Source organism: Scyliorhinus torazame, chromosome 10 (genome assembly GCF_047496885.1).
Source record: "Scyliorhinus torazame isolate Kashiwa2021f chromosome 10, sScyTor2.1, whole genome shotgun sequence".
Taxonomy (NCBI): domain Eukaryota; kingdom Metazoa; phylum Chordata; class Chondrichthyes; order Carcharhiniformes; family Scyliorhinidae; genus Scyliorhinus; species Scyliorhinus torazame.
In genome coordinates this window covers 93,436,698-93,580,876 of record NC_092716.1, presented here as the reverse complement: position 1 = coordinate 93,580,876, position 144,179 = coordinate 93,436,698, and the positions used below count along the sequence as shown (strand labels likewise).

The 144,179-nt window shown below is 44.7% G+C and overlaps 1 protein-coding gene across 1 annotated transcript; it reads left to right on the top strand.

Moving 5' to 3' along the window:
- The first annotated feature begins 36,532 nt into the window (after positions 1-36,532).
- On the top strand, positions 36,533-141,252 carry fa2h (fatty acid 2-hydroxylase). The gene is made up of 7 exons (XM_072518442.1): positions 36,533-37,003; positions 119,919-119,999; positions 127,588-127,730; positions 131,943-132,046; positions 132,685-132,857; positions 136,978-137,230; positions 138,454-141,252. The coding sequence occupies exons 1-7, from the start codon at positions 36,692-36,694 to the stop codon at positions 138,531-138,533; spliced, it is 1,146 nt and encodes a 381-aa protein (XP_072374543.1). The 5' UTR covers positions 36,533-36,691; the 3' UTR covers positions 138,534-141,252.
- The last annotated feature ends 2,927 nt before the right edge of the window (positions 141,253-144,179 follow it).

Genomic DNA, 144,179 nt, shown 5'->3' with positions numbered 1-144,179 from the left:
ACACAATAAACACTCTTGACCACAACTAATATGACGTGTCTATCACTTGCTTCCCAATGCGGACCGACCTCCGAACCCTTGGCCCATCTCTCCAGGCAACCCCCCGGTCCCCGTGGTACTCACCCACCCTCCAGCTGTTGACATGTCCCCGGAGCTGTGACCCATCCCCTGGGTGTTCAGGTGTTGGCTGCTGCGTGTGTGGTGTTGCCTCCCGCAGTGTTCAAGCACAGTGTCCATGCATCAAGGTCTGATTGTTGCTCGGTAATGACTCACACATGCTACATGCCCTCCCACATTCGGGAATCCACTTGGGTTGTGTGAAGTGCTGACTTAACCACGATTGGCAATTCCCTATTAGCAACAGTCTTCAACCGCACGGCCAGAATCCTCGGCAGTCAGTGGGGGTCGGTGGGGCAGACGGGCAGGGGCTAGGATTGCCCCCAGAATGGGTACACAGGATCCAGGGGTTGGCATGCTGGTGCCGTGAGCGGTTGCTCCCAGCGCCTCCTTCCCCTTCCTCTCCCCGCTCCCCTTCCAATGGCACAACCCACCCCTGCGGAAGGTGCACGCCCCCCAGCAGATGGTCCCCAACACATCCGCCGAACACTAGGGTGGCAAGGCCCAGTGCCCCGGGCTCTTTGTCTATATCAAAGATGGCGACTCACCGCCTCGGCTCACCGCAGAAGCTCTTCCGCCAGGTTCATATTTTTTTTAATGAGTACTAATCACCGCCAGCGTGACCCTTGCGGGGAGGCTGATGAAAGACGGGTGGCCGTTGGATATGGTGTGGCTCCCGTTAATTGTATGAAAATAAGGCTAAAGTGGTGATAATTGCATTGCAAACTGTTTGGCGCCTGGCGAGGTTCTCATTTTCGGCCTCTCCCGCCATTCACCAGCCTTGTATCGCTTGAGCAAGAACGTAATGAGGCCAGAGAATTGTGCCCCAAGTGGCATTAGAAAGCGGTGGGGAAGTTGCCGGCCGAAACGGCAGGAAATTCCCTGCAAAACCTGCCACAAATGAATTTATACATTTTTCAGTAAAATTCCACCCGTTGAGTACAGTATTGGTAGACACAGAGTACAATAGATCTTCCTGCCTCTATCACCATTGTGCTTTATAAATATTCAAATTGACACTCACAGCCGGCTGAGTTAGCTTAGCTGAAACCAATTGTAACCAGTTGAACAATTGGACTTTATCTTCTGAAAATTATGCTAAATACAGTCACTTGTTGAGCCAGCTTCGGGTGTAAGAAATGACGACGTTCTGTACATATAAAATCGTGCAGCATTACAAAACCAGATAGAACACCAAATGTCACAGAGATAATTTAATGATTCTAAAGAACTACACTGAGTTCAGTGGCAATAGAACAGCTGACATGATTAACTGCAGCAGAGTCTAAATATCATAAAAGCAAAAATACTGCGGGTGCTGGAGGTCTGAAATAAAAACAGGAGAGTGCAGAAAAAACTCAAGTGGAGAGAGGAACAGCGTTGATGTTCCAGCTCAAACATGGCTCTTGTTCAGAACAGAAGATAGGTAAGAATGTGATGGGGTTTTATGCTGTTGAAAAAGGAAGGAGACGGCGCCACTGCTGTCTCACAACACCAAGGTCCCAGGTTCGATCCCGGCCCTGGGTCACTGTCCGTGTGGAGTTTGCACATTCTCCCCGTGTCTGCGTGGGTCTCACCCCCACAACCCAAAGATGTGCAGCCTAGGCCATGCTGAATTGCCCCTTAATTGGAAAAAAAAAAGAATTGGTTAATCTAAATTTATTTAAACAAAATAAAATTAAATAGAGAATGTTAAAGAGGGAGGTGAGGCAGTGACCAGGCCTGGAGTTAGCTGGCTATGGGAGGAGATTGAGGCTGGATTATTTGTTGAGATGCAGTGAGGACTCGGCTTAGGGTTCTGTTAAAGGAGTAAAGGGGCAGACACAAAATCATGCAGAAATATGCCAATAGACAAGAATGCCAATAGCAATATCCTGGTATAAAGATGCACATTCACAGACTTCATTAATGAACCCAAAAGGTATTTGTTAATTAAGAATTGCACAGAAGCCTCATGGCTGTAGCCAGCTCCCAAAATGTCTCTGCCTAAGAAGCCTTTCTCATCATGGGGTGATTCCACACTCTGAGTTCTGATTGGTCACACTGGCCATGTGATCCTTACTCGACTGCGTTGCCCTTAAAGGGACAATCACCATACCTGGTAATGGTGAACCTCAAAGGCTATGTAGGTTGGGGGATGGGTGAGTGGGCATATGGGATGTGTATTGAGCTGCTGAGGTTTTAGAGGTGGAGTGAGGGTCAATCTAATAGTGTAATAATACAGATGGTGTAAGAAGGTGAGAGGAGGTTCCAGTCCTCTGGTGAATTATGAACTGCGCTACCGTTAACTACCACGCAAACACACAATGAAAGCCTGACCCTCGGAAAACAGAGCTCCAACTCCGGAAGATGGAAGAGAAGAGTGATATTAAAATCAGTGAGATGCTGAGACCTGGGGCGTCATTCTCCGACCCCCCCAGCGGGTCGGAGAATGGCCGTTGGCTGCCGTGAATCCCGCCCCCGCCGGTTGCCGAAGTCTCCGGTACCGGATATTCGGCGGGGGCGGGAATCGGGCCGCGTCGGTTGGCGGGCCCCCCCCCGCTGGATTCTCCGGCCCGGATGGGCCGAAGTCCCGCCGATAAATTGCCTGTCCAGCCGGCGTAAATTAGAGTACCTATTTACTGGCGGGACAAGGCGGCGTGGGCGGGCTCCGGGGTCCTGGGGGGGGGCGCGGGGTGATCTGACCCCGGGGGGTGCCCCACGGTGGCCTGGCCCGCGATCGGGGCCCACTGATCCGCGGGCAGGCCTGTGCCGTGGGGGCACTCTTTCCCTTCCGCCTCCGCAACGGTCTCCACCATGGCGGAGGCGGAAGAGACTCTCCCCACTGCGCATGCGCGGGAAACTGTCAGCGGCCGCTGACGCTCCCGCGCATGCACCGCCCCGACATGTCATTTCCGCGCCAGCTGGCGGGGCAACAAAGGCCGTTTCCGCCAGCTGGCGGGGCGGAAATCCCTCCGGCGCCGGCCTAGCCCCTCAATGTTGGGGCTCGGCCCCCAAAGATGCGGAGCATTCCGCACCTTTGGGGCGGCGCGATGCCCGTCTGATTGGCGCCGTTTTGGGCGCCAGTCGGCGGACATCGCGCCGTTTGGGGAGAATTTCGCCCCTTGTTTTAGATTCCATCATTGTCACTGTTTGAAAGGATGGCTGTAAATTGGAGCTGGATCAGCCATTCTGCCAACCTGTCCCAATCACCATATTTGAGCCCCCACGTCCAGTAAACAAGTAAAGCCGTGTGGGCAACATTGCAACAGTGATTTTATCTGCTGACCGTTTTAATACACATTCTTTTTGTAAAATGCTATCTTCCTGATGAAATATTAAATCCATCTGCCTGCTGGAGGCTATAAATACCCGGGGTATTTTTTGAAGCAGAGTGGAAGAGATATTAGTGTCACGACTAATAGTTATCTTCAATCAATGTCACAAAAAACAGGCTTTCTGATCATTATCACATTGTTGTTTAGGGGAGTTTCCTGTGTGCAAATTGGATGCCACATTTATGACATAACAACAGTGACTACACTCAAAAGTATTTCATTGGCTGTAAAGCATTTTGGGATATTCCAGGAGCAGGAAAGACTTTATAAATGCAAATTTTTTTTCCACAGGTGGGTGAATCATGTGTGAACCCATTTCTCACTCGTATCCACGTGCGTGCGTGCATTCCTGGGAGGCACCATTGGATAGGAATCAGGAGTGGGAACCTATTTTCTCCTTCCTAACCTAGAGGCATTATCACAGTTGAAACCAATGCAAATCATGTTACAAAGTTCGAATATAGGTTTAGTTTCGCTGCTCTTTTCTGGGTAGTTTTCCATTCAACAACAACAACAAAGAACAAAGAAATGTACAGCACAGGAACAGGCCCTTCGGCCCTCCAAGCCCGTGCCGACCATACTGCCCGACTAAACTACAATCTTCTACACTTCCTGGGTCCGTATCCTTCTATTCCCATCTTATTCATATATTTGTCAAGATGCCCCTTAAATGTCCCTATCGTCCCTGCTTCCACTAACTCCTCCGGTAGTGAGTTCCAGGCACCCACTACCCTCTGCGTAAAAAACTTGCCTCGTACATCTACTCTAAACCTTGCCCCTCTCACCTTAAACCTATGCCCCCTAGTAATTGACCCCTCTACCCTGGGGAAAAGCCTCTGACTATCCACTCTGTCTATGCCCCTCATAATTTTGTATACCTCTATCAGGTCGCCCCTCAACCTCCTTCGTTCCAGTGAGAACAAACCGAGTTTATTCAATCGCTCCTCATAGCTTATGCCCTCCAGACCAGGCAACATTCTGGTAAATCTCTTCTGCACCCTCTCTAAAGCCTCCACATCCTTCTGGTAGTGTGGCGACCAGAATTGAACACTATACTCCAAGTGTGGCCTAACTAAGGTTCTATACAGCTGCAACATGACTTGCCAATTCTTATACTCAATGCCCCGGCCAATGAAGGCAAGCATGCCGTATGCCTTCTTGACTACCTTCTCCACCTGTGTTGCCCCTTTCAATGACCTGTGGACCTGTACTCCTAGATCTCTTTGACTTTCAATACTCTTGAGGGTTCTACCATTCACTGTATATTCCCTACCTGCATTAGCCCTTCCAAAATGCATTACCTCACATTTGTCCGGATTAAACTCCATCTGCCATCTCTCCGCCCAAGTCTCCAGACAATCTAAATCCTGCTGTATCCTCAGACAGTCCTCATCGCTATCCGCAATTCCACCAACCTTTGTGTCATCTGCAAACTTACTAATCAGACCAGTTACATTTTCCTCCAAATCATTTATATATACTACAAAGAGCAAAGGTCCCAGCACTGATCCCTGTGGAACACCACTGGTCACAGCCCTCCAATTAGAAAAGCATCCCTCCATTGCTACCCTCTGCCTTCTATGGCCTAGCCAGTTCTGTATCCACCTTGCCAGTTCACCCCTGATCCCGTGTGACTTCACCTTTTGTACTAGTCTACCATGAGGGACCTTGTCAAAGGCCTTACTGAAGTCCATATAGACAACATCTACTGCCCTACCTGCATCAATCATCTTAGTGACCTCCTCGAAAAACTCTATCAAGTTAGTGAGACACGACCTCCCCTTCACAAAACCGTGCTGCCTCTCACTAATACGTCCATTTGCTTCCAAATGGGAGTAGATCCTGTCTCGAAGAATTCTCTCCAGTAATTTCCCTACCACTGAAGTAAGGCTCACCGGCCTGTAGTTCCCTGGATTATCCTTGCTACCCTTCTTAAACAGAGGAACAACATTGGCTATTCTCCAGTCCTCCGGGACATCCCCTGAAGACAGCGAGGATCCAAATATTTCTGTCAAGGCCTCAGCAATTTCCTCTCCAGCCTCCTTCAGTATTCTGGGGTAGATCCCATCAGGCCCTGGGGACTTATCTACCTTAATATTTTTTAAGACACCCAACACCTCGTCTTTTTGGATCACAATGTGACCCAGGCTATCTACACCCCCTTCTCCAGACTCAACATCTACCAATTCCTTCTCTTTGGTGAATACTGATGCAAAGTATTCATTTAGTACCTCGCCCATTTCCTCTGGCTCCACACATAGATTCCCTTGCCTATCCTTCAGTGGGCCATCCCTTTCCCTGGCTACCCTCTTGCTTTTTATGTACGTGTAAAAAGCCTTGGGATTTTCCTTAACCCTATTTGCCAATGACTTTTCATGACCCCTTCTAGCCCTCCTGACTCCTTGCTTAAGTTCCTTCCTACTTTCCTTATATGCCACACAGGCTTCGTCTGTTCCCAGCCTTTTAGCCCTGACAAATGCCTCCTTTTTCTTTTTGACGAGGCCTACAATATCACTCGTCATCCAAGGTTCCCGAAAATTGCCGTATTTATCTTTCTTCCTCACAGGAACATGCCTGTCCTGTATTCCTTTCAACTGACACTTGAAAGCCTCCCACATGTCAGATGTTGATTTGCCCTCAAACATCCGCCCCCAATCTATGTTCTTCAGTTCCCGCCTCATATTGTTATAATTAGCCTTCCCCCAATTTAGCACATTCATCCTCGGACCACTCTTATCCTTGTCCACCAGTACTTTAAAACTTACTGAATTGTGGTCACTGTTACCGAAATGCTCCCCTACTGAAACATCTACCACCTGGCCGGGCTCATTCCCCAATACCAGGTCCAGTACCGCCCCTTCCCTAGTTGGACTGTTTACATATTGTTTTAAGAAGCCCTCCTGGATGCTCCTTACAAACTCCGCCCCGTCTAAGCCCCTGGCACTAAGTGAGTCCCAGTCAATATTGGGGAAGTTGAAGTCTCCCATCACCACAACCCTGTTTTTACTCTTTTCCAAAATCTGTCTACCTATCTGCTCCTCTATCTCCCGCTGGCTGTTGGGAGGCTTGTAGTATACCCCCAACATTGTGACTGCACCCTTCTTATTCCTGATCTCTACCCATATAGCCTCACTGCCCTCTGAGGTGTCCTCTCGCAGTATAGCTGTGATATTCTCCCGAACAAGTAGCGCAACTCCGCCTCCCCTTTTACATCCCCCTCTATCCCGCCTGAAACATCTAAATCCTGGAACGTTTAGCCGCCAATCCTGCCCTTCCCTCAACCAGGTCTCTGTAATGGCAACAACATCATAGTTCCAAGTAGTAATCCAAGCTCTAAGTTCATCTGCCTTACCCGTAATGCTCCTTGCATTAAAACATATGCACTTCAGGCCACCAGACCCGCTGTGTTCAGCAACTTCTCCCTGTCTGCTCTGCCTCAAGAGCCCCACTGTCCCTATTCCCTAGTTCTCCCTCAATGCTCTCACCTTCTGACCTATTACTCCCGCGCCCACCCCCCTGCCATACTAGTTTAAACCCTCCCATTCACTCTCCTATTTCGTGATAATTCTCTCCAGAGGCTGATTGGGGGTTTTTTCACAGTCTAGTCGCACAGTCACTGTTTGTCAGAACAAACAAGATTCGAATCCAGAAAACTACTTTGCACCCATTCATTCATTTATGTTACATCTGAGACATTGCACTGTGCTGGATGGTGACCATCTGTACCAGACTCCATCTGCCCTGATGATGGATCTTTTTCAACCAAAGTACTGAGTATCACAAATAATATTTTTCCCAGAAAGGGACAAAATTGTGTCACTAATTTAACTCCTCACTTTCTCCCTCTCTTCATCTAGCCGGCCCCGATTCTTCCTCTCACTCTTTCTCCTCACATTCTCTTGCTCGCCCTATTTCTACTTCTCCCTCTCGCTCCCCTCCCCCTCACTTACTCCTACTCGGTTGCTTTGTTTGACTGTTTACAGAACTTTCTTTGTTTTGCTTTAGTCCCTATTCACCAGGGATGTAAAAAAATGGCCCAGGAACAGTGCGCAAACACAGCTTTGACAAAACAAGCAGCATATTTCAAGCATCATTCAGTGAAGCATTACAGCTCCATTTTATATTAAGTGCCTTTACCATTAGTGGCAGAGGGAGATAAAATAACTGGTGCTATCATGATGGGCTCAATGGCCTCTTTCTGCACCGTTATGTTTCCGCTGTTCTAGCTCCAGTTGTGGCATACAGCAACCAAACAGGTGGATTTTCTTCCCCACATTGCTAGAACCTTACAAAGCCAGTGATGACCAGCAGTATGATTCCTCATTCACAGCCTTTACAGACCTCCCTCAGTGTGAAAGGCGTGCATTGTACAGCACTGAGAGCCAAGAAAAACAAAACAGCTTATAATTGAGATGTTATTGCTTTGAAACGGTCTAAAATGTTTACATAAGCAGCTTTTCTGTGAAGCCCTGTAATTGTGATTGCGTTATAAAACCACCACAATAGGGCAGACTGAGATACGTCCCCATTTATTGTCCTTGTCCTTTGGTCCGACCAATGTGACTTCTTCTTTATGAATTTGTTCTGTATATTCAAACTCTTTCATCTGCTTCCATTTCTTTCCTTGCATCTCCCTGAGCCTTGCCCTGTATACCAGCTGTCCTCTTGTCAGTGCCCTCCTCTAAACCTGTTGAGCTGCATGATGATGGCTCTGCCCTCTCTGCTAGGTGTCTGCGGAATGGCTGAGACTGATCACGCATTCCCCTCCACAGCGACTGCAAGCTGGCCAGCAGCTCTCCAGTTGTCTGTGTGACCATTCCTCAAGGTTGAGCCGAGGTGATGAGGACCAACAGTTATTCAGCAAGGCTGCCTAATTCTGTCCTCACCCAACTGTGCATTCCATTTGCTGTCAGTGGGTAGCAATCAATAGCAGGAGCCAACCTGTGATTAGTTTCCATTCCTTTCCTTTTCAATTCAGCATTGTATAAGATATGACGAACATTTCTGTCTGCACAGCTGCAGAAGTAAACAGAAGGTAGAGCCGACCCAGGTGCACAGGCAAAGATGTGCAAACATACACAAAGCTGAGGCATGCATCAAAATCCCTGGACACTAGTACAAATCCCTGGACACTGGGTAAGCGGACACAAACGAAGAAATAACATCAGTGAAGGATAGGTGCCAGGAATGAGCAAAATGTTGAGCAAAAGCCTCAACAAAGCCATTCTGCCACACCAACTTGTGTTGCTATTCAATAAGACCACAGCTGATCTGTATTCTTAACTCCATCAGCTGCCTTGGTTCCTGGTCCTTTAACACACTTGCATAACAAATATCAATCAATCTCAGCTTTGAACCAGATAGGTTTTTACAACAATCCAACAGTTTTACCGAACCAGCTGACAAGTAGCAAGTTACATTCATGCCACACAAGTGCCAGGCAATGACTATCTCCTATAAGAGAGGATCTAACCATCACCCCATGATATTCAATGGCATTACTGTCGCTGAATCCCCCACAGTCAAGATCCTGGGAGTTACCATTGATCAGAAACTGAACTGGAATAGCCATATTAATACTGGGGCTACCAGGGCAGGTCACAGGCTCAGAATCCTACAGCGAGTAACTCACTTCCTGACTCCCCAAAGCCTGGCCACCATCGACGAGGCACAAGTCAGAAGTGTAGTGGAATATTCTCATGCCAAGCTATTACACTTCCTGGCCCATATTGTGTAAAACCGATGAACCCTAAGGTGAGTAGGATATGAAAAAATGACGCCGCACCCCCACCTCAGGTTTCCCGGAGACGAGGGATGCAGTCAATGGGAAATTTCATTGACTGGCAGGCTGCCTGCGCCTCCGAAAAACACGTGACAGGTTGCTCAGTAAATCCCACCCGCAACTTCTTGAAACAACTGAAACTTGTGTAAGTAAACATTGTGAAATTGATTGAAGAGATCAGACAGCCTGAGGTGCAATCAATAAGTGTTTTCTCTGAAGCTCAGGGGCAGGATTCTCCGTTTTTGAGACTAAGGGCTGGATTTTCACGGCCTACCCACCGCAAGAGCGCCACGGGTGAGCCGCATAGACTGGAGAACTCCATTGACCTCGGGCAGGATTCTCCGGTTGGCGGGCAAACACAGCCGGAGAATCCCGCACTAAGTGTTGACGCCAACGCAGAACTCGTGGTTTCTCACGACAGAAAAACTGGCGCCACACCTGGACCAATTCCGCTACTATTGAGGGTCTAGCACTGGCGCCACGTGGAACACAATCAATTCCAATGAAAAACGGTGCGGAATTGGCCAGGTCCGTGACTGACACTCAGGAGGTTGACAAGCTGCAGCCACATATACACATTGCAATCCCCACACACACTCATTCCAGCCAACAAGATGGCACTGGTTGTGCTGGAGCGTGCCCATACAGCTGATGGGTGGGCTGGGGCCAGATGGCACCTAGGGAGTGTCATAAATATACACCAGTATATCATGGTGCAGACACACACTGATGGACACACAGTGTGACCAATCAACACACACAACACCGCAGCCAATCACCAGTGAGAGCACATGCACTATAAAGACAGGGGGCATCAGAGTTCCCGCTCATTCGAGCTGCAGCTAGCTAGGAGGACAGAGCTCACAGCCTACAGCACAGACCTTCACCATGTGCTTAGTGCATCGACTGGTTAGGACAAGGCAAAGGTCTTTAGTTAAAGCTAGTATCGTGTTAACCCACAGTCAGAGTATGTTACAACAGTTAATGATTCAATAAAATAGTGTTGCACTATTTTCAGTGTTGGTGACCTGTATGTGTTCCACGGATCCAGAGCACCCAACACACCAGGGAGGTGCCATGGGGGAACCCACACTACCCGTGGCACCAAGACCAATGTGGCCTATTCGCGGTGTGCGTAGATACATGACTGCCTTGCCGGCTGTGGCAATGGTGTTCCATGCCATTCCACTCCGACCCCGCAGCCCACCTCCTGGCCACCCCCACTACTCCCCCAGCCCTGCCAGAAGCCCCCAGGCCAGCGGCACAACTGGTTGCAAACTATGGCAATGTTGGACACTTTCCTTACCCCCTCTCTCCCTCAGTAGCCGCCACGCTGGTTTCATGATTTTAAAAGCACAAGTGAACTGTCATTCGGAGGCCCCTGAGAATACTGGGTCAGGCCCACTAATGATAAGCAAACGGTGCCTACTGTGCGTACGTTCCAGAATCATTGATGCGGCTGTCGAGGTGCTGGAGCATTGTGATTTGGCGTCAAATTGGTGCCTGCCGCGAATTTACCGTCGGAACTGATTCTCCGCCCCATTGCCTTTCCCGATTTCGGCATCGGCCCCTGGTGTTTCAACAAGAATAATGGTTGCCTGGGTTCTCACCCAAGCCTCATTAGGTATGTCTCCACTGTTTAGCATGCATGTAGTCCTGTGTTGCAGATTCACCACATTGGTATCTCATTTTTAAATATGTCTGGCACTGCTTTTACATGCTGTCCTGTTCTCCTCATTGAACTCGGGTCGATGGTAATGGTACATTGTGGGATATCCTGGGCATGTGGTTACAGATTGTGTGCATGTACAATTCCATTGCTGCTGATGGCCTATATCCAGTTTTCATGGATACCAAGTTTTGAGCTGCTAGATCTGTTCTGAATAACCCAAGTAATAGCGTCTTCTGTGGAACCTTATTAAATGCTTTTTGAAAAAACAAATACACTATATTTCCTGGTTCCCACTTAAGAGTTACATCCTCAAGGCATATGAACAGATTTGTCAAGATACTTTTCCCATCATGTACCTGTGTCGACTCTGCTTAGTCAGATTATTTACCAATAATAGTTTCCAACATTTTGCAAAAACTGATATTAAACCAACTGGCCTGTAGTTCCCACTTTCTCTCTTCTTCCTTTCATATATAGCAGGGAAATGTTTCAATCCTTGAGAGCTGTTTTAAAATCTCAGGAATTCTGGAAGATCACAACCGATGTATCCACCATTTCTGTAGCTACCTCTCTTAAAACCCTAAGCTGAAGGTCCAGAGGATTTGTCACCATGTAGTCCCATGAATTCATCTGATACTATTTCTTTACACATGCTAAATTATTTAAGTTCTCCATGTGTGGAGTTTCCTCTTTTTGTCTTAGCTGTCAGACTGGGAAATGTTCAGCCTGGAGTTCAGTTACTAGTGGTGTACCACAAGGATCTGTTTTGGGGCCACTGCTGTTTGTTATTTTTATAAATGACCTGGAGGGGGGCGTAGAAGGATGGGTGAGTAAATTTGCGGATGACACTAAAGTCGGTGAAGTTGTGGACAGTGCGGAAGGATGTTGCAGGTTACAGAGGGACATAGATAAGCTGCAGAGCTGGGCTGAGAAGTGGCAAATGGAGTTTAATGCAGAAAAGTGTGAGGTGATTCATTTTGGAAGGAATAACAGGAATACAGAGTACTGGGCTAATGGTAAGATTCTTGATAGTGTGGATGAGCAGAGAGATCTCGGTGTCCATGTACATAGATCCCTGAAAGTTGCCACCCAGGTTGATAGGGTTGTTAAGAAGGCGTACGCTGTGTTAGCTTTTATTGGTAGAGGGATTGAGTTTCGGAGCCATGAGGTCATGTTGCAACTGTACAAAATTCTGGTGCGGCCGCATTTGAAGTATTGCGTGCAGTTCTGGTCGCCGCATTATAGGAAGGATGTGGAAGCATTGGAAAGAGTGCAGAGGAGATTTACCAGGATGTTGCCTGGTATGGAGGGAAGATCTTATGAGGAAAGGCTGAGGGACTTGAGGCTGCTTTCGTTAGAGAGAAGAAGGTTAAGAGGTGACTTAATAGAGGCATACAAGATGATCAGAGGATTAGATAGGGTGGACAGTGAGAGCCTTTTTCCTCGGATGGTGATGTCTAGCACAAGGGGACATAGCTTTAAATTGAGGGGAGATAGACATATGTCAGAGGTAGGTTCTTTGCTCAGAGAGTAGTAGGGGTGTGGAATGCCCTGCCTGCAACAGTAGTGGACTCGCCAACATTAAGGGCATTTAAATGGTCATTGGATAAACATATGGATGATAATGGAATAGTGTAGATGGGTTTTAGATTGGTTTCACAGGTCGGTGCAACATCGAGGGCCGAAGGGCCTGTACTGGGCTGTAATGTTCTTGCTGGGCCTTTGGTTTTCCACTATTTCTGGAATGTTTTCTGAGCCTTTGATTGTGAAGACAGGTACAAACTACTTGTTTAATATTTCTGCCATTTCTCCATTCCCCATTATAATTTCACTTGTCTGTTTATAATGGTCCCATGTTTAATTTCACTACTCTCTTCCTATTTACACACCTACAGAAACATTTATACTCTGTTGGAAAATCTCAGCAGATCTTGCAGCATCGCTTTCAGCTTTGACAAAGGGTCATCTGGACTGAAACGTTAGCTCTTTTCTCTCCCTGCAGATGCTGCCAGACTTGCTGAGATTTTCCAGCATTTTCTCTTTGGTTTCAGATTCCAGCATGCGCAGTAATTTGCTTTTATACTCTGTTGTTATGTCTCTTGCTCGCCTTCTTCCATTCTCCTATGTCCTTTTCTATTGATTACTTGGACCTCCTTCGCTGAATTTGAAAATTCTCCCATTCTCAAGGCTTACGTTTCTTCTTGGCAACATTATAAGTCTTTTCCCGTGTTCTAATATTATCTTTGACCCCTCTTGTTAGCAGCAATGAGACCAATGTATGTTTGTTGCAAATTATGCATTCATTCTTTAAATATTAAATATTAGCCCTTGCTTACCGACCACATATTAAAAATGAAAATTACAATGCAGTCTGCCCAATCTTGCTTGTTATTAGAAAAGATTCTGAGAGATGGTAATAAATCATCATTTAGAAAGATATGGGGCGGGATTCCCTGCAATCGGCACGATGTCCGCCGACCGACGCCAAAAACGGCGCGAATCAGTCCGGCATCGCGCCACCCTAAAGGTGCGGAATCCTCCGCATCTTGAGGGGCCGAGCCCTCAGCTTGAGGGGCTAGGCCTGCGCCGGACTGATTTCCGCCCCGCCAGCTGGCAGGAAAGGCCTTTGGTGCCCTGCCAGCTGGCGCGGAAATGACTTTGCCGTGCGGCACATGTGCGGGAGCGTCAGCGGCCGCTCACGGCATCCCCGCGCATGCGCAGTGGAGGGGGTCTCTTCCGCCTCCGCCATAGTGGAGACCATGACGAAGGCGGAAGGAAAAGAGTGCCCCCACGGCACAGGCCCGCCCGCGGATCGGTGGGCCCCGATCGCGGGCCAGGCCACTGTGGGGGCACCCCCTGGGGCCAGATCGCCCCGCACCCCCCCCAGGACCCCGGAGCCTGCCCGCGCCGCCTTGTCCTGCCGGTAAGAGAGGTGGTTTGATTCTCGCCGGCGGGACAGGCATTCCAGCAGCGGGACTTCGGCCCATTGCGGGCCGGAGAATCGCCGGGGGGGGGCCCCCAACCGGCACGGCGCGATTCCCACCCCCACCGAATATCTGGTGCCGGAGAATTCGGCAACCGGCGGGGGCGGGATTCACACCAGCCCCCGGCGATTCCCGACCCGGCGGGGGGTCGGAGAATCCCGCCCATGGTCAGTCAAAATGGACCTGTTAAGGGAAGGCCATGTCTGACTAAACTTGGCTGAATTATTTTTAAGTAACCATGAGGGTAAATAAAGGTAGTGAGTTTAATGTAGTCCATATGGAATTTAGCAAGAATTTTGCCAAGGTCCCACATGGAAGATTGATCATTAAATTAAAAGCTCACTGGATCCAAGGTGGCAAGTTGGATCCAAAATTGGCACAGTGGCAGGAAGCGGAGTGTAGTGGTGGATAGGTATTTGTATGGCTGGAAGTATGTTTCCAGTGGGGTTTCACTGTGCTCAGTACTGGGTTCCTTGATGTTTGTGGTGTATATCGATGATTTAGACTTAGATGTGGGGTATTAATTAAGAGGTTTGCAGACGACACAAAAATTGGAAATATGGTTGATGGTGAGGGAGAAAGCTGTTGATTGAGGGATAGTAATTGCCACAGAGGGAATGCAGTGGAGGTTCAGTCGGCTGATACCGCGGTTGGCAGGACTGTCCGATGAGGAGAGATTGGTTTGACTGGGCCTGTATTCACTAGAGTTTAGAAGGATGAGAAGAGATCTGATTGAAACATATAAAATTCTAACAGGGATCAGACTGGATGCAGGGAGGATGTTTTCCCTGGTTGGGGGACCGGGGACAGTCTCAGAATACGGGGTGGACCATTTAGGACGGAGATGAGGAAATATATCTTCCCTCAGAGAGCAGTGAACCTGTGGAATTCTCTATCACAGAAGGCTGAGGAAGCCAAGTCACTGAATGTATTTAAGAAAGGGACAGCATGGTGGTGCAGTGGTTAGCACTGCTGTCTCACGGCGCTGAGGTCCCAGGTTCAATCCCGGCCCTGGGTCACTTTCCATGTGGAGTTTGCACATTCCCCCCCTGTTTGCGTGCGTTTCACCCCCACAACCCAAGATGTGCAGTGTAGGTGGATTGGTCACACTAAATTGACCCTTAATTGGAAAAAATGAATTGGGTACTCTAACTTTATTCAAAAGAAAAAAAAAGAAAGAGATAGATAAGTTTTCCATTTCAATTGCATCAGGGGGTATGTGGGGAAAGTGGGAATATGGTATTGAGATTGAGGATCAGCCATGATCATGTTGAATGGCGGAGCAGGCTCGAAGGGCCGAATGGCCTACTCCTGGTCCTAGTTTCTATGTTTCTATATCAATAGACTGGTCAGTTGGGCAGCAAAGTGACAAATGGAATTCAATCAGAGAAATGTGAGTCAATGCATTTGGGGAAGCCAAACAGGGCAAGGGGATACACAATAAATGGCAGCATGCTGAAACGTCTAGAGAAACAGAGAGACTTTGGAATGTATTGTCTACAGATCACTTAAGGGAGAAGGACAGATAGATAAAGTTGGTTAAGAAGCTATGCAAGGTGGTTTCCTTTTTTCCTGAAACTTAAGAGTATCAGAACAGGGAGGTTAGGCGAGAACAATATAAAACTCTAGTTAGGCTGCAGCTGGTGTTCTGCATGCGGTTCTGGTCACTGCATTACAGGAGGAGGGTACAGAAGAGAGTTACAAGGGTGATACCAGGAGTGGAGAGTTTTAGCTATGAGGAAAGATTGGATAGACTTTTCTTTGGAACAGAGGATTTTGAGCAGAAATTTAATAAGGATGTATAAAATTGTGAGGGCCTGGATAGAGTGGATGGTAAAGACCTATTTCTGTTAGCAACGAGGTCAAAAATTGGTGATAGATTTAAAAGAGCTGGTGGAAGGATTAGGAGAATTGAGGAGTTGAGGGTGGTGGGGGTCTGAAACTTGCTGCCTGAAAGGATGATAAATACAGAATGTCCGTGTTTAATAAACACTTGGTTATGCACTTTAAGTGTTTTTTTAATAATCGTTTTTATTGTCACAAGTAGGTTTACATGTAGGCTTACGCTGCAATCAAATTACTGTGAAAAACCCCTAGTTTGCCACACTCCGGTGCCTGTTTGGGTACACAGAGGAAGAAATCAGTATTTCAAAATATCCTAACAGCGCGACTTTCGGGACTTGTGGGAGGGAACCGGAGCATCCGGAACAAACCCACGCAGATACGGGGAGAATGTGCAGACTCCACACAGACAGTGACCCATGCCAAGAATCGAACCAGTTGCTACCAGGGTGATAGACAAAGGGCAGGATTCTCCAGCCTCCCAACCACATGGGCTGGATTCTCTGATTTGGAGACTATGGGCTGGATTCTCCGATCCCCGGTGCTGAAATTGCTTTCGGTTACAGGGCGGAGAATTCCCGATAACGACAAAATCGGGGGCGGTGCCACTTTCGCGATGATTCGCCCCCTGAAAAACAATGTACTCGAGGAGTACACCACGCCATGTATCCACGGCCTGAGGCCGCCCCGCGATGCTCCATCCCCAACCGGCCGAGTTCCCGATGGCGTGGGACTCTCATGGTCTCACCCGTCTGGAACTCAGTGTGGCGGCTGCGGACTGAGTCATGCATGGCTGCGGACTGAGTCATGCATGGCTGCGGACTGAGTCATGCGCGGCTGCGGACTGAGTCATGCGCTGCCACAGTCGGGGGAGGGCCGATATGTGGGCAGGGGAGACTTTATTCAGGGCGGGGGGCACAGTGGATGGGTGGTCCGGGGCCCGCGAGCCAGCCGAAGGGGGAAGTATTTTTGCGGTCCGGGTCTGCGGCTGCGTCCACCATGAAGCATGGTGCGGCCGCTGCAGGCTGCTGCCGTGCACATGCGCGGCCATGGACCCGGCAATGCTCCTGGCCGTATCGGCAGCTAAAGCTGCGAGCTCTACACTGCCTGGCTGACAGCCGCACCCCCCCGGAGCAGGGAATCGGTGACCGTTTTGCACCAGTTTTCCTGCCGTAAAACTCCACCGTTTTCACGCCGATGTGGGGACTTCTCCCAATGGGACAATCCAGCCCAAAGTGTTGGAAGTTGCGTTTAGACTGGATTCTTATTTTTTAGATAGGTCAAGATTGTCCCAATGGCCTTCTTTTGTACCATAAATATTTCTATGTTTATGTCTGCCAATCTACCATTGCCAACTCACCCCTCATTCCTATGTAGTTTATTTTATTTAGATCAGCGACCTTGGGTGCGATTCTCTGGAATAAATTCTAAGTCTGGTAGCGAGTGGAAATTGCCTCGAGCTTCCCGGCACACAGCCCAGCGAGGCCAACATGCTATTCAACATTAATTGGTCCACTTAACAAGGCCTCACAGGCGTCACACCGCAAATGAAGGCTCGCCAGCTGATTTGCCGGGATCAGCCCCCGCTAACTAGGTCGAGCAGCACTTAAGCTGCTCTTGCTCAGCCAACCCCAGCCAGCTGACAACAATGGCCCCAAGGAGACCAGCCTCAAGATTCGGGGACACTGACCTGGGGAGGCTCCTGGACATAGTGGAGGCTAGGAGGGATATCCTGTTCCCTTCAGGTTCCCGGAGGGTCAGGCATTGGGCAGCCTGGGATTTGGTGGCAGCAGCTGTCAGCTCGGGGAGTGCGACCAGGAGGACTGGCCTCCAGTGCCGGAAAAAGATCAGCGACCTACACAGGACAGCACAAGTGAGTAGACACCAACATGCCCCACCCCTCAAGGGAGCATCCACCCCCAACTCTCATGCGACCTCCGTTCGTCTCAACCGGCCCCGCCCTCTCTGGCGCAGCTCCCTTTTGCGGCCTAATGCCAGCTCCCCCACCTCAGGCCTCCCATCTACCCTCCCCCCCAACGGGGCCCTGTCCCTCCAACCACCGACGCCCACACTCTCACAATACCCCCACTTCGAACCATTTCACCCTACCCCACCCAGCATCCAAGGAAACAGTACAGAACAGAACAGAACATCCCCCAACATTACCCCAAGGACAGTAACCACAGTAAACCCCCCGGGACATCCCCTCACAACCGACCCTCAGTCCGTGTCCAACTTTTCGGCCTGGATAAAGGTCCACGCCTCCTCCGGCGTCTCAAAGTAATGGTGCCGGTCCTTAAACATGACCCACAGTCGCGCCGGCTGCAGCATCCCAAATTCCACCCCCTTCCGTTGCAGAACCGCCTTGGCCCGATTGTACCCGGCCCTCTTCTTGGCCACCTCTGCGCTCCAGTCCTGGTATATACGGACCTCTGCATTCTCCCACCTGCTGCTCCGCTCCTTTTATGCCCATCTTAGGACACACTCCCTATCCACCAAGCGGTGGAACCGCACCAATACCGCCCGCGGCGGCTCGTTAGACTTGGGCCTCCTCGCCAGGACTCGATGGGCCCCATCCAGCTCTAGGGGCCTCGGGAAGGCACCCGCGCCCATCAACGTGTTCAGCATCGTGACCACGTATGCTCCAGCATCCAAGCCCTCCACTCCCTCCGGGAGACCCAGAATCCGCAGGTTCTTCCTCCTCGACAGATTCTTCATGTCCTCGAACTTCTCCTGCCATTTCAGCGCCTCGTTCGCCTCTACCTTCACTGCCAGGTCCAATATCTCGTCCTCATTCTCCGAGGCCTTCTGCCGCACCTCCCGGATCGCCGCCCCTTGGGCCTTCTGGGTCTCAACCAGCTTGTCGATCGAAGGCTTCATCGGCTCCAGCAGCTCTGCTTTCAATTCCGTGAAGCAGCACTTGAGAAACTCCTGCTGCTCTTGCGACCACTGCGCCCACGCTGCCTGGTCTCCACCCGCCGCCATCTTGGTTTTCCTCCCTGGCACTTTTCGCTGCACCAGAATCACTTTTTTTACCGCTCCACTCCTGGTCCAATCCATACAGTGCCAGGGAAATCGTACTGTCACCTTCCCACACTGGGAACCGTCGAACAAATGCAGCTGGGGCCCCTAAAAAGAGCCCAGAAAGTCAATTTCTGGCGGGAGCTGCCGAACGTGCGACTTAGCTCAGTATAGCCGCAACCGGAGGTGATACCACTGAATGTTTAAAGTGTTGAATGAGATGCCTGCCAAACATAGAGATCAGTTCCTTTCGGCAAGAGTCCTTATTACCTGCAATCCATTGTATAACCTAGTGCATAAAATAATCTGGGATAACAAACAACAGAACTGTTTATTTCTTTGAGATTTGTGGGTGGGATTTCCATTCTACACGCACAATACCTCTCTGGATGATTGATAACACCCACACCATACTGAATTACTAAATGCATAGTAAACACCTTTTCCCAAAGGTAGAGGAGCCTAGAACTAGAGGGCGTAGGTTTAAGGTGAGAGGGGAGAGATACAAAAGAGACCAGAGGGGAAATCTCTTCACACAGAGGGTGGTGAGCATCTGGAATGAGCTGCCAGAGGCAGTGGTAGAGGCAGATACAATTTTGTCCTTTAAAAAGCAGTTAGACTGTTACATGGGCAGGGTGGGTATAGAGGGATATGGGCCAAATGCGGGCGAGTGGGACTAGCTTAGTGATATAAGCTGGGCCAAAGGGCCTGTTTCCATGCTGTAAACATCCATGACTCTATGAATCTATAAACGGATCGTTCATCTCACAAAATTGATCCTGAAAGTTAAATAGTCAAACCTGTCAGTTGTGTTCCTTGAATTAGTCTTTCTTCACAGACCAGAGAATGAACATTTTTCAGCCCCTCATTAATACGTCAGTCCCAATTGGTTACAGTCTTCAGAGTTTTCATCATGCCTCCGCCTCCATTCTGGGTGACTCATAGCTAACTGGGATATACTAAATATCACTGCTCCTTCAGTATGCATCCTAGCCGAATACGAAGCCAACCCTCACACTGAAGGTCACCTACTAATTATGAAGAAGGCTTGTCAAAGACCATCTGCGAGAAGCTGGTTTGCCTTGTCCAGGTAGTCAGCCTTGATTCAGTAGCATTCTCAACTCTGACCAGGTAGGTTCAGAAACATTTGTACATAATCAAGACTACTCCCATCCCCGTCCCCCGACCCCGTCACCCCTGAGCAATATTGAGAGAGTGCCGCAATGCTGAATGTGGCATATTTCAGGTGAGATGTGAAATCGAGGCTCAATCTTCCCCCTTGGGTGGATGTCAAAGATCCCTTGGCACAACACAAAGAACAACAGGGGAATTTCCCAGCGTTTAGGCAAAGGAAACAAAGAGTCAGAAAAACTGGGTCATTTTCAGGGTGGCAAACGTAATTGGTGGAGAGTGATAGATGTCTACAGTACAGGGATCAGTGCTGGAGTCTCAACTATTTCCGATCCATTTTCATGACTTTGATGAAGGCACCCAGTGTATTGCAACCACATTTGTTGAGGTCACAAAGAGAGGTGGGAAAGCAAATTGTGGGGAGGACACAAAAGAGTCCTCAAATCGATATAGAGGGGCTAAGTGAGTGGACAGAAATTTGGCAGGTAGAGTACTTGGGAAAATGGGAGGTTGCCCACTTGGGCAGGAAGAATAGAAAAACAGCAGATTATTTAAATGGAGAGAGACTGCAGGATACTACAGCACAGAGGGATTGGAGGTACGGAGGGGTTGTAGGCACGGAGGGATTGGGGGATCTTTGTACCTGAATCACCAAAGGTTAGCGTAGAGTTACTGCAAGTAATTAGGAAAGCAAATAGTATGTTAGCTTTAATTGTAAAAGGGATGGAGAATAAAAGTAGGGATGTCTTGCCACAATTGTATAGGTATTACTGAGACTCGAATAGTGTGTATAATTTTGGTCTCCTTACTTAGGAACATAAGAGTGGGAGTAGGCCATGTGACCCCTTGAGCCTGAATCACCATTCAGGTAGATCAGTTAAAACTTCGACCTCAACACCATTTTCCCACATCTTTAACACCTAGAAATCTATCAATGTCAGTCTTAAACATAGTCAATGACTGAGCCTCCACTCTCCTGTGGGGTATAGAATTCCAAAGATTTCCCAGCCTTGAGTGAAGGAATTGCTCCTCATCTCAGTCCTAAATGGCCTACCCCTTATTCTGAGATGGTCTTCTGGTTATCGAGACCCCCACCCCCCCCCAGGCCAGGTGAAACATCCTTCCTGCCTATTCCTTGCTTAGCTCTATAAGAAATTTGCACACTTCAATGAGATCGCCTCTCATCTTTCTAAACTATAGAGAATACAGGCCCAGTCTCCTCAATCTCGCCATCCCAGGAATCAGTCTGGTGAGCTTTTGTTGCAATCTCTCTATGGTGAGTATATCCTTCCTTAGTTCAGGAGACCAAAAGTGTACGCAATGGTATGGGTGCAGTAACACCAAGATTCAATAGCAGCTCCTGTACACAAATCCTCTTGCGATAAAGGCCAACATACCCTTTGCCTTCCGAATTGCCTGAGGCACCTACGTGTTAGCTTTTAGTGACTCATAAACAAGAACACCCAAGACCCTTTAGACATCAAAACTTTCCAATCACTCACCATTTTAAAAATACTCTGCGTTTCTGCTTTTTCTACCAAAGTGGATAACCACATTTTTTCACTTAACATTCCATCTGTCACATTCTTGCCCACTCACGTAGCCTGTCTAAGTCCCCTTGAAGCCTCTTTACATCCTCCACACCATTCGCATACCCATCTAGTTGGAAATATTATATTTGGTCCCCATATGCAAATCATTTATATAGATTGTGAATAGCTGTGATCCAGGCACTGATCCTTGTAGTATCGCACTAGTCACATCCTGACGACCTGATAATGACCCATTTATTCCTACACTCTGCGTGGAATCTTCGCCAAGCTTGTCAGAATGTCAGTTTCAGTGAGAAAACCGGCACATAGCTCTCCAGCTGCATAGCCAATTTTTCTCTCCAGATTCACGGGCCCTCAGTGCACAGAGAATCTGGGGACTGTGGTTTGTGGGGTCATTCTGGCGAGGGGGGAGGGCCAGGGGCAGTGCCCTGCTTGCTCCTCACCACCCGGAGGCTATACTTACCTGTGCACCCCCGGCATGGTCATCACGACTTGTTTTCGTGACGTCACCAGCACCAGCATGACGTCGTCCCGGCTGGATGGGAAATTATCTTGAGGGCAGAGGTAGTGGCATCAAACCGGCTCATGCAATTCCAATGTATGCAAATCCGGTCCACACCCTTCCTGGGCGTGAACCTGATCATGTCACCAGAGGAGGAGGAGAGGGGAAGATCCGAAACCAAAATATCAATGGTGCAAATCCTGTTTTTGACCTTTCGTGAGATTTAGCAGCCATTATGGCATTTGCCCCGTGGCTAGTGCAGCCGCTAAATCGGGGCTTCTGTTTTCTGTGCGTTAATCAGTTCTCAATCACTCCCAGTAATCTCATGGGTTCTAATTCTACTTACCAACCTTTTGTGAGGGACCTTTTCGACAGTCTTCTAAAAATCCAGATACATTACATCCACTGGTTCCCCATTATCTATTCTGCTAGTTACAGCCTCCAAAAGCTCCAACAGGTTTGTTAAACATGATTTCCCTTTCATAAATCCATGATGACTCTGCCCAGACAGATTACTATGTTCTAAGTGTTCATTTGTCATATCCTTTATAATAAATGCCAGCATTTTCCCTACTACCACTTAAGAAGAGTTGGAAGCAGTTCAGAGAAAGGTTTACGAGGCTGATTCCTGGGGTGAAGGGGTTGTTTTATGAAGAAAAGTTGAACAGGTTGCACTCATTGGAGTTTGAAAGAATGAGAAGTGATCTTATTGAAACACAAAGGATTCTGAGGGAGCTTGACTCTTTGTTAAGGAAAAATTTAAAAATAAGGGGTTTCCCCATTTAAAATGGAGATGAGGAGGAATTTATTCTCTCAGCGGATTATTTACCAGCGAACAATGGTGGCTGGGTTGCTGAATATATTCAAGGCTGAGTCAGAAAGATTTTTGGTCTACAATGGAGTCAAAGATTATGGTTGTTTGGGAGTTGGGAAGGCAGGAAAGTGGACTCAAGTCCACAATCTTATTTAATGGTGGAATAGCCTTGAAGGGCTGAATGGCCTCTTTCTGAGGAGCTTATGGCCCACACTTTTCGCTCACCCTACATAATTGAAACAGATTATTTGGTCATTTATCTGATTGCTCTTTCTAATACATGGACTGTTGCTACAGTAAACGCAAGCCTTCCTTTTTCCTCAACGAACTGGGTCATTGGGGAGAGGATGCAGCATATAACTCAGCGATACAGTAAAAAATATGTTGCTCCATTCAGAAACTGACCTTTTGGAACATTGAAACAAGATCCCTCCCTTAGTCAATAAGTGAAATTAATCATGGGGAAAAGCCTGTTTGCAATGTTATCATGTATCTACCTCACTGAGGTTCCTATAAAGTAACAAATGCATTACACAGTTACACCTAGGTATTGCTATAGCACTTCAAAATAGCATGATTCTTAACTCAGGTGGGGAACTATATGTGTTTGTTTTAATACATTTTGAGTACCCAATTCTTTTTTTCCAATTAAGGGGCAATTTAGCCTGGCCAATCTACCTAACCTGCATATCTTTTTGGGTTGTAGGGGTGAGACCCATGCAGACTCGGGGAGAATGTGCAAACTCCACGGGGACAGTGACCCGGGGCCGGAATCGAACCTGGGTCCTCTGTGCCGGGAGGCAGCAGTGCTAACTACTGCACCATCGTGCTGTCCATCTACATGTGTTTTAATGTTGCCAGTTAAACAATATTATTTAACTTGCATAATATTTGCAACTCAAAATACTTGAAAAGCTTTTTAAAAATTTCTTCACATTAAAGAATGGTATTGGTAGCTTTGTTGTCCCTTGGCCATGACAGTTTTCCATCACCTTTCGGCTGAAGGTTGCACATGAACTTGTCGGTGCACAATGATGTGGGTTTGTTGAAGAGCTTCTGGAATAATTTGTCCCATGTTTCCCTCTGTTTTCTCATGGGCTCTGCCTTTATTTACATGTTGACGTAAGTATGCTATTTGGATCCTACCTTTTCATAAATACGTACATCTAACTTGTTAGGCCTATAAATATGAGCAACCCCGTTGTATAGGGAAGCTTTTGTTCTGCGCGAGGAGACAATAGCAGGTTGTGCTGCAGCATAAGCAATGTACATACCACAGGCGTGCCTTTACAATGATTTGTAAGGAGAGATGTTGTGTAATGCATTGTATTGTGAATTAACATTCCCGCGAATTGTTTTATTTTATTAAAAATATTTGTGGCCCTTTAAGGACTCAGTTCTGGTGTTAAGTCATTTATCTAAAGATTATAAATATCTTAGATTAATGTGAAAAGTCGCCAATGTGCAAGATATACATGTAAGATATACATGTACATTCCAGAATCACAGAATTGTTACAGTGCAGAAGGAGGCCATTCGGCCCATCATGTTTGCACCGGCTCTCTGAATGAACAATGCACTGAGTGCCATTCTCCTCCTTTTCTCCATAAACCTAGACATTCTTTCTTTTTAGATAACAGCCCAATTCCCTTTTGAATGCTTTGATTCAACTTCTCTCCACCATGCTCTTAGGCACTGCATTCCAGATCTTTACCATTCACTGCCTGGAAACGTTTTTCCCCATCACTTTTGCTTCTTTTACCAATGACTTTAAATTTGTGCCCTCTCGTTCTCAATCTTTTCATTAATGGGAACGGTTTCGCCATTTCTAATGATTTGCTGGAGTTTTGGGGGGCTGTAACAGAGGGTTGATGAGGACAATGCTGCAGTGCTGTGCATGGACTTCCTAAAGGTGTTCGATACAGTGCCGCACAACAGACTTGTGAGAAAAGTTAAAGCTCATGGAATAAAAGGGACAGTAGCAACATGCACCTGGAATTGGCTGAGTGACAGGAACCAGAAGGTCATCGTAAATGGCCATTTTTTGGACTGGAGGAAGATACAATGGATTTTTATGTATGTATTTTCTGATGTTGTTATTGATGTTCTTGTTTTTAATTTTGTGCCTATGTGCTTTGCACTGAATGTCCAAACCCCTCCCAGCAAAACGATGCTAACTTCCCCATCCACCTTCATAACTGATGTCCTTCATCCCCGGAGCCATTCTTATGAAACTTTTCTGCACTCTCTCCAATGCCTTCACATCTTTCCTGAAGTGTGCTGCCCAAGTCTGGATGCTGTGCTCCATACAGGAGGCCAAACTAGTGTCCGACACAACTTCAACGTAACCTCCTTTCTCTTTACTGTACGGCACTATTAATAAAGTCCAGGATGCTGTATGCTCAATTAACCACTCTCTCAAGCTGTTTTGCCACGATCAATGACATATGCACATATACACCAAGGTCCCTCTCTGTTCCTACACTCAATTTAGAAGTGTGCCATTTATTTCATGTTGTCTCTCTATGTTCTTCCTACTAAAATGAATCACTTTACATTTCTCCACATTGAACTTCAGCTGCTACTTGTACGACCACCCCACCAATTTGTCTACATACATTTGAAGGTCTACACTATCCTCTTCACAGTTCACAATGCTCCCAAATTTCATATCGAATTGTGCCCTGTACACCATAGTCCAGGTCATTAATATATATCAAGAGAAACAAGGGTCCCAATGCTGAGCCCTGGGGAACGCATTTATTTATTTATTTTCATTGCCAAACAGTGCATACATAGAAATCCATTTCAGATCTATTTCCAGTCCAAAAAACGCCCATTGACAATTATCTTCTGTTTCCTGTCATTCAGTCAATTCCATATCCATGTTGCTACTGTCCCTTTTATTCCATGAGCTTTAACTTTTCTCACAAGTCTGTTGTGCGGCACTGTATCGAACACCTTTAGGAAGTCCATGCACAGCACTGCAGCATTGTCCTCATCAACCCTCTGTTACCGCCAAACAAAACTCCAGCAAGTCAGTCAAACATAATCTTTCCTTTAGGAATCTATGCAGGCTTTCTTTAACCCATATTTGTGAAAGTAAATCTACATGGTACAAAAATTGAGGTGTAAGTTATATTGAGTAAATGGGGGAATCTTGGGAGAAAGAAGAAAATATTGCGCAGGATTCTCCGTTCCCCGACGCCAATTTCATAATTGGCGACCAGGCGGAGAATCACTTTTTACGATGGAATCGGGGACGGTGCCTGTTTTCGGATCCTCCACCCCCTCCAAAACAGCATCATTGAGGAGCACGCCGCACATCATTGGGACGGCCTCAGGACGTTACCTGAAGGCCCTCCCCGATGGGCCGAGTTCCCGACCACACAGTTGACTCATGGTCTCAGCGGTCGAGATCCCAGCGTGGCAGCTGCGGACTGTGTCCAACGCCGGCAATAATCGGGCGGGAGATGTACTGCTGGCCGAGGGTGCTTTGGTGAGGGCTGGGGAACTGGTGGGGGGGGGGGCCCGGGGGTGGCCCGGGGGTGGCATAGCCGGCGCCATGTTGTACGGCGTGACTGTTGCAGGTTGCCGCCAAACACATGTATGGCCATGGAACTGGTAACTCCACAGGCGTTTATATCGTGGCGCCGCTGCTAGCCCCTCACTGGTCAGAGAGTCGGTGCTGGGACCTCGCCAATTTTTCCCATGTAAAACGCCAGAGATAGCCCCAAAATCAGAGAATCCAGACCATTGTTTTCTTTGATTATTTGAGAGTGTGGTGAGTTGGTAATGATTATAGTACAATAATGTATTTGGGAGATGGTGGCAGAGTGGTAATGTCACTGGGTAGTAATCCATAGGCCCAGGTAAATGCTCTGAGGACATGAGTTCAAACCCCACCATGGAGGTTGGCAGAATTTAAATACAAGTAATAAAATCTCAATCTAAAAGTTCAATATTAACTTGTAACAAAATCTGGAATTATAAACTAGCCTCCATGAAACTATCATTAATTGTTGTTAAAAGCCCATCTGGTTCATTAATATCCTTCAGGCGTGGAAATCTGCCATCCTTACCCGATACGGCCTACATGTGACTCCAGACTCTTAGCAATGTGGGTTGACTCTTAACAGCCCTCTGAAATGGCCGAGCGAGACACTCAATTCAAGGTCAGCGACGCCCATATCCCATGAAAGATTAAAGGAAAAAAATTGCAAACAACAACATCAGCTGAGAGGAGTAATCTTTAAAAAAAAGATTTTAGTCTTTTTTTCAAAAGCACTGTAAAGGAGAATGACAAACAATCTGTGTCCATGATGCATAATGATATTCACACTGAACCACAAAGAGCAACATGTAATCAAGTTCATTGTGTAATCCACAGTTAATTACTTGCAATTAATACATGCAAACAAAGAAAGAAGAGGCTCACACAACAGGCAATGAAAGAACATCCAATTCATACCAAGTGATTCAACTAAAGAGCACTGGTGCTCACCATGGACACTAAGTAGCTACTGCAGACAAAATATTAAACTATTCTCACCTCTACAAACTCTTGCATGCAGTATTTATATAAAGAAACACAAGTTGCACTTATTTTAAGGATGCAACATGATGTCAATAAATTACAAATGTTTTATGTCACTCTTTTCATATACAAAACAATCCATCCCTAATTAATTGCCCCATTTGAAAGGGGCACTCTCACCCCTCTATAACAACAAAAACCTACAAGGAAATACATCAACTTAAATTAAAATGCCTATCCTGGGGTTGATTTTGCATTCCAGCTCCTCTGTTGCCCACATAAAAATAAAGGATTTGGCCACAATTCAAGCAGGAAGTTTAAGCATACTTTATATCCTTTACGTTCCCCACAAGAATCTCAAGCGTTAAAACAAATGTGACTTGTGGGATTCATGAGTGAATCCTGACCATGCTGGTTATCTGTGGCACCTTAACTCACAAGAATGAAGAACAAATTGTCTCTTATTGTCAGGCCTTGAGGATTTATTAACTTTTAGTTCCATGAATTTCTCCAGCACTGTTTTTTTGTAATATTAATTTCCTTCAATTCCTCCTTCTCACATATGAAAACCAATGGTGTGCTTTCAGACATTGGCCACAATCTTCCTAAAAAGGAACAAAGTCCCCTAGCAAGCACGTTTAGCCACGTGCTTCCCGGCACTCGCAGTGCCGAGAAACACATGACTTTTCAATGCGACTCGTGTTGAATAAGGGGCCTGAACAGGGAACGCGCGGCCGGGGCCGCACATAGCCTCATTTTGTACAATGGGGAGCTCTGCTTGCGGGAAGTCCTCGTTGAAGCGAGAGATTGGAATGCCATTTCTAAATGGCGTCCCGATCTCCAAAGCCCTGAAATAATCCCTGACCTCCCACCAGCTCAAACACAATATTGGAGGGTACCTGGACCTCCCCCACACCCACGCCAGGCAACCTCAGCCCGATCTTGCACAAAAAATGCCAGCTTGGCATCTTGGCTGTGCCAACCTGGTAGTGCCCATGCCAGCTGGCAGTGCCACCTGGGCACCTTGGCAGTGCCAGGCTGGTACTCAGGTGGCAGCGCTGCCCTGCCCAAAGGGCATGCAGCAGTGGGTCTCCGAACCCCTTGGAGACCCCCACAAATGTCATTCCATTTCTGGGGATCAGTACAAAACAGCGTTCTCTCGAGGTCTCTGGAATGAAGGGGTTGAATACCAAAGCCTCAAGTACCTTGGGAATCTGCCCATTACTGTAAGGCTTACTGCCTCACTCTAATATGCAGATTTTGCCAAAGGCCGGTCCCGACTATTGTAGGCGGGTTTCACCTCACAACATCCCACAAGATCACGTTGAATCTCGCGAGACGTTGCAAGCTGGGTAGATCTCGGGAGCGGGGCCTCCCCACTTTCAACAGGCATGCTGCGCCATGGTGAGCTGTTTTTCTGGCACTGCATGGTTGTAGGACATACCCAATGTCATCGAAGTACAGAATATAGAGGAGAAATAGGAGGGGGCTAAGTTTAGATCCTTGGGGACACCAGAGGTAACAGCACAGAATCATTTTACAAGATGTAAGGATCTTTCCTGCTGATTCCCTTATTTCCCTTTTTTTTATTTTTGCTATATCATTTTTGATCCATGGATGCTTAATTGACCTGTATCTTTAAATCACGCAGCAGCAAGAATGAGGAATTCAAAAGTTACAATAGAGAATACTCTGCTAGCTTTGGACAGCAAGGACAAGACTTCTCGGTACCTGAGAGATGGGGTGGGACTCGGTTCGATTGTTTGGCTGGTGGCCAGTGAATTGGCAAAAGGCCGTATTCTGCCCGGTAACAGGTGGTAATTGGATTGTACCTGAGTGGGATGATTTCCAAAGACCTAAGGAAAGCAGTTTGATTTGTGGAAGCACAGGGACAAGGACCTGCTCCCTCTCTCCAGAAAGGCTGTGAGTTGATGTCTTTCTGAATCTACAGGGAAACCATCACAGGCTGCAAACAGAGCCCTGGGTTCAAAAGCCTAGATTGAAGGAAGAAAAAACTGCATAGCTGGACACAGAATCTGTGTAGGCCTACAGTGAAAACCTTGAACTGAAAGCCTGGATTGAAGCAAAGGTGCTAAAAACAACCATCTGAAACAAAGACTCTTATCATTTGACTTTCATCCTTATTATTTTTATACTCCTTTTTGTTTGTCTGTCTTGTGTGTGTGTGTGTGTGTGTGTAGAGGGTGGAGGGAAGTTAAAGTGGGGATTAGGAATTAGGTAATAGTTAATCAGTTTTATTTGCTGCATATTTAATTATGTTTTTTGTTATAAATAAAAAGTAATTGTGTTTAAATTTACAAACCTGGTGACTGTAATTATTGGACAGCCAAGGGCCAAAGACTTTGGGTATTTTTCTAAGAATTATTGATGAATTCACTTGGAAAAGATTTATATGATATGAAGAGAAACCAGAGTGTATTGGTTAATTCAATTATGTTCGGACTCCAGGTCAAGAGGGGCTGGAACTGATTGCGCACTACCCCAGGGTGTCGTAATAAAGAGGAGGGAAATGGTGGGAGATGGGAGATTTTGAGAGGCATTTACAGGGTCAAGTCAACTGAAAGCACAACCACCAGTAGAGTGATTAAAAATCCAGATACTCAAAAGGCCAGAATTGGAGGAGTACAGGCTCCTCGGAGATTTATAAGGTTAGAAGCAATTATACAGATAGGAAGGGACAAGGCCATGTACAGATTTGAAAACAAGGATGAAGAATTTGAAATTTATGAATTGTCAGACAGGGAGCCACTGAAGGTCAAAATATAAGTTGAAATATGGCAACAGAGTTTTGTACGAGCACAAAACTATTTGGGGTAGAGGGATAGAAGAGAGAGATGGCCAGAAATGTATTGGAATGGTCAAGAAATGGAAGTAATAAAAGTATGGATAAGCAGCTGAGCTTAAGGAGGGTTGAAATTGAGCGATATTACCGAGGTTGAAGTAAGAAGTCTTCATGATTGTGTGTACAAGTGGTTGGAAGCACAACTTGGGGTCAAACACAAAGGTTGAGAATGGTCTTGCTCAGCTTAAAGCAGTTACCAGGGATTGAAATGGTGAACAGAGTACATATTTGTACTGGGGACCCAAAATAATGGTTTCAGTCTTCCTACTATTGAGTTGGAAGAAATTTCGACTCAACCAATATAGGATGATGGACAAGCAGAATGCCAAATTACAGGCAGTTGTGGATTCCAAGGTGAGGTCGAGCTGACCATTGTCTGCAAGCTTGCATAATCTGATATTGCATCTTTGGGTGATATAGGCCAGGGTTATCATGTCGATGAGAAATCAATAGGGGCCAGGAATAGATCTTTGGTGACCTCCAGAGTTAACTTTGAGGGAGCAGGAAGAGAAGTCATTTCAACTGATTCTCTGGCTATGATTAAATAGATAAGAATGGAAGCAAGCTAGAGCAGTCCCACCCAGCTGGTAACAGAGGAGAGGCACTGGCAGAGGATGCTGTGATCAACTTTACCTCCAGACAGGGTGAGAAGGATGAGAAAGAATAGTTTAGATGATCACAAACAACATCATGTGTGATTTTAACAAGGACCATTGCAATACGCCATCGGATCTGGAAACTTGATTGTAGAGATTCAAACATGGAATTGTGTGGATGATGTGTACAGATTTAGAAAGGAACAATACATTCAAGGACTTTGGACAGGAAGAAATTGTGCCATGGGATCTTTTATGCCCACTTGAGAGACAAATACAGCCTTCGTTTAACATCTCATCTGAATAGCACCTTGTAGCCACCTAAAATGGCTGATTCCCTATTAATTTGGCCAAAACCCGATTTAATATGGCTAACCGAAAAGGCTGATGGGAAAAGCAGGCAACAGGACACAAACGGACAGCTGCAGACAGAATAGCGTATTCGGCTCTGGGGAAGTCGGCCCAGATCGATACTCAAGACTATTAGCAGCACATCAACCCAGACATCTGCAGTTTAATCGGCTATCCCCGGGAACAATTGCAACATATTAGCAATTGAATGCCGGGCCAGACCTGTCGGCACCTGCAGTGGCCGAAACAAAGACAGGTGAACGACCACCCCCCGATTGAGGAATCGCCCCGTTATTGGATATATCGAACCCAGTGATTGGGAACAAATCCAATCACTTGGGACTCAGGGTCAAGGGCCGCCCCGAGAGGCGGGAAGCCCCGGGACCCTATAACGTGAGGGGCCAAGTTCAGATCGCTCTCTCTCCCTTCTTCGCCTGCTCGCGACCTTCGCAAGAACATCGACCAGAAAGCGTAAGTTTGACTCCAGCGATCGCTACCCGATAGAGACTCCTAGCCATCGACCCGCATCAGCCTTTTGAATCCCACGGGCCAGATCCGATTCGATAAGCCATTCATTTCCCTGACCTGGTGGGCCCTTCCTAAAGTTAAGTATTGGCCAGTAGTGGTAGGTTCCTATATAGAGAGTAGCATTATTGTGTAAGCATTACTTGTTGTATATAATAAATGACCGTTGATTTCAATCTTACTAAGCGGTGTGCTGACTTATTAATCATAACTCGAGCTTGAACCACGTGGCGGTCTCAGAAAGATACCTGGCGACTCATGAGCAAAGGTGACATAATCAGAGGTAATAAACTAAGGCTAATAAGAGCAACAACCTCCAACAGCGCAACAATCCAACAGCAGCACACTGAGATGGGAGCTGGAGTATGTGCTCAAACCTCTTGAGTGAGATTTGAAACTCTAATTTTTTTTTTTTTTTAAATTTAGAGTACCCAATTCATTTTTTCCAATTAAGGGGCAATTTAGTGTGGCCAATCCACCTACCCTGCACATCTTTGGGTTATGCGGGCAAAACCCACGCAAACACGGGGCGAATGTGCAAACTCCACACGGACAGTGACCCAGAGCCGGGATCGAACCTGACACCTCGGCGCCGTGAGGCAGCAATGCTAACCACCGTGCTGCCCATTGAAACTCTAATTTAAGAGGTAAAGAGTTCTAGATCTTGAACCAAGACTGGCATTTAAATTTATAAATAGTACGTGCATTATAGGCAGTACTGGATTTAATCTTCCTGTTTGCCTAAAGGGGAAATACCACAACCTCCTTACACTATACTGGCTGTAAAATATCACACAAAATAAACAAGGTGCTTATCTTCTTGTATTTTGTTTATTTACACTGAATGAGATCAATCCAGCTAAATCCAAATACTTTACAAAGCATGAAAATACACCAGAGAGTGAAAAATCACTTCAGAAACTTCCTGAAAGTTGGTGGGATTATCAGTCTGTAAGAAAGATTTGTTTTAATACTGACATTGCACAGGTGAGGAACCTGGTTGGTTGTGAGGGCAGGCAAAAGCCTGGGGACGACAGACCCGTGAACCTAACGTCTGTCGTGGGAAGTTGTTCGAAGGTATTCTGAGAGACAGGATTTACAGGCATTGAGAGAAGTATGGACTGATTAGGAACAGTCAGCATGGCTTTGTGAGTGGAAAATCATGGGCTGGATTCTCCGTTTCAGAAGCTAAGTGCCAGCTCAAATGGAGAATTCGCAGGCGTTTTACAACAAAACAATCGGCACCAACCTTCACCATTTCCGGGACTGGTGAGGGGCTAGCAGCGGCGCCAGTTGAAACTCCCGGCTCCCGTGCCAAAAACTGCCGGAGAATGGCCGGTCCCTGACCGCGCATGCGTACTGCGGTGACCTGCAGCGGTTGCGCAGTACAACATGGCGCCAACCGTGCGAGGACCCAACCCGCCATCCGCGACCCCACAGGCCACCCCTGGCCACCCCCCCACCAGTCCCCCCAGCCCACGCGGACGCGTCCCTGGCCAGCGGCATGGATTTTGGCCGAGTGTGGCGGCGCTGGACACAGTCCGCAGCCGCCATGTCAGGTTCCTGACCACTGAGACCACGTGTCCCGTGCAGTCGGGAACTCGGCCCATCGAGTATAGAACATCGCGGGAGGGCCTGCTGATGATGCACCAACGGCGTTGCAACGTCGTACTGTGCGTGATGCGATGACACCATTTTGCAGGGGGTGGAGCATGGCTGACCAGCATCAAACTGGCGTCGACCCCTATTTAGGTGTCTGAGTCGATACTCCGCCTGATCGCCGATTACAATATCGGCGTCAGGTAATGGAGAATCCTGCCCCATGTCTCACGAATTGGATTGAATCTTTTGAAGGGGTAACCAAGAAGGTAGATGTGGGCAGTGCAGTCGACGTTATCTACATGGACTTTAGCAAGGTACCGCATGGTAGGTTGTTGCATAAGGTTAAATCTCACGGACTGTTTCTCAAACTGGAAGCCTGTGATCAGCGGTGTGCCTCGGAGATCCGTGCTGGGTGCACTGTTATTTGTTATTTATTTATTTGGATGAGAATTTAGGAGGCATGGTTAGTAAGTTTGCAGATGACACCAAGATTGGTGGCATAGTGGACAGTGAAGAAGCTTATCTAGGATTGCAATGGGATTTTGATCAATTGGCCAGTGGGCCGATGAATGGCAGATATAGTTTAATTTAGATAAATGTGAGGTGATGCCTTTTGGTCGATCGAATCGGGGCAGGACCTATTCAGTTAATAATAGGGTGTTCGGGAGAGTTATAGAACAAAGAGATCTAGGAGCACAGTTTTATAGCTCCTTGAAAGTGGAGTGACAGGTGGACAGGGTGGTGAAGAAGGCATTCATTGGTTTCATTGGTTAGAACATTGAATACAGGAGTTGGGACATCTTGTTGAAGTTGTACAAGACATTATTTAGGACACACTTGGAATACTGTGTACCGTTCTGGTCACCCTACTACAGAAAGGATATTATTAAACTAGAAAAAGTGCAGAAAAGATTTACTGGTGTCATGTGAGAGTACCTTTAAGAAATGGGTGTTTATTACTGCAGTGATGTCAGAGAGTGGGTGGAGCTGGGCTGTCTGTCAGCTTTTTAATTTTGCTTTAGGCTTTTTGCTGCAGGGTGAGTTTGGTTTCATTTTAGTTTTGGGGAAGCTGAAATCACAGCAGGATGTGTATGAATCTCTGCAAGTTTATGAATGTTCATTTGGGATTTTCAAAGTGGTAACTGCTTTCAATGGTGAATTTAAACCTGATCTTTGTGTTAAAAGGGTCTTTTGTCTTCTGAATGTTGTTTGGGAATTTATTAAGGATTATTTAGTGTTGTATTCTTTGGGGTTTGTATTTGAATTGATGGTTGCTAAGATGTTCACTGTATGTTTTAAAAAGGTTCACTTGAGTTCATAGAATAAACATTGTTTTGCTTTAAAAAATACTTTTCCATTTCTGCCGTACCACACCTGTAGAGTGGGCCGTGTGCTCCCCATACCACAATCTATTAAAAGTTGTGGGTCAGGGCTTGGTAGGTGGCGATGGCGAAGGTTGGAGATGGCGTTCTGCAGGGGCACGAGCCTGAGGGCGCTGGTGATGGCACCGCTGCCGCTCTCGCCGACAAGGTACACCACGGGTCCGGTGGTGGCGGCAACGTTGATGATCTGGGGGCAGTGGAGGCGGCATAGAGGCGAGATGGGAGCCTCGGTTTGGTCCCCGATTCGGGAGAACCATCGATTTGTCCTGGGAAGGATGGACGGGAGGTTTCAGAGCTGGCATCGGGCAGGGATCAGAAGAATGGGGGACCTGTTTATAGGTGGGACATTTGCGAGCCTAGGGGCGCTGGAAGAGAAGTTTGGGTTATCCCCGGGAAATGCGTTCAGGTATATGCAAGTGAAGGCGTTTGTGAGGCGGCAGGTGAGGGAATTCCCGTTGCCCCGGCACAGAGGATTCAGGACAGGGTGATTTCGGGTGTATGGGTCGGAGAAGGCAAGGTTTCGGCGATCTATCAGGAGATGAAAGAGGAGGAGGTTTCGGTAGAGGAGCTAAAGGGCAAGTGGGAGGAGGAGCTTGGGGAGGAGATTGATGAGAGTCTGTGGGCTGATGCCCTGAGTAGGGTTAATTCTTCCTCCTCTTGCGCCAGGCTCTGCGTAATACAATTCAAGGTTGTTCACAGAGCACATATGACAGGGGCGAGGATGAGTAGGTTCTTTGGGGTGGAGGACAAATGTGGGAGGAGCTCGGGGAGTCCGGCAAATCACGTCCACATGTTCTGGTCGTGCCCGACACTGGAGGGGTTTTGGAGGGGTCTTGCGAGGACTATGTCCAAGGTGGTGAAAGTTCATTAAGCTGGAGAGGATAAGGTTTGCCTTACGAGGGTCTGTGCAGGGGTTCTTCAGGCGGTGGCAACCGTTCCTAGACTATCTCGTGGAGCGCTAGGAGGAGGTCAGCAGCAGCAACCCGGGGGGGGGGGGGGTGGCGGGGGGGGGGGGGGGGTCTCTTTCGGGGGGGTATTTGGGCGGGTGGGGGGGGTCCCCAAGGGTACTCTTGAATGTCATATGGGGGGGTTAATATATGCGGGAGAAACCCAATGTATAAGTAGTTTATTATTTTTGATTGTGATGTTTGTGTTCTTTCTTCTTTTTGTTATGGGGGGGGGCTTGTTTGTTAAAACATTTTGTTGGAAAAATTTGAATAAAAATATTTTTTTAAAAAGAAAAAAAAGTTGTGGGTCAGGTGAACTCCATGATACACTTTGGGGTTCTCTAAACCCTGGCCCATAACACTAGGCTGCTACTGGGACTTGATGGTTTGAGATATTTTTAAATAAATTTCAAATGCCCAATTATATATGACAGGCGCTTATGCAAGCTTAGTCAAAAATGAGGATTTTCAAGGAGGAGAGAGGATTAGCCGGGGTGGCCTCAGATCTTCCAGGGGCCATTTAGACCATCAATAACACCTGCCTCCACCCACTTCACCTGATGAAGGTGCAGCGCTCTGAAAGCTTGCGATTTCAAATAAACCTGTTGGACTTTAACCTGGTGCTGTGAGACTTCTTACTGTATCAATAACACGGCGGAGATACAATCCGTGCCTCGACTGATAACTCACTGAACAAGCTTAAAGCAGACGTGGAGGGGAGGGGGCTTGAGAGATGGGAGAGCCAGCAGGTAGACACCCTGAGAGGCCAGAGTTTCCCGCTCAAAGTGCAGCAGCTAAGCTGCTCCAGGTCCAACCTCCTCGCTCTCCAGCAGTGATGGGAGGCGAGATATGGAGGTGGGATGAGGGAGATGGATGGGTGTCTGGTTGTCTTAGTCAACGGAGGAAGTCTCATTAATATGAATGCTGGGCCACATAGTTCGGCAGAGGGCGGGACCGTGTCAGGTGTATGTTGGCGTCATGGCTCATTATGTTAATGCTGGGCAGTGGAGGCGGTCGCGAGTTGTACAGTAGTGGAATGTGAGTATTGGGAGGTGAGGCAAGGCAGGGCAAGGAGCAGTGTAGTGATTAATACAGCCGGAGCTGTAGGATTCCCTACAGCCGGAAAGGAGGACAGCCAGATACACACACAGAGATGGAGAAGAAGCGCTACTTCAGTATAGACGAGGTGCAGCAGCACACGACAGTGGACTCCTGCTGGATCATCCACGAGCGGCGGGTGTACGACGTGTCAGCGTTCATCCAGCGCCACCCGGGCGGCGAACAGATGATCGTCCAGCGGGCGGGCAGGGACGTGAGCCGGGACATGGCAGGACCGCCACACCGACACAGCCCCAACGCCTTGCGCTGGCTGCAGCAGTACTACATTGGGGAGCTGAGGCAGGACAACCAGGTGGAGGAGGACGAGGAGGAAGAGGAGGTGGAAGAATTCGCCCAGAAAAAACAAGTAAGTCGAGAACTTTTAAAAAAAAAGTTTGGGGGTCAACTCACTAAAGTGACCCGGGCCCCTCCCAGTCACCTCTTGCAGCGCCCCCTCCAAGTGACATTTTGTGCAAAGTCATCTTTTCATTAAAGTGAAGAAAACGCGCAATGTTTCTCGCAGACAAAAAAAAAGCAAATTTGGAATCTAAAACCATTTTTTAAAAAACTCTCCGTATGTGAAACTTTTAATACAGTCAGTAAGTGCAGAGTGAGGGATACGGGTCGTGCAGCAATGGAACTAAATCGAGCGGAAAGATTTATGCACAACTTGACAATTAAAATCTTTTGGCTTTGTGTAAACAGCACACCCGGAAGTTCTGGATGCTCTCTCTAGTCTACTGTGACTTACTTCAGTGCCTGTTTTTGTTTTTGTTCGAAAGAAAAAATGCACCTGCTCCAGTACTTGGACTGAGAGAATCCAGGCTGTGTGTGTGGCGAAAAGTGAGAGGCACCGTTTCAATGTTCTCTCGATCAGTGCGGAGAACTGTTTTGAGTCTTTTTTGAAAAAAAAAAAATCTGAGCGAAAGTAAAAGAGAAAAATAGCTTACGCCTGTGGAAAGGGGAAATGGGCTTTAAGAAATACGACGTATTTCATGGCCATTATTTGAGTTTCAGGGATTTGTACCCAGGGGAGGGAGAGTGGATTTGTGCATTGATCCCTGTCGTTGAGAAACAGGTGCAACAGCAAGTCTTTTTTTTTTAAAGGGCGTTAACCGACAGGTTAACAACCAAACCGGTTTAGCAAGTGCATTTATTTCTCGTTTCTCCCGCCCTCCCCCTTTTTGTCGGGAGGGTGTCTGTGGGAGAGAAGATTTGTAAAAATGCATTTAAAATAAATAGACCTTGCTGAAACTGCAAACGCAAAGAAACTCATGCCGGAAGGAATTCTCTAGTTACTGTGAGGAATTGGCCGTGTATTCCATGAATTGCAGGGTCACAGCCCCCCCCCCCCCCCCCCCCCAAGTTTCGAGTGCCACGGTTCAGTCCCTGTGTAAAAGTTGTTCCTATAACACAGCACTGAAATAGAGCACAGGTTTTGTCTGCTTTGTAGGCGAATGAATACATTTATCAAGTTCTGAAATAGCTTGGAAATGTGCGATTAGCAGGAATGGTCAGATTCACCATGGCCTCATACAAGAACGCGGCACAGAAGATCATTATCATGTCTTATCTATGCCAACTCTTTAACAGAACTATCCAATTAGTACCACTCCTCTGCTCTTTCCACATAACCCACTGATTTGTTTTTCCTTTAAGCATAGATCCATTCCATTTTGAAAGCAGCTAATGAATCACCTTCCACCAACCCTTCAGGCATCCTCAATCAGCACCTGTTACTTCCCCCTCCCCAAACCCGGTTGCTTCTGGTTCTCTGCCAATCGCACATTGTTATCAGCGTTCATGTCATTGGGAGCAGTTTCTACTCTTTATTTCTTCTCTCGAAACCATTTGTGCATTTGAACACACCCACCCACCCCTATCAAATCTCCCCTTCCCTGTTCAAAAAGGAGCCCCGGCTTCCCCAGTCTCTGCTCATAACTGAGGCCCCTCATCCTGGGTACATTTTAGTAAATCACTTCCGCACTCTTTTTAAGCCAGCACAGTGGTTAGCACTGTTGCTTCACAGCTCCAGGTTCGATTCCCGGCTTGGGTCACTGTCTGTGCAGAGTCTGCACTTTCTCCCCGTGTCTGCATGGGTTTCCCCCATGTGCTCCGGTTTCCTCCCACAGTCCAAAGATGTGCAGGTTAGGTGGATTGGCCATGATAAATTGCCCTTGGTGTCCAAAAAGGCTAGGTGGGGTTACTGGGTTACGGGAATGAAGTGGAGGCCTGGGCTTAAGTGGGATGCTCTTTCCAGGAGCCGGTGCAGACTTGATGGGCCGAATGGCCTTCACTGTAAATTCTATGACTCTATAAGGCCATGCCACCTGTCTTCCAAATGTAGTGCCCAGAATTGGTTACATTCTCCAACTAAGACCTAACCATGTTCTAACGGTTTGCTATGGCACGCTTGCTTTTGTATCCTCTGCCTCTGAACGGCACCAACGATTCCTACATGCTTTTTCACGAAACAGCTTTGTCAACTTGTCCTGTTACCATCAACAAGTTGTGGGCATATGTTCTCTGGTTTCTTTGCTCCTGTACCCATTTAAAATTATACCATTTAGTTCATAATGCCTCCTTGATCTTGTGCCAAAGAGTATCACTTAACATTCTCTGGGTCAGATTTTGTCTGCCATGTTTGCCGATTTTCCGTAGTCTCTGGCCTTGAGGTATGTTGGTATCCTCTTCATTGTGGTTGCAACATTTCTGGGATTTGTACCGACTGCAAACTTTGAAATTCTGCCCTGAATACCCAAGTCCAGGTCATTAACATGCGCACCAAATAATCTGGAGACCATAAAACCTGATCCTTGGCAATAAAGCTTGCCGTTAAGTATGCACTTTAATAGAGTGAGGTAGTGACAATATGCCTATACTTCTATTGTTTATTATTTTGGAATGGCTGATTTAATTTTAAGAAACAACTATGCTAAAAATAGGGGGGACTGCGTCAAGCAAAGTTACCTCGCGAAAGCTCATATGGTCACTCCCTGGTGTAGAAGAGATGGGGCAGTTTGGTGACAGAGGTGACTTGGAGAAGTTACTTCTTGTGGGACAGGATTGGAGGCAAGGCAATATTTATGAGCAATTATCTAAGATTTTTGTAGATGGGCTCAAATAAAGATTGTAAATGGATAGGTGGTCAAAATGGTACTTTTGGAAGGAATGTTGGGAAGTGGGCACTTTGTAGATGCCTTCCTATTTAAGCCATGATGTGGAGATGCCGGCGTTGGACTGGGGTGAGCACAGTACGAAGTCTTACAACACCAGGTTAAAGTCCAACAGGTTTGTTTCGATGTCACTAGCTTTCGGAGCGCTGGCCCTTCCTCAGGTGAAGATTCACCTGAGGAAGGAGCAGCGCTCCGAAAGCTAGTGACATCGAAACAAACCTGTTGGACTTTAACCTGGTGTTGTAAGACTTCGTACTGTTCCTATTTAAGCACATAATAGCATATTAGAAAACTGCATGAATTGTTCGTGAGCACAGTAAGAGTTTAGCACTGCTGCCTCACGACGCTGAGGACCTGGGTTCGATCCCAACTCTGGATCACCGCCCATGTGGAGTTTGCACATTCTCCCCGTGTCTTTGTGGGTCTCACCTCTACAACCCGAAAAGATGTGCAGGGTCGATGAATTGGCCACGTGAAATTGCCCCTTAATTGGGAAAAAAAGAATTGGGTACTCTAAATTTAAAAAAAAAAAAGAATTGTTCATGATCATGCTGTGCAGACACTAACTTGTATTCCATATAAAACAAATTCTCACTTCATTCTTGGCGTTGAAACCTTGTGGTCGGACTTTTTAGGTCTTTCTGTGCTAAATAACAGGATATTTTCCCTCTTCTACTTGCCACACGATCAACTAGCGTGTACCCTGTCTTCGTACACGTTCTTGAGTTGGGCATATTTTCCATGTTGAGTTAAGATCAGTTGTATTATTTCTCTCAAAATACAAGTCTGCCCTGCATTAATATTTTTACATATTGCTGAATCCATAAATTGGGAGGGACATGGCGAGTTTTTGTTCGAGGCTTAGAGACCCTTTCTTTCAATTATCAGCCCATTGAGAGCGTAGTCTGTCTAATGGTGGGGATGCCACCATGGTTGAGGATGAAATTGCACTGAATGTTTTGGCAATTGTGTTCAATGAACTTGTACGGTTCACAAATGTACATTTTTTGCACCTTTTTAGTGAGACTAGGTTCTTATTACCCATGCTAGATCAGAAGGCACGATCTATAATTGAGAACTTTCAGCGTACTCAAAAGAAGCTACCCTTCGTGTTCCATAGAATCCCTATAGTGCCGAAGAAGGCCATTCGGCCCATTGAGTTTGCACCGACTCTCTGAAAGAGCAGGCCACACTATCCCCATAACCCCACCTTTGGACTGGGGGAGGAAACCCAAGTAGACACTGGGAGAATGTGAAAATTCCACACAGACAGTCGCTCAAGACTGTGATCGAACCCGTGCCCCTGGTGCTGCGAGGCAGCAGTGCTAACCACTGTGCCGTCTCCAGCTCAGTCAGAAATATCACACCTGGCAACACTCTCACCCTTTTTCTCCCTGCACCCCCCAGTCCACCAAATCTCCATGTACAGCCAAAATATTCTGTTGTTCCCCTTAGGCCACTGAAATGTATGAACAAGATGGCAAGAGCTTGTTCATTGGATGCATATATTGGCTCTATGAAGGAAAGGGTTATGCCACTAAAACACTTTTATTTGTTCATAGGACGTTAGAGCTGCCCCAGACCAACATTTATTGCCCATGAGAAGGTGGCAGTGAGTTTTCTCCTTGAACTGCTGAAGTGCTGTAGGAACATGGGTTCCACAATTTAGACCCAGTGACAGTGAAAGAACGGCAATATATTTCCAGATGGCGTGTGATGGGGGTGAGGGGGCAACCTCCAGGTGGTGCTGTTTCCATGTATCTGATGCCCTTGTCCTTCTGGATGGTGGAAGTTGAAACATGCTGGCGAAGGAGCCTTGATGAGATACTGCAGTGCATCTTGTGGATGGTACACACTGCACTGTTGTCACTGTGCGGTTGTGAATGATGGATGGGGTGACCATCAAGAGGGCTTTTTTTTCCCCTATTAATTCATGGAATGTGGATGTTGCTGGCTGGGCCAGCATTTATTGCCTCTCCCTAATTGCCTTTGAATTGAGTGGCAGAGAATCAACCGGATTTGTCAGACCAAGTTAAGGGATGAGAGATTCCCTTCCCTCACAGGCATTAGTGAACCAGATGTGTTTTTTTTTTAAAGAAGTGGTCATGGTCACCATTAGACCTCTAATTCCAGATTTTCTGATTTATTGAATTCAAATGTCACAATTTATCATGGTGGAATTCTAACCTGGATCCCAAGAGCTTTAACCTGGGTGTCTGGATTCCTAGTCCAGTGAAAGTACCACTATGCCACTGCTTACCATTTGGACTGGATGTTGTTGAGCTTCGTGAACAGAGACGTTAGTACAATCGAACGGCCTCCCCACTCGGTAATGTGGTGAGGCCGTTCAGTCTCATGGGCGACCTTTCACGAGTTCTTAACGCCTCGCAAGATCACATATTTAAGTGAACCATTAGGCTAATTTAAATGTGCCGGCCCCCAATTCTCCCGGGCCTGGGAACTAAAGCCCATGCCTGGGAGACTTCACAATGGCGCCGCTTAGCACTGGTCCACGCAAATGTGGACCTGGTGTAATGGCATTTGGGGTGTCTCTCAGGCCATTGGAGATCCCTGGGTAGACAGGGCAGGGTCCCACCCTGGCTCTCCTCCTGGCCCCAGGCACCTTGGCAGTGCCAGACTGGCACCTTGGCACTGCCACCCTGGCATTGCCAAGGCTCTTGGATAGCACTGCCAGGCTGATGGGGCACTGTCAAGATTGCACTGAAAGGGGGGGATAAGGAGGTATGAAGGGTGAGGGTCCTGAAAAGGAGGGGGGCTTAAAGATGAGGGGGTGGGGCAGCATGAAAATGGGGAAGGGGGCCCTCAGCGGCCCAATAGCAGGGTGTACTCACTTGGGGGATGTGGGCTAATGCTCATGTGTTTTTCTTGGGGGCGGGGGGGGGGGGGGGGGGTGAAATGCCCGTGGGTGTGGGGGACCCTCAAGCTCACTTGGAGATCTGGGCACCCTTTCTAAGTGGCAACCCAACCTTGAGGAGCTGGTCTTGCCAGTGAGTCCAGCTCTACATTGCTGAAAAAAGGTGGGCTAGGGTGGACCAGAACAACCCAAGATCCAAAAGAATGACTAAGTGTCAGTAAATATCAGTATGGATCTCACCGAAAAGGCCGACGAAAAACACCCCTCCAAACTTGCCCAGAATGACACTTAAATATTTTTCTGTTAAATTGCGCACATGTGGTGAGTTGTTCGCCACAGAATTATCGGCCTTTGACCTGCTTTTATAGTCACGATATTTCTCAGGCTGGTCCAGTTCAGTTTCGGGTCAATGATAGCCCATAGGATCTTGACAATGAAGGATTCAGCAATGGCAGTGTCATGGGGAGATGAATACATTCTGTCTTGTTGGAGGTAGTTATTGTTCGCACCACAAGTCCCAGGCAATCATCCCAATCCTGAAAAATGTCCAGTTCTTAACCATGTGCACATGAACTGCTTCAGTATCTGAGGATTGGTGCACTTATTGTGCAATAATCTGTGAACATCCCGACTTCTGGTCTTATGATGGAGGAAGGTCATTGTCTTATCACATGCTGCCTTGATATCAAGGGTAGTCACACTCGCCTCGTCTCTAGAATTCAGCTCTTTGTGTCTGTGTGATCAAGTTGCAATGAGGTCAGGAGCTAAGTGGCCCTGATGGACCCAAACTGAGTGTCAGTGATAGGTTATTGCTGAGTGAGTACAGCTTGATAGCCCTGTCAATCTCACACTTTGATGGGGCAGTAATGACCAGATTGGATTTCTCCTGCTCCTGCAGGAGATAACGGGGCAATTTTCCACATTGCCGGAAAGATGCCGGCGTGCTAGCCATACTGGAACAGCTTGACTAAGGGCATGGCTAGCTCTGGAGTAAAAGACTTCAGTACTATTCTCTCCATGTTGTTGGAGCCCAAAGCCTTTGCAGAACCTAGTGACTTGAGTGGTTTCTTGATATCATGTCGAGTGAATTGAACTGTGATTCTGGGGTCCTCGGGTGGCTTGAGATGGATCATTCAGTTGGCACTTTTGGCAGTAGATGGTTGCAAGTGTTGCATTGATCTGCTAGACTCTCCCATTACTGAGGAAGGGGATATTTGTGGAGCCTGCTGCTCGAGTGAGTTGTTTAATTGTCCACCACTATTCACAACTGGATGTGGCAGGACTGCAGAGCTTGGATCTGATCCATTGATTATAGGATTGATTTGCTTTGCCCATCGCATGCAGCTTCTGTCTGTCATGCAGGTAGTCAATCCTGTGTTGAAGTTCCACTAGATTGACACCTCATATTTCGGTGTACCTTGTGATGTTTCTGGCAGGCCCTCCTGCACTCTCCATTGAATTTCTGTTGGATTCCAGCACCATGGGCGATTCAAAAGCATTTTTATGTCACAGATGGTTTGTCAGCAATTTAGCAGAATTTAGGATTATGTCGGGCTTTTAAAAGTTGGGAGTTGCTGGACAGGGTGAGTAGAAAACGTTAATTATATGGATGTAGAGTACAATACCATGTTTTATGTGAGCAGCACTGACGAGGCTGTAATGATTGCTCACCCCCAGGTTCCTCACGGGCAAGAAGAATCCACCATGTAGTCCAGACTGGGTCGAATTTGCAGGTTTCTTTCCCTGAGCTACTTGAGATTTTACAACAACTAGTCCATAAATTACTAGTTTTCGGAATGAAATCTGAAGTCAAGACCTCAAGTTGTTTAGCCCAGTACAACCGCCTACTGCTTTTGCTATGTAAATTTTTATTAAGGGAAATAGAAGGGAGTTGAGAGTTGCCATCTCAATGGTTCAGTCTCAGAATTGAGTTGGAAAGCTACGGGTTCCAACTTCACTCCAGAGATGTGAGTCCATGATAATACGTCAGTGCAGTACTGCGGAAATACTGCACATACTTTCAGTTGCAATGCGAATCAAAAAGCCCTGATTCTCCCCCCAGGTGAGCTGAAGCAATCCCTTGATGCTTCTAAAAACAACAAGGGAAGTCTCCATGTTCTAGAAAACATCCATCCCTCGCCAAACATCACAAGCAGATCACCTAGTTTGTCACATTCCAATAATAACTACATTTCAGAAACATCCATTATCTGTGATAGGTGCTAAAGTAAAGTAACGTCACCATAATCCCAGATGACCATGGGTTGCTTTCCCTTTTGAGGGGGGAGAGCTGACTGGTGGTGATTTAACCTGAGGGTCACCACACCTCAGGCAAGGGGCAAGGTTGAGAAGGCAGGACCTAAATTGAATCGGCGCTGTTGGCCTTGCTCTGCATCACGAACCAGCTGTGTAGCCAACTGAGGTAACTGGCCATGGGTGCTATAGAAATGCAAGCGCCCTAAAAATAACCACTTTTCTGCATTGATTGAAATTGTGGCTTTTCAAAAAATTTAGAGTACCCAATTAATTTTTCCAATTAAGGGGCAATTTAGCATGGCCAATGCACCTATCCTGTACATCTTTAGGTTGTGGGGGCGAAACCCACGCAAACATGGTGAGAATGTGGAAACTCCACAGGACAGTGACCCAGAGCTGGGATCGAACCTGGGACCTCGGCACCGTGAGATTGCAATGCTAACCACTGCGCCACTGTACTGCCCGAAATTGCGGCTGTTAACAAATCTGTTTTTATTTTTCTTCTCCCTTTGCATGCCCCCATCACACAGACATTTTATTCAGATTGTTACGTTACTCATTCCGTTGACTACTTATTGTTGGAGCTCTAATTAACTTTGAAAACTAGGATTTAACCTCAAAGGGTAAAGTGCGCCTTAAAAATCACCCCATTGGTTCACTTGTTTTCTCAGATACAGTTGAGTGGACCACCAAGTCGGACATGCTTTCAGTAACCTAAGTGTATATGCTTCAGATCTAATATACTTTTCTACATGGTATATGTTTTTATTCTCTTCTATTTCTGGAGAACTGGATTGTTTTATGGAGATGGACCGAGATCAAACATTGGCTCTGAGGTTTAATGGATCTGCATGTGCATATGAGTTCAGCATTCCTCTGGAAAACTAAAGGTGCCTTTTTATCCTGTTGGAGCCATTGAATTGAGGGACCTCTCTACGATTTCAGGATTGACCGCTCTGTAGACTCATTAAAAGATAGGCTGTTTAAATCTGAAACAGCTAACTTTGTGGACAGCTTGTTCCCTTGGTACGAATAACAGAGCTTTACAGAGAAGTGATTTAAAACATACAGTGCAGCGAAGTTATTCTCTTAAAACAGGGTGTGATGTTTATTTGTATTGTACTTCAGTGCCTCTATGACCTGAACTGCAGGATATCTCTTCATATTGGTGCAGGAGGAGTACGGCACATGAGTGGCTGCAAAAGAGGCTGGCAGTGGGCTTCAGCCAGTTTTTATTTGGTTCATTGGTCAACTGAAACAAGGCATTGTGGGTGGTGGTAGTTTGTTACAGTCCACTCTTGAATCCAAGTTGCTGTTGCAAAATACACTTTTAACATGCATGTTGCAGTCTGGAGCTATGGATAGTGTAGTAGAGACTCCCAATATTCTTTCCATCTGACTCCATTACTGACCAGGAATCCCTCTTGCTTTTATTTCCCGCTGTTGGAATGTGTTGGAAGGACTTTAGGAACTTTCAAGTGGTTATTGGATAGTCACATGGAGCACACCAGAATGACAGGGAGTGGGATAGTTTGATCTTGGTTTCGGACAATGCTCGGCACAACATCGAGGGCCGAAGAGCCTGTTCTGTGCTGTACTGTTCTACGATCTATGATTTGGTATTCAAACTGTTTGGCCATGTTATGGGCACTGCTTCCTTGGCTATTAAGTCCTCAGGTGGGACTCTGATACAGAGCTGGCTGAGGTTGGGGCACCACCCACTGTGCTACAAGACCTCCCCACCCACAACTGGGAGCCATGAGCAAATATCTTTTTCTCCTGAATCTCTGAGCACCCAATCCTATCACTCAGCCAGTTACTTGCTCCTTTCCTCTTGCTATTGTTTCCCTTTCCACGTCCCCTCATACTTGGCTGCAGTGTAGGGATTGACTTAACTAGACAGAGCTTTTTTGAGGGGGTGATTGAGGGGGTGATTGTGGGTTTGAAGCTACGGAAGTGCGTTATCTGGCCAAGCTCCTTGACGTGGGTGTTTGGTAACTTTGCTTTGGCGCTACTGATATGTTCCAGAGGCAAACCTCGGGCTAAGACTCTAATATTGGCATCATGATGCATGATCTCAAAGTTTTGAGTTGAAATGCAAGATGTGGATGTATTTGTTAAAACAGAGCAACGCTGATGTGTTTTAGTTGTCTGAGACAAACTGGCAGGTGAGCCTGAGCTCTGATCTGATGGTGGCTTGTCAGTGGTGTAAAAGCATTCATGTTACCTCCTGAAGTTTCCACTGAATAAAAACCTGTTGTCATTTGAGGCAGAGGAGAATCAGCAACATGTGTTTGTACAGCTTTTAACATGAGTGCCAAGGAGATGGATGTTTGAAAAGCACATGCTGAGTTAGGAAGGGTGGGGTTAGGAGTTACAGCTTGATCATATGACTACTTAAGGACCATGCAGAATTTTAGGCATCTAATTTCAAAGTTCTGTGTAGATGTTTCACTGCTGAACAAAGCAGTTGTTGAATGTGAAGTTTATCCCAAATTCTCTGGATGAAATCTGGAAACAGTTCAATCGTCACCAAGCTAGATGCAAATAGAGGTTTTTGGCAGCTCCTCCATGAAAAGCCTGGATCTTGCAACCTTTACACCGTTGGAGAAGTCTTGTTTCAGCAGATTACCCTTCAGCACCACAAATCTTCCAGTGGCTATGTGCAAGTAACCCAGAAGGACTAGCTGGGATTGTATGTCACATGGATTATGTCCTGATCCATGGATCCACTCAGAACAGAGTGAGCTGTGCTACAATGCCTGCAGGAAGCAAGACTTGTGTTCAACAACAAATGTGAATTCTTGCTGACCGTCAAGTTCTTTGGGTATATTGTGGAAGCATCTGGTAGTTGGTCCACAGAAGACAGCAATAAAGGAATTTGCAGCTCCTTGGACCATGACTTTGAGTTCCAAATATTCCTAGGTATGGTAAACCGAGTTAATAAATTCCTGCCCAATTTAGCTGTGCCATCACGCCTACTATTACGACAAGGCAATAAATGGTGCTGGGAGGAATCCAACAGATGTCTTTTGAGAAAATCAAAGGGTCTCATATCACCTGATATTTTATCTCACTATGACCCAGAACTACCTATTATTGCTGCAGATGCAGGATTGGGAGCTGTACTCTTTTTCAGATGCAGGCAGATGGAAAGCTTGGAGCAGTTTACTGCATGCCCCACTCAATAACAATAGATTGAACAGAAATGTGCAGTAACTAGGAGGGGGGGAAAGCGTTGGGCAGCACGGTAGCATAGTGGTTAGCACAATTGCTTCACAGCTCCAGGGTCCCAGGTTCGATTCCCGGCTTGGGTCACTGTCTGTGCGGAGTCTGCACGTTCTCCCCGTGTGTGCGTGGGTTTCCTCCGGGTGCTCCAGTTTCCCCCCACAGTCCAAAGATGTGCAGGTTAAGTGGATTGGCCATGCTAAATTGTCCTTCATGTCCAAACATTGCCCTTACTGTTGGGTGGGGTAACGTTGGAAGGGTGGGGGGGTTGGCTGGTTCTGTGAGTACAAAGAGCTCTGAACTCGGTTTTAGAATCAGTGGGAATAATTCTGGTGTTTGGATTGATGATATAACTGGCAATGTAGGTGGTGCGGTACTGTACCGCATCATTTTGGTCAAGATTATGATGGGGTAGCTTCAGAGTTCAGTAGCTCACAACTGCTTCTGATATATTTAGGCTAGTGAAGGGCAAAAATGTTAACTTTGTTTGAGATCACCCTGCAGTGACTCTTACTGGAAAGACCATCGGTATCGCATTTGGTTTCAGAAATGTTTGAGTAACTTGTCTGTTGTTACTTGTGAACCTGAGTCATTCGGCGGGAGTCTCTATTCTTGAGACTAGCCGGGGCAGGATTGGTGGAGTTCCTCGACAGCAAAATTGGCGCCGCACCTGGACCGACTTCAGCGACTGGTAAGGGACTAGTACTGGCACCACGTGGAACCCAATCAATTTCATTGAAAAATGGTGGAGGATTTGCTGGGCCTGTGATTGACACTTGGGGGAGGCTGACGAGCTGAAGCCGCATATGCACACTCCACTCCCCACACACGCTCATCCCAGCCAACACAATGGCACTTGTAGCGCTGGAGTGTGCCCATCCTGCTGATGGGTCGGCTGGGGCCTGAGAACACCTAGGGGGTGCCCTGGAGGGACAAGCATAAGACCTGCGGCCCTAAGTTCACAGTGGGCAGTCAACGGCGTGCGCAGCTGCATGGCTGCATTGCAAGCTGCGGCAATGGTGTTCCGTCTCCACCCCGACCCCACAGCCCACCTCCTGACCACACCCCGCTACTCCCCGGCCCTGGCAGAAGCCCCCCCGCCAGCGGCACAACTGTCTGCAAACTATGGCGATGTTGTAAGGGAGGCGGTGGCAGTGATATTGTCACATGACTAGTAATCCAGAAACCCAGAGTAACGCTGTGGGGTTCCAGGTTCAAATCCCACCACCTCAGATGGTGAAATTTGAATTAAATAATTAAACGTGAAGGCAGCACGGTGGCACAGTGGTTAGCACTGCTGCCTCACAACGCTAAGGACCCGGGTTCGATCCCGGCTCCGGATCACTGTTCACGTGGAGTTTGCACATTCTCCATGTGTTCGCGTGGATTGCACCCGCACAACCCAAAGATGTGTAGGCTAGGTGGATTGGCCAAGCTAAATTGCCCCTTAATTGGGAAAAAAAATAATTGGGCACTCTAAATTTAAAAAAAAAAAAAAATTAGAAGTCAATGATGACCATGAAACCATCGTCGGTTGTTGTAAAAACCCATCTGGTTCACTAATGTCCTTTAGGGAAGGAAATCTGCCATCCTTATCTTGTCTTGGCTACAAGTGACTTCAGACCCACAGCAATGTGGTTGACTCTTAATTGCCCCATCATGGGCAACTGGGGATGGGCAATAAATGCCAGTGACGCCCACATCCCATGAACAAACAAAAAAACGTTTCATACCCCCTCCTCTCTCTCCCTCAGCAGCCATGGCGCCTGTTTCACGATTTTTAAAAGCACAAGTGAACCTCACCATCGGGAATTCTCCACAGTGAAAGCGGAGAATCGAGGCACAGGAGAATACCGGATCGGGCCCGCTAATGATATGCCAAGGGTGTTTACTGAACATGCGTTTTGGAACGCATTGACGCCACTGTCGAGGTGATGGGGAATTGCGATTTATCGTGCAACAGGCGCCTGCCACGATTTCTGCATTAGAACTGATTCTCTGCCCAATCGCGGTTCCCGATTCCAGCATCAGCTGACGGAGAATCCTGCCCAGCCCAATGTTTAGTGATCAAGAGCAAATGTGGAAAATCTAAACTTTTTATCCAAGTTATATTGGACTTCACTAATATTCACTTCTGTTAATTAGAATTCATTGGAATTCTAACTGTTTACATTGCAAATAATCTATATTTCCTTGGTTCCTGGTGCACTAACATTTGCACTTTTTCCATCTTCTTCTTGGGCTGTCCTTCGGAGTCTAGGAGGATGACTAGCTTCCACACTAAAGGTGAGTTCTCGGGTGACTGAGGAGTCCAATGCATGACCTGCAGTCTCTGCCACAGGTGCGAAAGACGATGGTTGGAGGAATGGGTGGGTGGGGTGCCTGGGTTGCCATGCACTCATTTTGCTGTCGATGCCTGGCTTCGGCTTGCTCTCAGTGACAAAATCTGGCTCCTTCCCGGATACTTTTTTTCCGCTTTGGATGGTCTTAGGCCAGTGACTCACAGATGTTGGTGGGGATGTTGAATTTTTTCCTGGAGGCTTGGAATGTCCTGGAAGCATTTCCTCTGCCCTCATAGGGCTTCCTTGCCGTGTTGAAGCTCCGAGTAGAGCATTCGTTTTGAGAGTCTTGTGTTAGGCATACAGGCAATGTGGTTCACCCAGCAGAACTAATCGAGTGTGATCAATGTTTCGATGATGGGGTGTTGACCTAGTGAGAACACTTGACGTTAATGTGTCTTTTCAGCCAATGGATTTACAGGATCTTGTGGAGAGGCAGCACTGGTGGCACTTCTCCAGGATTTTGAGGTACCAGCTATACATTGTCCAGCTCAGAGTGATAACTGTCCTCCTAATGTAACCATACTGCAAGAAGAGATGGGTAGCATTTTGAGACATTTTTGACCATCTTGATTTATCTCTCCTACCACCCCCCAATGTGCAGGCCCATGACTTATGCATCACATCAATGACCTTTCTATGTGTGGTGGTTACGGTTGTCAACTCTCCGGATATTAAAAGATAAATCTCTGGACACTGCTGTGAGCAATGCAGAGAAAAATCAGATGAGTGATTTTTAAAAGCACCTTTCATTTCATTTTACTTTTGAACATTTAAAAAAATATATATACTGGAAGTTGGGTAAAAAACTATTTGGTTGAATGGAAGGGCTGGAGGCGAAAGTGACTAAACCACTCCTAGTAGTGGAACTCAAACCTTTTTTTAGTCAGAAAATAATGAGAGTCCGCATTGCCTGCAGCAGGATTTAGTTTGTTGAGGTGGCACCTCCTTTTTAAGTAAGTCTCAATGGCTCCTGGACAAAGTAATGTTGCCTCATCTTTCTTGCAGCTGACTTTGACTATAATGGGTAAATGTACTTCAAATATATACCCCAAGCATAGGCAAGGTGCAGGCATGGACATAACTTATCTTGGAGAAGAGTTGCCTTTGTGAGGCAGAATGATAGTTATCCATCAGACCTTTGCGAAGATTATGGGGAGTAAAATAATTGGAATTCAACCTGGTAGGGAGAGGAGGATTTATTATTGTCAAGGAATGTTGTTAATCCGAGCATCTTGAATGCAGTATTATCCATATATTTACATATCCAACAGTTAAACACATTGTACATGGTGGACTAGGCGAAGCTTTTTCTACTTTGCTCCAACTCTATACTTGCAGCTTCAGCACAGTTTCTGCATGTGTATGACTGAGCAGCTTGTCTAGATATTCAGAAGTTATTTGTTACTCAGTTTGAAGGTTTTAATGTTCAAAAACATACTTTGTTTGCCAGCGACAGCAGAGCGAATAATTTGGGATTCTCCATTGGTAGTTTTAAACAGACAATCCCAGTTGAAAATATCTTTAAAATATTCTCAATACACCAACAAAGAACCAAAGTGTGAAATGAGAGAGGCCATTCCTGTCATCAAGCTATATCTTCACATGTGATGTCCTATTGTGGACTTTGGCCCCATCTGTTTAATCCCCTTTAGGGAACGTTCTGTGCACAATACTCCCTAATCCCCAAACGTGGTTATGCAACACTCCAGAATAGTTATCCACCCTTGCATCTCCACTGACACCCCTGATGTAACGTTCTCACAACAACAACATCTCCATAACCTGGCAGTGTGGCAGGCAGCCACACTATTGGATTGCTCCAATATGCAGCCTGCTGTAGTCGCCAACTGCTCTGGGTATTAAAAAATATATATTTTTCTCCAATTAAGGGGCAATTTACCGTGGTCAATGCACCTATCCTGCACAGTTTAGGATTATGGGGGTGAGACCCACACAGGCACGGAGAATGTGCAAACTCCACACAGGCCGGAATCGAACCCGGGTCCTCAGTGCCGTGTGGCAGCAGTGCTAACCACTGTGCCATCATGCCACCCACTGCTCTGGGTATTTTCTGTTTGAAATGCCTTTTTTCTTTTGCGACCGCCTTTCCATTTCTCGAACTATTAATTGCTTTGGTGGGTTATGTGATATTTGGAACCCAGTGGGGGCTTTTGTCCAAGCGACCATTTTGTGTGAGCCTCTATATTAAATGTCTACCGTTGTAGAATATTTTATTGCAGATTCCTCTGAGTCGAAACCAGTCATCAACTGATTTCTAGGGTGTTCCTCTGATGCAGAAAAATGTTTGTGTATCTTACAATGGGCAACATTTTCATACCTCTGATTCTTGGCGACCATTTCAGGGTCAAAGTCCAGATCAGAGACCCTGGTGCAGATGACGCTCGGAGGGATTAGCTTCAGTTAGACTAGACCGGAAATGTTCCCATCCAGGAGGTTGTTGATGTTGAATGGACAGTTATTACTCAAGGTGTGTCTAAATCTGCTGCCCAACGCTGCCTCTGCTGACGTAGGTAATTCAGCACCAATTATGGACCACACTGAGACTTGATTGATTTGCTTGGTTCAGCCACGAACTGCGTAGTCTATAGTAAAAATTGAAAATGCTGGAGAAACTCAGCAGGTCTGATCGCATCTATGTTTAAACTCAAGGTAGAAACCGAGAGCTCTCAGGCCCTCCTGTGGGGACGGAGGTAGAGGGATTGGACATTGATGGTGAAGAGGTGGTTAGGGCCAGGAAATTGGAAATTGTTGATATGGTGTTGATCTGACGTAGGGCATCTGAGAACTCACGAATATGGGTGGGAAGGAGCTGGACAAAGGGAGAGAGATTGGAGTCTGAATGGGAAGAAATTAGTTCTGAGAGGCAAGTTACAGGCTGATACATTGCATCTCTTCCAGGACTGTCCTGTATGTGGATTTTGGGTAGGCGGCTAAATCAGCCTGTGCAAGGTTTTGGGCCTGAGGTTAGAAGCTGTGGAGGAAAGATCTCCTCCAGAGACGATGAGGTCAGACTTTCCAGCATTTTCTGTTTTTATTTTGGATTGCCAGAATCTGCAATATTTTGCTTTTATTTGACTGCATAAACTAATTGCATCATGTAAGGAAGCAGCAGAATATGTAGCCTCAATATTTGGTTCCGTGGTAGTGCACTTGTTTCTTGAGTCAGATGATTTTTGACTCTAGGCCCAATCTGGTGACTTGAACATAATCCAGGGCTGATACCGGGGTGCAATACTGAGGGATGTTCCACCTTCAAAGGTGCTGCCTCCTTCGTTGCGATGTTAAATCCAAATTAATGTGCCCAGTTCTCAAGTGTGTTATGGACCAGGGATTAGAGAACCTCCAAGTGTATCATGGAGTTCATCTGACCCTCACCTTTTACTAGATTGTGGTATGGGGAGCACACGGCCCACTCTACAGATGGGGTACAGCAGAAATGGAAAAGTATTTTTTAAAGCAAAACAATGTTTATTCTATGAACTCAAGTTAACCTTTTTTAAAACGTACAGTGAACATCTTAGCAACCATCAATTCGAATACAACACCAAGTAATCCTTAATAACTTCCCAAACAACATCCAGAAGACAGAAGAAACACTCTTTTAACAGAAGCACATCAGGTTTACATTCACTACTGAAAACATTTATAATTCTGAATTCACCAAATGATCAAGAGATAGTCTTTTGATGGCAGAGAGTACAGCAGTACAACTGCTTGGTCTGGCTTCAGCTCCAACACTGAAAACGAAACTATAAAACACCCTGCAGTAAACAGCCTAAAATGTAAGTAAAAAGCTGACAGACAGCCCAGCTCCACCCACATTCTGACATCACTAATAAATACCCATTTCTTAAAGGTACATTTCTTAAACACCCAAATCTTAAAGGTACTCTCACATGACAAGTGGGCACAAGTGATCACCAGAAAGGGATCTCTCCCAAGCCCAAAGGAATGTCTATCCACCAACCAGCAAAAACGGCTGTACAGTAACTTATCTTGTTGCTGCTTGTGGGACTTTGTGCACATTGGCAGCCATGTTTCCTGCCATTGCAACAGTACCTACACTTCAGAGGTACTTGGCTGATCAGCAGTTTGGGTCATCTGCAGGTCATGAAAGGTGCTAGGTTTATTTCAGTTGTTTTTGTGGGAGTCAGTTCCACGTGCCTTCCTGTTGGGGGAAGGAATGAGAAGTAAAGCAGATTCTCCCTGATGTTCAAACTCTGCTGAAGTTTATGAATTTCAAAACTTTACCCTTTCGGACTGTTTTCACAATGACATTCTTATCGTTTGATAACTGTCTGTATACCTTCAACTTATAAAAGCCAAAGAGAAAATGCTGGAAAATCTCAGCAGGTCTGGCAGCATCTGTGACTAGAGAAAAGAGCTAACGTTTGAGTCCAGATGACCTTTTGCCAAAGCAGTCTTGTTCAACCTTCAACTTATGGTTGAAATGCTTTAGCGAAAACCTGGGGCCATTTTGCCCATGCACCGTCTTGAACAGAGAATTGCCTTATGTGTCGGTGCTGGCAATTGGGAAACCTATTGAGAAAAAATGGAGAGAGCAATTCATCCACAGGATGAATGAGGTTTGGTCGAATAGATTTCTGGAAGCAGAGAGGTCGCGATTAAAGACATGGGTTATAAAACTTTGAGATTTTCTGTGTTAAATGGAATAGATTTGGAACTATCTCGCAGCATCGACGAGATTCTTTGAACCATGAGCAGTGGCAGAATTTTATTCAACTATAATCCTGTAACCTCATGCGTTGGCATATCACACATTCTACCATTGCCATCAAGCCAGGAGATCGACCTGGTTCAACGAGGAGTGTAAGAGAGCATGACAGGAACAGAACCAGGCATGTCATAGAATTTACAGTGCAGAAGGAGGCCATTCGGTCCATCGAGTCTGCACCGGCTCTTGGAAAGAGCACCCTACCCAAGGTCAACACCTCCACCCTATCCCAGTAACCCCACCCAACACTAAAGGCAATTTTTAGATACTAAGGGCAATTTATCATGGCCAATCCACCTAACCTGCACATCTTTGGACTGCTTAAAAACGAGCAGCCATCCTGCTGCAGCTACAACCCAGGACTACATCCATGCTTTAGCGAGAGCACAGCAATATGACAACCAATAGGTCAGACTAGTTCAACAGTCCTGATATATTAGTTATGAATGTTGGAGGACAATTAAAACAAGGAGGCTTCACAAACATCGGCATCCTCAATGATGGCAGAACCCATAGTCCAAAACCCAGCATATAGTTAATCAGTGCATAATATCAAGGAACAGCTGAAGGGGCAGGATACTCCAAAGGCGATGGGCCCTGACAACATTCCGGCAATAGTATTTAAAGACTTGTGATCCAGGCTAGCCAGGTCTCTAGGCAAGGTGCTCCAGTGCAGCTACAACCTTGGCATCTACCCAGCAATGTGAAAATTGAAGGTCTACTCCCTAACTTGGTGTACCTGAGCAAGAGACCCTAGCTGTTCAAGTGAAGACGAGCATCCAGCAGCGGGCAGTAGAGCGGAGCTACTTGTGGGGGAAATTTGCATACGTTCGTGTGCTCACCCTAACTTGAAGGTGGTTTGTGGAGGAGCTGTTGTCAAGTGACACTTCAACCCGAAACACTCCGTCAGTGTTTCCCTCCCTGCCCCCTCTAACCAAAAAAAAAGAACCGCTGTAAAGATCAAGAGGAAGGCTTGAGGGCAGGAAAGATCAAGAGGAAGGCTTGAGGGCAGGAAAGATCAAGAGGAAGGCTTGAGGGCAGGTAGAAGTAGAAAGAAATTGAACCGTGACGTCACAGCCTGCAGGTAAGGGATTGGCTGGGACTGGTAAGTAGTTTTTCTTTTATTTTCCCTCTGGTGTTATCATGCGGGGTGCAGAGGTTGCTGAGTGAGTGCTTGCTGAGAAGGGGAGAGAATAACAGGTAAGTTCTTTTTTTTATCTAGAGGGGATGGCAGGGAAGGTAGTGCAATGTTCCTCCTGCAGAATGTTTGAGGTGAGGGACGCCGTCAGTGTCCCTGCTGATTTCATCTGTGGGAAGTGCACCCAGCTCCTCCGAAACCGCGTTAGGGAGCTGGATGAACTTCGGATCATTCGGGAGGCAGAGGTGGTCATAGATAGAAGCTTCAGGGATGTACTTACTTCGAAGAATAAAGATAGATGGGTGACGGTGAGAGGGGCTGGGAGGAAGCAGTCAGTACAGGGATCCTCTGTGGTCGTTCCCCTTAGTAATAAGTATACCGCTTTAGATACTATTTGGGGGGGGGGGGGGGGGGGACTTACCAGGGTAAGCCATGGGTACAGGTTCTGGCACGGAGTCTGTCCCTGATGCTCAGAAGGGAAGAGGGGAGAGGAGTAGAGCATTAGTCATTGGAGACTCCATAGCTAGGGGGATAGATAGGAGATTCTGTGGGAAGGAGAGAGACTCTCGGTTGGTGTGTTGCCTCCCAGGTGCCAGGGTCTGTGATAGGTAGGAAAAGGGATAGGGATGTAAGGCACGAATTCAGGGAGCTAGGGTGGAAACTTAGATCTAGGACAAACAGAGTTATTATCTCTGGGTTATCTGTGCCACGTGATAGCGAGACGAGGAATAGGGAGAGAGAGGAGTTGAACACGTGGCAACAGGGATGGTGTAGGAGGGAGGGTTTCAGATTTCTGGATAATTGGGGCTCATTCTGGGGTCGGTGGGACCTCTACAAACGGGATGGTCTGCACCTGGACCAGAGGGGTACCAATATCCTGGGGGGGAAATTTGCTAATGCTCTTCGGGAGGGTTTAAACTAGGGTTATTCTTGATCCTACCTGCCAAAGACTTCTCATGTCCCCTCCTGGCTCTTCTTAGCTCTCTCTTTAGGTCCTTCCTAGCTAACTTGTAACTCTCGAGCGCCCTAACTGAACCTTCATGTCTTATCTTTACATAAGCCTCCTTCTTCCTCTTGACAATTGTTTTGACTGCTTTAGTAAACCACGGTTCCCTTGCTCGACCACTTCCTCCCTGCCTGACAGGTACATACTTATAAGGGACACGCAGTAGCTGTTCCTTGAACAAGCTCCATATTTCCATTGTGCCCATCCCCTGCAGGTTTCCTCTCCATCCGATGCACCCTTAGTCATGCCTCATCGCATCATAATTGCCTTTCCCCCAGATATAACTCTTGCCCTGCGATATATACCTATCCCTTTCCATCACTAAAGTAAACGTAATCGAATTGTGGTCACTATCACCAAAGTGCTCACCTACCTCCAAATCTAACACCTCTCCTGGTTCATTACCCAGTACCAAATCCAATATGGCCTCGCCTCTCGTTGGCCTATCTACATACTGTGTCAGGAAACCTTCCTGCACACATTGGACAAAAACAGACCCATCTAAAGTACTCTAACTATAGCGTTTCCAGTCAATATTTGGAAAGTTAAAGTCCCCCATGACAACTACCCTATTGCTTTCTTTCCTATGCAGAATCATCTTTGCAATCCTTTCCTCTACATCTCTGGAACTTTTCGGAGGCCTATAGAAAACCCCTAACAGGGTGACCTCTCCTTTCCTGTTTCTAACCTCAGCCCATACTACCTCAGTAGATAAGCCCTCGTCAAACGTCCTTTCTGCCACCGTAATACTGTCCTTGACTAACAATGCTACCCCTCCCCCTCTTTTACCACCTTCCCCGAGCTTACTGAAATATCTAAACCCCGGCACCTGCAACAACCATTCCTGTCCTCTATCCATGTCTCCGAAATGGCCACAACATCGAAGTCCCAGGTACCAACCCATGCTGCAAATTTACCCACCTTATTCCGGATGCTCCTGGCATTGAAGACACACTTTAAACCACCTTCCTGACTGCCGGTACACTCCTGCAACTTTGAAACCTTACTCATGACCTCACTACTCTCAACCTCCTGTATACTGGAGCTATAATTCAGTTTCCCAAGCCCCTGCTGAACTAATTTAAACCCTCCCGAAGAGCATTTCTATAGATATGTCCGGAATAAACGAATGACTAGAGTAAGAGTAGGGCCAGTCAAGGACAGTAGTGGGAAGTTGTGCTTGGAGTCCGAAGAGAGGAGAGGTGCTAAATGAATATTTTTCATCAGTATTCACACAGGAAAAAGACAATGTTGTCGAGGAGAATACTGAGATTCAAGCTACTAGACCAGAAGGGCTTGAGGTTCATAAGGAGAAGGTGTTAGCAATTCTGGAAAGTGTGAAAATAGATAAGTCCCCTGGGCTGGATGTGATTTATCCTGGGATTCTCTGGGAAGCTAGGGAGGAGATTGCTGAGCCTTTGGCTTTGATCTTTAAGTCACCTTTGTCTACAGGAATAGTGCCAGAAGACTGGAGGATAGCAAATGTTGTCCCCTTGTTCAAGAAGGGGAGTCGAGACAACCCTGGTAACTATAGACCAGTGAGCCTTACTTCTGTTGTGGGCAAAATATTGGAAAGGTTCATAAGAGATGGGATGTATAATCATCTGGAAAGGAATAATTTGATTAGAGATAGTCAACACGGTTTTATGAAGGGTAGGTCGTGCCTCACAAACCTTATTGAGTTCTTTGAGAAGGTGACCAAACAGGTGGATGAGAGTAAAGCAGTTGATGTGGTGTATATGGATTTCAGTGAAGCGTTTGATAAGGTTCCCCATGGTAGGTTACTGCAGAAAATACGGAGGCATGGGATTCAGGGTGATTTAGCAGTTTGGATCAGAAATTGGCCAGCTGGGAGAAGACAAAGGGTGGTGGTTGATGGGAAATGTTCAGACTGGAGGCCAGTTACTAGTGGTGTACCACCAGGATCTGTTTTTGGGCCACTGCTGTTTGTCATTTTTATAAATGACCTGGAAGGATGGGTGAGTAAATTTGCAGAAGACACTAAAGTCGGTGGAGTTGTGGACAGTGCGGAAGGATGTTACAAGTTACAGAGGGACATAGATAAGCTGCAGCGCTGGGCTGAGAGGTGGCAAATGGAGTTTAATGCAGAAAAGTGTGAGGTGATTCATTTTGGAAGGAATAACAGGAAGACCGAGTACTGGGCTAATGGTAAGATTCTTGGCAGTGTGGATGAGCAGAGAGATCTCGGTGTCCATGTACATAGATCCCTGAAAGTTGCCACCCAGGTTGAGAGGGTTGTTAAGAAGGCGTACGGTGTGTTAGCTTTTATTTGTAGAGGGATTGAGTTTCGGAGCCATGAGGTCCTGTTGCAGCTGTACAAAACTCTGGTGCGGCCGCATTTGGAGTATTGCGTGCATTTCTGGTCGCCGCATTATAGGAAGGATGTGGAAGCACTGGAAAGGGTGCAGACGAGATTTACCAGAATGTTGCCTGGTATGGAGGGACGATCTTGTGAGGAAAGGCTGAGGGACTTGAGGCTGTTTTCGTTAAGGAGAAGAAGGTTAAGAGGTGACTTAATTGAGGCATACAAGATGATCAGCGGATTGGATAGGGTGGACAGTGAGAGTCTTTTTCCTCGGATGGTGATGTCTAGCATGAGGGGACATAGCTTTAAATTGTGGGGAGATAGATATAAAACAGATGTCAGAGATAGGTTCTTTACTCCGAGAGTAGTAAGGGCGTGGAATGCCCTGCCTGCAACAGTAGTGGACTCACCAACACTACGGGCATTCAAATGGTCATTGGATAGACATATGGACGATAAGGGAATCGTGTAGATGGGCTTTAGAGTGGTTTCACAGGCCGGCGCAACATCAAGGGCTGAAGGGCCTTTACTGCGCTGTATTGTTCTATGTTCTAATTACCCAGGTATGTCCTGTCCACATAAAAGGCCAGCTTCAAACTGGCCAATTACCAACCTCCTAAAGTCAGACAATGTGTTCTTAAAAGTGACACTTAGTTGGCAATAACATGCTCACTGACTGTTTTGTGTTCTGCCAGGGACATTAGGCTTTGAATCTCATTTACAGCCTTGGTCCAAACATGGATGAAAGCAATGAGATAAGAGCGACTACTCTTGAGATCAAGGCAGTATTTGGCAAAAGTTGACAATCCTGTTGAATGGTGGTACAGGCTCGAGGATCAAATGGCCTTACACTTCCTCATTTATGCGTTTGCAAGTGTGGCAGCAATCAGCCCTAGCAAATTGAAGTTGCTGTGTTTGGGTGGAAGGGGGGAATTCTTCACTGGTTAGTCATATCAAATACAAAGGAAGATGGTTATGGTAGCTGCAGGGTTGTCATCTCCGTTTCAGTATGTCACTACAGGAGTAGCTCGGATAGTGGCCTAGGCCCAGCATCTTCCGTTATTTCATCAGTGACATTCCCTTTAACGGATGATCTTGCATAGTGTTCAATAATATTCACAACTCCGCAGATCCTGAAGCGGTCCTTGCCCATACACAGTAAGGCCTGGGCAACACTCGGGCTTAGACTGATAAGTGGAAAGTAGCAAACGTGACACCACTGTTTAAAAAAGGAGGTCGGCAGAAAGCGGGTAATTATAGGCCGGTAAGCTTCACTTCGGTTGTAGGGAAAATGCTGGAATCTATCATTAAGGAGGAAATAGCGGGGCACCTGGAGGGAAATTGTCCCATTGGGCAGACGCAGCATGGGTTCACAAAGGGTAGGTCGTGTCTGACTAATCTGGTAGAATGTTTTGAGGGTGTTACCAGTGCAGTAGATAACGGGGAGCCAATGAATGTGGTATATCTGGATTTCCAGAAAGCTTTTGACAAGGTGCCACACAAGGTTGCTGCATAAACTAAAGATGCATGGCATTGAGGGTAAAGTGGTAGCATGGGTAGAGGATTGGTTAACTAACAGAAAGCAGAGAGTGGGGATAAATGGGTGTTTCTCTGGTTGGCAACCTGTAACTAGTGGGGTCCCTCAAGGATCAGTGTTGGGCCCGCAGTTGTTCACAATTTACATAGACGATTTGGAGTTTGGACCAAGTGCAATGTGTCAAAGTTTGCAGACGTCACGAAGATGAGTGGTAAAGCAAAAAGGGCAGAGGATACCGTAAGTCTGCAGAAGGATTTGGATAGGTTAGGTGAATGGGCTAGGGTCTGGCAGATGGAATTCAATGTTGCCAAGTGTGAGACTATCCATTTTGGGAGGAATAACAGCAGAATGGATTATTATTTAAACGGTAAGATGTTAAAACATGCTGCTGTGCAGAGGGACCTGGGTGTGCTGGTGCACGAGTCGCAAAAAGTTGGTGTGCAGGTGCAACAGGTGATTAAGAAGGCTAATCGAGTTTTGTCTTTCATTGCTAGAGGGATGGAGTTCAAGACTAGGGAGGTTATGCTGCAATAGTATAGGGTGTTGGTGAGGCCGCATCTGGAGTATTGTGTTCAGTTTTGGTCTCCTTACCTGAAAAAGGACATATTGGCACTGGAGGGAGTGCAGAGGAGATTCACTAGGTTGATCCCAGAGTTGAGGGGATTAGATTATGACGAGAGATTGAGTAGACTGGGACTGTACTCATTGGAGTTTAGAAGGATGCGGGGGGATCTTATTGAGACATATAAAACTATGAAGAGAATAGATAGGATAGATGCGGCAGGTTGTTTCCACTGGTCGGGGAAAGCAGAACTAGGGGGCATAGCCTCAAAATAAGGGGAGGTAGATTTAGGACGGAGTGTAGGAGGAACTTCTTCACCCAAAGGGTTGTGAATCTCTGGAATTCCTTGCCCAGTGAAGCAGTTGAGGCTCCTTCTTTAAACATTTTTAAGAAAAAGATAGATGCCTTTCTTAAGAATAAAGGGATTCGGGGATATGGTGTACGGGCCGGAGAGTGGAGCTGAGTCCACAAAGATCAGCCATGATCTCATTAAATGGCGGAGCAGGCTCGAGGGGCCAGATGGCCTACTCCTGTTCCTGGTTCTTATGTTCTTATGTTCTAAGTAACATTCATGATCAACTCCCTCAAACGACATTCTTACCATTTCCAACACTATTATTTAACTACATTAAAAGACAATGGACATGTAACATTGATGTGTTTTGGGGGCAGTGTTCACTGGTGCTTTGTATTTACTGTACATTTCCCAATGCTGGAGGTCCTTGTCACAGTTGTAACCTTTATTTCTCTTCCCTGTTGGGGTCTACTTTGCAATTGCAGCACGTTAACAAAGCAGATACTTAAGTTGTTTGCAGCATCCTCGCAAATCAGACGTCCATAAAACAATTGTGACCGTAAAAGAGGCTACTGTGTTTCACTTTTCACAAACTGCATTCTTTCATTCATTGCAAATCCCTAATATTTTCCCCCGCCAAAGAATCAGTCTTGTTTTCTATCACTGACAATGCTCCAGTTGTTTTCCTTCTCTTTCAGTGCCTTGCTGTGTGCACTGTGTAACAAACACAATCCTACAGCAGCTCAATTAAATTTGAAATGGAAAATGTATTGGCTCAAAAGTCACAGTATTCGTTCTGTTCTATTTGGTATCACTTGCCCAATAATCACCTTGTGTTAAATCAGGGTTGACGGTTTTAATTTTGCACGTGCAACACTTCTCCAGTTGACCCCTCATGAATACTTTGTTCAACATGTTTAATGTGTTAACTTAACGGAATGTGACCATTAAATACAGACCTACCTTAATCTACCCTCTGGTACATATTTTTTCCTTGTAAGGTTGAAGTGTCGGTATAAACAAGTACAGCATAATAAACAACTTCAATTTTACCCATCCATTTTTTAATAATACTCTCAATGGAAAATGAAAGCAACGCCCGCTATTATTTTATCAACTTTGACCTTGCTGCAGAAGCTGTTGAGGAAATAGTTCTTGTATGAAAGCCTGCATTTCTGTGGATGACTTTTTGCATGGGGCTAAAAAAGATACTTCTGGTCAGTTTTCTGGCCCTATTAGTGATTGATTAGTCATAATACCGGTGAAGAATTCTGTTCAGTTGTATTGAAGTGATTTATTCTTCTGGTTTATTGAGTTGCAATCCCTTTACATTAAATTCCTTTAATGATTTTTATTTTTGTGGGGTGAGGTGGAGGTGATTGGGGAATTGATGTCACAACCCAGATGGCCTCGGGTCCTTTCTCCACCTGCTCACCTCTCATCAAAAGGAGGAACAAGCTTCTTGTTGCATGTGTTGCCTTGGAGATATCATCAGCCTGCAGGTAATGAAGGATATGCAAATAGAGCACAACCAAAATGATGACCTTTGCTGAGCAGAAAATATGAGCCATTGTGCACCAAGATCGCCATGTTAGTTGGCATGGCTAACATTGGAGTTAAGAGCTATTGATTATTCCTAAGCAGACTATTTAAATTGCGGAGATATATTATAAGTAAATTCTGAAGATTTAGCTTGTAATTCAGAATGAGTTAATTAACCCTTTTAAAAGTTCAGTCATCCAGAAGAGTTTTTTTTCTCTCTTGCTATATCAGATTTGACTCTCTTAATACATTTCTGACTGATTTCCCACTTTCAATTGCCTATTGGCTTGAGCTGGTCCATTCACTCACAAACCACACTTCACCCTGCTGCAACCCCCCCCCCCCCCCCCCCCCCAAAAAAAAACTACCCCACCCAGTTTACTGGCCTACACAGTCCAGTAATGCCCCCTCTTTCGTTTAAATTCTCAACTGCATCTTCAAATCATTCCATGGTATTTTCTGTAACATCCCCTGGTCCTCCTCGGGGCGCGATTCAACCAGGAAAAATCTATACCCAGTTTTGGGCTCATTTAGCGGGGTGTTTCTCAGTGTCATTACCTTTTTTTTAGCCTCAACGTTTCTCTCCGCTGAGGCCGCAATTGGTGTGCTGAAGCTTGCTGGCAGGAAAAGCTCCCTGCAGATGATGATTATGATCCCTTTGTCACAAGTAGGCTTACATTAACACTGCAATGAAGTTACTGTGAAAAGCCCCTGGTCGCCACATTCCGGTGCCTGTTCAGGTACACGGAGGGAGAATTCAGAATATCTAAATCCACAGCCTTCAGGACTTGTGGGAGGAAACCGGAGCACCTGGAGGAAACCCCTGCAGACACACGGAGTAGGTACAGACTCCGCACAGACAATGACCCTAGCCGGTGATCAAGCCATGGATCCTGGCGCTGTGAAGCAACAGTGCTAGCCACTGCTACTGTGCGGGGCAGCATTTTGGAAGGCTGTCCCAATCTTGCTCCCCCCGGCCCAACCTGAGAGATCCCTCCTGGGCCCAATCCCTGACATTGCCAACTTGGCACCTGGACACCCTAGCAGTGTCTGACACGCACACTGTCCATGTTAATGGGAACCAGTACTAAATGGTGCCCTATTGAGACGTCCCAGGCATGGCTGTTATATCCCGGGTGCTGAGAGAATCCTGTGGATGCATATTTAAAGTAGCCTAATGGATCATTTAAATATGCTGCTCTGGACCATCCCCAGTGAGGGCGAGATCCAGATAATAATAATCTTTATTGTCACAACTAGGCTTACATTAACACTGCAATGAAGTTACTGTGAAAAGCCCTTGGTCGCCACATCGGTCCCTGTTCAGGTTCACAGAGGGAGAATTCAGAATGTCCAAATTGCCTAATAGCACATATTTCTGGACTTCTGGGAGGAAACCAGAGCATCCGGAGGAAACCCACACAGACATGGGGAGAACGTGCAGACTACACACAGACAGTGACCCAAGCCGGGAATCGAACCTGAGACCCCTGGCCCTGTGAAGCTATAGTGCTAACCACTGTGCTACCGTGCTGCCCATCGCACCGTCTCATGAGATTTTGTTAAATCTCACGTGCCCTACAATTTTGACCTCTTGTGCATTCCTGCTTTTCCTTGTTCCACAAATGGCAGTTATCTATCTTGACCATAAGCTCTAAATCCTTTCCTTTTCTCTTTTTTTTGAGGTCCTCCTAACTGACCTGTTTAACCAAGCTTTTGGTCCTAATATGTGCTTTAATACCAAAAAATAATTCTGATTACACTCTGGAATCTTGGGAATGTTTGTATAATAAAGGTGTTATACAATTACAGATTGGTGTATGCTGCAGCATCGAGCACAGCCACTGTAGAAGAATTTTGCTTCAGTCTTCAATAACTTGTGTACTACTTGCATTTTCTGTAAACCGATACTTGCATTCATTTGTAGAATTTGGGCTTTCCCCTCTGGTATATAAAGGCATATTCTCAAGTAGTTTCATAGCCGATTACCTCATTGTAAAATTTATATCCAGTTGGCTTGCAATGGAAAAACTCAAGTCATATACTTTTCAAATTGGGTTAACAATTCTGGATGCATTTTTTTTGAGAGCTATAATCACATTACCTACCTCCTGAGTAACACACCCTTGCTGTCCCATCATTGGTTGCCCCATATCCACCCTTTTATGAAGCTCCATCTTTGTAAACCAGTTTGACAACCAACATTTTCACCTGATTGTCATGAATAATCCAGGCAGCCAACACCCTTCATTCTCTACCTCCAATATTTGTATAATGAAAATTGTTTAAAGAAAAAGGGTGGTGGAGCTGGCGGGGACAGGAGAAGATGGGGGTGAAGAGAGAAGAACCTACTTCTCAATGCCCCTGTGATGGCGCCTGAACTGCTGCTCAGCAATGTTCTGGCAATTAGTCCTTAATTTCTGGAGACTCCAGGGCAACCCAGGAGGGTTGGCAACGCTGTTTTGAAATGGGTCTGATGGATTTGGAAAGTTGAGAGAGAAAATGCTGGAAACATTCTGCATGCCACAGATAGCAACATGTAAAGAGAAATTGTTAGCTTTTCAGGTCATTGACCATTCTTATTAAAGGCCATTGACTTGAAATGTTAACCCTGTTTATCTCTTCCATATGTTCCCTCCAGCACCAGTATTTTGATTTTAATTTGAACTTGAATACACTTCCCAAATGTTGTCTGCTCACATGATGTACACTGTACCTAATGTTAGAAAATAATTCTGCACCATTGTGTACTATATAAACATACAAGTTAATTATTGATCTCCGCATCCAAAACCTTCTCCATTCCTCATTTTGTCTCATTTTTATTGGCACTTAAATTGTGCTCTTTGTAACTAAAAATAATTCTTCTAGCAAATATTGTTCATGTTATTTAGTTACTACTCATTTAGAATATTAAGTACAGTATGAGAAAGGAATGGGCGATTTGCATATATATATGTGTATATATATTAAAGGTCTCACATCTTTGCTACGATTAAGCATATTTTGAAGTTGTCTCAAAATGTCCAGGCTGTAAGCAGACTTGGTCATCTGATAAATGCTTACCAATGTCCCTGTTTATTTCACCCCTGAAAACTAGGAGGCGAGGTGTTGGTGGTGGTGGTGGGGGGGTGATGGTGGGGATCATGGTTTGGAGGAAAGTCCAAATATCTCTGCTTTAAAATATATAATTGGGTTCTCCTGATGGCTCAATTGGTGTGTTTGCTGCCGAGGGTAAAATATTACCTTTTTCAATTTGCCATGACCTCCACACTGGCAAGGTGGAGCCAAATTAGCCAATCATGGGATGTGGGTGTCACTGGCCATGTCAGCATTTAGTGCCCACCCCGAACTGCCCTTAAACTGAGTGGCTCGCATTGCTCTGGATCTGGAGTCATGTGTAGGCCAGACCAAGCAAGGATGGCGGATTTCCTGTCTGAAAGAACATTAGTAAAGCAGAAATACAACAACCTGTGTCCCCAAAGCATCAGCCTAGGCCTGGATTTCAGCATTCAGTGAGATACCATTATGTCACCATCTCCCTTCAGTTCATGACTTGCAATCAATGACTCTGGCAGAAGTGAACAGTGTGATGAAGATGTGATTGGGAGGCTCACCGGTTTGATTTTGACAGATGACTATTACTGGCAGTTGATATGAGGGAGTTATTGAGAAGTGTCAGCACATGTTCATAGAATCAATGTTAAACTGTACTTATCATGTTAAGAGGGCAGAGGTTGGTATTGACAGTGACAGAATTAAGAAGATACTGGGTTTTAAATTTCCGAGTCAAGACTGAATTGGTACAGTTTTCAAGGTCATTGCCAGGGTGAACACCCGTAGAGTGGGCCGTGTGCTCCCCATACCACAATCTATTAATAGCTGTAGATCAGGTGAACTCCATGATACACTTTGGGGTTATCTAAACCCTGGCCCATATCACGATCCTATGGGAGACCCCCACGAGTGCCGTTTCGCCTGGTCCCCATTTGTGGCGACCAGTACTGAATGGCACTTGCTCGAGTTCTCCGAGGCGCAAAGGAAATAAATCCCACGCCTCGGGTACCTCGGCAATTTGCACATTAATGTGAGACTAGCTATCTCGCTCTAATATGCAGATTTGCTTAAAAAAAAATGATCCCGTCCACAATGGGCAGGGTTTACATCGCAACGTCTCGCAAGATCTTGTTAAACCTCGCAAGGGGTTGTGAGCCGGGTAGATCTTGGGAGCGGGATCTCTCGGCTTCTATCGGCCATGCTGGGCTGTGGCGATCTGCTTTTTGGGTGCAGCATGGCGATTCATTGGCGCCCAATGTTTCAGTTATCTAGTTTTCCCAAGTTGTGATTTATAAGAATTGGATTGTTCCACATTATTACAAATTCCGAATGTTGTCACAGGGTTAAGGAAAGGTGTGGCTTATGTTATACCTCCCTATATTCAGCCTCAACAGTGTGATTTTAGCCCAGTCTTGGAGACTAAATCTTCTCCAAGCTTGTCCTGTAGTTTTTGAAATATTCAAGCCAAATCACTTCCATACGGAGTGGGAAGACAAAAAAAAAGAAAAGTTTGCATCAATATTTCCATGACCACTGGATGCATCGATATTTTCATGACCACTGGAAATCTTTATAGCCAGCGAAGCTCTTTCTGAAGTATAGTGACTTGCAATGTTGCAGATGTGGCTGTCAGTATGTGCAAACAGCAGTGTAATAATAGGCAGTTAACCGTTGCAAACAGCAATGCGATAACGGGCAGTTAATCAGATTTTTGTGATGATTTGATAGATGAGCATTAATCAGTATACCGGGAATAACTTCCCTGCTCTTCAAGAGTGCCATGAGTTCTTTCCATCCACCCAATTTTGTCCGTAAGTCAGCACCTCTGACAGTATAGCAGTCCTTCAGTATTGCATTGGAGTATCAACCTTAGTTTTTGTGCTCAGTTGCTTAAATGGGTTTGAACCTGGAACTTGACTCAAAAATAATCTTAATTTTTGGTTCTATAGCAGTTCAATATATGGCTTTGTACGATGACATTGCTGTTCTCCCTCTTGCTGAAGATAAGGTGATAGAACATTCTAAAACCAATAGAATGTTCCATTACTTCCTGGGCATACTGCATGCTTACCTGATTACCATTTGTACAAGCAAAGTGGAGCTGAACTACAAGGTATCTAAAACCTAGGGTCATAAATACAAGATAAACACCATAACTCGGTAAGGACTCCCAGCCAGATTTATTTTATCCAGAAAGTGGTTAGAATGTCAAACTTTGTATCACATTTGAAAGTTGAAGCAAATATCACAGATACATGTAAGAGGAAACTAGATAAATACATGCTGGAGAAACGATATTAAACCAAATGGCAATAAGGTGGGAGGACGATTATGTTGAGTATAAAGACACGCAAAGGGCTTGAAGGGTGAAATCATCCTGGGCACAATTTAACGGCCGAGCTGTACCCGCGCCGGTTAAAGAATAGGAGAGGCCAAAATTGTGATCCGCACTGCTTGTGAATCAGTTCACCATTTAACTGGTCCACTCTTGATGGTGGGTTCTGGATCCCGCCCAAACATGCCGAGACACCAATTAAGACCCATCACTATCTCATTAGCGAGATGCAAGTCCCATCTACTGGCCTCCTGGGAACTAACCAGCTCACCAGTGAGAGATCACGTGGGCGCCCTTTAGCGCTGGTCCACACACCAGGCGTAATGCCACCTGGTAGGGTCCCTCTGACCACTGGAGACACTGGGTGGTCATGGACAGGGCATGATGGCACCCTGGCTCTCCCTCTGGCACCCGGTCACCTTGCCACTGCCTGGGTGGCAGTGCCTGGGTGCCACTGCCAAGAGCTGCGACCTGAGGGGTGCCATGCCCATGAAAAGGGGGGGGATGTGGGGTGGTGAAGAGTGCATATGAAGGGGCCTCCTAAAGGTTGGGGGGTGAAGGATGGAGATCCTGAAAGAGTGGTTGGGGAGAACTGTCCTCACGGTGGGTGGGGGGGCGAGGGGGTTAATGCCCTTGTGTGTGGGGGTGACATTGCAGGAGGTGGACCTCAAGTTCACTTGGAGATCGAGGCACTCTTTCAAAATCTCTGAGGCGCCAGTCTGGCCTGCGGGTTCGGCTTCAAAACATTTTCAGAAATTGTAAGTGTGGGCTGGACTGGGTAGAAACTCTACAAGCCCCAGAAAATGAAGTAAATACCAGTATGGATCTCGCCCAAAAACCAATCTGGTCCTTCATGGTCTTCGCCAGCAGGATTGTGCTGTGTGCAAAAGGTTTAGCTGCTTAACTTTTTATTTCTGCATCCAAACTAAATTAATTTGTTCTGAAACCTTTAATTTCATATGTGCTATTAAAAATAATTTTGAGATTGTCGAATGTTTCATTTTCCTTGTTGCAGGACACACTCTCGCCATTAGATTTAAAAGACCCTGAGCGGGATTCTCCAATAATGGGGCTCTCACACGCCCGCGAAAAACGCACGCAAATCACTTGGACTTACTTGGAGAAAGCCCAGGGTGATTCTCCGATTTGCAGGCTGCTTATACGAGGCCCTGCAGTTCAGGTCGGGAGGGTCCGCGCATGTGCACGGGGTGGCCTACGACGGCGGCCCCGTGCGACATGGCCGACACACACTGTGGACCGGCACCAAAAAGATAGCCCCCCCCCCAGATCGCGCGCACCCCCGATCAGTAGCCTGGCTGTCCTGGAGGCCCCCCCCCCCCCCTTGAATGATCCACCTGCCCCCCACCAGTGCTCGGCGGGTGGAACCATGAGAGAACCACGCCATTGGGAACTCTGCCAGCTGCACTCGGTGAATCGCCGTAGGGGCCTCTTTAAATGACCCCCGACCGGCACCGCGTCACCCGTGCATGCCCGATTGCCGGCGATTCTCCAGGGACCAGAGAATTGTGGGAGCGCCGTCGGACCTGATCTTGGGTTTGACGGCCATTCTCCACCCCCACGCTGATCGCGATTTCAGCGCGGAGGCTCTGAGAATCCCGCCCCTGTCTCTGTAACCTCTTCCAGCCTTACTATCCCTTCCCTGAATTCTATTTTGCTGGTGTCCTATACATCCATTCCCATACTTCACACCATTATTTGTGACTGTGCTTCCAATAGCCTAGCCACACCCTGGAATGCCCTCAATTAAGGCCCTCCACATCTCCATTGAATGATCTCTATTGAACTTCGTTCACGGTCATACTCTAATATCTATTGGGTTCATTTATCCATCTGTGGAATGTTTTTGATGCCATAAAAATAATTTTTACAACACCAGGTTAAAGTCCAACAGGTTTGTTTCGATGTCACTAGCTTTCGGAGCTCTGCTCCTTCCTCAGGTGAATGAAGAGGTAGGTTCCAGAAACATAGACATGTTTCTGGAACCTACCTCTTCATTCACCTGAGGAAGGAGTGGCGCTCCGAAAGCTAGTGACATCAAAACAAACCTGTTGGACTTTAACCTGGTGTTGTAAAACGTCTTACTATGCTCACCCCAGTCCAACGCCGGCATCTCCACATCATAAAAAATAATTGTTCAACATTATCCCATATGCAAAAGCAAACAAACTTTGAGAATTAATAGTTCAGCTTTGCACAACTCCTGAGGGGCAGAAATTTAAGCCTGTAAATATGTTGGGTGTTCCCCATACTAGACTTGCAGCTTGAGATCTCCCAGTCACACTCTCTAGCTGGGCTTTTTTATTCATTCGCAAGCGTGTTAGCTTTCATTACTGATATTTAGTTATGTTGCATTCCTTCCCATAAATTAGTGAGAACAATGTGTTTTTATTCATTCAAGGGATGTGGGCTTTACTGGCTAGGCCAGCATTTATTACTCATCCTTATTTGCCCTTGAGAGGGTGGTGATAAAGTGCTGCCTTCGACCAACAGTAATCCGCATATACCCACAGTGCTGTTAGGGAGGGGCTCCCTGGATTTTGACCCAAGTTATTTGTTTTTAAGCCCCTCCAATTTGAGAGATGTCTGTGGGGGATAAAGACTGCAGAAACTAGTTTTTGACCGAGTGGACTGGTTGTAGCCAGTGCCAAAAAGACCAGCTTCAAGTGCCTCCAGCTATAGAAGTGGATGTGTGCTATTTTGTTCAGAGAGCAGCACTGTCTGGACAGCTGGACCACTTTGGAATCAGTGCTGTATGAATAATTTGAATCCAGAATCAAAGTTTTCATTTTGAGAATTTTGTTACTCATTGGGAATATTAATTAATTTGTAAAACTGCTGTAACTCTGTGCCCTGGTTGGGAGTGTTTGTTCTCTATGTATGTATGCATGTATGTATGGAACATTTTGTGCTTAAAATGGTTCATAAATGTTTTGAAACAAATTGCATTGCCATCATTTTTATACTGGCACAATATATTCTAGGTTTCCTAGTGGTCCAGCCAGCAATTCCATCTATAAGTCTGTTGTTTCTTGTTGGAATTTCTGAAGTATGCATGCAAACCTTGCGTTGGAGGAGAATGCAGTGGATATGTTAACACTCTGCTCCTGGAATGTATTCCTCCCGCTCCCACCCACCCCCCCTCAGTCCTTCCACAATGTTAATTTACAAAAGCCAGTTCTGCTGGACGTGCATGTGTGTGTGTAGTGTGAGAGATTCTTTGGTGTGTGAGCATCTAATATGAATGGCTAGAAGTACAAAATCTTGAGATTTACTGCAACGTGTCACTGAACTAAGCAAACACATATGGGAGGGGTGAATGTAACATCTCATCTCAGAAAGTTTGTCTCAACTTTCCAAATTCCTTGTGATGCAAGAATTCAGAGAACCTGAGTAGCCACATAGGTTTCAATGTTTGTTTAGCTCTCCCTTGTATGGGGCCCACCAAGAGCTTCCAAGTCTGTGAAAATGTGATTGGCTCCACAATGCACCGTATAAACTATTCATTGTGTGTGAGGAGGGGATAGAAAAGCCTGCACCTGTTTGGTTATAGAAAATATGCAAGTAATTGTGGTAAATTATTTTGCAATTGACTTGCAAATGTTTTAGTATCTTCATTTAAAAAAAACAATCCCAAACATGGAGGATATAATCAGGAAGTGGAGGGGTGGGTGATTCAGTGCATAGAAGAGGAGAGACACAGATTATGTTCCCAGTTGTTGTTACTCTTGCCCATATTCAGGCCAAGGAATGGTTCATGTGTATTTTTTTAAGAGGTGCTCTTCCACTCCCATGGAACTGAAAACTATCTGGCTTTCTATTGGCTAGTGAGTCATTCTGTTAGCATAGCATATTTATTCAAAGAAAATAATGTTGTTAGGTCATAACATAAATGTGGTCCTTGCTGCTGACTGCATTCTTGTGCCACCTGCTTGCGTCCACTGTCCTAGTTCCAGCCATATTTAGGTACTTCTTCATTGATCTTTCCTCCACCATAAGGTCACAAGTGGAGATGTTCACTGATGATTGCACAACATTGAGCACCATTTGTGACTTCTTAGGAACTAAAGCAGTCAGTGTCTATATTACAGCAAGACCTGAACAAGAGACCTGTTTGGTGTGGGCGGCATGGTAGCACAGTGGGTAGCACTGTTGCTTCACAGCTCCAGAGTCCCAGGTTCAATTTCCGTCTTTGGTCACTGTCTGTCTGGAGTCTGCACGTTCTCCCTGTGTCTGCGTGGGTTTCCTCCGGATGCTCCGATTTCTTCCCACTAGTCCCAAAAGATGTGCTGTTGGGTAATTTAGGCATTCTGAATTCTCCCTCCGTGTACCTGAACAGGTTCCGGAATAGGGTGACTAGGAGCTTTTCACAGTAACTTCATTGCAGTGTTAATGTAAGCCTACTTGTGACAATAAAGATTATTATTATTTTAAGTATTATTAAGTGGCACGTAACATTTGCACCACACAAATAGCAGGCATTGACGATCTCCAAGAAGAGAGAATCTGAAAGTTTCCAGTTGGCGTTCAGTGGCATTACCATTATTGAATCCCCCATCCCTAAGGGTTCCTATTGACCAGAAATGGAACTGGACAAGTCATAAATACTGTGGCTATAAGAGTAGAGTTCTTGATTGGTAGCACACCCACTATCTTGAAGAGTCACTGCCTCTATCACCAAATCAGCGGCAGTGGTGTGTACCATCTAGAAGATGCACTGCAGCAACTTGTCAAGCCTCCTTTGGCAGCACCTTTAGATTCCAAACCCATGAACTCTACCACCTAGAAGAAAACGGGCAGCAATTGCCTGGGAATGCATGTACCTTCATGTTCCCCTCCAAGCCTCACACAATCCTGACTTGGAAATGTACCACCATTCCTTCAGTGCAACTGCTATTTTCATAAGAAGAACAAGCTCCTGCACCCTGCACTTGCTAAATCACCAAATGTCGGCTAAAACTTTGTTTTTGAAAACCGGTGCCACTTTGCTGATGTTAGAGCAGTACCTGAATGACAATTAAACTGTGACATAAAAAGGCCGCAGTAGCCCTAAGTTTCCAGAGTAGAAATTATCAACTATTGTATCAACATTCCTAAGAGCATAAGCTGCAGTAATACCAGCACGTTCTGCTGTTGAAAGGGTAAAATGCACATTCTGGGTCAAAGCTTTTTGCATACTGATTATGCTTACGTGAATAGCTTTTTTTATTGCCTTTAGTTGCCTTGCCCCTGAAGTGGGAAAACCCACCTCTCACAGGGACTTACCAGTTTTCTCAGCCCTTCAATATCTTCTTGATCAAACTTTCAGTCATCCTCTCCTAATTCACATCTGTTTTTGGCTGATTGTGCCTCTGTGCGATACTTTGGAATATTTTTTTCTGTTACAACGGCTAAATAACTTAAGTTATCAATTCTGCAGTTCTAGGGCAGCACGGTGGTGTCAGTGGTAGCACTGCAGTCTCACGGCGCCGAGGTCCCAGGTTCGATCCCGGCTCTGGGTCACTGTCCGTGTGGTGTTTGCACATTCTCCCCGTGTTTGCGTGGGATTTGCCCCCACAACCCAAAAGATGTGCAAGATAGGTGGATTGAACATGCTAAATTGCCCCTTAATTGGAAAAAATGAATTGGGTGCTCTAAATTTAAATTTTTAAAAAGTTCTGCAGTTCTATTTCATAGATAACAATTCTGACCATTTGACCAAAATAATATAACACCAGAACAAGATTTATGGGAGGATAAAGTCTGTATGCAAACTGCCCAGATTTCTACTGTCACAAGTTGGTCCTCACTCACTTGAGTCTGTGATTTTTACCATGGGGACAAGGAGAATGTTGTAGTCATTCAAATGTGGTGAGCCAGCTGACAGTTTTTGCTGTTTAGTGCTTCAAGCTTTAGGAGCATTGACTGATCAAGGAGTCTGGGTGCTGTGACTGGATATGCTGCAGCAAAACCTTTCCATGTGCAGAAGGTGATGAGTTTGTATCTGAAGTGGCTTTGTTCAATTTAATGGGACCCCTTCAACCAAAGTTCCGAGATGAATAGGACCTGTAAGGCGCCTTTCCTTACAAGGTACACTCAGCCATTGGGCTGAGTGTATCCAATTGTAATAAAGATCACCTCATTTAAATTGTTCATTCTGAAGGGAGCACCCCAAAAACAACTATGACTCATGCGATGCTGTAAAAATATAATAATGGATGAAAAATTGAAATTGGATTTGTTTTTATTTTCTAGCACTCTGTTCTTTAAAAAAATTTCAAACCAATGAAAAGTTCATCCATTAATATTTTGACGCTGTAAAGGGCAACTTCAGGGTTTCTGTTTTTGTGAGTTTGGGGGGAGCTATTCATGTAAACAGAATCCATGAGCAATTTGAGTTGTTGAACTTTTAAAACGTAACTATGGAACTTCTAACTGTGTTTCCAAAATACAGGAATTGGCAATTGGTCACTTCCCAAATGACTGACTTGAGTGTTTAATAAAGATGTTCTAGATTCATGTTCCGGACATCCATTTGCTGTGATGTGTTGGCACTTGCATATGGTAACTAGTTATATATTAATCCAAACTATAGTGCTTTTACATTGTGAACTTAATTCTGGTTAGTGTAAAGAAATAGTTGTCAGCCTATCTCAACAATGGTCCCATTCTCTCAAACTTCTTTTTAAATATAGATAGCTTTTATGTAGAAGCTGCCATTAAATTGAATTTGCCTTGTTGTGGCCATGGATCATCATCAACGACAGCTGCTTTTATTTATATAGCACCTTTTAACATGATAAAATGTCGCAAAACACTTCGCAGCAGCATTATCAAGCAAAATTAGACACCAAACCACGCAAGGCATCATTAGGGCAGATGGCCAAAAGCTTGGTCAACAAGGTAGGTCTGAAGAAGCTTAAAGGATGAAGTAGTTTAGGATGGGAATATTTCGGAGGGTCGAGATTTGAGATGGAAAGGGACTGATGCCACAGATAGATTTGAAACCAAGGGTGAGAATTTGAAAATGGATGTGTTGTTTAACCAGGGACCAAATCAGTGAGCACAAGAGCGATAGATGAATGAGACTTGCTGAGGGTGATGCAGCAGTTTTCAATGACCTCCTGTTTAGGGAGGGTAGAAAATATGAGTCCGACAACGATTGTGCTGGAATAACCAAGTTGAAAGATAACAAAGGCATGAATAAGAGCTCAGCAGAATGAGCTGATACAGGGTTGAAGTCTGACGATGTTATGGAGTTAGAATTGAAAGGATCTCGGTGACGGCACCTAATTCAATGAATCACTGCCACTTATTAGTGCAGTTTAAAATCACTGAAGTGGAGCTTAGTGATGTAAAGGTCTTGAGTCTCCAAACTTTAGTTTGGTTCCAAATAACCGCAGTGGTTTTAGAAGTAGTTTTTAGAGGTTAGATGAAGGTCGGACAGCAGCAACAGCAACCCAGGGGGGGGGGGAGGGGGGGACATCGTTCATGGGGAGGGAGTGGGGGGGGGGGGGGTTCTCTGGGGGGCATTTGAGCAAGAAAACACATGAATGATCCGGAAACTGACATGTACGGGAAGAATCCAATGTACAAAGTTCTGTATCTTATTGACTTGCCATGTTCATGTCTTGCCTTACAAGCTTTCTTTCTTTTCTTTGTGGGGGGGGGGGGGGGGGCGTTTGTTTGTAAGGTGGAAAATATTGTTATTGAAAAATTATTAATAAAAACATTTTATTAAAAAAAATAAAAAATAAAAATTAGTTTTTAGAGATGGTTGAATTGTTCACGAACATGTTTTTTCTCCAGGATTGAGAGAGTGGGGGGGCATGTAAAAAGGAAAACTGAAGCCATCCCAATGCACAGGAACTGTTGAGACTGAGAACAGAATAAAGGTCTCATTCTTTAAGAGGTTGATGTAAGCCAGTTTTTAACTGGATATGCAACTTTGAGTGACCTATGATGGCTTGTGCAAGGCAGAAGCAACTTAACCTGGTCTGGCCTACATGTGACTCCAGATCCACAACAATGTGGTTGTCTCTTAACCAACCTCTGAAATGGCCTGGGGAGCCATTCAGCTCCAGAGCAATTAGAGTTCAGCAGCAAAATCCCAGGCCATGCCAGCGGCCCCACGTTCCAAGAATAAAGGAATGTATCCGTTGCAGGAAAATAAGAGCACAAGTGAAGTGTGTTAGGGAGAAGGTTTCCGAGTGAAACCAAGCTTTTATAAAGGCTTTTCCAGCGATGGGGATGGGGGGAGTGGGTGAAGATGCACGAGGGTCAGAGTTGCACGATTGGAGGGGAAATGTGGAATGATGTCAGCTCTTGGAGGGATTTAATGGAGGATTTAAAATTTATTGCTTTGGGGGGAAATGGGGAGTCCGTGCAGATCAGAGGGAACTGAGGAGAATTGGCAAAAAGGACTGTGGGCCAGGTAGGTAACCTCTCATCAGTATACAGCAATGTTTAGTCAGTTTGGAATCCAAGGTAAAGTGATGAATTATTTCTATTGCTGTTGGAATTCTAGGATTCTAAAATCGCCCCTAGGTGTCCAAAGGTTAGGTGGGGTTATGGGGATAGGGCAGGGGTGTGGGCCTAGGTAGGGTGCTCTTTCAGAGGGTCGGTGCAGACCTGATGGACCAAATGGTCTCCTTCTGCACTGTAGGGATTCTATGATTATCCCTCCCAGAACTCTATTCCTTCTGTACACTGGTTAAACATAAAGAGTTAGTCATTGTTCATCATATAGGGTTGATTTGTGAAGTTGAGCTGTGCAAGCATTCGCTACAATCCTTCTCCATTCTTAGGGAGTGATCACTATGTTTTGAAGAATTGCCACAGGAACTTCGATAGGCTTATACCACCAGGTGCCTGTGTATTGCTGGCTTTGTTTGTAAGTGGGTTAATATCATCTTCCAGCTTTAATACTGGATCAAAGTAGCTGCCTTGAAATTCATGGTAGCCTACTACGGGCGGACAACCAATCTGTGGATAACCTGTAGGGTGGAGAAGGGACGGTGTTCGTGAGATTGCAATTGTGTTCATCAAGCCATAAAGTGAAAGATGTTGTGCCGCTTACTTTGGACTCAAATTTATTAAAAGGATATCACATAAAATGTTCTCCAAATAACTTCTTGAGGACCAGAAGCAGTTCTGCACATCTTCCATGTTATGTGTCTAATTGCAGTCCCTCTGCTTCCTGGTGTAATCCTCTTGACAAATCAATTTTTTAAAATAAAGTCTGCGCAGCTGATCTTTGTTCATTAGCATCTGTTACCAGGCAATCTCATAGCATGGTTGGATACATTTAGTAAGCGTCAACGGGTGTTGTATTTACACTTCTGCTTGGAGTGACTCCAGCGAAACTTGTTTTTGCCACTGAAGCTGTACTCACCCAGATGTTCCACCCTAGATTTCTAGCTGCGTAATTCTGAGGATAACATTTACAAGATCAATATTCAAAGGCTTTGCGAACCATCAGCCTCAGCAATCCGTTATCTCTCTTTTTGCTGTCGTGAAGGGTTTCTTCCTACCAAGCTCAAGGGTCAAGTACAGAATGAACTATATTTTGAAGGGCCCCTCCCTCTGCCCCAGTAACCTTGTTTAATCTCCAGCCTTGTTCCCTCCCACTATTTTTTTCACATCAACCACACCTGTTGTCAAAGTGAGGTCATCAACTTTAAAAAGAATTTAAATTTTTTTTTTTTTAATTTGTCCAATTAAGGGGCAATTTAGCATGGCCAATCCACCTCGCCTGCACATCTTTGTGTTGTGGGGTGAAACCTATGCAAACACTGGGAGAATGTGCAAACTCCACACGGACAGTGACCCAGAGCCGGGATCGAACCTGTGACCTCTGCTCCGTGAGGCAGCAGTGCTAACCACTCTTTGAGGTCATCAACTTAACACGCTTTAAATGTTTAGTGCTATGCTGTAGATCGGGATTGAAGCCACCAGACTCTTTTGACTTGATACAATGCTGGTTGGATTTGTGATAAACTAATGCATGTCCCTTCAACGTCTCACCAGAGTAACATCTTTTCTTGTTTGGGAGAACTGGGTGGGGCAGGTGTTTGTTATGTTCCTTTTGCTCCTTTTATTGTAGCACAACTGAAAATGAAGGTTTCCATTCCATTAAAACTATTTGGGCGTGATATACTGGCCACGTTGCTCCCGAATGGGAATGTGACGCAGCAGGAGATGCTAGGAGAGGCTTCCCATGGGCTTCTCGACAGTCAATGTGCCTCACAAGATCTACCAGGGCTTGAGTCACTGCGATCAGGATCCCGCCCACAATAGGCAGGCCCCATCCTCGCATGGGCGTCCTGGCCTGGGATCTCTCTGGCTCCTTGTATTTAACAGGCCTCCCAGGGAGACCCTAGCCAAGCGCCATTCTGTACTGGTCCACACAAATGTGGACCTGGCAGAACTGCACCCGGGGGAATCTCCCAGGCCAATGGAGGCCACTGGGTGGCACTGCCAAGTGTCAGCGCCTGAGGGTCTATGAAAAGAGGGATGGGAGGGGGGAGTATGGAAGGGTGAATGGTGGGTATGAAGTGGCCTCCAGAAGGCCACAAATGATACTTCGAAACCTTTCTGATCGCGCCTTTTATGTTTACATGTGTTTAACATGCCAAGTAAAAATGATATCATATGACAACTTTTAATGTTTTTAATTATCTGCATGAACTCCTATTTGAATGGAGGAGAACCTGAATTGGATCTGTTAACTTTGTTATGTTTAAATGTAAGTATTTATCTTTCCAAAATTATCTTGCAATTCAATTCAAATTCTTGTTGGGCTATGGTGAACAAAACATGATTCGAGTGGCATCAGATTCCTATAGAGTAATTGCCTGCTATGTTCTCAACCCTCCTCCATGTTTCAAAGGGCTTCTCATTTTCCCGTTCGATATTCATCAAGAATATTCTTACTGTTTTGCAATTTGAAGGTTTTTTTTGTTGTAAGTACTGAAACAAATGGAGAGATGGTGTGGCGGTAATGTCACTGGGCTAGTAATCCAGAAGCAGTTCTTTGACGTGGTCTCTCCTTTGGTGGCGTTGAAGAAGCCCCGGGTGTCATGCTTGTTAGTGAGGAGTTGTAGCTCTTTGGCTTTCTCGGTCCACCATTGATTCTTGATTTCCCTAGTTCTTCTTTGTACCTCCGACATACATATGAGCCAAGGTCTATTTAATAATATTTTTCTGAGGGCATCTTTCTGCTGGACTCCTTTAAATGTAGTACTGGGTTATGGGGCTGTGAGTTCTTGATGTCAGATAAAGATTCTGCTTTAAATCATTTTGTGTGTTTCATGAATCCTTTGCAAAATGAAGGGTCATTAATAGAACCACAGAAACGTTACAGTGCAGAAAGAGGCCATTCAGCCCATTGTGTCTGCGCCAGCCATAAAAGAGAAAAATAACATGGCTGCTCATTTTAATCCCACGTTCCAGCACCTGGTGAGTAGCCTTGCAGGTTGCAGCACTTCAGATGCAGACTCTGGTACTTAGTTGAGCGTTTCACCAACTGCCAACTTAGGCAGTGAATTCCAAATACTCACCACACTCTGGGTGAAAAAGTTTTTTCCTCAGCTTCAAATTCCTAAGTGTGTAGATCAACAATCTGTCCTGGTCCATCCACGTCAACGCTACGACCACGAAAGCACAACAGTGCCTATACTTTCGCAGGAAACTAAGGAATTCGGCATATCCACATTGACTCTTACCAATTTTTACAGATGCACCATAGAAAGCATCCTATCTGGCTGCATCACAGCCTGGTATGGCAACTGCTCGGCCCAAGACCATAAGAAGCTACAGAGAGTAGTGAACACAGCCCAGTCCATCACACAAACCCGCCTCCCGGAGAACACCCGGAGGCCTTGTTCATCGTGGCCGGAGACTTCAAGGCCAACCTCGAGTGTACTGGCAAAATTCCACCAGCACATCTCTTGTCCCACCAGGGGCGACAACACTCTTGACACTCTGCTACTCAAAAATCAAGGGCGCCTACCGTTCCATCCCCCGACCGCACTTTGGGAAATCAGACCACAAGAAGGTGCTCCTTCTCCCGGCATACAAGCAGAAACTCAAGCGGGAGAATCCAGCTGAGAAGGTTTTGCAATGCTGGTCCAAGGAGACAGAAGAGCTCTTACGTGACTGCTTCGAGACAGTGGACTGGTCCATATTTAAGAACTCAGCGACCAACTTAAATGAGTATGCCACCACCGTCACAGACGTCATCAGCAAACATGTGGACGACTGCGTGCCAAAGAAAGCAGTACGTGCGTTCCCCAACCAGAAACCATGGCTCAATCGCGAAATTGACTCCCTACTGAAGGACAGAGACTGAGGCGTTCAAGCAGACGACCCTGACCTATACAAGAAATCCAGGTCGGACCTCCGCAAAGCCATCCGGAATGCCAAGAGAGAATATCAAACCAAGCTCGAGTCACCGACAGACTCTCGGCGGTTGTGGCAAGGACTAAACAACATAACGGGCTACAAAGCGAAGCCGAACAGTATCTCTGGCAGCAGCGCACCTCTCCCCGATGAACTCAATGCATTCTATGCTCGGTTCGAGCAGGTAACCAACAATCCGCTGGCGAGTGCCCCAGCAGCCCATAACTCACCCATACCCACCATCACAGCTTCCGAAGTCAGATTGGCCTTCCTGAAAGTGAACCCTCGGATGGCGACGGGCCCAGACGGGATCCCTGGTCGTGCACTCAGAGCCTGCGCGGACCAGCTGGCAGGGGTATTCACGGACATCTTTAACCTGTCCCGACTCCACTCCGAGGTCCCCACCTGCTTCAAGAAGACCACCATCATACCGGTACCAAAGAAGAGCCAGGCAACGTGCCTCAATGAATACCGACCAGTGGCCCTGACTTCAGTCGTAATGAAATGCTTCGAGAGGTTGATCATGAAGCGCATCACCTCCATACTCCCAGAACGCCTTGATCCACTGCAATTCGCATACTGCTGCAACCGGTCCACATCAGACACCATTTCCCTGGCCCTACACTCATCCCTAGAGCATCTCTAAAACAAGGACTCCTACATTAGACTCCTATTTATTGACTACAGCTCCGCCTTCAACACGCCAAGCTCCTATCAAAGCTCCAAAACCCAGGACTTGGCTCCCCACTCTGCAACTGGATCCTCGATTTTCTGACCAACAGACCACAATCAGTAAGAATGAACAACAATACCTCCTCCACAATAGTCCTCAACACCGGCGCCCCGCAAGGCTGCGTACTTAGCCCCCTACTCTACTCCCTGTACACACACGACTGCGTGGCAAAACTTGGTTCCAACTCCATCTACAAGTTTGCTGACGATACGACCATAGTGGGCCGGATCTCGAATAACGATGAGTCCGAATACAGGAGGGAGATCGAGAACCTAGTGGAGTGGTGTAGCGACAACAATCTCTCCCTCAATGCCAGCAAAACTAAAGAGCTGGTCACTGACTTCAGGAAGCAAAGTACTGTACACACCCCTGTCAGCATCAACGGGGCCGAGGTGGAGATGGTTAGCAGTTTCAAATTCATAGGGGTGCACATCTCCAAAAATCTGTCCTGGTCCACCCACGTCAACGCTACCACCAAGAAAGCACAACAGCGCCTATACTTCCTCAGGAAACTAAGGAAATTCGGCATGTCCACATTGACTCTTACCAACTTTTACAGATGCACCATAGAAAGCATCCTATCAGGTTGCATCACAGCCTGGTATGGCAACTGCTCAGCCCAGGACCGCAAGAAACTTCAGAGAGTCGTGAACACAGCCCAGTCCATCACACAAACCTGCCTCCCATCCATTGACTCCATCTACACCTCCCGCTGCTTGGGGAAAGCGGGCAGTATAATCAAAGATCCCTCCCACCCGGCTTACTCACTCTTCCAACTACTTCCATCGGGCAGGAGATCATAGAATCATAGAAGTTTACAGCATGGAAACAGGCCCTTCGGCCCAACCAGTCCATGCCGCCCAGTTTTTACCATTAAGCTAGTCCCAGTTGCCCACACTTGGCCCATAACCCTCTATACCCATCTTACCCATGTAACTATCTAAATGCTTTTTAAAAGACACAATTGTACCCGCCTCTACTACTACCTCTGGCAGCACATTCCAGACACTCACTACCCTCTGAGTGAAGAAATTGCCCCTCTGGGCCCTTCTGAATCTCTCTCCTCTCACCTTAAACCTATGCCCTCTAGTTTTAGACTCTCCTACCTTTGGGAAAAGATGTTGACTATCTACCTTATCTATGCCCCTCATTATTTTATAGACCTCTATAAGATCACCCCTAAGCCTCCTACGCTCCAGGGAAAAAAGTCCCAGTCTATCCAGCCTCTCCTTATAACTCAAACCATCAAGTCCCGGTAACATCCTAGTAAATCTTTTCTGCACTCTTTCTAGTTTAATAATATCCTTTCTATAATAGGGTGACCAGAACTGCACACAGTATTCCAAGTGTGGCCGTACCAATGTCTTGTACAACTTCAACAAGACGTCCCAACTCCTGTATTCAATGAGGAGATATAGAAGTCTGAGAACATGCACAAACAGACTCAAACAGCTTCTTCCCCACTGTTACCAGACTCCTAAATGACCCTCTTATGGACTGACTTCATTAACACTACACCCTGTATGCTTCATCCGATGCCAGTGCTTATGTAGTTACATTGTATATGTTGTGTTGCCCTATTACGTATTTTCTTTTATTCCCTTTTCTTCTCATGTACTTAATGATCTGTTGAGCTGCTCGCAGAAAAATACTTTTCACTGTTCCTCGGTACACGTGACAATAAACAAATCCAATCCATTTGTTGCCTCTGTCTACACCTCCTGCTGCCTTGGGAAAGCGGGCAGCATAATCAAAGACTCCTCCCACCTGGCTTATTCATTCTTCTAACTTCTTCCATCGGGTAGGAGATACGAAAGTCTGAGAACATGCACAAACAGACTCAAAAACAGCTTCTTCCCCACTACTACTGAAATAACCCTCTTCTGCACTGATCTGATCTCTTCACACCTTCTCTACTGAGTAGTACTGCACTGCTGAATGCTTGACCCAATGCCTGTGTCTATGTATTTACATTGTGTATTTATGTATACTCGATGGTTTTTCTTTCATGTATGGAATGATCTGGACTGTACATAAAACAATACTTTTCACTGTACCCCCGACAAATCCAATCCACTGTCAGTCCCGCCATCCCAGGAATCAGACTGATAGACTTTCTCTGCACTCCCTCTATAGCAAGAACATCCTTCCGCAGATAAGCAGTAAAACTGCTTCCAGTTTTACAGGTGTGGTCTCACCAAGGCACTATATAATTTCAGCAAGACAACCCTGCTCCTACACTCTAATCCTCTTACAATAAAGTCCAGCATACCATTTGCCGCCTCTCTGGCCTGCTGCACCTGCATGCCTACTTTCAGCGATTGGTGTACGAAGACATACAGGTCTCGTTGCCATTGCACGTTCCTGTCTCAATTTCTAGCCATTCAGGTGATCAGCCTTCCTGTTTTTGCTACCAAAGTGGATACCCTCACTGCATCTGCCATGCATTTACCCACTCACTCAGCTTGTCCAAATCACACTGAAGCATCTCTGGATCCTCCTCACAGCTCGCCCTTGCACCCAGCTTTGTGTCATCTACAAATTTGGAGATATTACATTTAGTTCCCTCATCTAAATTATTAATGTGTATTGTGAATATCTGTGGTCCTGGAAACGATCCCTACGATACCCAACTAGTCACTGCCTGCCATTTGGAAAAAGACCCATTTCTTCTAACTTTATTTCCTGTCTACAAACCAGTTTTCTATCCGTCTCAATACACTGCCCCAATCTCATGTGCTTTAATTTTGCACTCTAATCTCTTGTGGGACTTTTGTCGACAATGTTCTGAAAGTCCAAAAATCAAAGACTTCCAGTAGATTTATCAAGCATGATTTCCTATTTGTACATCCATTCTGATTCTGTCCGATCCTGCCACTGTTTTCTAAGTGCTCTGTTATTAAATCTTTTATAATAGGCTCTAGAATTTTCCCCACTACCGACGTCAGGCTGACGTGTGGGTTTCCCCACGTTACAAGAGTCATCATTATATTTCATAGCCAGTTGTACTTTGAACACCAAAGTGGTAACGTGTACGATGCAAATGAGTTAATTTCTTCACAAAATCTTCCTAAGTTGTTCAATTTTGTGTGGGAAGGAGTTGTCTGACAGGTTAAAATTGCAATCACTCCAAATTAACTTTTAAGGAGAGTTGTATTCCAGAGTGAAAAACTTCCTATTCCATTTCCCAAATTCCAGCAGTTCTTGCTTGATATCTTTGTAAGTAAAGGGTGACCTTTGCAATGTCCATAATGTTGCTCGAGTCCAAATTCAGTAAATTTATAATGGAATATAAACAGAAAATGCTAGAATAGAAAAACTGAGTTAATGCTTCAGGTAAATGATCTCTCATCAGAACTACTGCTATAACATCATAGTCTGGAAAAGTTAACTCTTTCCCTCCCCACAAACTAACCTGCTGAGTATTTCCAGCATTTCATTTTTTAACTCTTATTTCTGCAGTATTTTGCTTTTGTAACTTCTCATTTTTGTATTTTTTTCTTACACTTAACTGTGCTTTGTATTCTTGTCTTCACTTGATATTTATCCCATCATTCCTTTAGCCATGTGCAAACCTATTTCGTTTCCAATTCTCCTCTCTCTCCCTCCTTTCTCGCTCTCTCTCATCTCACAATGCTCTTGGTTCCCAAAGTCGTCGTCGTCCCCCTTTTTTAATGGCACAATTCATGCAGCCATGGGCTTTCTGGAGCTGTGCATTCCACATACTTTCAGTCCTTATCTGTACAAAGCTTTCTTTTCTATTGATTTGTTATTATTCATATTTTAGCTATAGAGGGGCTGGTTTAGCGCAGGACTAAATCGCTGGCTTTGAAAGCAGGCCAGCAGCACAGTTCAATTCCCGTACCACCCTCCCCGAACAGGTGCCGGAATGTGGCGACTAGGGGCTTTTCACAGTAACTTCATTTGAAGCCTACTTGTGACAATAAGAGATTTTCATTTCATTTCATAATTTGCCTTTTGGGTCAAACTGATTTGTCATTTTCCATGGGACTTTGTTCCCAACCTTAAACTAGATTGAGATTTGTCCCCCTTCCGGTCGGTCCATAATGATTGAAAGGCAGCATTTGCAATACGATCTCTTCGATGAATGGATGCTAAGAGATTAGAGTTAAATCTGAAGTCGGGGGCCCCAACCCAATTCTGGAGTGAGAAGCCCATCTCTAAATCCCATTCAACTTCACTCCGGAGTCTAGATCAAAGTTAACTCTTGACTTCACACTATTTCTATATTTTGTAGCTTTCTTGCAATCAAGCTACTTCACGCAGAAGCTACAATTACAAAAATGCATTCGACGATATGTAAAAGCTAGGAATTGCTTCCTTGTGGCAGCAGTTGTTCAACAGTAGCACACTTGCCTCTAGAATCAGAAGGCCATGATTTCAAGACCCATTCTAGAGAGAGTTGAGCAAAAGATCTAGGCTGAAACTCCAATGCAATGCCGAGGGAGTGCTGCACTGTCAGAGAAGTGATCACTTTCGGATGAGGTGCTAAAACAAGGCTCCATCTGTCTGGATAGAGCTGGCAAATTCTCCTTGGTGTCCAACCAATATTTATCCCTCAACCAACATCAGTAAAATAGATTGTGTGGTTATTTTTCTTGTTTGTGAGACTTTGCGTCTTGCAAGTTGGCTGCCATGCTTTCTGTATTACAATAGTTCATACACTTAATGCTTCATTGGCTGTAAAACATTTTGGTCTGTCTCAAAAAGGAATGATGCTGTAGAAATTCAAGTCTTTTTTTCATTGCTGTCACTGTTGAGGCCTTGTGAATGCTGAACACCGTCTGCATTTTGGTACAGCATCTTTATACGGTGGAATGCAATAAGAAGCTGCTTATAAAGGACTAATGCAAAAGCAAAATACTGCTGATGTTGGAAATGCTCAGCAGGTCAAGGCAGCATCCTTTGAGAGAATCAGGGTTATGTTCCAGGTTAATGATTTTTATTCACAGGTGCTTTCTGATCTGTGTATTCCCAGCATTTTCTGCTTTTTACATCTGCTTACAAATGACATGCCCGTAACAAGCATAGCGAGAAATTTTGTGGTACATTCACTGTAATAATTACATTTCTTCATGCTGTTTCAGTAATCTTCAATTGACCAGGCAAATTTTCAGATTTGTGTTTTAAGTTCCCCTGCCACACTTTCCCCCTCAATGGCTAAACTTTTCAAGTTTCCATTTGATTAGTTTCTTTCTCCCTTTTGTAATTGGATTTAAACCCAGCATTATTTTTTGTTTCAACTGGTAATCAAAACTAAGTTTGATCAGCTTGTATCTAATGCTACTCGTGCGGCAGATCTATGTGGCTCACTCAAGAAGCATAGTTCTGACCTATTCTTGTGATTGCAATCGGAGTCTGACGACAGGACTCGATAGTCTGGATTTGGAAGGGGAAAACTTTGGTCAAAATTTCTGTTTGCTGTCCATTAGACCCTCCAGAAAAATGTGCTCTGTGTAGGCACTTGGAATTGGGCCTGGAATTATCTTGGCTATAATAACCGCGACTGCAGAAGTCGGCATACACAGATGAATATTGAAGACTTGGGCAAGTTGCCTTTTGGTACTTCACACATGTAAAACCCAATCCTAGCAAGGAGTCAACACCTTCAGGGTCAGAGAAAATGGATGAATGGAAGTGGCCAACGAAATGAAAAGTTGATGCAGTGTTTATCCCCAATTTGTGGTAGTTAGGGTGTAAAGAAGAGACACACTGGGCTCGCAGTGTTAACTTTCTTTCTCCACAGATGCTGTCAGACTGGCTGAGTTTTTCCATATTTCCCCTTTTTAAATCGGGCAGTGGCAATCTGGTGGGTTGTATTGCAGCTAAGGATAGAGTTGATCAATTCCATGATTTGCTATGAATTGGATTCTTGGGAAACTGAACTTATAGAGGTGGAAATAGGCACTTATTTTAGTGGACCAGTAATGGGGTCAGAAAGTAATCTTGGAGTGAAATAGAAAGCCAAGGTTATACGCTGGTTCAAGCCCAGATGACAGCCAGGGAGGGAGATGGAATGGGATTGTTGGGAGCTAAAGATTATTGGTTTCTGTTTCCCGAGATTAATTTGAGCAAATGCAAACATGATCAAATTACCCATATCTTTGTCTTTTTTTTTTAATTTGAGCGTCCGAACTTAGAAATGGGTGTTATTCAGGATAATCCATTTCCTGTTGGTTGCTAAGTTGTTCAGAACCTGTTTAACAACTGGCTTTGACCTCTTAATGAAGCAATAAATTTCTCCCATTAATGTTAAAAATTTTGAAATAATCACTTCCTTGTTACTCAATTGAACGGGGATGGAACTGAATCCCTCAAGTGGGACACTTTTCACTGTAACTGAATATGGCATTGTGATTTGATGACTCAAATTGAACTTTTTAGTTGTATCTAAACAATTTGTTTGCATTGTCTTCTACCAGGCTTTGAGAGTGTCACTCTGAAAATGATGACTCAAGCTGTACAGGAACATATTTCTCGTCTTATGCTTTTGCATTTATACTGATGGATACATTTATTGTACACTTCCTTCCATGAAAGATTAAACCTGAATTCCATATTCAATTTATGACTGTACATTTAATTTGGGTGGGAAGGTGAAAAATAAAGATTGGATAAGGAGGTGAGGATTGTGACATTTTGCTGTGTGAAAAGATGGTGGGGGAAACCACCAGCTATGTCATGGTCCCTCTTCACATCAGAAGGCAGTGTGATATATAGAAAAATCTGTGTAGTTTCCAGATTGTGACACATTTTGTTGGGGGATTTGAAGTGTCTGATATACTGACTGAGGCAAGAGTGATATTGTTCAGTCACAGCCGACATTGTGAAGAGCGTAACATTTCAGTGTCCTGATTGTTTTGAAAGATCGTAAACATTTTATTGTAAAGATGCATGTATACCTGTCAACCTTGAACTTGAACCAGTGATGAGGAAGAAAACAGAAGCATTTAAGGAAGCTGTGGGTTCAAATTCCACTCTAAAAGATTTTGGCACATATTTAGGCTCTCACTTAAGGTGAGAGTTGGTGGTCAAGCCTTAATGTGTGAGGAGCCAGGTAGATACACTGACAGTTTGATCAGTCAAAGCAGTGCTGAAGATAGCAAGGGCACAGAATGTACTAAGGTGAGGAACTTCCAAGGCCTATCACAGTGACCCGATAGCAGCAGTGCTGATCAAGCCCAGAAGGATATGTCTGCCAGGCTAGACATACAACAGGTGATGAGAGAACTGCTGAGACAAACACTGACTTGACCTTGTCTCACCCTTGCCAATCTACTTGTCACAATTGCATCTTTCCATCATAGTATTGGTAGGAGTGATCACCACAGTCTCCTTGTGGAGACTAAATCCAGTCTTTGGTACTGACGACAACCCTCTGTCGAGTTGTGTGGCACGAACACCAAGCTTAATGAGATTCAGAACAAATCTAGTAACTCAAAACTGGGTAGCCCTGTGGGTCATCATCGGCAGTAGAATTTCTTTCAAACACAATGTGTTGTCTCATGGCCCAGCATATCCCTCCGCCTATCATTACCATCAAGCAAAGGAATTAAGTCTGGGTCAATGAGGAGTATAGGCAAGCATGCAGGGAGCAGCACCAGTCGTGCCTAAAGATAAGGTGTCAATCTGGTGAGCTTATTACACTGGATTTAATGCATGCTGAACAGCTGAGGCAGCATGCTATAGACCGAGCAAAGTGACCTCACAACCAATGAAATCAAAGCTGTGCAGTACTGCCATACCTAGTCAGCAGTGGTGGTAGACCATAAACAGCCAACCAGAGGAGGGGACTTCATGTACCTCCCATACTGAATGAAGGTAGAGCTCTAACATCAATGCAAAAATCTAGGTTGAAGCATTTGTCACCATCTTCAGCCTGAAATCCATCTCTACCCTCCCAGCATCACAAATACCTGTCTTCAACCAATTCAATTGTCTCCTCCTGAAGAATGACTAGATACAGCAAAGACAGAGCCCTGACAGAACAACACTGTAGCACTAAGACATGTGCTCGATTCTAGCCCCACCCCTAGCCACGTTTTTCCAGTGCAGATACAACTCTGGCATCAAAATACCCACATGTCCTGTCTACAACAAAGCACGACGAATCCAATCTACCTCATCTGTCTACTCCATCAGCAGAGTAAGAGAAAAGGTCATTCTCAGTGCTGTAACGCAACAGTCAGCAATAACCTGCTCACTGCCCAGTTTTACCAGGACCAATCGACTCTCAGTTCTAGAAGGGAGATGGCAGTGACTGCCCTTGACATCAAGGCAGCATTTGACTGGATGTGGAATCAAGGAACCCTAGCAAAATCAATGATAATCAAGGTGAAAACTCCAAGTTGGAGTCATATCTAGCACAAATGAAGGTGGTTGTAGGGGGCTAATCATCTTGGCCCCAGGAAATGACTGCAAGAGTTCCTGAAGCTAATGTTCTAACCCTATCATCTGCAGCTGCTCGCTCAGTGATATTTCCTATGGAGATATTTGCTCATTGCAGAGTGCTCAGCATCATTCTTGACTAGTGTTGAAGCAGTTCACACTTCCATGTTGCACATTCAAGCTTGGGATACAAGCGACAGGAAACATTCAAGCCATGCAATGACAGGCTCTCTTTGGCATTCAGTGGCACTATCATTACCAAATCTGCCACTATCAACATCCTGGGGGTTAACACTGACTAGGAACTGAACTGAACCAGCCATATACATACTGTGGCTACGTGAGCAGGTCAGAGGCTGGGGATTGTGCAGTGAGTAACTCACTGCCTGACTCACCAAAGCTTGCCCACAATCTGCAAGGCACAAGTCAGGAGTATGATAGAACACTCATTTGCCCGGATGGGTGTGGCTCCAAATCTAGGACCTTCATACCAACCTGTATAAGGCAACCTGTTTGGTCAGCACGCTATTGATTTCTCTATCACCAGCCCAGTGTCAAAGAGGCACTATATCTACAAGATGCACTGCAGCAACTTGCCAAGCCTTCTTTGCATCACTTTGTAAACCTGTGACCTCTTACACCTGGAAGGATAAGGACTGTCGGCACATAGGAATACTAACACAAGCAAGATCGCCTCCAAACCACATAGCATTCTTTCTTTGAACTAATTGCTATTCCTTTACAGTCACTGGAACTCCTTCCCTAACAGCCAATATGTGTACCCACGCCAGACAGACTGCAGCAGTTCAAGAAGGTGGTTCACCACTATCTGCTTGAGGATGGGCAATAATAATCTTTATTAGTGTCACAAGTAGACTTACATTAACACTGCAATGAAGTACTGTGAAATTCCCCTAGTTGCCACACTACGGCGCCTGTTTGGGTACACTGAGGGAGAATTCAGAATGTCCAATTCACCTAACAAGCACGTCTTTCAGGACTTGTGGGAGGAAACCGGAGCACCTGGAGAAAACTCACGCAGACATGGAGAATGTGCAGACTCCGCACAGTCAGTGATCTAAGCCGGGAATCGAACCTGGGACCCTGGAGCTTTGAAGCAACGGTGCTAACCACTGTGCTACCTTAAATGTTGGCTTTGCCCATATTCCCATGACAAGATTTTTAAAATGTTTTCTGGGGTTGGAGATTAATGCAATCTAATTCGAAAGAGACTAGAGTACAAATAAAAGTGCCAATAATTTTGTTTTGCATATATTTGCTCATGGCTTTTGTCAGTGATACTTGGAAGAGGCTGAATCTGGACTTTCCCACCAAAGGAAATTGTTTATCCACCACATCAAATTCCTTCATCGTCTTAAGTACTTTAAGCCAATCACTGCTTAATCTTCTATACTCCAGAGACTACAAACCCAGACTACAAACCCAGTCTATGTAACCTGTCTTTATTTTTAACCGCCTTATCCCAGTATCATTCTGCTGATTTTGCAATGCAGCCCCACAACCACGACCAGGATGGTTGCTTTGTAAAAACGTTCAGTCGTGTTACTCAGTGCAGGTCTTGCAGAATCAACAACTTCCTTTTCATAGTAAAATGAGCCAAGCTCACCGAGGTTGGCTTTGTGATAGGTCAGTGCAGGCAGACTCCAAAGCGCAGATCCTGCACCCTGAACTACATTCCCATGTAAATATGCAGTATTCACCCTCCACAGTCGGCATGCTTTTTTTCCAGTTGTGGATTTCAGACGGGAATTAGCGAAGCACCTGAGCAGTATGGTGGCATGGAACTAGCTGAGTGGGTCTTGCAGAGAGCCAGCACAGGCAGGCACGGTGGGCCAAATGGCCACTACCTATGCAGTAGCCATTCTATGATTCTTTGAATTGGTACCAGCTGGGTAAGACCCATGCATTGGGTAACGGGGACAGCTGTAGCACAAAATAAGGAGCTTCACATTGTTAATACAACACTCTGCAGTTGATGCCATTTTTTAAGTTCGTGAAAGGCCAAATACCCTGTGAAGTGATGCAGAACCTTGAAATGGCTGCTCTGGTGATTTGATTCAGACTGTAATTGACCTCCTCAAACTTAACATGAACTGTAGGTGCTTCTGGGATGACATTTTGGGCCCACAGAAAGGACTATTGCATATACAAATTTTTTTTTTAAAGGAAATATGTGATGCTTTTATTCAAATTTGCAAACTTGTGGTAGAAGGTGTGATCTCTTGTCTGACCAGCATCTCTCTCCCAACAGCTCATCTAACTGGCCCCGCTTGTGCAAAGATAGCTATTGAGCATTGCCAGATTAGTTTGATGTGGAGGAGGGCAGTGCAGCCCAATCTTACCCTGCTTCCAATAACTGCTGTGATTTTCCTCCGAGTGCTGGGGCAGTGTGTCCTTGTGCAGTGTCTCTACGTCCAGTTGGTTAACACAGTTGCGATTGAGAATCCGTGCATGTGGAACAAGATAATTTTAAATGAGCAGTTGGAGTTTAAACTGAAATTGTGAATCTTGGTATCACAACACATGTGATGAAAGTATGATCAAGCCAATCCCTTTGCATCTCAAACTTATGCAAAATAATTTTGTCAATGGGGGTTATCCCAGTCACTGTTTCCAAATACTGTATGGTGAGTACTGCCTTGAACAGCTTTAGAATACTATAGTGTACGGTGTGAGTACTGCCTTGAACAGCTTTAGAATACTATAGTGTACGGTGAGTACTGCCTTGAACAGCTTTAGAATACTATAGTGTACGGTGAGTACTGCCTTGAACAGCTTTACAATACTATAGTGCACGGTGAGTACTGCCTTGAATAGCTTTACAATACTATAGTACACGGTGAGTACTGCCTTGAACAGCTTTAGAATACTATAGTGTACGGTGAGTACTGACTTGAACAGCTTTCGAATACTAAAGCAATATAGATTAGATCCAGATTTCATCTTCATGTTTTCTTATTCCTCCAGTGCATTTTGTTCTCAAATCTAGGAACTCGCGTGTTAAGCCAGTCATGGATTCCTTTGGCTATAGTGTTGGCCTGGGGTGTTAGATTTATTTGCTTCCTTGAAGAATAACCCAGCCGCAGTGCATTGGACAAGTGTTTAGTTATCACTAACAAATATTCAGCGCCGTCTTCAATTGGGCACATCTTATAGCGGCCTACTTGTAGTTACTTTGGTGAAAGCTGATTACATGTTGTGCTCGGCGTTTGTGAGGTTTTTTTTTCTGAACCGACAACAGTGCATTGGTGAAAAAACAGCATCTTGTAGCTTGTTCCCCTTTTTATACCAGTTTGCTTCCTGTTCCATCCCGCTATACTTGGCTTTTGTGAGAAGGTCTTATCAGAATCATTGACTATATTTTAAGAAAGAACTTCTCCATGCATATACTTTTTGGTATTGAGTTGTATCTCAATTGCTAGTAGAAATAATATAATTGTTCAAAAATAGCTTTTAATATGATGACTAGCAAGTTATCATTCCTAGTAGGTAATTGTCATAAATTACGTCTGATACATTATTTGTCCTCGATCCATACATCAGCTAAGTCAACACCTTTGAGATCATATTGGTCAGTATGACCCAGTGCCACAAACATCCACCTGCCGGCGGTTGGGTATTGGAAGCACATTTTATTTTAAAAGTGTAAGGAGGTTCCTGGTGGCTTAGTGAGCTGTCCAGTTAAACATACCAGAGAATTCAGAGTTTCAATTTCTGGCCTATGTTATGATGACCTGTATTGGCTCATATGGCTGTAACTAGTTTTACATCACTGGGTTATGGAGTAGAAAGAATTGGCTAGTGGCACTTAATCACTACCTGGTGATTGTGAGTAGAAGTGTCTGAGAGAGGGCGAGTGGCTGAGCAAGAGAACGGAATGTGTCTGAAGGTAAAATAGCCTGCTGAGGCAAGCACAGAGTAATGGGCACCAGGTTGAGATTCTGGAGAACACTTGCACAATTATGCCCCAAATAAAAGTCCAAATCTTAGGATTGGCGTGGAATTGATGAAGTTAATTTTAATTGAGATGTGATCTGGATTAGATAGTATGCTGATTGAGAGAGAGTCTGTAAATTAATCTGTAGCATACCAGTGGTTAGCACATTGCTTCACAGCTCCAGGGTCCCAGGTTCGATTCCGGCTTGGGTCACTGTCTGTGCGGAGTCTGCACATCCCCCCCAGTGTGTGCGTGGGTTTCCTCCGGGTGCTCCGGTTTCCTCCCACAGTCCAAAGATGTGCAGGTTAGGTGGATTGGCCATGCTAAATTGCCCTTAGTGTCCAAAATTGCCCTTCGTGTTGGGTGGAGTTACTGGGTTATGGTGATGGGGTGGAGGTGTTGACCTTGGGTAGGGTGCTCTTTCCAAGAGCCGGTGCAGACTCGATGGGCCGAATGGCCTCCTGCACTGTAAATTCTATGATCTATGAAAAGCAGGAGGGTAAGTTTGAGATAATTGAACTCTTGCTAGGAGAAGGACTTGGAGTTGCAAGTGTAACAGGTTTAGATACCACCAAGTGATAATGGGATACCGACTGCTGTCTGAGGAACTATGCTTTGCAAGTTTAATTTTCATTGTGGTTTGCGAAGTGGATGAAACCAGCTTCATCCTGTCACCAAGGGAGGGTGTAGACAGTTTTTTTTTGTAGCTAAGATACCAGCAATTTTAATGGCTGTCACTTCTCTGCACAGAATAGGTTTGTAGATACTGAACATCATGTAACAAACCGAAGCTGGTGTTTGCAGGTTTTGAAAAGACATGCTGCAGAGCAAAGCCAACAGTGGAGTTCATAATATTATTATTGTTGTTATTAATAATTTTGAGTTTTTTTGCCTGTGCTAAAGGAAGGTTGTAAGATTGCACTTTGGTCATTGGGATTCCAGGTCTATCCAGCTAAATACTCCCATCAAGAACCCACATAACTAGATTGGGAAAGGCTGCTGTATAGGGAGCCGTGGGCGAGTGTCCGCACAAATAACATGAATTCTGGGTATTTTGCTCTGCACCGTGGGACCAGGCAGAGATGTCCTTTGTCCCCTCTGTTGTTTGACTTGCGATTGAGCCATTTGGCCATAAGAACATAAGAACTAGGAACAGGAGTAGGCCATCGAGCCTGCTCCGCCATTTAATGAGATCATGGCTGATCTTTGTGGACTCAGCTCCACTCTCCGGCCCGTACACCATATCCCCGAATCCCTTTATTCTTTGGAAAGGCATCTATCTTTTTTCTTAAAAACGTTTAAAGAAAGAGCCTCAACTGCTTCACTGGGCAAGGAATTCCAGAGATTCACAACCCTTTGGGTGAAGAAGTTCCTCCTACACTCCGTCCTAAATCTACCTCTCCTTATTTTGAGGCTATGCCCCCTAGTTCTGCTTTCCCCGACCAGTGGAAACAACCTGCCCGCATCTATCCTATCTATTCTCTTCATAGTTTTATATGTCTCAATAAGATCCCCCCCGCATCCTTCTAAACTCCAATGAGTACAGTCCCAGTCTACTCAACCTCTCGTCATAATCTAATCCCCTCAACTCTGGGATCAACCTAGTGAATCTCCTCTGCACTATATGTCCTTTCTCAGGTAAGGAGACCAAAACTGAACACAATACTCCAGATGCGGCCTCACCAACACCTTATACAATTGCAGCATAACCTCCCTAGTCTTGAACTCCATCCCTCTAGCAATGAAAGACAAAACTCGATTAGCCTTCTTAATCACCTGTTGTACCTGCACACCAACTTTTTGCGACTCGTGCACCAGCACCAGGTCCCTCTGCACAGCAGCATGTTTTAACATCTTACCGTTTAAATAATAATCCATTCTGCTGTTATTCCTCCCAAAATGGATATCCTCACACTTGGAAATCGCAATGAGGAGTTCGGAGGTTTGGAAAGGGAGTGTGCAGGGGGGGTAGAGCATAGGGTATCTTTGTATGCGGACGACTTGGTGTTGTATGTATCGGAACCAAATGGGTTGATGGGGGCATATTGGAGTTACTTTGAGTATTTGGGTCTTTTTCGGGATATAAACTAAATTTAGAGAAAAGTAAATATTTTATGGAGTCTCGGGCAGGAGTGTAGGGGCTACCATTCCGTAGGGCAGGGACTCACTTTTTAGATATCTGGGGGTGCGGTTGGCGGGGGGGGGGCTCCGTAGGTACAACATTACTAGTTTGGTGGGGAGGGTGAAAGCAGATCTGACCAGGTGGGATGGTCTCCCTCTGTCCCTGGCAGGTCTGGTACAGGAAATTAAAATCAACGTGTTGCTGCGATTTTTGTTTTATTTTTCAGTGCCTGCCAATCATTCTGCCAAAGGCATTTTTCAAGGAGGTTGATAAGATATAGTTACCTCATTTCTATGGGGCGGGGGGGGGGAGGTGGCTAGGATTACGACTGTGCTGTTACCGAGAGGGCGGCAGCCGGGAGGGTTGGGTCTTCAGAATTTACTGTATTATTACTGGGCGGCGAATGCTGAGAAGGTGCAGGGCTGGGTTAGAGGTGGGGACTCCCAGTGGGTCACTATGGAGGAGAGTCTGTGCAGGGGGTCGGGGCTGAGGGTATTGGCAACATCGCCACTCCCGATGGCCCCGGGGAAATACTCAGGGAGTCCGATAGTAATAGCGACATTGATAATCTGGACGCAGTTGCGCCAGCGCTTTCAGCTGGGGGCAAGGTCAAGGGAAATGCCGATTCGGCGGAGTCACAGATTTGAGCCAGGGAAGTGGGATGGGAGTTTTCCAAGATGGGAGGTGAAGGGAGTTGGGGCACTAAAGGATTTGTTTCTGGGGGCCGGTTTGCGGGACTGAAGGAGCTGGAGACGAAATATGGGTTGGGGCAGAGGGAAATGTTTAGGTATATGCAGGTCCAGGATTTCTCTAAGAAGAAGATACAGAGCTTCCCGGTGGCGCGGCCTCCACACTGTTAGAGGAGGTGATGATGACGGGGGGGATGGAGAAGTGGGTGGTGTTGGCGATTTATGGGGGGGGTGTAGGGGTGGGGGAGGGAGGGAGGGAGAAAGGGAGAAAGGGAGAAGAGTGTGTGTAAGCACCACTCCTTTACCACCCCCCACCCAGTCCAAAAGGAAGAGGCACACCGAGGGAGCTGGTAGGCAGGCAGAATGAAGCAAAATGCCATTTTATCAATTACTTTGTTCAGCCACTATCCTTCTGTGGTTGTGTCACGACAACAGACCCATTGTAGCCCCCACAAATGTGATGCACTACTCAATTGACATATTGATATTGCCGATCTCTCTGCCTTGTGCCTGCACTTGCAAGCCACAACTGAAATCAACAAACTGTAGGATTCCTATTGTATCTCCGTGCCTTTGGCAAATAGGATGGACTCACTGCCCCGCCACATCTTTCTGGTCTTCACTCCTTCTCGACTTGGGAGTCCAAACTTCACGTGAATCATTGTGTGCTGCTTGGGGCAGATAAAGCACCCATGAATTGTGCTTGGGAATTTTGGTAAGAAAAAGGAATATATTTTTAACAAAAGTATGCCACTTCCAAATAATTGATTGTATGATTTCAATGCACCATGCAATAGTCCGTCAAATGAATCCACGTCAAAACTCCTGAGTTCTTTCCCAAAGATTGCAGCCAACCGTTGCCCATAAGCACAGCACATTTATAAAAAAATTGCCAAATGATGAAGCACACCAACAGCACCATTGTTGCTTGGCTTTTTTCAGTTTCTGAGACTACCTGCCAAGTTATTACACGTTTGCTCCCATTATTTTGCGTATTGTTTACCTAAACTGTGTCATGAAACTCTGCGCCCAATAATGTGTCACCTTCTGCAGAATGGAAATTGTATTGATAAAGGAAACTGGGAGGTGCTATCCGGAGGGTGCAGCTAAACCCCACCTTGTATGAAGCAGTTGTAGCAATACATGTAAAATTGTCTCATTTTCCCTAGCCCTACCTTTTCAGGTCCCTGAATTTTTTTTTCTGGGTTTGAGATTCCTGAATGTGCTGCAGCTTTACACGTAGCAATTTCATTCTGTTGTAAAATTATTGAGCCCCTATATCCCTTGATCCAGTACATTGTAAGTAGCATGGCATTGTGTCTTGGTAAAAAAGGTAACCATTACAATACATTGAATATATTCAGGCATTTGCAGCAGAAAAAAAGTAAATTTCTAATATCTAGATACTTGAGAATATTGCGGATCAGGTAATGACTCGCAATATAAAAATAAAGTGCTGTAGATGGTGGAAACCTGGAACAAAAATGGACAGCACCGTAGCACAGCGGTAGCGCTTCACAGCGCCAGGGTCCCAGGTTCAATTCCCAGCTTGGGTCACTGTCTGTGCAGAGTCTGCACGGTCTCCGTTTGTCTGCATGGATTTCCTCCCACAAGTCCCGAAAGACGTGCTGTTAGGTGGATTGGACATTCTGAATTCTCCCTCCATGTACCTGAACAGGCGCCGGAATATGGCGACGAGGGGCTTTTCACTAACTTAATTGCAGTGTTAATGTGCTACTTGTGGCAATAAAGATTATTATTAAAATTAAATCAAAAATGGAGAATGTTAAGAATGTGCAGGTCGGGTAGCATCTGTGGAGAGCGAGAAACAATTGATGGTTTAGGTGGATCAGAATGATCCAAGTTAAATATATAACCGGTTTTAATACAGAGAAAGCGAGCAAGGAACAAGAGGGAAGGTCTGTGATGGGGTGGAAGAGAGGAGTGATTAAATGACAAAGGATGATCATTCAAAGCAAAAGGAGATGGCAAAGAGACAAGTAAAGAAACAAAAAAAGGGTCAAGAGGATGTATAAATAGGCAAGAGCAAAATCATCAATGACAGCTGCTGTCCCAAAAAAGAATGGAGACGAGAGCAGAAATTGTTGAGCTCAATATTGTCTGGAAGACTCGAGTGCTAAATCGGGAGGTGAGGGTTCCTCGAGCTTCATTGGAACAGTGTAGGAGATCAAGGACAGAGAGGGAGTGGGGAAGAGAATTAAAATTGCAAGCGACCAGAAACTGGTTTATGCTTTTAGACTGAATAGTGGTGTTCCATAAAGCAATCACTCAATTTGTGCTCCTCTTCCTCAAAGGGGAGGCAACCCAATCTTGAGCTGTGGGTAAGCCACAGGCTGGTAGTTTGGTGATCATATCATGCTGGAGATTGCAGGCGAAGACCTGTGAAAGAGGAAAGCTATTGAGATAGCAGGTGAGGACAGGGGAAAACCCCTTTTATGGTTCTGGTTCAATGGGAAAGGGACGAGGGAAGAAATGTGGGAACTGGAATGTACATGATTGAGGGGATCCCCATCTTCCAGAGTGGAGGGAATCCTTGTTTGTGGGAGGAAAAAAGGAAGATCACTGGCCTGGAAGGTGACATTTCCAGAACAGATGTAACTGAGAAACTGGAGAATGGAATCAATTCCTCAGGGAGCAGGTGGAATGATGAGTAAGCCAAATAGCCCATTCCCAGAAATGGAGGTTAAATCGAGGAAGGGATGGATTGATTGTGAAGAGGAGGGAAGGATGGCAATTGGTATCTCCCATCTCTGGTGTGAGAGTAGGAAACGGCACTGATTCAGACTTTAATACCTTAGTGAACGAGTCATGGGAGGGACCTGAATAGGACTTGGAACAAGGAATATTCCTTGTATTCCACACGTGCAGGCAAGCTCCAGCCCAATGGATTCCTGCAGCAACACCTTTTTATATGGAGGGTGTAAATGAAGGTAAAAGGAAATTGGTTCATTGTAAGAACCGACTCAGCTGGGCGGAGGAGGATAGTGCTGAATGATAGTAGTGATGCAATGTTTCCTGTTAGTCAGAGTTTGCAGAATTAGTGACCGCTCCATTATTGTAATCAATGCTGCCCAGTATAAACTGAAATAATCACTTATTTGGTGGTGATTAAGCAGGAGAAGTGTTTGCTTTCATATTGTGCTTACTACTTGGGATCCTTTGCTCCATAACTAAAAGCCAGTGTACAGATACAAAAAGTCGAAACCTCTGATACGATTCTGACCTTTACGGTCCAAGATCAGAATGCAAAATCTAAGGAAGTTTTGTTTCAGATGTGCAGAAACTCGTTTGGAGTAGTTTATTCAGTTTTGTATACTGAATGACTGTTAAGATGTATACCTTGGAGAAGATGCAACATATAAAGGATTAAACCCAAGGATAAGTTTGAAAAAAATTTGATTTGTATTCCCTTAAGTTTAAGTTTTGAACGGTAATTTAATCGAGGTGTTTAAAATGATAGAGATTAGATCGGACTATTAGAGAAATGGATTGGTGGAGGAATCTAGGTTAAAGGGGACTATGTATTGCATTATTGTTATGATGAACCATTCAAGAGTGCAATCGGATAGTAGTTTTTCACAAGGGTGATGGAATTCTGAAACCGTATCTTTTTCCCAAACCAAATGGCTGTGGCTTCTTTATCAATTGATTTTTAAAAAAAAAAATTAGTACCCAGTAACCTTTTTTTCCAAATTAAGGGGCAATTTAGCATGGCCAATTCATCTAACCTGCACATCCTCCACACGGGCAGTGATCCAGGGCCGGGATTTGAACCTGGGTCCTCAGCACCGCAGTCCCAGTGCTATCCACAGCGCCACATGCCGCCCTTGTCAATTGACATTTTTATGGCTGAGATTAAAAGCTTTTCATTAAGTAACAGCATCTTGGGCGACACAGTGGTTAGCACTGCTGCCGCACAGCACCGGGCGGTTTCAAATTCAACTTTGGAGTTTACATGTTCTCCCATTGGTTTGTGTTGGTTTTACACCAGGTGTTCTGGCTTCCTCCCCCAGTCCTAAGATGTGCAGGTTAGGTGGGGCTATGGGGATTGGACGGGGCAAATGGGCATAGGTACGGTGCTCTTTCAGAGGGTCGGTGGAGACACATTTGGCCCAAATGGCCTCCTGCACTGTAGCGATTCTGTAAAGTCCTATGGAGCTGAGTTACAGTACAGCTCCGTTGCAGCCTGATTGAATGTGTGGGTCAGGCTCAAGCGTCTCATTGGGCTACTCTTTTTTTTTTTCTCTCTCTTGGCTTTTTATTTGTCTAGAATGTTTTTAATCATGGTTTTTTTTTTTTTAATTCCCGTTTTGATCTTGGGCTTTTGAGTGCACAGACTACTTAGAATTCAAAGTTTACTCAATTCAAGTTACTTACTTTATTTATCTTTTAGCAGCATATTTCCACTTAGCCCATCACATTTGAACCTTGGATGACGAGTGATATTGTAGGCCTCGTCAAAAAGAAAAAGGAGGCATTTGTCAGGGCTAAAAGGCTGGGAACAGACGAAGCCTGTGTGGCATATAAGGAAAGTAGGAAGGAACTTAAGCAAGGAGTCAGGAGGGCTAGAAGGGGTCATGAAAAGTCATTGGCAAATAGGGTTAAGGAAAATCCCAAGGCTTTTTACACTTACATAAAAAGCAAGAGGGTAGCCAGGGAAAGGGTTGGCCCACTGAAAGATAGGCAAGGGAATCTATGTGTGGAGCCAGAGGAAATGGGCGAGGTACTAAATGAATACTTTGCATCAGTATTCACCAAAGAGAAGGAATTGGTAGATGTTGAGTCTGGAGAAGGGGGTGTAGATAGCCTGGGTCACATTGTGATCCAAAAAGACGAGGTGTTGGGTGTCTTAAAAAATATTAAGGTAGATAAGTCCCCAGGGCCTGATGGGATCTACCCCAGAATACTGAAGGAGGCTGGAGAGGAAATTGCTGAGGCCTTGACAGAAATCTTTGGATCCTCGCTGTCTTCAGGGGATGTCCCGGAGGACTGGAGAATAGCCAATGTTGTTCCTCTGTTTAAGAAGGGTAGCAAGGATAATCCCGGGAACTACAGGCCGGTGAGCCTTACTTCAGTGGTAGGGAAATTACTGGAGAGAATTCTTCGAGACAGGATCTACTCCCATTTGGAAGCAAATGGACGTATTAGTGAGAGGCAGCACGGTTTTGTGAAGGGGAGGTCGTGTCTCACTAACTTGATAGAGTTTTTCGAGGAGGTCACTAAGATGATTGATGCAGGTAGGGCAGTGGATGTTGTCTACATGGACTTCAGTAAGGCCTTTGACAAGGTCCCTCATGGTAGACTAGTACAAAAGGTGAAGTCACACGGGATCAGGGGTGAGCTGGCAAGGTGGATTCAGAACTGGCTAGGCCATAGAAGGCAGAGGGTAGCAATGGAGGGATGCTTTTCTAATTGGAGGGCTGTGACCAGTGGTGTTCCACAGGGATCAGTGCTGGGACCTTTGCTGTTTGTAGTATATATAAATGATTTGGAGGAAAATGTAACTGGTCTGATTAGTAAGTTTGCAGACGACACAAAGGTTGGTGGAATTGCGGATAGCGATGAGGACTGTCTGAGGATACAGCAGGATTTAGGTTGTCTGGAGACTTGGGCGGAGAGATGGCAGATGGAGTTTAATCCGGACAAATGTGAGGTAATGCATTTTGGAAGGGCTAATGCAGGTAGGGAATATACAGTGAATGGTAGAACCCTCAAGAGTATTGAAAGTCAAAGAGATCTAGGAGTACAGGTCCACAGGTCATTGAAAGGGGCAACACAGGTGGAGAAGGTAGTCAAGAAGGCATACGGCATGCTTGCCTTCATTGGACGGGGCATTGAGTATAAGAATTGGCAAGTCATGTTGCAGCTGTATAGAACCTTAGTTAGGCCACACTTGGAGTATAGTGTTCAATTCTGGTCGCCACACTACCAGAAGGATGTGGAGGCTTTAGAGAGGGTGCAGAAGAGATTTACCAGAATGTTGCCTGGTATGGAGGGCATAAGCTATGAGGAGCGATTGAATAAACTCGGTTTGTTCTCTCTGGAACGAAGGAGGTTGAGGGGCGACCTGATAGAGGTCTACAAAATTATGAGGGGCATGGACAGAGTGGATAGTCAGAGGCTTTTCCCCAGGGTAGAGGGGTCAATTACTAGGGGGCATAGGTTTAAGGTGAGAGGGGCAAGGTTTAGAGTAGATGTACGAGGCAAGTTTTTTACGCAGAGGGTAGTGGGTGCCTGGAACTCGCTACCGGAGGAGGTAGTGGAAGCAGGGACGATAGGGACATTTAAGGGGCATCTTGACAAATATATGAATAGGATGGGAATAGAAGGATACGGACCCAGGAAGTGTAGAAGATTGTAGTTTAGTCGGGCAGTATGGTCGGCGCGGGCTTGGAGGGCCGAAGGGCCTGTTCCTGTGCTGTACATTTCTTTGTTCTTTGTTTGTTCTATTTCTGTATTCAGATTGTCGAAGTTTAAATCTTCAAGTGAGAAACCTTTTGGATTCTTCGGAGCAGACCTGTCAGTTGTTGCCATATGGTTGGATCCTGCCAGAAATGACACTGCATTACTGACACACAATGTTGTGAAATGAAATGAATGAAAATCGCTTATTGTCACAAGTAGGCTTCAAATGAAGTTACTGTGAAAAGCCCCTAGTCGCCACATTCCGGCGCCGGTTCGGGGAGGCTGGTACGGGAATTGAACCGTGCTGCTGGCCTGCTTTAAAAGCCAGCGATTTAGCCCTGTGCATGTTCAGACAAGGAAATTCCGCAAGTCGAAGACCAGTTCAACCAGTTTTGTTTATCTATTCACTGCATCACATGTGGTTAATTTGGACGGTCTCTCGGGATTGTTAGGTGAAACATAGGAATTGCAAATATATTCTGCTCTGCTGATGGTTTATCTCCAAGCTGCAGTTTTGTAAGCTTCAGCTCCTATTGCTTCATGGGTTTGTAAGCTTGGGTAGCTCGTATTGTTTCAGAGGTGGCACAGTGTGAAGGGCCTCTCTGCTGGAAGTGCAATTACGAAACTGCAGTATTACAATCAGTGGTCTGGGTAATCTGTTACTGCACCTATACACGACCTTCTGTGCTGTAGTGTGTCAGTGTTGGCACTGGTTAGTTAGCACCACTTTAACTTCTACAAAGCTTTGACATCCCAAATGTGGTGCCTAGAATAGTTTTAAAAGGTTTGGTGTAGCTTCCTTGCTTTTGTGCACTACCCCCAACTATTTTTTAATGTCTCATCAACTTATAAAATCATGGAATCCCTACAGGGCAGAAGGAAGCCATTCAGCCCATCGAATATGCACCAATCCTGCAAAAGAGAACTTACCTGGGCACACAACCCCACCCTAACCCCATGATTTGGCACAGTGGCCAGCACTGCTGCCTCACAGTGCCAGGGACCCGGGTTCGATTCCGACCTCTGGTAACTTTCTGTGTGTGAAGTTTGTACATTCTCCCCATGATTGCGTGGTCCAAAGATGTGCAGGTTAGGTGGATTAGCCATGCTAAATTGCCCCTTAGGGCAGAATTACAGGAATATGGTGGGGAATTGGGCACCGATAGGGTGGTCTTTCGAAGGGTCAGTGCCGACTCGATGGGCTGAATGGCCTCCTACTGCACTGTAGGGATTCTATATAACCCTGTCCTATTTCTATAATCTAACCTGCACATCCTTGGACACTAAGGGGAATTTAGCATGGCCAATCTGCCTAACCTGCACTTCTTTGGACTTTGGGAGGAAACCGGAGCACCCAGAGGAAACCCACATAGAGACTGGGAGAAAATGCAAACTCCACACAGTCACCCAAGGCCAGAATTGAATCTGGTCCCTGATGCTGTGTGGCACCGGTCTGCCCCATACTTGCCCTGTCATTTTTTAATCCCAAAATGTATCCGTGCCAGTTTGAGAAAATGGTTATAATGCCAAATTAATTAATTAAGTGTATGTATTTTGCTTATCCAATTTTAGCTAAAAGCATGTTCTTCTAATTGAAGAAGAAATCCTTTAGGGAGACTTGTTGTCTTCTGCAGATCACTCAATACTGAGAACCATTAAGTTAATGATTCAGGAGTTCTGTTGAATAATAATCTTTATTGTCACAAGTAAGCTTGCATTAACACTGCAATGAAGTTCCTGTGAAAAGCCCTTAATCGCCACATTCTGGCACCTGTCCGGGTACACACAATGAGAATTCAGAATGTCCAAATTACATAACAGCAGGTCTTTTGGGGCTTGTGGGAGGAAACCGGAGCACCCGGACGGAAACCCACCCAGACACGGGGAGAACGTGCAGACTCCACATACAGTGACCCAAGCCGGGAATCGAACTTGGGAAGCAATAATGCTAACCACTGTGCTACCGTGCTACTTTAGAAATGTGGTCACTATTTTCCACGTTAAGTGAAGTGTTAAGGGAACTGCAAATATAGAAATTTAAGCACTGTTCCTCTATTTCTTTATGAAGGACTTGAATCTTACATTTAAACATCCCATCATTTAAGCACAAGATCATTTCAATATTTCACAATTCTCAGCAGTATTTGTTATGTACAAGGATTGTGAATATAAGCCTTGTTTAAAAATGCCAATGGATCACATCACCACAGTCCAATTATACTGTGTCAGTAGCCAGAATGGTTTAAGTATCGAAGTGTATAGTCAGCTATGTGCTCGCTCTTTTTTTCTTCTTCCATCTCCCATGAAAGAATAAAGAACAGACCTGAACTAGTGTTTGCTGGGTTCTGTTCCCATTAACCAAAACTGCTCCAAAGAAAGACTTGCATTGCGAAGCACTTGGGATGTCAGATCGAGCAAATGTTCCAAAAAAAAAAATGGTGCAACTACTGAGCAGTTTGGACAGCACCTGTGACGAGAAAGAGTTCCTGTTTTGGACTGAGATTGCCCCGTCTGAACAGTTCTGATTAAATATCATCTTGACCTGAAATAGTGGGCTGCATTTTGTGTGTTTCTGGTGGGGGTGGCACACCATAAATAGAACAGATACCCACCCCACCACCATCCCACCCCAATAATGCAGAGGGTGGGCAGGTGCTACAATCAGCAGCCCACCTGTCATTTTCAGATAGGTAATCAAAGCTCAATTAGGCTTGATACCAAGCAAGTTGACCCTGAAGACACACTGCCCACACCAGGAAAAATCCTGGGGGTGGGCAGACTTGAGTTTTAAAAAAATGTAACCTTCAAAGAAGAAGAAGGAAGGGCAAAGTTTGATCATTGGGGCCTGTCCTTTGCGGATTGGGATCAAAACCCCCTTTTTCCTACTTACCCCCACACCTGACCAAACTATGCCCAAGGTCCTGCACTGACTGGTGTCCAGTGTTCCATGGGCTGCTTTGCTCCTTGCTGCAATCCTGGCAGCAGTTACTAATACACCCTTGGCACCACTGAGAGTTGCCAACCAATGGGATTGGCTGCAGAGGGCGGGGCTGCCTCCCCAGTGAAGAGAAGAAATCTCACTTGGCCCATGTTAAGCCTATCCACACAACTATTATGGCTGCAGGGCGGGTTGCTGTGGAATAGGTTGGCTGTATGCCAACTTTGATTGTGAGGGGTAAGGACACCCCCTTCCCATTTTGTTCAGCCAATTAACTCTTTCTCTCCATAGATGCTACCTGAGCTCCTGAGTATTTTCAGCATCGTCTGTTTTTATTTCAGATTTCCAGCATCCCCAATATTTTGCTTTGTATTATAATCTCGTCTAAAGAATGTGGTGCCGCTTTTAATTGACGTTAATTGTTTTTTGTTCTCTCTTGAAATGTGCAGGTTGCTGAGAGTTCTTTGGGGTTAATGAAACTATGAGCTCATCTACTTAATTATGTCAACCCGATCAAATTGAATGCCGAACTAGGTGTGACCAAATGTTCTTCATTCCATTGTCAGTCGCATGACCAGTTTTTCCAGAAAGATTGGAAATTGCTTTGAATTTGAGCATAATGTATCTTGACGAATGGCGTATTACCATAGTTACCAGTTACAGCAACCATTATGTGCATTTATAGAATGCCTTTAATGTAATAAAATACCCCAAAGCCCTTAAAACACAATTTGACACCGAGCCGCATGACTTTTGAGGCTTTTAGGAGTGCCTTAAAGAGTTTTTGTGGGGTGGGGAACCGCAACTTCCATCAACGATGGGGACTACAATTCCCATCAATGGTGAGGACGACAACCTAGGATATGCAAGACAAGAGGATAGAGCTTATGCTTTGGGCAGTGTTGACGACGTCCAAGGTTAATTCCTCAATGGTTCCTGTTCAGTTATGAATGTTGAGATACACTGCTGTTCAGCTTTGGAAACTTCGAATGAAATTTTGTTTTTATCATCAAAATGATTAAACTTAATTACTGCAATCTGAATTATTTCCATTAGGTTTTCTATTTTAAATAGAGGGTTAGTCGAACCACGTACCTACAGATTTGCAAATTATCAAGTGCAGTGCAATGAGCCAGAATTTACAAACCAAATTTAAATTTCATGCATTGAAGCTAGAATAGGTAGGGGTTTTGTGAGGCCTTGATTTAACTAATACTTATAAAGCTTTAATTTAGTGATTTCCTAAATTGTAAATTTGTTCCTACCTTGAGTTACAGTTGAATTAGTCAATAATATGGTGCAAACAGTTATTTTGCTGAACAGAGACATTGTTATGCAATGTTTGTGTACGGGAAAAATAAGACTATTAAAGTATAATAAAAAGTACTAATTCCTTTAAGTTGAGGTTTAACTGCTTTTCAGATGCCAAAGATTGTATCTGATTGTAACAGTGGGAAATGCACAAAGTTTATATTTATAAAAAAAAAAGACAAGAAAATCTACTATTAAGAAAAAAGAATCAAAGATAAACCCAATTGGGCTGTTGGAGAACATGGGCTGAAACAGGCTCAGATTCTGACTTCTTGGGACAAGGGTTTTCCAGGCCCCAGGGTGGTGGGCTAGGAGGCGGGGGGCAAGAAAATAGCAAGGAGCGGTGTTGCTCGTTTTAGCCTTAGTTTAATTGTTCTTGTTCTATCACCTTTGCTCTTGAGTCGCCAGGTATCTTTCTGATACCGCCACGTGGTTCAAGTCCGAGTAATGATCAATAATCCAACACACCGCTTAGTAAGAGTTAAATCAACGCACATTTATTATATACAGTAATCAATACTTATACATTAATTCTACTTCTAAGCTACTTCCAACAACTAACAGGCCAATACTTAACTTTGGAAATGGCCCACCAGGCCAGGGAAACGAATGGCCTTTCGTATGGGTTCTGAGCCTGCGGGATTCAAAGCTGGTACAGGTCGATAGCCAGGAGCGCCTATCTCGTAGCGAGCGTTGGAGTAAGACTTACAATTCTAGCGGCTGTTGTAGAAGGTCTCGAAGGGTGCGGAGAGGAGAAGAAGGGTCGATTTGAACTTGGACTTGGACTCTACTCTTGTAGTCCCCAGGGGCTTCACGCCTTTCGGGGCGGACCCTGTACCTGGTTCCAAGTGATTGGACTTGGTCCCAATCACTTGGTTCGATATTCTCCAATGCTGGAGCGATTCCTTGATCGATGGGCGGTTTTGGGGTGGTCGTTCACCTCTCTTTTGTGTAGGCTCCTGCTGGCGCCGAAAAGTCTGGGTTGGCTTTGTGTGTCTAATTTGTTGCACATTGTTCCCCCGATTGCTAATTTATATTCAGATGGCTGGTGTGTTATGTTGATGGCTGCAGGTATCGATTCTGTCTGGCCTCCCCAGTGGCGAATACACAGTTTTGCCTGCAGCTGCCTGTTTGAGTCCTGTTGGCTGATTTTCCCATCAGCCTCTTCCGTTTGCCATTTTAAATCGGGGTTTGGCCATTCTAATCGGGTGTTAACCATTTCAACTGGCTACAGCTGCAGCGCTGATGCATTCCTGTCACCAAGAAAGTTTCCTACGGGATGGGTAACAGCAGTTGGCTATATGGTTTATCAGCAGACTGTTTTGTGGCCAAGTCTCAAATCCGTGTTAACAAGCGAGTGTGTGTGAAAGATCTAGTTTATTTTCCTTTCACAATAAGGAAACCCGAAGAGAGAAACAAGCCTATGCGCTTCAATGATTTTGTTTTTCTTTAAAGGGGTGTGTAGGAGAGGCACAGGCAAGTGTTCAAATGTTTTTAATGTGCAGAACCACTGGAAGAGGAGCATTGTGGAGCATGACCACAAGATGAGCAAATATAATGCTGAGCAAATATAATGCTATCCTTGACTGACGGATGATGCCTGACATGAAAGTAAAGTCAAAGAATAGGCATTTAGTTGAAACTTCAAAAAAGCCCAGGCTCTGATTTCACCAGAGATCAGCAGGATGCACATTTGGTATTGGAAGATACATTTTTAAAAATAAAGTTAAAGCACCTCATTTCTTGTTCAATTAAGGGGCAATTTAACTTGGCCAATCACCTACCCTGTAAATTCTATGATAATCTATGACAAAGAGAGAATGTGCAAACTCCACACGGGCAGGGATCAAACCCGGATTCTCGCTGGCAGGTAATGGGAGATACACTAAACAAATGTCCCAGACGTACTAAATGAAACTTGTTGCTACTTTCTTCTTTCTAGTTTAGTTTAAATGATGATCCAAATGTGGTTAGTTGTCGTGGGAATTGTTGTGTATGTGTTTGGGTATTGGCGTGTGGAAATAAATGAAAGACTCTGAAAAAACTGAATTCCCTTTTGTCAGGGGTTCAGATTCAGAAACTTGAAGCAAAATAGTAAAATATTCAGCTGACGCTTGATGAGATAGAACATGGAACATACAGTGCAGAAGGAGGCTATTCGGCCCATCGAGTCTGCACCGACCCACTTAAGCCTTCACTTCCACCCTATCCCCCTGCTTCCAGAGAGAATAGGTAGAAATCTTGTGAATGTCTGTAAAATGAATCAAAATTAGGTCAGGCAGAAATGTTATGTTCTTTCTGAATTTGGGTGGGCCAAGTGGCTTTTACCATCAGTAACATAATGGAAATGTTATTCCTGGGAGTTGTGATGTTGTTCTAGGTCTTGAATTACCAATTGCTACATGCGAGATGGAAAGCTGATCATTTGATATCGGTGTAATCTGGGATTGTAATGTATTGCTATATTGTAATATATAGTCCTATAATTACAATCCTGTCAACAGTTGACTGAATGTGGGAGTTGAACAACACTGGAAAATGGTGTTTACAAGTGAACCCTGATTTGCTGAACTCTACATAATTGTAAAAGACGTAAAAAATGAAAGTGAGCCTGCCTTGAATTGGGATACAGGTACTAAATCAAAATCCCATTGAGAATAACTCGGTGTATAAACAATCTTCTTGACATGAATTAAATGCTTTGATTTGATCTGACACTTGGTCTAAATTGGATAGAATTTACCATTGTTTGATCATGGATTATGGTTTTTGGTCCATTCCATTTTAAATAAGCTTCTAGAAGTGGCAAAACCCTTACCTGAACTTTGATGCTCACTTCATTTGAAGTCTGAGGTCCTTGTAATTTTTCAGATTGCCTAAGGAAACACACTATTAATTCACTTCTTAAACCAGAACTCTAGTACAATTATAGAATTAGGACAAAGATTAATCAACTTTTTTTGTAGAACTAATGAGATGGATTGTATAAAATGCACTTTACTATAAAATAGTAATTGTTTTTTAATGAAAGGTATCTCACAAAATTTAAATCCTTTATGGTGCTTACTTTTTTGCCATGGGTGGCTAACATTACTTTGCCTCCTCGCATGCTGAAGAAATGGAAAATGCAGAATGTGACCCATTCCTGTTCAGTGCAAGGCATGATTTCAATCTGAACACCGTAGATTGTTATAGAAATATTGGAGAAACTTGCATTCTTTGGCACATCTATTTCACCGGAGAAATGTATGCTAACTCCTACTAACAACTTCAATGTGAGCAATCCAGTAATGGTTTGTGTGCATAATCTCACCTGCAAAAGACTTCATATCAAAGGAAAGTCCTCACAATCTCTAATATAAAGAATACTTGTTCTTATTCATACCCCATTTATAGTTAAGATTTTCTGATTCCCTGTGTTGGAACAGAGCTACCAACCAAACTCTCTGCCCAAAACTACAGTTTATTCATAAAATCTGAGTATGTCACATGACTGATCAATATTGACATTGCATAAGTGGCAAACCAAATCCATTTTTTGCAATACTGTATGTTACTCAATGCATTTATAATTACAGTTAATATACAGCCTACACATATATTCAGCCGAGGGAATTTTCAGAGTTTCCAGCCCTGGTGTACCATGGCTGAAGGTCTTTTCCCTACTACGTATTTGTGGCAGCTGCCCCAAACTTTTTCTCTACTACGCATTTGTGGCAGCTGTCCCAAACTTTAGTGTGTCGCTCACCAGCATTGTGTTGGGGCAAAAGTGCTTGAAAGTTAAGCTCTGAATATTGTTTGGAGAGGTGTTTCGGTTGAAAGTTTTTGAAACTAAATAAATGCATGGCTTTCAAAGAACAAATGTTCCAGCAATGTGCGGTTTTCTACACAAAAAAGTATATTGGCAGGGATAATGGATGTAATGTACTGAATGATCAAAACATCATATACAGAATGCATATTTTAAATTATTATTGAAATGGGAGCGAAGGTGTACTGTTCCTAGTTCTAGGATATACCGACTTCTGATACTGCAGTTTAGCTGTTCTGTGTTGCCTACAGAGGTTAGTGGTATAGTTGAGAATGGTGTTAAAAATACTACAATGAAGATTGACGTATTCCGAGTTTATGCAAATGATAATCAGGTGAATTTAAGAAAAAGAGATTTCTACTTCATAGGATTGTAGAATCTCTACAGTATAGGGTGAGGCCATTCAGCCCATCGAGTCATCACTGACCCTGGGAAAGAGTACCCTACCTATCCCCATAACCCAGTAACCACATCTAACCTTTTGGACACTAACAGGCAATTTAGCATGGCCAATCCACCTAAACAGCACATTTTTGTACTGTGGGAGGAAACCGGAGCACCCAGAGGAAACCCACGCAGACATGGGGAGAACATGCAAACTCCACACAGTCACCGAAGGTCTTAATTGAACTCAGGCCCTTGGTGCTGTGAGGCAGCAGTGCAAACCACTGTGCCACCATGACGCCCATTTATAATGGTACTGTTTTGTATATTATAATGGTACCGTTCTTTCATTTTTTACCTTAACTGAACATTTTTGAAAAGAAGTTAATTCTTTTGGAGTTGTTGATTAAATTGATATTTATTGCCTATCACTTGAGAAGATAGTGAGCGCCAACTTAAATACCTGCAGTCTGTCTTATGACGTTGTTCCTACAATGCTGTGAGGAAGGAAGTTGCAGAATCTTGATGCAGCAAAAATGAAAGAATAGTGAAAAATATCCAAGAGTGGATGGAGTGCGACTTGTAGAGGAAGTTGGAGTTAATGGTGTTCCAATGCACCCTTATGCTCTTATTCTTCAGTGTTGGAAATCATCGAAGCTGCTGTCCTAGATGTTTTGGCCAATTGTTGTGCAGCTTGTAGATAGTACTCCAGAACCATGATACGCCAGTAATGGAGGGAATGGATTTTTAAGCTATTGGGTGGACTATCACTCATGGAGGTGTCATGTCTTTTTGGAGCTTCACCCATCCAGGTCAGTGCCGAATATTCCATCACACCATCAAGTTGGGTCTTGTAGGGGCAGCACGGTGGCGCAGTGGGTTAGCCCTGTTGCCTCACGCCGCCGAGGTCCCAGGTTCGATCCCGGCTCTGGGTCACTGTCCGTGTGGAGTTTGCACATTCTCCCTGTGTTTGTGTGGGTTTCACCCCCACAACCCAAAGATGTGCAGGGTAGGTGGATTGGCCACGCTAAATTGCCCCTTAATTAGAAAAAAAATTAATTGGGTACACTAAATTTTTTTTTTTTAAATTGGGCCTTGTATATAGGGCGAGATTCTCCGAACCCTGCGCGGAGCCGGAGAATCGCCCCGACGCTGGTGCGCGATTCTCCAAGGTGCGGAGAATCGGTGCCATTTTCGGCGGCGCGTTTGACGGGCCGCTGGAATCGGCAGGGTCGCCGATTCTCCGGCCCAGATCGGCCGGGCGGAAAAAGCAGAGTCCCGCCCGCGCCATTCATCCCTGGTCGCTGCCGGTAGGAACTCTGCGCGAAGGGTGGGGAGGTGGCCTGTAGGGTGGGGAAAAGCGCTCCTTCACCCGGGAGGGGGGGGGGCTCTGATGGGGTCTGGCCCGCGATCGGCGAGCTGGCCTCTTTCTCCCACCCCCTCCCCCGAGCCTACTTTGTTGCGCAGCCGGCCCTTGAACTCCTATGCCATCTTGCGTCAGGGCCGGAGCGCTGAAGACGTTGTATGCGCAGGTTGGTGCGGCGCCCATTTGGTGCCGGGAAGGGAGGCACGAGAGGCGTGAACTGCTCCAGTGCTGTGCTGGCCCCGTTTGGGACAGAATCAGTCGTCCCCGTACTCGTTTCGCGACAGCGTTCATGACACCGCGAACACATTGTCTCCATTTTGGAGAATCGCCCCCATAGTGGGAGGCTTTAGGGAGGTGGGGCATTCATCGCAGGCTGCCCAACTTCTGATGTCTGGTAGTAACAGCTTTTATATGACTGGTCCAGTTGAGTGCTTATTTCTCAAGTCAAATTATTTTATAGTTATCTCCTCGCAATCTCTAGTTTGCCCCGTGGTAGCCATATATCCTGATGAGCAGCTTCAACACTATTGTAAATAGTGTTCATTACTGCTGAATGCTCAGATGTTAATATGAAGAGCTTCTTTGATCTTGAATTTCTTTTTATAAAGTATACTTGCATGCATTTTCATTACAGGTTATTCATACAGCTGATAAATTGAGATACTATCCATATATTTATCACCATTTGGACCTGGTCAGCCTAATTATTGAACAGTGTGGAATAGTATTGTACCAGAATTGCAATATGTGTACCCTTTCACAATTGAATCAAGATGACTTTTACCATTAATGAGCCTAAATCCAATTGATTGGTTTCACCTTCCAAATTAAGCTTTCATGTGCATCTTCTTTTCTACTTGCCCCTATGCTAAACAGCTGTTGCACCACTTGTAAATTATCCCAGTATTGTAACCTTCCTTTACTGATTCTCAGTACTGTAGTTGGTTCAGGAATGTATAACAGTGAGCCCACATATTACTGGGCATCCTGCGGCTCCAAGCAGTAGTGCAAAAAGTCTCCTCTAATAATGCACCACCTATTGGGTGGAGGGTGGGAGTGGGGAAGAAAAAATCCAATAAGGATGCAATTTAATAATGAGAGTCTTGGATTTGAGTTTGGTGAAGGCCAAACTGACAATGAGATAGAATACTTGCCAATCACCTGGATCTGTACAATATAACCTTGCATACTTGTGCTCCAAACCTATTTCTCGCAGGGACAATGTAGAAATATGGAACCCCATTTTTAAAATAGGGAGCAGCTTTTGTACCCACTGATCTCACAGGTCTTTGTAAAGCTTGGTTTGTTAATGGGATATTTATATGTTCTAGGCCTGTGAATGTGAGCTGGTGAGCATGAACTTGCGTCTGTTTTTAATGTGGTAAACACTGGTGCCTGGTGACGGGCAGGATCATATCAAATGTCACAAAGGAACTTGATTTGTAGCAACAGGTTGAGTTGCCAAAACATAACTTCATATTTTGTTTCAGAACTGACCTGTTACATGCACTACGTTTGACCAGATGTATAAGCTCTTGTATTTGCTTTTATTTCGCATCCTTAATTTCTGTCACCAAGGCGACTAGTGGGAGGCCTATATTAAAGGTTTTGCAAGTGCTGCTAATTGACCCAGTGGTGCCACTAGGGAGATTGGGAACTATGGATGCAAGTTCAGTCCTGTCACACACTGTGCAGTGTTGTCCACTCTGCACCAGATTTTAAGTCACTCATTCTCTTCAAGTCTGCAGACAAGCGACTCTGCCTGTCCTTGAATGTTGGCAAAACAAAACTGATATCAATCCGCACCTTGTAGCCAAATATTCCACCTCCCATATATGCTAAAGGAAAGACTGGGATATGTTGAACAGTCTTCATCCTTCTCTCCTGTCAACTCTCAACTCTCAAATGCCCAATGTTTCAGGGGGAAGACAAAGAAATTGTGACAAAGATACACTGAGCCTGCCTTGAAGAATAACAGCATTGAATTTGATGACTAGGTGGAGCTTGCTACCAATCATTCAAAATGGCAACAATTTGTCCAACTTGCTTTGAGTCACAATGTCTTAATGATGAGGCAGAACAGCAGTAGAGGAGGAAAGAAAAGCGAGTCCTGTTCTGCTATTCAACTGGGTCACGTTTGATCTATACATTTTTTTAATTTAAAGTACCCAATTCTTTTTTTTTCCCAATTAAGGGGCAATTTAGCGTAGCCAGTCCACCTACCCTGCACACCTTTTGGCACAAAAACTGAAAATACTGCACAATCTCAGCAGTTCTGACCAAGAGTCAAAGCAGCTTTGACAGTCATCCAGACTTAAAACATTAGCTCTCTTTTCTCTCCACAGATACTGTCAGACCTGCTGAGATTGTCCAGTATTTTCTGTTTTTGTTTCCGATTCCAGCATCTGCAGTCATTTGCTTTTATCTGCAAATCTTTGGGCTGTGGGGGTGAGACCCACGCAGACACAGAGAAAGGTACAAACTCCACACGGACAGTGACCTGGGGCCAGGATCAAACTCTGGTCCTCAGCACCATGATGCAGCAGTGCTACCCACTTCGCCAATGCACCACCCCTCGTTTGATCTATAACTTGACTCCATCTTCCTTCTTTGGTTCCGTAGCCTTGGGGAACTTTACAAATAAAAATGTTATTTGATGCATTGCCCAATGGAGGCAATTTTTCCAAATGCCATGGCTGGGCAGTGGAACCTGCTAACGCAAAAATGGCAGGGTTGGCTTCAATTTCCTTTCATTTAGAGCAGCAAAATCTGAGGTTACCTTGATTGGGCTGCAAGATGAATTTCAGTTAGGACCTCTTAATATTGTCCCGTCAATAGAAAAATTAAAAAATTCTAGCCATTTTGAGGAGCGTTCCTTTTGGCTTCTCATAACTTTTAGCAAGACCATTTCATGGAAACAGTCTAAAACTTGAAAACGTATGCCTGATCTTAAATCCTGCACTCATTCAAAGACAACATTCCCTTCAAAGAAGTGGTATAATTTATGGTGTTTGGTTACCACCTGCAGTGTATCGCAAGAACATTGCTAGGTCTTGTGTTTTGTATTCCATAGATCTGATCGGTTTAATTCGAGACAGCTCTTGCGCAATATTCCTACATCGTAGTGGTACTCCTTGTTAGCAGAGTGGTTTGCTATCTTGGCTTGAGTTTGGGTTTTGTTGGTGAAACATTTGTTGTTCATCTCATCAGTTGTGATCCATTGGATAATGCTGGAGATGATCATTTAGGGCATATTCAGTTAAGTAGCGTAATATAAGGGGGGGGGGGGGGGAGGGCAGCATAGTGCAGTGGTTAGCACTGCTGTCTCATGGCGTCCAGGCCCCGGGTCACTCACCGTGTGGAGTTTGCACATTCTCCCCATGTCTGCATTGGTCTCACCCCCACTACCCAGAAATATGTGCGGGGTAGATCAATTGGCCATGCTAAATTGCCTATTAATTGGAAAAAAGAATTGGGTACTCTTAAATTTATTTTTAAATAAATAACGTAATACACACATGCACCTGATGTGACTCCATTGACTATCAGTGGTTTTAATGTATTCTAGGAAGAAACCCTGCAGAAACTAATATGTATACCATCAAGTTCCCCTCTGCATCACTTGAAACCCAATTTGGATGCAAAAAGATCAACGTTGAGTATTTTTTTTTAAAAAGGGTCTGACTCCTACAACAGAGCTGCTCGACAGAAGTGAAGGAAAACCAAGTTCATCTCGAGTTTCCTGGGATTCCAAGCAAGCCTGGGTGGGGCAAGTTTGATTAAGAAAGCCTGGAAATTAACACTGAGGCAGTCCTGTATGTCAATGATAATGTGATTCCACTCTCAAAAACCCATTGATGTATGAAACTTGACTATGTTTATAGGCCTGCAGAGGTCCTTCTAACTGGTAATTCATAGACCTGTAAAATGTGGGTCCTCAGGCTGGTATATTTTTCTTTAATTCTGAGGAATGTTCACAATTGTATAGTAACTTGTAGCCTGAGGAGAAATCAGATTTGTATCCAACAAACTATCTGAAGACTGAGACATTCCTTATCTTCTAATTTGTAGAAGATAAACTTGGTTCTATCACTGGTGTTGTACATGTTGCTTAAGCACAGTTTTTCTGTAGTTTTATCTACCTCCCTCTATTCCCTCCCCAAATAAATTCTGGAACGATTCTCAACAAATTACTCCTTTTCTTAGCAGAAGCAGAATATAATGACCAGCAAATTTCAGTTCTGTTTCTTTAACTGAAGCTTCGGCTTGCTTAGTTGCTGACTTCAATACTTTGTTAGGAATGTTGCCTTTTTCTGAGGCATTTATGTTCTGTCGTCAAAATAGCCTTGGTTTCTAGTTCTGTTTTCCAAAGCTAAGAAAGCTTAAGTTCTTGCTCAGCTGTTCGACTTGAGTATTCAATTTATAATTATACTGGTCAAATGGCATTTAATCTGCTTTCAAGGAAGTCTTATCATATTCATAGTAGTTTATCTGTTTTACTGATTTGTATCTGCATCTCTTCTTGAAATCAGATTATTGCAAATAGGACTTTTTTTTTTTAAATCTACTTGCCGCTCTGAGCACCGGAATTGTGTGGCTAATGCACTATTTGTGTAATCCTGCATCGACCTTGGAGTGGGATGTTGTGGCATTTCAATCGGAGGGTGTCCACACATTCTTCTAGCAGTAGGTGCAGGCATTCAACAGCAATGACAATAGAATAATGACTCCGTGTTTGATTTTTATTTCTGCCTCTCCTCCGGAAAGTGACTGGTGCCAATGGAATTGCACCTCAACAAGAAATCAATGTCTTGGAGTTGCGAGAAAATTGCATGCCGGAAGTGTAGCATTAATTTAACTTAGTTGGGCTACTCCCATGTGAAGGATATTAGATTTTGTTTCTGTGTTCACTGGAAATGTTTAAAAGGATTCACTAAAGGAAATGCCCGCCACAGTCTGTGCACTCTCACCATTGTACATGGAGGGGCTGGGAACTGTGTATAAAAAATAAAAACCCTGGGGCTGTATGTTTAGCATGAAATTAATATTGTCAGTATAACTCTAATTGTAGTGTGTATTTGGATCAGAAACTGATGATGTGTTCTGCACTTTTACACTGTTATGGGCCAGGGTTTAGAGAACCCCAAAGTGTATAATGGACCCACAACTTTTACGAGATTGTGGTATGGGGAGCACACGGCCCACTCTACAGGTGTGGTACAGCAGAAATAGAAAAGTATTTTTTAAAGCAAAACAATGTTTATTCTATGAACTCCAGTTAACCTTTTTAAAACATACAGTGAACATCTTAGTAACCATCAATTCAAATACAACCCCCAAAGACTACAACACTAAGTAATCCTTTAAGCTTTCCTTTTAACATCCATAAGACTTAAACACCTTTTACCAGAAGCACATCAGGTTAAAGTCACTACTGCGAGCAGTTATTAGTTTTAAATCACCAAAGGATCAATTTACAGTCTTTAGATTACAGAGCGAGACTCTAATACACCTTCTGGCTGTGACTGCAGCTATCCGGCTCTGAAAACGAAACTAAAACACCCTGCAACAAACAGCCTAAAACGAAAGTATAAAGCTGACACAGTCCAGCTCCACCCACTTTGACATCACTGCAGTAATAAGCACCCATTTCTTGAAGGTACTCTCACTACAGATACTTACATACACACCCATTTATAAACACCCATTTCTTAAAGGTACTCTCACATGACACCTCTTTTTCTTTCCCCCCCCCCCCAGAAAAAAAACATCAACTTCAAGATGGTTTCATTTTTCACCTTTTCACTATCCTTTAAGAAATGCACACAGTAAATATACTTTTTTATTTCAGAAAATAACACCCGCAAACAGGTATAATAATATAGTCCATTTCTTTTTTTTCTTCTTCTTCCTTCAACACCCATTTCTTCAAGGTACTCACATGACCACATCAGTTCAAATTTAACATTACATTTTGTAATCTTCACAAATGTTATGAAGTATATTTTTGGAAAAAGATGTCTCAACACTAAGATGCAACGTAAGCACTTTGTGTAATTACTCATTCATTGAGGTAAAAGTAACTTGACGAACCATTGGTTCTGTCGGGATGACATTTCTATTTCTCTTGCTTTTCTCTCCTCCCCTTATCCCGTGCAGGCCATGGAATTGAAATAATTAAATTCCAAAACATGAGTGAAGTTGTGTTTTATTATTGTGCAAATGCGTGGTTCACTACGACATGGTTGGTTTGTTTTCTGCTTTTATACTGGATTATGACCGACTGTCTTTTTAAAATTCCACAGGCTGTTCGAGAACGAAGTATAGCCAATCGGGGATCAAATTCGGTGATGGATGCCAGATGCAAGTCGGTGGATCCAGATAACGTAAGGGGCTTGTTAAAGTCGGAGTCAGTCAATCCTTTAATCAAGAGTAACTTTGCGCAACTGTGGAGTAATTTTCTTTAAAACTCCTTAGAATCATTCGATAGCTGATGGGTATACAGAGGAATCCAAATTCAATGGGGGATGGGTGAGTAATTGGGGAAGTTTGGGGCATGAAATCTTTAAAGCTTTAATCTATTGCAAAATATTGTTTGTAACAGAACTGGTGATTTACTGCATATTAATTTCTGAATAGTGTCGAGGAGGAATATAAGATCGGTTTTTCTGCCTCCTTTTGGGTGGTCAATATTAATCCTCAACTATATATAGTATATGTTAATATTTTATTTTTTAAAAAGACATCTGCTCCAGAGTATTTACAATGCTGGGAAAATAAAAGCAAACCCCAACCCTCCCAGCACCCCCCCCCCCCCCCCCCCCCAATGTTCGATGTGATCCAATTCTCGAAAGTGCATAATGAATAACGCCCATGAATTGTAGAACCCCTCCATCCTTCCCCTCATTTCAAATTTAACCTTCTCAAGAGTCCCCCCCCCCCACCCACCCCCCCCCCCCCCCCCCCCCCCCCGCCACGCTAGGGCACAGGGTGGAGAGGTTGATCTCCACGCTAACAGGATCCACCTTTGGGCGATCAACGAGGCAAAGGCTACAAAATCTGCCTCCCCACCCATTTCCAATCCCGGCTGGTCCGACACCCCGAATATAGCCTCCCAAGGACCTGGGTCCAGTTTCACGTGCACCACTATAGAGATTACCCTAAACACCTCCTTCCAGTAATCCTCCAGCTTTGGACAGGGCCAAAACATATGAACGTGGTTTGCAGGGAACTTTATTTGCAACTTATTTGTTTTTTAATTAACATTTTAGCCTTTCTAGTTTCCTTAATTACTAGTATTCTTACCTTGGAGCTCTCTTTTTCTACTCGAGTGAACAAAAGCACATTTCCAAGCAAATGTGATTTTGAGCATAGGTGCATGAGGTTTTGTAAGTTTGGATATTTGTTTATCAGCACTACTGATTAATTCCTGAGTGATCTATTGAAATCTTGTTGTTTTGTTTGTAGTGCCCAAGGAAGAAGCACTGCCTATTTGTACCTTACATCAACCTTGTGTTGCACGTTCACCTGCATGATGCTACCTCTATTGTATAATGGTGAAACTGAAGCTCTCAAGTTTAAACCACTGTTTGGAGTTAGCTGATTTTCACAGCTACCAGAGAACCAAAATTGGTCTTGCTGCTCCTGGATTAGGAAGAGGAAAACTAATTAAGGGTTTCATTCTTGATCAGTATGGCCCTGTTTGTATGGATGTCTGATCAGCACAGAATCCAACCTGCTTGTGATGCTTGGGTGGATTATATCTGATTAAATGGTTGGGGTGGATAAAGAGTTTTGCAGTGCCTGTCGAACCATGGCCAAATGAATAATACTTAGATTGGAGTAGAGAGAAAATTCTACAGATATTACATGTGTGTTTCTTCTCCTTTTCACATTTTCTCCCAAATTTACACCCAACAATAAACAATAATCGGTAACGAATGTAATGTCAATCCCCATATCAATAATAACGATCCCATCCTCCAACCCAACCCCAGACATTAGCCGCATGTTAACATAAACAAATGACAAAAAGGAATCCGGAATTCCCCATAGCCACCATTAACACATTCAGCCCCTCGCCCCCTAGTGTTGGATGTGATCCAATTCTCGAAAGTGCATAACGCCCATGAATTGTAGACCCCCCCCCCCCCACCCCAACGTTCCCCTCAGTTCAAATTTGACCTTTTCAAGCATTAAGAATTTCAGCAGGTCCCCCCCGCCATGCCAGGGCACAGGTGGAGAGGTTGATTTCCACCCTAACAGGATCCGCCTTCGGGTGATCAACAAGGTGAAGGCTACAACATCTGCCTCCGCACCCATCTCCAACCCCGGCTGGTCCGACACCACGAATATGGCCCCCTGAGGGCCTAGGTCCAGTTTCACATGCACCACTTTAGAGATTATCTTAATAATCTTCCTTCCAGTAATCCTCCAGCTTTGGACAGGACCAAAACATACGAGCGTGCTTTGCGGGGGCCCCCCTCCCGCAAAGTTCACACATATCTTCTACCCCCTCAAAGAGCCGGCTCATCCTTGCCCTTGTAAGGTGCACTCGACACATCACCTTCAGCTGCATCAGCCCCAACCTCGCACACGAGGTGGAGGCGTTCACCCTCTGGCAGCACCTCACCACCGAACCCCTCCTCCATACCGTCTTCCAACTCTCTTGCCTTGATCCCTTCTAGCGGTGCCTTCTCCACCTCCAAAATAGCCGATACTATCCTCTTCTCCAGTCCCCCTTTCGTCAGCACCTCCTCCAGCAATGTGGAAGCCGGCTCTATTGGAAAGCTTTGTATCTCCTTTCTGGCAAAGTCTCTAACCTGCATGTATCTAAATATTTCCCCCTGCTCCAGCCCATATGTCGCTCCCAGCTTCTTCAATCCCGCAAAACGACCCCAAGAAACAAATCTTTTAGTGTCCTAATTCCTTCTCCCATCTCCGAAATTTCATCCCACTTCCCTGGCTAAAATCTGTGGTTCCCACGAATCGGCATTTCCCTTGACCCTGCCCCCAACCCGAAGTACTGTTGAAACTGCCTCCAAATTCTCAATGAAGCTATTACTACCGGACTCCCTGAGTATCTCCCCGGGGACGTCGGGAGTGGCACTGTCGCTAGCGCCTTCAATCCCGACCCCCTACCCAAACTCTCCTCCATCCTGACCCATTCGGAGTCAACCCCTCTGACCCAGCTCCACAACTTCTCCACATTCGCCGCCCAGTAATAATACATCAGATTCGGAAGACCCAAACCCCCTGCCTCCCTTCCCCTCTGTAGCAGCACCTTTTTAATTCTGGCCACCTTCCCTCTCATATGAACGAGGTAATCATCCCTTCAATCTCTCTAAAAAATGCCTTTGGCAGGAAAATCGGCAGGCATTGAAAAATAAACAGGAATCGCGGCAGCACATTCATTTCAACTGCCTGCACCCGACCCACCAGTGACAGAGGGAGATCATCCCACCTTGCCAGATCAGCTTTCACCCTCCCCACCAAACTAGAAATGTTGTATCTACGGAGCCCCCCCCAATCTCGAGGAACCTCCACTCCCAGGTATCTGAAGTGAGTCCCTGCCTTACGGAATGGCCCCCCCCCCTCTGCCCCCACACTAGCCAAGACGCCACAAAATATTCACTCTTGTCTAGATTTAATTTGTACCCTGAGAAAGATCCAAAGCAGCTCCAGTATTCCCCCTATTGACACACTCGATTCCGACATGTATAATAACAAGTCATCAGCATAAAAGGATACCCACCCAATGCTCTATCCTCCCCCGCACTATCCCTTTCAATACCCCCAAACTTCTTAACGCGATGTACAATGGCACAATCACGAGTGCAAACAACAGGGGGGACATAGGACATCCCTGCCTAGTCCCACGGTGGAGAGGAAAGTATTCTGAGCTGATGTTGTTTGTGTGGACACTGGCCCTCGGCTCCTTTATATAATAGCTTTACCCAGTCCACAAATCTGGGTCCAATTCCAAACCGCTCTAGAACTGCCATCAAGTACCCCCATTCTACCCGGTCAAACGCTTTCTCAGCGTCCAATGCCACAACCACCTCTATTTCCTTCCACTCCGCCGATACCATAACCACGTTCAATACCCTCCTAATGTTCGAAAAGAGCTGCTCCCTCTCACAAACCCCATCTGATCTTCACCTATCACCTTCGGGAAGCATTCCTCTAGCCTACCCACCAGTACGTTCGCCAATATCTTTGTGTCCACGTTGAAAGGTGATGTGGGCCTATATGACCCACACTCCGTCGGATCCTTATCTTTTTTAAGTAACAGGGAAATCGACATGCCCCAAAGTTTGTGGTAACAATCCCTTTCCTATCGCCTCCTCAAACATCCCCACCATCAGCGGTACCAGCTTATCTTTGAATTTTTAATAATATTCTACCGAAAACCCATCCGGCCCTGCCATCTTCCCCGACTGCATCCTCCCAATCGCACCTTTTACCTCCTGCTCCACTATCGTCCCCTCGAATGCTGCCCTCCCCTCACCTCGGGTACTCCAGCCCATCTAGAAATTCCTGCATCTCCCGGCCTCCCCAGGTGGCTCTGACCTGTACAACCTCTCAGAATTTCTTAAAGACCGTGTTAATCTGATCTGGAGCTACCACCAACTTCCCTGCCTTGTCCCGCACCTGGACAATTTCCCTTGCCGCAGCCTCCCTACAGAGCTGACCCGGCAGCATACCATTTCTCCATGCTCGTAAGCTGCCCCCCTTGCTACATGTGTGTTTTTAACCAAATAAGAGGGGAGAGTTGGCTGGTTTTAAAATGCTACATACTAACATTTTTGTTAGTCTTTCACAAACCTTGCTTTTTTTTTCTGATGTAAAAGTAAAATATCTCTGAAGTAGGCATTGCACTACTGCTGTACTTGGGGTTTAGTAATTACAATTTACACCTGCATGTCAGTCTCTTTCTCAGTGCCCCTGTTTCTTTCTCCTGAAAGAGGCAAAACCATCCCGCTTCTCTGTCTCCGCCAAGGTGGGTTTTGTTGAAGTGTTGGAATGTGTGCCGTGGGATAACTTGCCATTCAATTTGTCCACTCTGGGGAAAATCTCATCCTTTCCCCTGAAGGCAGGGCTATGGTCTTAGTGTTGCACTCTGGAATGTTAACACTCGCCGGATTAGTTAGCGTGACAGTGCACTAACTGCATTTTCCATGATTGTCTTCATTACTCTATTCTGGACAGGCAAACCTGTATTGTGAGCTGCCAATTGTTACTTGTCGAACTTTTTAATCAGCTAATGGTAACTCTGGATTTCAATTGTTGTGCCATGCTGAGTGATTCTGCCCTTGTGGCCTGAAACTCCTGTGACCTCCTTGTGATGTGCTGAGTTCATTGAGAGAAGCAACATTGAGAAACAGGTTAAGCACACTGGGCTAAATCGCTGGCTTTGAAAGCAGACCAAGGCAGGCCAGCAGCACGGTTCAATTCCCGTAACAGCCTCCCCGAACAGGCGCTGGAATGTGGCGACTAGGGTCTTTTCACAGTAACTTCATTTGAAGCCTACTTGTGACAATAAGCGGTTTTCATTTTCATTTCATTTTCAACTGACAGGAATCGGTATGGTTTGTGGTGCACTGAATAACTTGTTGAATTAAGCAGAATGTCTGCAGAATGAGAACAGTAGTGTTCATTTTCACACCCACATTTACAGGGAAACCCTAGAGTTCGGCACTTCTTTAAAAAGAAATTTAGAGTACCCAATTATATTTTTTCCCTAATTAAGGGGCAATTTAGCATGGTCAATCCAACTATCCTGTACATCTTTTTGGGTTGTGGGGGTGAGACTCATACAGACACGGAGAAGGCGCAAACTTCACACGGACAGTGACCTGGGGCTGGGATTGAACCCGTGTCCTCGGTGGTGTGAGGCAGCAGTGCTAACCACTGTGCCACCGTGCCGCCCTTGAGTTGAACATTTAGTAGCAATCTACGGAAAGGCAAGGCAGCTTTAGCACTCCGGTATATCTTAGGTTTTTAGGAAGCTCAAAATCCTTCCTTTCGACATCTAATTAATACATTTTTATTAATATATCCTTTTTGCACTCCATTACATTAAGTTCAACAACTGCGAACTCTCTCCTCCACCTTTACCTGTTTTTATTTTTCAGTTTATTTTCATTTTTTCCATTTTTCCTTTCTGTTTTCCATCTTTTCCCCTTGCTGCCATCTCCTCCACCGCAATAGGGCCATTTATTCCCTGTCCCAGATTGTTCTCTTGACATGCTGCTTGCCTTTTTTCTGTCATTAACACAAACTTTTTTTTCTAATGTGCCACTACCGTTCTTAGCCTTGATCGCCACCATTCACATTCCTTTTGTCTTTTTGTCAACAAATCCCTTGTCAATTTCTCCCTGGCCTCCACCTATCACTGACCCTCTATCAGACCCCCCCCCCCCCCCACACACACACACGCACGCAAACACACACACACACACAACAGTAGAGGCGTGAATGAACGGCCTCATTGGGCCTGACTCAGTGACGCGACAAGGCCGTTAAATCTCTCGAGAGGCTTCTTGCGAGATTTGCAATGCACTGAATGCCTTGCAAGATCTAACGGGACCTCGCAAGATGTCACAATTAACATATTTAAGTGAGCAGTTAGGCCCAGGAACGAACGCCCGTACCCGAAAGACCACACCATGGCGCTGTTTAGAACTGGTCCACAAACGTGGTCCAGACCTAACCGGACCTGGGGGGGGGGTCAGGCTGTGGGCAGGGTGATACACTGGCACACTCACTGCTGCCTGGGCACTGCCACCTGAGCAACTTGGCAGGGGCCCTGCCGGGGTGCCTGGATGGTACTGGCAGGAGGACTGCCCCAGGGTACCAGGCTGGCAGTGCCCAGGTTGCTCATGCCAGGGATTAGGGATTAGGATTATAAGGGTGCTGTGCCCTTATAAGGTGGCATGATGGGGGCTCTCAGACCCTCTAACAGATAGGTTGGGGCATTGGGGGGCCCCCAACGCCATGGTGGGGATTCCAAGGGAGGGGTCAAGCGATCGGGGTGACAGGGCATTTAAAAATGGCACCCTAATTTCTTCCTGCGTTGACGAGCTGAGCTTGTCCGTGCAGAAAGTGAGGTGCCTGCATCCTCGGTGGGCGTTCCTCACCAAGGCCAAAATAAATTAACACCCTGTTTGGTAGTGAGGTTGTTGTCGATGCTGCAGGCACCGAGAAACACTCTGCTAAACGTGCCCAAAATCGCATCCTGTTTCTAATTCCCTATAGCTCTGATAAAGATTCATTCAGACTCTTAACATTAAGAACGTAAGAACATAAGAACTAGGAGCAGGAGTAGGCCATCTGGCCCCTCGAGCCTGCTCCGCCATTCAATGAGATCATGGCTGATCTTTTGTGGACTCAGCTCCACTTTCCGGCCCGAACACCATAACCCTTAATCCCTTTATTCTTCAAAAAACTATTAGCTCAGTTCTCGCTTCACATATGCTGTCAGACCTGCTGAGACTTTCCAGAATTTATTGCATTACATGTGTATGAGATTCATGTAAAATGCACGAACTCAGACATGGAACAAATATTCAAGACATTGAACAAACACTCAGAACCTATCAAATCCAGTGAGCTCCATATTGGGTCTGAGTTTCTTAAGGACTCTAGAGTCCCCTCTACTTACCGTGGGGGTGGGGGTGGAGGAGCATCGTTAATCACTGGGTTCACTTATTTTGATGATACACTTGAGACAAAAGTCACCAAAGGTCATCAGTTTCACTTTTGTCCTGGGACAATGAATCCAAGACACATGACAATCCCACAAACTTCCTCATCAAAAGTAGGAAACTGAAACGGGATTTTGTTGCAAAACCGGGTGGATTTTAAAATGGACTCTTAAATTGGCATTAAGGTTAATCCAGCTGCTAATTTTGAATTCGCAAGGCAAGCAAGGTGTTAATACAGTGCATCTCTCTGATTTTAATCCTCTAGGATTTAGTAGACTGGAAAAAACCCCTGCTTTGGCAAGTTGGGCATTTGCGTGAGACGTATGATGAATGGGTGCATCAACCGGTAGATCGGCCCATCCGCCTCTTCTATTCCGATCTTGTAGAGGCCTGCTCCAAAACCGCCTGGTAAGGAACTAAAGTAGCAGTGTACCTATATTTCATGAGATACAGTGTAATTTAACTGAAAAAGGGGTTTTGGACATCATTTTGGATTAAACCTTTTATTCCAGGAAACTGGATCAGCATAGAAAACTAGGGATTAAATGTTATATTTCCTGGGATTTGGGCATCATTGGTAAAGGACATTTGTTGCCCATCTCTAATTTCTCTTGAAGGTGGTGGTAAGCCACCTTCTCAAATAGCTGCAGTCCATACCATCTAGACACACCCACAATTCCAAAACTTTGACCCAGTGACTGTGATGGTACATTAAATATAGCTCCAAGTCATAATGGTGAGTGGCTTGGAGGGGAGCTCGCACTTGGTGGTGTTCCTAGGTTTCTGCTGCCCTTGTCTTTCTAGGTGGCAGAGGATGCGGTTTTGGAAGGTGCTGTCAAAGGAGGCTGAGCAAGTAGTTGCAGTGCATCTTGTATATGGGGCACACTGCTGCCACGGTGTGCTTGTGGTGGAGGGAGTGAATGTTGTGGTGGTGGGTGGAGCGCTGATCAAGGGGGCTGCTTTGTCTTGGATGGTGTTGAGCTTCTTGTGTTGTTGGATCTTCACTCATCCAGGCCAAGTGAGTATTCCATCACACTCCTGACATGTGCCCCCCCCATGGACATGGACTGCTTCAGAACTGACAATTGCACAGCATTCATACCATTTGTGACTCGTCAGCGAACATTCCCTGCTTCTGACCTTCTGGAAGAAAGGTCATTGAAGCAGCTGAAGAGGTTGGGCCTAAACATACCAAGATACCTTTTACTTGCAATCATCATTTTCTCATGTGATTCTGATTAAAGAATATTCCCTCTGTTTACACTAATTCCCCTATGTAAAATCAAACCAGATTATAGCACTTTGGGAAGCCATTCGGTCTGTAATGCATGTATGTGATCAATCCAAAAATGAGCTCCTCTGCCCTGACCTCTATGGATAGCCCTACATCACCCAACACATTAGACGTGTACCCAGTAGAGTGATCTTCCCAATAAGGATGAAGTTGGCTCTGCTGGAGCCATTGCTACTATTTTAGTTCTACAGAAACGGTTCTCAAATGGGAAATAGTTGCAACATAAGTCATTGATTATTGACCGCCCTGATTTATGATGTACTCTCAAACCACACCAAGTAGCCCACTATTTTCTCATGATCAGCCATCAGTGCAAGCAGTGGAGACACCTCTTGCTCATGCCTCTGATGTAAATACTAAGAAATGAAGTTGGAGAGCAGCACGGTGGCGCAGTGGTTAGCCCAGCTGCCTCACGACGCCGAAGTCCCAGGTTCGATCCCGGCTCTGGGTCACTGTCCATGTGCAGTTTGCACGTTCTCCCCATGTTTGCGTGGGTTTCGCCCCCACAACCCAAAGATGTGCAGGTAGGCCAGCATTTATTGCCCATCCTAGTTGCCCTTCAGAAGGTGGTGGTGAGTTGCCATGAACCTCTACAGTTCCTGAGGTGTAGGTACGCCCACTGTGCTCTTCGGATGGGAGTTTCAAGATTAAAAACCGAAAATACTGGACAATTTCAGCAGGTCTGACAGCATTTGTGGAGAGAAAAGAGAGCTAACGTTTCGAGTCTAGATAACACTTTGTCAAAGCCTAGTGACAGTGAAGGAACAGTGATATATTTCCAAGTCATAGTGGTGTGTGACTTGGAGGTGAACCTCCAGATGGTGAGGTTCTCAGGAATCTGCCGCCGTGGGTTTGGAAGATGCTGTCTCAGGAACCTTGGCGAGTTACTGCAGTGCATCTTGTAGATGGCACACACGGCTGCCACTGTTCATCGATGGTGGAGGGTTTAAATGTTTGTGGAAGGGGGAGCAATCAAGCGGGCTGCTTTGGCCTGGATGGTGTCGAGCTTCTTGAGTGTTGTTGTTGCTGCACTCATCCAGGCGAGTGGAGAGTATTCCATTAACTCCTGACTTGTGACTTGTAGATGGTGGACAGGCTTTGGGGGATCATGGGGCGAGTTACTCGCCACAGGATTCCTAGCTTTTGACCTGCCCTGGTAGCCATGGTATTAATATAGCTAGGCCAGTTCAGTTTCCCAGGATGTTGATTGTGGAGGATTCAGCGATGGTAATGCCATTGAATGTCAAGGGGTGGTGGTTAGATCCTCTCTAGGAGATAGTGATTGCCTGGTACTTGTGTGGCACGAATGTAACTTGCCACTTGTTAGCCCAAGCCTGAATATTGTCCAGGCCTTGCTGCATTTGGACATGGACTGTTTCATTGTCTGAGGAGTTGCGAATGATGCTGAACATTGTGCAGTCATCTGCAAACATCCCACTTCTGACCTTATGATGGAAGGGGGGGTCATTGATGGAAAGCTGAAGATGGTTGAGCCTAGGACACTACCCTGAGGAACTCCTGCAGTGATGTCCTGGAGCTGAGATGATTGACCGCTAACTACCACAACCATCTTCCTTTGTGCCAGGTATGACTCCAACCAGCAGAGAGTTTTCCCCCTGATTCCCATCAACTCCAGTTTAGCTAGGGATCCTTGATGCCATACTCAGTCAAATGTTGCCTTGATGTCAAGGGCAGTCACTCTCCCCTTACCTCTGGTATTCAGCACTTTTGTTCATGTTTGAACCAAGGCTGTAATGAGATCAGGAGCAGTGACCCTGGCGGAACCCAAACTGAGTGTCTGTGAGCAGGTTATTGCTGAGTAAGTGCTACCTGATAGCACTGTTGATGACTCATTCCAGCACTTCGCTACTGATTGTGTAGATTGGTAGGGTGGTAATTGGCTGCACTGGATTTGTCCTGTTTCTTGTATACAAGACACACCTGGGCAATTTTCCACATTGCTGGGTAGATGCCAGTGTTGTAGCTGTACTGGAACATCTAGGCTAGGGGTGTGGCAAGTTCTGGAGTTTAGAGTAATTTGTGATGTTAAGCATGATGGCCCTAGTCTAGCAGCCTGAATTTAGAAAGTACAGATGTGTTTTCTAAATGATTACCAGCCTTTGAAAGTAATGTGTGATGAAAGTAACGTGTGACAAAAGTGAAACCATTCTTATCTAAAATTTGGCAAGTTATTGGCCTCTTCAATTATATTGCGCAAAAGGTTCAAAAACTCCATTCAATCGATTACATACTAACTAACTTGATACAATTTAGATTTCAGTTTTTGTTTATGCCTGATATGGTGGGGGTCAGGAATACCATTCAATTGAAATACAATTGGAAAGATACGCAGCAGACAAAATTCAACATCAGAAAGGAACCAGACTAAGGTGGGAAGAGTATTGTACTGTATAGAATCCTGTTTTGAAGAAAGTTAACGGGACTATTTCAGAAAACTGCCAACATTAATAAATCAATGGCATCTCAATCAACGTGAGAGCAGAGATCTGCATATGATCTGGTATCTGTCATTCATCACAACAGTTGACATGATGCTTACCTTTGTTGCCTTTTTATCAGAGTTATCTGGCTGCATTAGTGAGAGACTGGACACAATCAAATGAAGCTGTATCGTTTCTGCATGAGACATTGGCCACGTATCTGGAGCTGTGTCTGCTATTCTGGCTGTGTGATGAGCAGAATAAAACTTATTGCCTTGGGGGCAACTGGGATCAGCAGCAACCATAATTCTGGTTCTCCAGCATGTAAAAGCTGTGATGGAAGACTATGGGTTTGATTCCTTAAGAGATTTCAAATCGGGAATTGACCAGTATTGATCACTTTATAATTAATTCCAATACAAAGGTTGGCATTCCACGTCACAGAAATTCCACTAACCTGATTGTATTTGCCTGATGAATCAGGAAAAGTTGCATTACTTGTTAAGACTTTGTGGGGATTGAACAATATTCAAAGCTTTTGAGCTTGCCTGTTGCAACGTGGAGCTTGTTGATAAGAATACATGTGTACATTCCAATGTCCCTGCATTACATTCCAGCCTCTAACTCATGAGGGCCTTCATACATTATTAATGAAACCAGCACCTGACCAAGGAAGCGACTTTTGACCGGAATGCAGTAAAGGTACCATGTCCTTGGATATTATGCATGCCTTTGTGTGAAGGTTGGAATCCACCCAATAAAATGAGGGACGTGTGCCATGGGTAATCTAGAATGCTCCCCACGCAATAGCATCTGTACTTCAATGTTCATCTAATTGCTTTCTACAGATTGTTTTCATTCTGTGCTCTCTCTGTCTCTCTACAGGTATATGGTACCTTTGGTTTGGACTCCTGTTGTGATTTTCTTTAGTTGGTACAGCTACACTGAGCTGGCCCAAGGCAACACTCGACTTTCGACATCCTTTACAGGTATTCCTGCAGTTTTGAAATAGCAAGTATCCAAAATTGTGTAACTGAGTTTGCTTAATGATGCTTGGTCAACTATTGATATCTTCTCACTGTGCCCCTTCTGAAGTCGCATAGATTCTAAAATAATATATCTGGCAGGCTGTGGGCATTTGCAAATCTCTTCTGTGGGAAGGTAGCAATGCATGGTTTAGAAGCTCAAGAGATTTGTGCTGAAGAATGATGGACAGCACGTTCTCACGAGGCAGGCATTGAATGATTCCTCAGCAAGGGGGGGGGTGGGGAAGAGAAGGTCTGAAATGTGAATGGATTGACACACGCCTATTTGTGTATTTTATCCAATTACCAAACAGTGTTGGCAACAGCCTGACCAGAATCATGTCCAAGAATTGGCATTGGAGGGGAGCGGGAAGGAAAAGGGCTAAGTAAAAATGTTTTCATGTACTTTTTCATTACTGGCTTAAGAATATAAGGAAGCAGAGCAGGAACTTGGAGCATTCCAAAACTTTAATAGAACGTCATTTATAGAGTAATTTAGTCTTGCTTAATGTGAGTGATCCTGAATATGGAAAGATACAACAGTGACTGAAACCTGTGGGATGAGGAACAATGATTCATTAACAGTTTCTCTCTTTCTGTAGATTATTCCGTTCCCGTCCACAAGTACTGCTTCCCCTTTTTATTCGTGCTTGGAATGTTTCTTTGGTCCCTGGTTGAGTATCTGATCCATCGATATCTTTTCCATATGAGACCGCCTGCCAGCAATTACTACCTCATCACTCTTCACTTCATGCTTCATGGGCAACACCACAAGGTGATTGGATAGACTCTGACGTGATCTGACGTTCTCAGTAGGGCTGCTACTTTGATTTCCATAATGAAATTCCTATTCAAATACTTTAAATCCAGTCGTTTTTGAATTTTCAGTTTGACATTGCATCTTAAATTTTTGCCTTGGCAAAAGCACAAGTGCGTTTACAAGTCTCATCTCTTTTGTTGTTGAAACAATTAATGACATCTGTCAGATTGCTGTAATGAGGTATTTTTACAGGGCACTACATTCACCTCTTTTTTTCATAACCCGTGCAGTTTTTTCCCCCGTAATTAATTAGCTACAATCCCTAACTAGAGTTTTTGCCTTTCAGATCACTCGGTGACGGACATGATGAGTCCATCGCTGCAGTTTCTATGCTATTTTATTCTGTCACTGACATCCACTTAAACTGGTTGTCAAAATTCCAGAACTTGAGAGGAAGCAGCAATTCTGCCACATTGACATTGTGACAATTCAGAGGCAGATGCATGTTTCACATCGCTAGCAACATCCCAATTTTTCTATTGTAAATGGTGTCAAATTAAATTGTAGTTTCTTCCCTTTATTCAATATGTTTTATATGGAGCCATAAATTAAGCAATTTTCAAAATATTTTCCCATAAGTGGAGGTTCACAAAATAGCCAATATGCTTCTGCCCTTCCTGCTCTAAACTGTGTCTACACGCCTTTAAAGTATTCTGTGTAGAGTCACTTGAATAGGTTTGCCAAACCTGAAGAAATATGAATGCATTTCAAGAGTGCAGCACTACTTATAAGTTTAATTGTAGCCCTGTGATGTAGTACATTTTGTGCAGCAGCAAGGTTAATTGTAGTATTGTGCACTTTTTAAACTTGTGGTGCAAAGATTTTTTTGGCATGTGCACTGAAATTCTGTCTAATGGCTGACACGTAACTGATTATAAAAGAATGTTAAGCAACTAATGGCAAACATCGATTCCCTTAAGAAATGTCTTTGCATTGCCATTTTGGTTTCTACCATTGTATTTGGGCTTTCATTTTGAACAACATCCTCCAAATGCTATTCTCCTGCCGAAGTAGTCCCGAACACTGGACGTGCAGGGATATTGACTTCTCAATTTATAGAAGTCCTGTGAAAGTTGTTAAAAGCTTAATATAGTAGTTTAATGGTTCTCTTCTGAACCTTGTCTGCCTAATTCAGTGCTGCCGCAGAGAGTCTTATTCCACTCCATACCCACTGTTGGCCTTGATATCAGTGTTAAATGGCATCTCCTGCATCCAGGATTTCAATGATCAAGCTATTTGGGATGGTAATCATGATCAAAACTGGCATCTGTATTTTTTTAGTTCGTCATTCTCCTGTTGTCATTACTCTCACACATCCTTTGAAGACTGTCACATCATTGTGACTAGAGAACAATGACCAAGAACTGGTTCACAATTCTGAAGCCCTGAGAGTCCGGGTGACCTCACTCTGGGATGTGTTCTGCAATCTAGTTCTTTCTCTAAGTGTTGGGTCCATATTTTAAGAAGGAATTCTTCCTTCCCAAGTCTTTTGGCATTCTCATGTCTAAGAATAATTTTAAACTTTTGATGATTGTATACAACTTGTGATTTCAGACCTGATGGTCGCTTGAATTGTCAATCAAAATCCATGGATACAAAAACTTTCTTTAATTGTGAGAAACCCTAAACATCTGAAATAAAGAGAGAGAGTGCTATAAAAACTCAGCGGGATTGGCAGAATCTGTGGAGAGCGAAACAGTGTTTAGAATCTAGTGTCTCCAATAGGGATTTAAGGCACTTTGTCATACTTTATGTCCCATAATCAGTTCCAGCACCATCGCTTGTGGTGCATCATCACTCCACTCTCTCCCCAGTGTTATGATTCTGAAGCCCATTGAAAATTGCATTCATTGTGCTTGAGTTTAGTTTCAGATCATCAAGTTAGTGAGCTTCTAACGTCTTGGATAGCACTATCATTGGGGGGGTTTGCTATTGGGTATGTGAAATTATTGTATAAAATATTTTTGATGAGACATGAAGCCACCATATTTGAGATTCCACAGCAATTTAGTGCTTCGACTTAATGCTCATTAATGGAATAAAGACCCACATAAAACATCCACTTCATTTGATAAACGTTTAGGTGAACATATGGACAAACTGTTGCTACATGTACACCAGAATAAACATCTTGGTTATGAGATAGTTTCACAAGACTATGCAAGTTCATTCCTCTCAAATAGATTCCTATATGCTCTGTTGTAATAGCTGCCTTGTGACACTGAATTCTTGAGGTTAGCAGTCCGGGTTAACCTGCAATTTCCCTATGCAATCAAGTATTGATCATATTTTGATGTGCCAAAGCTGTGTGGCGGATCTTTTTTAATTCGTAGATCTTCCTCATTCTACCTGCACTTGTTTTAAGAATGCTATCACGCTTATTCCTTTGTTGTTTAACCAGAACTTGCACTGTAGATCACAGACTGTGGGCAGGGTATCTGCAGTGTGGGACTGGTGAAAATCACCAGGTTCTCTTGATCTGTATGAGATATTAAAACAGGCTTTTGGTCAGAGATTCCTCCATCCAAAACTAAGTGAACCCAATACTTAACTCAATGAAAGGGAAATTATTTTCTGTTCTAAACACTACGGCATAAAACCGTGAGAGAATTTCAAAGAAAGTGTTGCTACTATTTACATATTTTTAAAAATTCATTGGAAGTTGGAAACCGAAATCACTAAGTTAGCGGTCCACTCTTTTAAAGTTCCACCAGGCTCTGTTACCAGTGTATACAATATATCACAGAAAGCATTTGTGCAGATGGGACACTGATCCTGCCACGCCCAGGCCGAGACATTGCAGATGGTTGAGCAGAGATTTTTTTTTCAAAAGAGTATCTTTGTGCAAAGGGTTTTCCATCGAGCTTTTCTCTTTAATGCACGGAAGCTTTAATTTACTTATCTGACCAAAGATTTCCATCATCCTCAACTGTCGTTTAGATCAGTGTTCTTCAAACTTTTTTCCCGGGGACCCATTTTTACCAACCAGCCAACCTTCGGGACCCGACCCGGCCGACCTTCACGGTCCACGCCGGCCGACCTGCGCGACACACCATTTTCTCTTACCTTGTTTGCTGCTGACATAAATGGAGGCAATGGTTTTGGGTCCCTTTGGCCCTCGTACACGCTCCTCCAATGGAACCTGTTGGATGAAGGTGAAGCCTTCCGGTGTCGGAAGGTATGGAGTCTGTTCAAAGTCCTGCATTTTTTTTCTGGTAAAATTTCATCAAATAAATTCTCCCCCCCCCCCCCCCCTTCGGAACTTGTTTTTTTAAAAAAATGAATAAAATAAATGAACAAAATAAAAATTAAATGGATAAAATAAATGAATAAAACCTCCCCAAACTTGTAAAACTAAAAGGTGCGACCGTTTATTAAAAAAAAAGCGGCCGCACTGCGCATGAGTGCCCGATCATCGGCGCGCATGTGCATAGTTTTGCGCATGCACGGCGATGATCTGGCACGCATGCGCAGTGCGGCCACACTTTTTTTACATGTTTGCGGCCATTTTGAAGGCCGCTTGCAGTTGGCGTTTTTAACAGCCGGCTGCTGTGGCTGTTGCGCGCAGATTTGCGCGATTGAGAGCACCGCGACGGACATCTCCGCGACCCTCCCGACACCCGCTCGCGACTCACCGGGAGGGTCGTGCCCCTGAGTTTTACAATGCCTGATTTAGAGCATGACTGGATCAGCATCTTATGCACAAGTGATTTAAGAAGGAAAATAAATAATATATCAAATATTTTACTATTTTGCAAATGTCTTTCCCTTGTTTATACTTCACCCCCCCCCCCCCCCCCCCCCAAAACCCCAATTATACACAAAGTAAATCTTACAACTCAGGTTTTGAACTCTTGGAAGTCCTTCCTCCTGCCTTTTTTAAGATGTGAAACCTGTATGTTCTACTAGGTCTTGATGCTGAAAACTACCTGTGCAGTAGATCTGTTACTCTTAATATAGAAACAAACAAATTAATGCTGTAAGTTGAAGGTGAGGAGGTTGTGTTCGATGAAAATTGTGCACCTAAGCAACCTGTCATGTAAAGACTGAAATATATTCTCTCTCCTCTCTGCAGTCTCCATTTGATGGTTCACGTTTGGTCTTCCCGCCTGTTCCAGCATCATTCGTTGTAGTGTTATTTCTTGCTGCTTTCCACTTGTTTGCTCCAGGAGCAGTCGGCATGTCTATCTTTGTTGGAGGTCTATGTGGCTATGTTGTCTATGATATGATACATTATTATCTACATTATGGAACTCCAAAGAAGGGCAGCTACCTCTATGGACTTAAAGCATACCATGTTAAACATCATTTTGAACACCAAAGATTAGGTATATAGAACTGCTTTTTAACATGTTTGTAATTAATATTGGAAACAGCAGAATTAACGATTTATTGCACTTTATTCTCCTCTACCACTTGTGCCCAGCTAATCAAGTGTTTTTCTGTGTGAGGAAAACTCCAAGCTGAGTAGTTTATTCACCCTTAAAAATACAAAATTTATTTTAAACTGTGCATGTCTAGGTACTAGGCATTTTTAATAATAATCTTTATTGGTGTCACAAGTAGCTTACATTTTCATGCTGTACTTGAAGGACGGAAGAGGCAGTGGCTTATTCTGATGGTTCAAATAGATACTGAAGATGGCATCAGCGTATGTTGAGGAGCTGGGAGTTCCTCTTGGATGTTCTGGACAATATTGCCCCACCCAAAACCCCTCAAAGGTTGCTGTCAGTGTCAGTCAAGTATGCTGAAGTACTGTGGGAAATATGGTGTAATGCTAATATCTGGGGGGAAATGCTTTGGAACTGCTGTTGCTGGACTAAATTTAAAAGTAAGAGGGGCTCTGTCCAAATGTACGTAAAATATTCAAACTGTTAATCCTCCATTGGGTTACAAACCACTTAGTTCCTTCGTACAGAGTCCAATCTATCTGGAAATAGATCTGAACATGAAGCACTGAGTAGAATTATTCTCATCCTTTTAGGGTGAGGTGAATCTCTCCTTAGGAAGGGGAGATTCTGAGAGATTGCCCCCCTCCCCATGTTGTGCACTTACCTCTTTAATATTCCCTGGAGAGTGATGGTTTATCTGGGAAGCGTTTCCAAGATGCTGAGAATATACGCAGTGATTTGTTTTTCAAATCACCACCTACAAGTGGCCCCTCTGTGTGTCAACCTGGACATTGAATGGTTGTAAGTTATTTGAGTTAGGATTGGGGCAAAAGCAGGGAAGAGGTGTGCACCATGGCCAAACCTGGTCAGGTTGTGATTTTATAAAAGGCATGTGTACATTTTATTTTGGGGGGAGGGGGGAGTGGCCACATGAAACGTAATCTAGGGTAGGAATCCCAGCTTTTCGCTAGACTTAAAGTCCGTGGAAAGGGTAAAATAGATGAAGCTGAGTGTAGACCAGGGAATTAGCTTGGAACCTTACAGTCAGTAAGACTTTATGCCAGTCTTCATTGCGCCTAGTCATTAAGGTTTAATTTGGCATCTATCAAATGTAGTGCAACTTCTAACCTGTAGTCTTTCTTTTCCCCCCTCCCATTTAGGATTTGGAATTACGAGTCGGTTTTGGGACTACCCATTCCACACACTAATTCCAGAAGAAACATTCGAGAAGAGTCACTGATGACTATGATTGGTCTCCAAATCCACACTATTAATGCCTTGTCAATCAGCCAGCCACTTAAGAGAATCTCTACCCAGATACATTCCTACATATGGCCAGGCCCAAGTCTCATCTTCAGCTACATGTCAGATTCTTTCTACACTTGGAAAAGGCAAAAAAGCTTCACTGTTTTCTGAATTGTCAAAATATAATACCCCAATGTTTTCTAACAAAAGTGCCTGATCTCTGGGATCTGTTGTCTGTTGATCAATATTTATTAATTGTTAAATGTATATTTTTTTGGACCTTGATATCTATAAATCTTATCAAAGTGGTTATGTATTGTAGGAAGTATTAACACTAAAGTTTGGGTTTTTGAATTTTATGCAGTTCATGGTTAGTAAGTAAGAATATTTGGAAAAGGGAAATGAAGCTGCACAATTAAATTTATCATTTCAGGTTTTACTTGTTTTGTTAATTTTCCATGTTTGCAAATGTGAGGAACAATGATACTCTCATTCTGAAATTTTGACTCTTGTCTTTATATTTTACCACTTTAATTTATCAGACAAATATCTGTACTTTCCGCTCTCCAGTTAAAGCTTTGTCTGCACAAAAACCTTTTCCTTAATGTTAGGTGAATTTTGGGATTTTTAAAATATTGGTGTCATGCTATTCCTTGGTATCCAAATGTGCTGCAGCTCTGTAGATCCTTGGAATTTTGGGTTATAATGTGACATTGCTCTACAAACTTTCAGTCTTTTTTATTTTAATCATCAAATTCCTCCAGCATCTAGTGTACATCTGCCAATTGCTGTGCATTGAATTCTTATCTTTAAATGTCACACTTGTGTACCCCGTCATGCTTGTTGAGAAAGCAGCTGCTTTACATTCACCAGTATTTTAACAGAAATATGGGCTGTAAAGAAAACTTGCACCTTTCTCCAGCTTTTGAAGGGAATTAAATATAAATTTTCTTGTTAACAAAACCTTAAACAAAAATTGAAAGAAACTTTTTGGAAGAGTGGGTGTTGTGATTTTTGAATCTGCTTGTCCATGAGTTAAGGGGTTTGTGTTGCACTTTATAAGGTTGGTAGTTTTACCAGTCAATTTGCAGAACAGTACAGACCAATGTATGCAGTTGGAAGTTCCCAACCAGCAGAAGGAAATATGGAAAGCTTTTAGCAAATGGAAGTTGGAGGGGAAAGTGGAGGGTGTTGGAAGCATAATCGGTTTAGTATCTAGTCTGTTACTATTGTGCATGAAAAGAATTATACAGTTTTGGTGCGGGATGTTGTTGCACAGACCCCCAGCCCCAAGCTCAGGCTTTAATGAAACTTATTCCTCATATCATTAGAATCTTGTATGCTTTGGGCACTGACTATATTTTGAATGTAACCTTGGGCTGACTAGTTCCATTACTTTCTGGGACAGTATGCTGGCTTAACTATGCAGTTGAAGAAATTTCATTTTTACTGTTTTACTGCGAATATTGATGCATTTGTGAATGCTTAAGAGTCTATATGAGGTGAAATGTAAATAAAGGTCTGTATATTTTGAAAGTAGTTCTTTTGTTTTGGTCCAAATTCTCTTCCCAAGCAATATGTTTGTTTTAATTCCTTCTGACTAGCATTCTAATAATGTCACAGGTTTTTTGAACTGATTGCAAAATGATGTAACTGTTTTTGAGCCTTACCCAGCTTGTGAATAACCTTGGTCAGTCGCCACAATTGCTGGGATATGCCTGTCGATCAAAATGCAATAGGAGATTTTACATATATATATAATATAGGCCAAAGCTTTGAAATATATAAGGCATTGCTTTTATACTGCGCCTATACATCGATTCATTGTGTACATTTTTGTGCACTAGTGGTTTTTAGTTTAGAAACTTTAGGTTCTTGTGTTAATTCTTAGAACCATTGGTACATATAAATAATAAAAACTAAATGATCTCTTCAAACTCTAATCAGGCCCCTGGGTCTGGCAGTTACCTAATTTCCTTTGCAAAATAGGTGTCAGCTATGGTGGACCAGTGCCTGCTGTTAATTGCTTGCTGTAACATTAAGCTATAGTTTGATCACCATCACTGACTAAACTGGAATATGAAACACAACTTAATTGCTAGTTTTCTTGAAGGGAAAAACTAAACTAACGGATTAGTAAATCCAATTCATCTCTTCCTTTTCGGTAATGCTGTTTCTTATCTCCATTCTCGCCTTGGGAATAAAATTGTTCCTCACATGTAAAATGTCATGTAAAACAGAATCGAAAATGTAGAGGTGCAATTGGGCATTACTGAAATGTGTCCTAGACATTGTGGGTATGTGTGAGCATTTTTTTTACATGCAATTATGAACTCAGTAACTGAGGGATACGGTAAAATTGTCTCACTTGAATGCTATGCTATTGTTGGGGTTCTGTGAAACTACATTGAAATTGCAGAGTGGAATGTACCCCATGTACAGCATTGCCCCAGTAATTCCAAATGTAGAATCTTGTGTAATGTTAATGAATTTATATCTGCAGCATTGTATCAAATTGCTTTTTATGATTGACTTAAGTGTTAATAAATTTCTAGTTTATAAAATGGCCTAAATTGAGGCGACCAAGAGTTTTGTTGCAGATTGCGGACTTGTGACTATAAAACTAATTAATCTATCAAGCACGGAGTTGTCGGACTGCAATTCATTTACATTTAACTGGTTAATAAATTTGCCATTTGGAACAACATTAACAATTGGAGAACTTATTACCATCAGTTTTGAGATCTATTTGTTCCCGTACCAGCCTCCCCGAACAGGCGCCGGAATGTGGCGACTAGGGGCTTTTCACAGTAACTTCATTTGAAGCCTACTTGTGACAATAAGCTATTTTCATTCATTTCATTTCAACTTCCAGGTTGAAAGGCAAACTGTCCTCTTGGAGATTAATTTGTTCTGCTTTAATCTCCAGTTGTGGCCTGAATGGTGTCTCTTTTCTTCTCCGAACCATTCCCACAAAAAGTGGGTGGGGGAAATTGGTGGAAATTATGTTTGAAAATTGAATTGTCTATCTCTGGAAATTTAATTGAGTAATCGGAGTTTAATATCACTGCGTGGCCTCCAGCACCCTGCTTCATGTCACAATACTCCGGGAGGAGGATTAGCGTTCCTTTTCCCCTATGTTGATTGGCACAGTTGATACTTGTTGGGCATCATACAGAAGAACCATTTGATATGACTATTGTGTATTGGAGTACAAAACTATTAAAGGAGAAAGCAATGAGTAGGATGTTAAGAGTAGACAATGAGAAAATCTGGCACAGGGCCAATTTTACACTTTCACAAATCTTCCCTATGAAAAAAACAAATTGACTGCTGCTATTAACCATCATAGAAGTAAAATGGGATGTTTTTTAACTTGGGATCATCATTTAAAACTCTGCTACGCTATTCATGTATTTAAGATTTGCCTGTGCCATTGGGACATGATCGCGTTGTGGCCGGGAACTGGCGCAAAATAGTGACTGCCAAATGGTGGAGACCGCTCTTAAAATATGGTTGCTGACCTTGGGGCTAGAAGAGTTATTTCTTCAGAGTGAGAGAAAGAATGGATAATTAATAGTGAATGGTCCTAGAGACACTCGGGTGAGTTAATTCTAAAGGAAGGTTATCGACATAAAACTTAACTCTCGGTGAATTGGTTAGCAGTGCTGCCTCACCGCTCCAGGGACCTGGTTTAATTCCGGCCTTTGGTGACTGTGGAGTTGGCACTTTCTTCCCGTGTTTCCTCCAGGTGCTCCGTTTTCCTTCACAGTTCAGCGGTGTGCAGGTTAAGTGGATTGGCCCTGCTAAAGTGGCTCTTGGTGTCCAAAGATGTGCATGTTGGGTTGGGTTACAGGGATAGGACAGGGGAGTGGGTCGAGGTAGCGTGCTCTTTCAGAGGGTTGGAGCAGATCCGATGGGCCGAATTGCCACCTTCGGCCCAGTTGGAATTCTATACCTGAGTATTTCTAGAATTTCCTGTTTGTTTCAGTCTATCCATTAGACTTGATGCAAGATAGTAGCTGCAAAATATGATGCTGAGTTCAAAGCTATTGGCAGTCTGCTTGATCTGCAGAAATACTTCCAGTAATATAATCTGTCACAGATGATGTGAAGAGTTTGTCGCAGTCTGAGGAAGAGTCATACTCAATTCTACGTTAACTCTTGTTTATATCTCTACAGATGCTGCCAGACCTGCTGAGTATTTCAAGCACTTTGCTGCTATCTGAAGTGAAAAGTAGTCATTGGTTTTGATAAACTGGCAAACTGAGGGATGAAAAGTGCATGCATCATAAACCTGTTACTATAAACTGCCTTCCTTCCTAGTCCAATTAATTAATTCCATAATAAAATTATAAAATTACACTTGAAATGAGCCCTCAGTTTATGCTTATCGTAGACTACTCCAGTGGATATCATATTGAAGATGCTTTCTCTGCCAATCTTTTACCATTTCCATTTTTAGTTGTTTCATTTCACTGCTTAAAGGTTAAGAAATCTTGTTGCCTCTCACCTAAAACGGAGTGCAAAACTGCACTCCCCGTGTAGATTTGCTTAACAGACTTCTACCGTTTCATTATCATCCTCCCACATTTCAGCTGCTCTGGCAGTTTGAATGGGGAGGATCAAGGTATGGCTTGTTTTAAAGTGTGCTTTGAGTGGGTCAACAGTGATTCAGCCCTTTGTTGGATTGTGGATGTAAAAGATAACAAATTATGTAAGTTGTCTCTCCACGCTCTCCACCTGTCAAAGAGACCAATACAATAAACAGTTCAATGCCTTGCCAGTCATAAACCACTTACACACAGTGTTTAGGAGGATGTAGAGGGGTCAGCAATTCAGAGCAAAGCAGAATTTCACGTGGTGAAAATGCTCTTCGAGTTCTGTTTGATGGCGAATCTTGGATTTCAAATGACTGAAAAGTAATTGTGATATTACCTCCCAAATTGGGATGCTGTGTAGCGCGCAAAGGAAACATGGAAGTCATGTTCCTAAGCACCAGCTGCCCTTATGGAGGTAGTGGCTATGTTCCTTGCATGCTTTCTACAGATTCACCATTAAAAGAAAATTATTTTGCTTCAGCTAGTATTTCAGAGTTGTATAATGGAAATTGGAACTTAATCTTCTAAATAGACAAAAAGAATACAGAAAACAGTGGGGGGCAAAGAATGGCAAGAGTGAGCCGGGAGACTTTTGGAAATATACACCTGAGCTGAGAACAATGAAAGGCTGATCAGTAATTGTGTATATGTAGGTTGGGGATAAATGTAGGTCAGTGAAACATAAAATCCATACTTCATTCAGAAATTACAATATGAACCAGCCTTGTTCAAACGGTCCATATTGACAATTCTCTGCATGAGCAATAATCCAAATTCCATTTGTCCACCCTGTTTCTATGTACCTTTTATCCCTCTTTCTTTAACCACTTCCTTAACCTGTTCTTAAACATTGACATGATCTGTGCTTCTCCTGACTTTTTTTATTTTCAAGTTTCCCGTGCCTGCTGCCCTAAATCTTTGACATTTAATTTTATTTCTATATCCTTCCAGAGCGCACTCTCGCTCGCTCGCTTTGTCAATCTATCTACATATTTTAAAAACCGTAAGCAACTAAAATGGGACTTATCCCAAGGACCTGA

Bases quoted from the DNA above. Each gene is read 5' to 3' on its own strand.
- fa2h (XM_072518442.1), top strand. From the start codon at position 36,692: ATGGAGAAGAAGCGCTACTTCAGTATAGACGAGGTGCAGCAGCACACG. The intron at 120,000-127,587 runs GTAAGGGGCTTG...TTAATCCTCTAG, and splicing joins AGTCGGTGGATCCAGATAAC to GATTTAGTAGACTGGAAAAA. The intron at 127,731-131,942 runs GTAAGGAACTAA...GTCTCTCTACAG, and splicing joins GCCTGCTCCAAAACCGCCTG to GTATATGGTACCTTTGGTTT.